This window comes from Cetorhinus maximus, unplaced genomic scaffold (genome assembly GCF_964194155.1).
Source record: "Cetorhinus maximus unplaced genomic scaffold, sCetMax3.hap1.1 HAP1_SCAFFOLD_540, whole genome shotgun sequence".
Classification (NCBI taxonomy): Eukaryota; Metazoa; Chordata; class Chondrichthyes; order Lamniformes; family Cetorhinidae; genus Cetorhinus; species Cetorhinus maximus.
In genome coordinates this window covers 21,767-163,751 of record NW_027596482.1, presented here as the reverse complement: position 1 = coordinate 163,751, position 141,985 = coordinate 21,767, and the positions used below count along the sequence as shown (strand labels likewise).

Below are 141,985 nucleotides of genomic sequence, written 5' to 3'. Positions count from 1 at the left end.
TTTTTGCTGTCTACCTCAGCCAGTATTTTTCTGTATTCTCAGTCGTCCATCCTGGCTTCTTGCTTTCTCTGCAGCTTTCAGATGCCTCCCCTTGGCCGGCCTCAGTGCTCAGTGACAGATCAGCGCTCGCTATTATTTGTCCTCAGTGGTAACTGCTAGGGGAGAAATGCTTGACTTTTTCAATCACCTTTTACCTCAGTAAAATCCAAGTAGAACCTAAAGTGGCAATGCTTCTCCCTCTCAGCACCCAACATGTCTTGCCTTTTCTTCAGGTTGGCTTTGAGTAAGCACAACAGTTGCTGCCTGGCTGCCATTAGAGACAGTTTTCAAGTACAGAGACAAGGGGCAGCCCCATGACCCCTCCCCCGACTCCTGCACAATATGCAAATGTAGCACATTGTCTGAGTGCAATTTGGGAGCTGAAGATGGTTTCACAGTGGGATACAAGATATGAGGAGAGGTCACAGTCAACGTTTCCTCACAGACACACCGCCACATAAGCCCCTTTAAATTTGCGCGGCTGTGCAAAAAATTTAATGGGCCCGCACACTTAAACAAATCGGTCACGCACTGTAATGACTCGCCTCATTCAGTTCAACAGAAATTAGGATCATGTTTTTAACCTGTGCCCTCGTTTTAAAATATTTTGTGTTCCATATTTACTTTCTCAATTTGTTATTAACTTACTTTACACTGCTTTATATCCTATCTTGTCGCAGATGTGGATCAGTCTGCGCACCGACAGCGGATCCGACCAGAAGACGGCGACGTCGTCCATGTACAGGGAGGCTTTTACCTGAATGCCTCCACTGCCTGGGATCGTCACTCCTCTTATGCCCGGATCCTTCCTGATGGACTCGGCAAAGGGTTCTATGCAACACACGAAAAGAACAGGCGAGAGAGGACAGCCCTGCCTGACTCCAGATTTAATCGGAAAGCTATCTGTTTCCCACCCGTTGATTGAGACTGCGCTACTGATGTTAGTGTAGAGCAGTTGGATCCAATTTCGAATTCCCTCCCCAAACCCCATTTTGGAGCGCACATCTACCATGTAGGTGTGCGATATTCTGTCAAAGGCCTTCTCCTGATCCAAGCTGATGAGGCAGGTATCCACCCCCCTGTCCTGTACATAGGCAATCGTATCCCTGAGCAGCGCCAGGCTGTCAGAGATCTTCCTGCCTGGCACAGAGCAGGTCTGGTCAGGGTGAATCACCAATTCCAGAGCGGATTTGACCCGGTTGGCGATGACCTTGGACAGAATCTTATAGTCCACATTCAACAGTGAAATGGGTCGCCAATTTCTAATTTCCTCCCTTTCCCCCTTGTGCTTGTAGATGAGGGTGATGATGCCTTTCCTCATGGATTCTGACATACTACCGGCCAGGAGCATACTCTCGTACACTCCTAGCAGGTCTGGGCCGATCAAGTCCCACAGAGCCGAATACAACTCCGTCGGCAAGCCGTCGCTTCCGGGGGTTTTACTCTTCTCCAAGGACTCGAGGGCCTTAGTCAGTTCATCAGGAGTTAGCGGTTTGTCCAGGCTCTCCCGCGTACTGTGGTCTAAGACCTCCGTGATAGAGGACAGGAAGGACTGGGAGGCCGTGCTGTCCGTGGGCTTCACGTCATACAATCCGGCATAAAAGGATTTGCTGATCCTCAGAATGTCGGACCGTGATGACTTTACTGAGCCGTCTTCTTCCTTCAGGCTGCTGATCACAGAGCGCTCTCTGTGTACCTTTTGGAAGAAGAAACGTGAGCACGTCTCATCCTGCTCCATGGAGCGGACTCTGGAACGGAAGATGATCTTGGAGGCCTCCGAGGCAAAGTGCGAGGCTTGCTGGCCCTTCACCTCTTGGAGCTCCTCCTTGACATCGACCCCCATCGACTGCAGCCGGAGCAGATTCTGCATCTTTTTCTGGAGTCGGGACATTTCCCTCGGTTCCTTTCTAGCTTTCTGGGTGCCTTTGAGGATGAAAAACCTCTTGATGTTTCCCTTGATCGCTTCCCACCAGTGTGTCAGGGACTCAAAGAGGGGTTTCACGGTTCTCCAACCTTTGTAATCCCTCTTGAGCTCCTCAATGTTCTCTGGGGTCAGCAGTTGCACATTTAGCTTCCATGCCCCCCTGCCCACCCTCAGGTCCTTCTCCAAGTGGCAGTCCGCCAGTAGGAGGCAGTGGTCAGAGAAGAACACCGGCTTGACCTCGGTGGATCTGACTGTGAATGCACGGGACACAAACAGGAAGTCTATCCTGGAACGAATGGACCCGTCTGGCCGCGACCAGGTGTATCTACGCTGCGCTCGGTCTGCAGGGTTGCTGAAGACGTCGTGCAGCTTGGCATCCTTAACTGTTTCCATCAGGGATCTGGACGTAGCGTCCAATCTGCTGCCGGCCCTGCCAGCGAGTGTTGGGTGAGAGTGCGTGTTTTTTGTGTGTAGCTGCTGCGGGTGAGTGAGTGAGTGAGAGAGAGAGAGAGAGAGAGAGAAAGAAAGAAAGTTGGATTTTGGAACATGTACATGTTGAGAAGTAAAGAAAGCAGATGTTTGTAAGAAAACTATTTTTAGCATTGAAAATCCCCTGGAAAGGGGAGGGTGCACCGTTCCCAGAGATACTGCAATACCGGGTCGATGCGTGGAGTGGACGGAGCAAGCCCCTATTCCATCTCCCTGCTCCAAAAATCAATTTAATATATGGTCCCCAGATAAGGGACGTATCAGATATTAAACTGATAAGAACAGATTTTTTTTTTTTTTTGTAAAAATATACTTTATTCATAAAATATCTTCAATCACATTCCACACCATTTCAAAAACAACCTTACAAGGGTACAATCCAGGGTTAAACTTTTACAAAATGTATCACCAGGTGCATTAGTACAAACAATATTACAATCATTTACAGCCTTTCATTTTGATCTGTACAGCCCGAGGGGCTCTAAACAGTTCCCAGTCTCTCGGTGCGCTGTGGTAGAAAGGTCTTAGACAGCGACCCTTCCCCATTGCGCCTTTGCGGCAGCTGCCCCAAGCTTTAGTGCGTCCCTCAGCACGTAGTCCTGGACTTTGGATTGTGCCAGTCCGCAACAATCGGTCGGGGACAACTCTTTGTGCTGGAAGACCAACAAGTTTCGGGCAGACCAAAGCGCCTCTTTCACCGAGTTGATGATCCTCCAGCTGCAGTTGATGTTTGTCTCGGTGTGTGTCCCTGGGAACAGCCCGTAGAGCACAGAGTCCTGTGTCACAGAACTGCTCGGGATGAACCTCGACAGCAACCACTGCATCTCTCTCCAGACTTTCTTTGCAAAGGCACAATCCACAAGGAGGTGGACAACGGTCTCTTCCCCACCACAGCCACCTCGAGGGCAACGTGCAGAGGGGGTGAGCTTCCTGGCGTGTAGGAAGGATCTGACGGGGAGGGCCTTTCTCACCACCAGCCAAGCTACGTCTTGGTGCTTGTTGGAAAGTTCTGGCGATGAGGCATTCTGCCAAATGACTTTGACAGTCTGCTCGGGGAACCATCCCACAGGGTCCACCCTCTCCTTATCCCTCAGGGCCTCTAGGACGTTACGTGCTGACCACTGCCTGATGGACTTGTGGTCAAAGGTGTTTTTCTGCATCAATTTTTCCACCAGGGACAGGTGGTACGGCACGGTCCAACTACTTGGAGCGTTCCGCGGCAGCGTGGCCAGACCCATCCTTCGCAACACCGGGGACAGGTAGAACCTCAGCACGTAGTGACGCTTGGTGTTTGCGTACTGAGGGTCTACGCACCGCTTGATGCAGCCGCACACAAAGGTGGCCATCAGTATGAGGGCGATGTTGGGCACGTTTTTTCCCCCTTTATCTAGAGGCTTGTAGATCGCGTCCCTGCGGACACGATCCATTTTCGACCTCCAGATAAAGCGGAAGATGGCTCGAGTGATCGCCGTCGCGCAGGAGTCTGGAATGGGCCAGACCTGCGCCACGTACAGCAACAGCGAGAGTACCTCACACCTGATGACCAGGTTCTTACCCGCAATGGAGAGGGAGCGTCGATCCCACATGCCCAGTTTCCTTTTCACCATAGCCACTCGCTCCTTCCAGTTTCTAACGCATGCCCCGGTCCCTCCGAACCATATCCCCAGCACCTTCAGGCCGTCAGCCCTGACAGTGAAGGGGACAAAGGATCGGTCAGCCCAGTTCCCAAAGAACATGGCCTCGCTCTTCCCACGATTTACCTTGGCTCCCGAGGCCAGTTCGAACTGGTCGCAGACGTGCATCAGTCTGCGCACCGACAGCGGATCCGAGCAGAAGACGGCGACGTCGTCCATGTACAGGGAGGCTTTTACCTGAGTGCCTCCACTGCCTGGGATCGTCACTCCTCTTATGCCCGGATCCTTCCTGATGGACTCGGCAAAGGGTTCTATGCAGCACACGAAAAGGACAGGCGAGAGAGGACAGCCCTGCCTGACTCCAGATTTAATGGGAAAGCTATCTGTTTCCCACCCATTGATTGAGACTGCGCTACTGATGTTAGTGTAGAGCAGTTGGATCCAATTTCGAATTCCCTCCCCAAAGCCCATTTTGGAGAGCACATCCCCCATGTAGGTGTGCGATATTCTGTCAAAGGCCTTCTCCTGATCCAAGCTGATGAGGCAGGTATCCACACCCCTGTCCTGTACATAGGCAATCGTATCCCTGAGCAGCGCCAGGCTGTCAGAGATCTTCCTGCCTGGCACAGAGCAGGTCTGGTCAGGGTGAATCACCAATTCCAGAGCGGATTTGACCCGGTTGGCGATGACCTTGGACAGAATCTTATAGTCCACATTCAACAGTGAAATGGGTCGCCAATTTCTAATTTCCTCCCTTTCCCCCTTGTGCTTGTAGATGAGGGTGATGATGCCTTTCCTCATGGATTCTGACATGCTGCCGGCCAGGAGCATACTCTCGTACACTGCTAGCAGGTCTGGGCCGATCAAGTCCCACAGAGCCGAATACAACTCCGCCGGCAGGCCGTCGCTTCCGGGGGTTTTACTCTTCTCGAAGGACTCGAGGGCCTTAGTCAGTTCGTCAGGAGTTAGCGGTTTGTCTAGGCTCTCCCGCGTACTGTGGTCTAAGACCTCCGTGATAGAGGACAGGAAGGACTGGGAGGCCGTGCTGTCCGTGGGCTTCACGTCATACAGTCCGCCATAAAAGGATTTGCTGATCCTCAGAATGTCGGACCGTGATGACTTTACTGAGCCGTCTTCTTCCTTCAGGCTGCTGATCACAGAGCGCTCTCTGTGTACCTTTTGGAAGAAGAAACGTGAGCACGTCTCATCCTGCTCCATGGAGCGGACTCTGGAACGGAAGATGATCTTGGAGGCCTCCGAGGCAAAGTGCGAGGCTTGCTGGCCCTTCACCTCTTGGAGCTCCTCCTTGACATCCACCCCCATCGACTGCAGCCGGAGCAGATTCTGCATCTTTTTCTGGAGTCGGGACATTTCCCTCGGTTCCTTTCTAGCTTTCTGGGTGCCTTTGAGGATGAAAAACCTCTTGATGTTTCCCTTGATCGCTTCCCACCAGTGTGTCAGGGACTCAAAGAGGGGTTTCACGGTTCTCCAACCTTTGTAATCCCTCTTGAGCTCCTCAATGTTCTCTGGGGTCAGCAGTTGCACATTTAGCTTCCATGCCCCCCTGCCCACCCTCAGGTCCTTCTCCAAGTGGCAGTCCGCCAGTAGGAGGCAGTGGTCAGAGAAGAACACCGGCTTGACCTCGGTGGATCTGACTGTGAATGCACGGGACACAAACAGGAAGTCTATCCTGGAACGAATGGACCCGTCTGGCCGCGACCAGGTGTATCTACGCTGCGCTCGGTCTGCAGGGTTGCTGAAGACGTCGTGCAGCTTGGCATCCTTAACTGTTTCCATCAGGGATCTGGACGTAGCGTCCAATCTGCTGCCGGCCCTGCCAGCGAGTGTTGGGTGAGAGTGCGTGTTTTTTGTGTGTAGCTGCTGCGGGTGAGTGAGTGAGTGAGAGAGAGAGAGAGAGAGAGAGAAAGAAAGAAAGTTGGATTTTGGAACATGTACATGTTGAGAAGTAAAGAAAGCAGATGTTTGTAAGAAAACTATTTTTAGCATTGAAAATCCCCTGGAAAGGGGAGGGTGCACCGTTCCCAGAGATACTGCAATACCGGGTCGATGCGTGGAGTGGACGGAGCAAGCCCCTATTCCATCTCCCTGCTCCAAAAATCAATTTAATATATGGTCCCCAGATAAGGGACGTATCAGATATTAAACTGATAAGAACAGATTTTTTTTTTTTTTTGTAAAAATATACTTTATTCATAAAATATCTTCAATCACATTCCACACCATTTCAAAAACAACCTTACAAGGGTACAATCCAGGGTTAAACTTTTACAAAATGTATCACCAGGTGCATTAGTACAAACAATATTACAATCATTTACAGCCTTTCATTTTGATCTGTACAGCCCGAGGGGCTCTAAACAGTTCCCAGTCTCTCGGTGCGCTGTGGTAGAAAGGTCTTAGACAGCGACCCTTCCCCATTGCGCCTTTGCGGCAGCTGCCCCAAGCTTTAGTGCGTCCCTCAGCACGTAGTCCTGGACTTTGGATTGTGCCAGTCCGCAACAATCGGTCGGGGACAACTCTTTGTGCTGGAAGACCAACAAGTTTCGGGCAGACCAAAGCGCCTCTTTCACCGAGTTGATGATCCTCCAGCTGCAGTTGATGTTTGTCTCGGTGTGTGTCCCTGGGAACAGCCCGTAGAGCACAGAGTCCTGTGTCACAGAACTGCTCGGGATGAACCTCGACAGCAACCACTGCATCTCTCTCCAGACTTTCTTTGCAAAGGCACAATCCACAAGGAGGTGGACAACGGTCTCTTCCCCACCACAGCCACCTCGAGGGCAACGTGCAGAGGGGGTGAGCTTCCTGGCGTGTAGGAAGGATCTGACGGGGAGGGCCTTTCTCACCACCAGCCAAGCTACGTCTTGGTGCTTGTTGGAAAGTTCTGGCGATGAGGCATTCTGCCAAATGACTTTGACAGTCTGCTCGGGGAACCATCCCACAGGGTCCACCCTCTCCTTATCCCTCAGGGCCTCTAGGACGTTACGTGCTGACCACTGCCTGATGGACTTGTGGTCAAAGGTGTTTTTCTGCATCAATTTTTCCACCAGGGACAGGTGGTACGGCACGGTCCAACTACTTGGAGCGTTCCGCGGCAGCGTGGCCAGACCCATCCTTCGCAACACCGGGGACAGGTAGAACCTCAGCACGTAGTGACGCTTGGTGTTTGCGTACTGAGGGTCTACGCACCGCTTGATGCAGCCGCACACAAAGGTGGCCATCAGTATGAGGGCGATGTTGGGCACGTTTTTTCCCCCTTTATCTAGAGGCTTGTAGATCGCGTCCCTGCGGACACGATCCATTTTCGACCTCCAGATAAAGCGGAAGATGGCTCGAGTGATCGCCGTCGCGCAGGAGTCTGGAATGGGCCAGACCTGCGCCACGTACAGCAACAGCGAGAGTACCTCACACCTGATGACCAGGTTCTTACCCGCAATGGAGAGGGAGCGTCGATCCCACATGCCCAGTTTCCTTTTCACCATAGCCACTCGCTCCTTCCAGTTTCTAACGCATGCCCCGGTCCCTCCGAACCATATCCCCAGCACCTTCAGGCCGTCAGCCCTGACAGTGAAGGGGACAAAGGATCGGTCAGCCCAGTTCCCAAAGAACATGGCCTCGCTCTTCCCACGATTTACCTTGGCTCCCGAGGCCAGTTCGAACTGGTCGCAGACGTGCATCAGTCTGCGCACCGACAGCGGATCCGAGCAGAAGACGGCGACGTCGTCCATGTACAGGGAGGCTTTTACCTGAGTGCCTCCACTGCCTGGGATCGTCACTCCTCTTATGCCCGGATCCTTCCTGATGGACTCGGCAAAGGGTTCTATGCAGCACACGAAAAGGACAGGCGAGAGAGGACAGCCCTGCCTGACTCCAGATTTAATGGGAAAGCTATCTGTTTCCCACCCATTGATTGAGACTGCGCTACTGATGTTAGTGTAGAGCAGTTGGATCCAATTTCGAATTCCCTCCCCAAAGCCCATTTTGGAGAGCACATCCCCCATGTAGGTGTGCGATATTCTGTCAAAGGCCTTCTCCTGATCCAAGCTGATGAGGCAGGTATCCACACCCCTGTCCTGTACATAGGCAATCGTATCCCTGAGCAGCGCCAGGCTGTCAGAGATCTTCCTGCCTGGCACAGAGCAGGTCTGGTCAGGGTGAATCACCAATTCCAGAGCGGATTTGACCCGGTTGGCGATGACCTTGGACAGAATCTTATAGTCCACATTCAACAGTGAAATGGGTCGCCAATTTCTAATTTCCTCCCTTTCCCCCTTGTGCTTGTAGATGAGGGTGATGATGCCTTTCCTCATGGATTCTGACATGCTGCCGGCCAGGAGCATACTCTCGTACACTGCTAGCAGGTCTGGGCCGATCAAGTCCCACAGAGCCGAATACAACTCCGCCGGCAGGCCGTCGCTTCCGGGGGTTTTACTCTTCTCGAAGGACTCGAGGGCCTTAGTCAGTTCGTCAGGAGTTAGCGGTTTGTCTAGGCTCTCCCGCGTACTGTGGTCTAAGACCTCCGTGATAGAGGACAGGAAGGACTGGGAGGCCGTGCTGTCCGTGGGCTTCACGTCATACAGTCCGCCATAAAAGGATTTGCTGATCCTCAGAATGTCGGACCGTGATGACTTTACTGAGCCGTCTTCTTCCTTCAGGCTGCTGATCACAGAGCGCTCTCTGTGTACCTTTTGGAAGAAGAAACGTGAGCACGTCTCATCCTGCTCCACGGAGCGGACTCTGGAACGGAAGATGATCTTGGAGGCCTCCGAGGCAAAGTGCGAGGCTTGCTGGCCCTTCACCTCTTGGAGCTCCTCCTTGACATCCACCCCCATCGACTGCAGCCGGAGCAGATTCTGCATCTTTTCCTGGAGTCGGGACATTTCCCTCTGTTCCTTTCTAGCTTTCTGGGTGCCTTTGCGGATGAAAAACCTCTTGATGCTTCCCTTGATCACTTCCCACCAGTGTGTCAGGGACTCAAAGAGGGGTTTCACGGTTCTCCAACCTTTGTAATCCCTCTTGAGCTCCTCAATGTTCTCTGGGGTCAGCAGTTGCACATTTAGCTTCCATGCCCCCCTGCCCACCCTCAGGTCTTCCTCCAAGTGGCAGTCCGCCAGTAGGAGGCAGTGGTCAGAGAAGAACACCGGCTTGACCTCGGTGGATCTGACTGTGAATGCACGGGACACAAACAGGAAGTCTATCCTGGAACGAATGGACCCGTCTGGCCGCGACCAGGTGTATCTACGCTGCGCTCCGTCTGCAGGGTTGCTGAAGACGTCGTGCAGCTTGGCATCCTTAACTGTTTCCATCAGGGATCTGGACGTAGCGTCCAATCTGCTTCCGGCCCTGCCGGATCGTCCAGCCGCATCGATGATGCAGTTGAAGTCCCCGCCCAGAATGACCGGCCTGGAGGTCGCCAGCAGCAGTGGGAGCTGCTGAAAAACCTCCAGCCGCTCAGCCCCTTGTGCCGGGCCGTACACGTTAATTAACCGGAGTGGAGCGTTCTTGTACATTACGTCTGCTACCAGGAGTCGCCCGCCCACCACCTCCTTGACCTCGGAGACGGTGAAGTTGCCTCCCCGCAGCAGAATACCCAGGCCGGAGGAACGAGAGTCGTTTCCGCCCGACCAGATCGATGGCCCGTGGGACCACCATCGTGACCATTGCCTGTAGGAGCTGAGGTGCGGTATCGCACACTCCTGCAGAAACAACAGGTCAGCTTTGACCTTGGCTAGGTAGTCCAAGGTCGCAACACATCGCGTAGTAGATTTAATGCTACGCACATTTATGGATACAATCTTTAAACCCATTTTAAAGCATTTATTCTCCTACCAAACCCACTGTCTCTGAGAGTCCCAGACCTTTAGTCTGCTCCTTCATACCCGTAGTGAGCTCAAATTCCTTCACTTTGGATGGGCTGAGGTAGATCTCCTTGGCCGTGTTCTGTTCCAGTGGCATCTGGAGGTTCACGTAGCGAGCGGATTTTGAGATGACCTTTGCTGGAGAAGCTTCTCCAAAACTCACCCCCTCTGGGGTGTTGCTGTTCCCGGCTTCCTGGAGCTGGGGTGCGATGATTGCCTCACTGCTCCCAGATTCCAGGGGCTGTGGTGCACTGGCCTCCTCAGGTTGCAGGCAAAGTTGGGGTGCGCTGGTCTCCTTGTTGTCTCCAATTTTCTGGAGCTCGGGTGTCTCGTCCTCCAACGCCCTGGAGCTTTGCCGCCTCTTCTGTCGGTGCCGCTCTGGCACTTCATCATCCGAAGAGCTGCTGCCCTTGTCATCCGTGTCGGATGGGAGACGCCTCTTGCCGCTTCTCTGGGAAACGCCTTTGCTTCTTCTTCGCTCCCTCTTACTTTTCTTGTTCTTCACCGTCCGCCACTCCCCCTGCTGCTTTTCCACTGCTGCCTCCTCCTCCATTGATTCGTTGTCCTGAGGACTGGAAGGTTCAGGGGGTAGTGCTGTTGATTGGCTCTCTGTTGCCTCAATCTCTTTCTCCACCTTGTCTCTCTCTGTGTCCTCCTTTGTCCCGTTGAGCTCCCTGGGGGCCTTGGTGGTTGGAGTGACACGAAACATTTCTTCTGCTTCCCCGTGGTCGGCTTTGGCTGCCTGTGCGTAAGTACGGCAGCGTTTGGGGCAGGTCCTGTAGAGGTGACTTGCCTCGCCACACAGGTTGCAGCACTTGGCCTGTTTGCAGTCTTTTGTCTGGTGCCCTTCCTGTTTGCAGATCTTGCAGAGGGAGGCGCTGCAGTTGGCCGCCACATGACCAGCCTTGCCGCATGAGCGACAATGCTTGGGTTGCCCAGCGTAGACCAGGTAGCCACGGTTTCCCCCGATTGCGAAACTGGAAGGAGGGTGGAAAATGGCTCCCTTACCATCGGTCTTTAGCGTGACCTTAAACAGGCGTTTGCCTGTCCAGATCCCCAAGTCGTCTCGAATCTCGGTGCCGCTCCCCACCTTATCGAAGTACCTGGTGAGGAAGGTGACCACGTCGGCGACAGGGACGAAGGGGTTGTACACATGCACCATCACCTCACGTTCCCGTTGCAACGGCAGAGAAAAGTGCGGCTCCGCCGTCAGGATCTTCATCTCCGGCAGGTCTCTCTTCTCCTCGAACACCCTCAGGAGCCGGACGCAGTCTGCCACTTGCTTGAACGTCACGTCGAAATAACCACCTTTGCGGGAGTCGTGCAGGGTGAAGATCTCCGTAGCTTGGAAGCCGCACGCCTTCAACAGGATCCTCCTGGTGAAGAAGCCCCGATCCATAGGTGATCCTCCTTCGTCGCTGTGGTTCACCGTGACTCGGACGGTGATAGGTAACCCACGGTATGAATTCGGATTGCGATTGGTTTTCGCCCTTCCATCCCGACCTTGCCATGGCAGGACCATGGTGTCGCCCCTGCAACACTTGATCTTAGCCAAAAGGCCGAGAAGCGATTCCATTTGCCTTCCTTGTTACCTGCTGTACCTGCATACTAGCTTTCAGCGATTCGTGCGCGAGGACACCCAGATCCCTCTGTGCTGAAGCATTTCTGAAGTTTCTCTCCATTTGAATAATAAGTCGCCTTTTTATTCTTCTGACCAAAATGGATAACCGCACACTTATTAAACTTATTTAACTTAGTTAAACTCCATCTGCCAAATTTTGGCCCATTCACCTAACCTGTCCATATCCATTTGTAAATTTCTTATTTCTTCATTGCAACTTACTTTCCCACCTATTTTGGTGTCATCTGCAAATTTAGCTATAGTACCTTCTACTCCTGAATCCAAGTAAATAGTTGGGGCCCGAGGACCGAACCCTGTGGCACCCCACTAGTTACAGCTTGGCATCCACAAAAGACCCATTTATCTTGACTCTCTGCTTTCTGTTGGTTAGCCAATCCTCTATCCAAGCTAATATATTACCCTTAGCTGCGTGTGATCTTATCTTGTGTATTAATCTTTTGTGCGGCACCTTATCAAATGCCTTCTGGAAGTCCAGACATACTACATCTACAGGATCCCCGTTATCCACTTTGCTTGTCACATCTTCAAAGAACTCTAGCAAATTAGTCAAACACGATTTACTCTTCGTAAAGCCATGCCGACTCTGAGGGATTGCATTTTGACTTGCATTTTAGGAAGGTAGTGGAGGCATTGGAGAGAGTGCAGAAGAGGTTTACGAGTTTGGTTCCAGGGGCGAGGAAGTTGAGTTATGAAGTAAGATTGGAGAAGTTGGGACTGTATTCCTTGGGGAAAAGAAGTCTGAGAGGAGACTTGATAGAGGTATTGAAAATCATGAGGGCTCTGGAGAGAGTAGATAGGGAGAAACTGTTTGCACCGGGGCAAGGATCGAGAAGGAGAGGGCACAGGTTTAAAGTAACTGGCAAAAGAAGCAAAAGCGATAGGAGCAGCGAGCGGTCAGGGTCTGGAATGCACCACCTGATAGCGCGGCGGAGGCAGGTTCAATTGAAGAGGGAATGAGATGATTATTTGAAAAGAAAGCATGTGCCGGGTTACGTGGAGAAGGCAGGAGAAAGGCACGAGGTGAAATGTTCACCGGGAGAGCTGGTGCAGGCACGACGGGCGGAATGGGCTCCTTGTGCAATGTAAGGATTGTGTGAATGTGGATGTAGAGGTTTCGGAGTAGCTGTGTAAAGTGTGTGAGCTTTGAGGTGTGAGTTTTGATTGTTGCTGTGTCAGCAGCAGCAGCGGCAGCGGCAGCAGAGAGCTGGTTTAAAATGTTGTGAGGCGAAAGGTGCAGCTGAGAGAGTGTTTGAGAGGTGTATTTGCAAGTGAAAGCTGTTTTTGTATAAGTGAGGTAGAGTGTTTGTGAGATGAGAGTGCTGTCTGTGAGTGTTGGGTGAGCGTGCGTGTTTTTTGTGTGTAGCTGCTGCGGGTGAGTGAGTGAGAGAGAGAGAGAGAGAGAGAGAAAGAAAGAAAGTTGGATAAAAACAAAAAGCTAAAAGCTACTGCGGATGCTGGAAATCCAAAACAAAATAAAAACAGAATTACCTGGAAAAACTCAGCAAGTCTGGCAGCATCGGCGGAGAAGAAACCAGTCAACGTTTCGAGCCCTCATGGCCCTTCAGCAGAACTGAAGCATAGTTTCAACAAGGGAGAAATATAAATTGGTTTAAGGTGGGTGGGGGGGGAAGAGACACATTGAGGGTGTGGTGTGAGCAGATAATCAAAAGATGTCAGAGACAAAAGGGTCAAAGAGGTGTTGAAGGTGGTGGTCTTTGTCTGAGAAAAGTGCTAATTAAGAATGACTAAAGACCTTTAGTCTTTCCACCCCACCCCCACTAGAGCTGTACTTTGAATATCCTGTCTTGCATTCTTAATTAGCACTTTTCTCAGACAAAGACCACCACCTTCAACACCTCTTTGACCCTTTTGTCTCTGACATCTTTTGATTATCTGCTCACACCACACCCTCAATGTGTCTCTTCCCCCCCACCCACCTTAAACCAATTTATATTTCTCCCTTGTTGAAACTATGCTTCAGTTCTGCTGAAGGGCCATGAGGGCTCGAAACGTTGACTGGTTTCTTCTCCGCCGATGCTGCCAGACTTGCTGAGTTTTTCCAAAGAAAGTTGGATTTTGGAACATGTACATGTTGAGAAGTAAAGAAAGCAGATGTTTGTAAGAAAACTATTTTTAGCATTGAAAATCCCCTGGAAAGGGGAGGGTGCACCGTTCCCAGAGATACTGCAATACCGGGTCGATGCGTGGAGTGGACGGAGCAAGCCCCTATTCCATCTCCCTGCTCCAAAAATCAATTTAATATATGGTCCCCAGATAAGGGACGTATCAGATATTAAACTGATAAGAACAGATTTTTTTTTTTTTTTTTTTGTAAAAATATACTTTATTCATAAAAATCTTCAATCACATTCAAAACCATTTCAAAAACAACATTACAAGGGTACAATCCAGGTTAAACTTTTACAAAATGTATCACCAGGTGCATCAGTACAAACAATATTACAGTCATTTACAGCCTTTCATTTTGATCTGTACAGCCCGAGGGGCTCTAAACAGTTCCCAGTCTCTCGGTGCGCTGTGGTAGAAAGGTCTTAGACAGCGACCCTTCCCCATTGCGCCTTTGCGGCAGCTGCCCCAAGCTTTAGTGCGTCCCTCAGCACGTAGTCCTGGACTTTGGATTGTGCCAGTCCGCAACAATCGGTCGGGGACAACTCTTTGTGCTGGAAGACCAACAAGCTTCGGGCAGACCAAAGCGCGTCTTTCACCGAGTTGATGATCCTCCAGCTGCAGTTGATGTTTGTCTCGGTGTGTGTCCCTGGGAACAGCCCGTAGAGCACAGAGTCCTGTGTCACAGAACTGCTCGGGATGAACCTCGACAGCAACCACTGCATCTCTCTCCAGACTTTCTTTGCAAAGGCACAATCCACAAGGAGGTGAACAACGGTCTCTTCCCCACCACAGCCACCTCGAGGGCATCGTGCAGAGGGGGTGAGACTCCTGGCGTGTAGGAAGGATCTGACGGGGAGGGCCTTTCTCACCACCAGCCAAGCTACGTCTTGGTGCTTGTTGGAAAGTTCTGGCGATGAGGCATTCTGCCAAATGACTTTGACAGTCTGCTCGGGGAACCATCCCACAGGGTCCACCCTCTCCTTATCCCTCAGGGCCTCTAGGACGTTACGTGCTGACCACTGCCTGATGGACTTGTGGTCAAAGGTGTTTTTCTGCATAAATTTTTCCACCAGGGACAGGTGGTACGGCACGGTCCAACTACTTGGAGCGTTCCGCGGCAGCGTGGCCAGACCCATCCTTCGCAACACCGGGGACAGGTAGAACCTCAGCACGTAGTGACACTTGGTGTTTGCGTACTGAGGGTCTACGCACCGCTTGATGCAGCCGCACACAAAGGTGGCCATCAGTATGAGGGCGATGTTGGGCACGTTTTTTCCCCCTTTATCTAGAGGCTTGTACATCGCGTCCCTGCAGACACGATCCATTTTCGACCTCCAGATAAAGCGGAAGATGGCTCGAGTGATCGCCATCGCGCAGGAGTGTGGAATGGGCCAGACCTGCGCCACGTACAGCAACAGCGAGAGTACCTCACACCTGATGACCAGGTTCTTACCCGCAATGGAGAGGGAGCGTCGCTCCCACATGCCCAGTTTCCTTTTCACCATAGCCACTCGCTCCTTCCAGTTTCTAACGCATGCCCCGGTCCCTCCGAACCATATCCCCAGCACCTTTAGGCCGTCAGCCCTGACAGTGAAGGGGACAAAGGATCGGTCAGCCCACTTCCCAAAGAACATGGCCTCGCTCTTCCCACGATTTACCTTGGCTCCCGAGGCCAGTTCGAACTGGTCGCAGACGTGCATCAGTCTGCGCACCGACAGCGGATCCGAGCAGAAGACGGCGACGTCGTCCATGTACAGGGAGGCTTTTACCTGAGTGCCTCCACTGCCTGGGATCGTCACTCCTCTTATGCCCGGATCCTTCCTGATGGACTCGGCAAAGGGTTCTATGCAGCACACAAAAAGGACAGGCGAGAGAGGGCAGCCCTGCCTGACTCCAGATTTAATCGGAAAGCTATCTGTTTCCCACCCATTGATTGAGACTGCGCTACTGATGTTAGTGTAGAGCAGTTGGATCCAATTTCGAATTCCCTCCCCAAAGCCCATTTTGGAGAGCACATCCCCCATGTAGGTGTGCGATATTCTGTCAAAGGCCTTCTCCTGATCCAAGCTGATGAGGCAGGTATCCACACCCCTGTCCTGTACATAGGCAATCGTATCCCTGAGCAGCGCCAGGCTGTCAGAGATCTTCCTGCCTGGCACAGAGCAGGTCTGGTCAGGGTGAATCACCAATTCCAGAGCGGATTTGACCCGGTTGGCGATGACCTTGGACAGAATCTTATAGTCCATATTCAACAGTGAAATGGGTCGCCAATTTCTAATTTCCTCCCTTTCCCCCTTGTGCTTGTAGATGAGGGTGATGATGCCTTTCCTCATGGATTCTGACATGCTGCCGGCCAGGAGCATACTCTCGTACACTTCTAGCAGGTCTGGGCCGATCAAGTCCCACAGAGCCGAATACAACTCCGCCGGCAAGCCGTCGCTTCCGGGGGTTTTACTCTTCTCGAAGGACTCGAGGGCCTTAGTCAGTTCGTCAGGGGTTAGCGGTTTGTCTAGGCTCTCCCGAGTACTGTGGTCTAGGACCTCCGTGATAGAGGACAGGAAGGACTGGGAGGCCGTGCTGTCCGTGGGCTTCACGTCATACAGTCCGGCATAAAAGGATTTGCTGATCCTCAGAATGTCGGACCGTGATGACTTTACTGAGCCGTCTTCTTCCTTCAGGCTGCTGATCACAGAGCGCTCTCTGTGTACCTTTTGGAAGAAGAAACGTGAGCACGTCTCATCCTGCTCCACGGAGCGGACTCTGGAACGGAAGATGATCTTGGAGGCCCCCGAGGCAAAGTGCGAGGCTTGCTGGCCCTTCACCTCTTGGAGCTCCTCCTTGACATCGACCCCCATCGACCGCAGCCGGAGCAGATTCTGCATCTTTTCCTGGAGTCGGGACATTTCCCTCTGTTCCTTTCTAGCTTTCTGGGTGCCTTTGAGGATGAAAAACCTCTTGATGCTTCCCTTGATCACTTCCCACCAGTGTGTCAGGGACTCAAAGAGGGGTTTCACGGTTCTCCAACCTTTGTACTCCCTCTTGAGCTCCTCAATGTTCTCTGGGGTCAGCAGTTGCACATTTAGCTTCCATGCCCCCCTGCCCACCCTCAGGTCTTCCTCCAAGTGGCAGTCCGCCAGTAGGAGGCAGTGGTCAGAGAAGAACACCGGCTTGACGTCGGTGGATCTGACTGTGAATGCACGGGACACAAACAGGAAGTCTATCCTGGAACGAATGGACCCGTCTGGCCGCGACCAGGTGTATCTACGCTGCGCTCCGTCTGCAGGGTTGCTGAAGACGTCGTGCAGCTTGGCATCCTTAACTGTTTCCATCAGGGATCTGGACGTAGCGTCCAATCTGCTTCCGGCCCTGCTGGATCGTCCAGCCGCATCGATGATGCAGTTGAAGTCCCCGCCCAGAATGACCGGCCTGGAGGTCGCCAGCAGCAGTGGGAGCTGCTGAAAAACCTCCAGCCGCTCAGCCCCTTGTGCCGGGCCGTACACGTTTATTAACCGGAGTGGAGCGTTCTTGTACATTACGTCTGCTACCAGGAGTCGCCCGCCCACCACCTCCTTGACCTCGGAGACGGTGAAGTTGCCTCCCCGCAGCAGAATACCCAGGCCGGAGGAACGAGAGTCGTTTCCGCCCGACCAGATCGATGGCCCGTGGGACCACCATCGTGACCATTGCCTGTAGGAGCTGAGGTGCGGTATCGCACACTCCTGCAGAAACAACAGGTCAGCTTTGACCTTGGCTAGGTAGTCCAAGGTCGCAACACATCGCGTAGTAGATTTAATGCTACGCACATTTATGGATACAATCTTTAAACCCATATTAAAGCATTTATTCTCCTACCAAACCCACTGTCTCTGAGAGTCCCAGACCTTTAGTCTGCTCCTTCATACCCGTAGTGAGCTCAAATTCCTTCACTTTGGATGGGCTGAGGTAGATCTCCTTGGCCGTGTTCTGCTCCGGTGGCATCTGGAGGTTCACGTAGTGAGCGGATTTTGAGATGACCTTTGCTGGAGAAGCTTCTCCAAAACTCACCCCCTCTGGGGGGTTGCTGTTCCCGGCTTCCTGGAGCTGGGGTGCGATGATTGCCTCACTGCTCCCAGATTCCAGGGGCTGTGGTGCACTGGCCTCCTCAGGTTGCAGGCAAAGTTGGGGTGCGTTGGTCTCCTTGTTGTCTCCAATTTTCTGGAGCTCGGGTGTCTCGTCCTCCAACGCCCTGGAGCTTTGCCGCCTCTTCTGTCGGTGCCGCTCTGGCACTTCCTCATCCGAAGAGCTGCTGCCCTTGTCATCCGTGTCGGATGGGAGACGCCTCTTGCCGCTTCTCTGGGAAACGCCTTTGCTTCTTCTTCGCTCCCTCTTACTTTTCTTGTTCTTCACCGTCCGCCACTCCCCCTGCTGCTTTTCCACTGCTGCCTCCTCCTCCATTGATTCGCTGTCCTGAGGACTGGAAGGTTCAGGGGGTGGTGCTGTTGATTGGCTCTCTGTTGCCTCAATCTCTTTCTCCACCTTGTCTCTCTCTGTGTCCTCCTTTGTCCCGTTGAGCTCCCTGGGGGTCTTGGTGGTTGGAGTGACACGGAACATTTCTTCTGCTTCCCCGTGGTCGGCTTTGGCTGCCTGTGCGTAAGTACGGCAGCGTTTGGGGCAGGTCCTGTAGAGGTGACTTGCCTCGCCACACAGGTTGCAGCACTTGGCCTGTTTGCAGTCTTTTGTCTGGTGCCCTTCCTGTTTGCAGATCTTGCAGAGGGAGGCGCTGCAGTTGGCCGCCACATGACCAGCCTTGCCGCATGAGCGGCAATGCTTGGGTTGCCCAGCGTAGACCAGGTAGCCACGGTTTCCCCCGATTGCGAAACTGGAAGGAGGGTGGAAAATGGCTCCCTTACCATCGGTCTTTAGCGTGACCTTAAACAGGCGTTTGCCTGTCCAGATCCCCAAGTCGTCTCGAATCTCAGTGCCGCTCCCCACCTTATCGAAGTACCTGGTGAGGAAGGTGACCACGTCGGCGACAGGGACGAAGGGGTTGTACACATGCACCATCACCTCACGTTCCCGTTGCAACGGCAGAGAAAAGTGCGGCTCCGCCGTCAGGATCTTCATCTCCGGCAGGTCTCTCTTCTCCTCGAACACCCTCAGGAGCCGGACGCAGTCTGCCACTTGCTTGAACGTGACGTCAAAATAACCACCTTTGCGGGAGTCGTGCAGGGTGAAGATCTCCGTAGCTTGGAAGCCGCACGCCTTCAACAGGATCCTCCTGGTGAAGAAGCCCCGATCCATAGGTGATCCTCCTTCGTCGCTGTGGTTCACCGTGACTCGGACGGTGATAGGTAACCCACGGTATGAATTCGGATTGCGATTGGTTTTCGCCCTTCCATCCCGACCTTGCCATGGCAGGACCATGGTGTCGCCCCTGCCACACTACACTTGATCTTAGCCAAGAGGCCGAGAAGCGATGCCGGCGCCGCCCTTGACTTCCCCGAGTGCCATCTGCCTTCCCTCCTTTAAAGCAGACTGACAGCGTTCAAAGACTTATGTATATATATATCTAAGCACTGACGGTTTCACTGTTGGCATATTTGTCCCGGGATTTCTAATTGGAAAAGTTGCCTTTGTTCTCTCTCTTTCAGTGAGACTGCATCAGAGTTATGTAGATCGGCAGTATTCCACCAATCAGATGGGAGAGGGTTGTGCCTATCCACATGGACGTCAGTGTCAGAGGCTGCTGTGGAAGAAGCTTTTGAAAGCAGTTGCGTGTCTTGCAGGGCGTGAGTGACAATGCAGCAAGCAAGTGTGCAGAGCTGCACACATAGAGTCCTAGATTGGTTAGAGCAGAAAAGGAGGCCATTCGGCCTGTCGTGTCTGTGCTAGCTCTTTGCAAGAGCAACTCCCCTAGTGCCACTCACCTGCCTTTTCCCCATAGCCCTGCAAATATTTTCTCTTCAGATAATTATCCGATTCTCTTTTGAAAGCCACTCTTGAAAGTGCCCCCAGCACACTCTCAGGCAGTGCATTGCAGATTCTAACCACTCGCTGCGCAAGAAGGTTTCTCCTCATGTCGCCTTAGTTCTTTTGCCATTCACTTTAAATGGGGGTCCTCCATGTTGTGTTTTCCACCTTACGCAAACACACCGACGACACAAAGAGGATCGCTAACTCAATTCTTTGATTTGAAGAGATGAAATATATACAACAATATCTAGGTCTCTAGGACAGCTCCTATCATCGGCCCGAGAATTATACATGAGTATATACACGTCACACCCTGCCTGGCGATGCACAGCAATTTTAGATACGCTCTTTAAAGGTATACCACAACAACTCCAAGCTGTACCCTTAAATAATAAGAACTATTTACATTACAACAAATTGCTCTTCTGTGTTTGAACCTACAATTGTACAAAGTGATCACCTTATGAGTCCCTGGGACGGAATGGTGGTTCGTTGATACTGTGAAGTTGGTTTGAGATTGCCGTACGTTCTCACAATTCTGGTTGTCTGTAGGAGTCTTGCGCTGGGATCGTGTCTTAGATCGCGTTCTGCTTGCGATGGGGTTACTTGGTGTTTCTTGTTCTGGTACTTCCCTGATTCGCCATCGGTTTCTTCACAATGGGTGCTCGTACTTGATCTGATCATGGTTCTGGACAGATGCTGCTGATTTCTGCCGGATTTCATGTTCCATCGGTTGGGTGTTGTAGTCATACCTTTTGTCCAATGATGACTGGGAAGGGTTGTTCGCACTGTAATTCTGCTGGTGAAGGAGTGGTTGCACTGAGCGCTGTCGCTCTAAGGTGTAGCATTGTGACAGGCCGTCACAAGCCTTGTTTACTTTGCTGACATTTCATAAGTAAGCACTTTACAGTATATACATTCCGCCATGCTATTGGACCTGGGGCAGTGTGGTGATGCGGTAGTACGGTCAACTCCCCACTTTTCACACATCGGTGCGCAGACCGATCAACACCTGCGACCACTTCGAACCGGCCTCGGGTGCCAAGGGTAAACCGTGGCAAGAGCGAGGCCGTGCCCTTTGGGAACTGAACTAAGCTTTGTCCCTTTCACCAGCAGGTCAGACTGCCTGAAGCTGCTGGGGATATGGTTCGGAGGGACCAGGGAATGCGTTAGAAACTGGAAGGAGCGAGTAGCCATGGTGAGAAAAGAACTGGGCTTGTGGGAGCAAAGCTCCCTCTCCATTGCGGGTAAGAACCTGCTCATCAGGCGTGAGGCACTCTCAGTGTTGTACATGGCGCAGGTCTGGCCCATTCCTCACTCCTGCGCTGTGGCGATCACGCGAGCCAACTTCCGCTTTGTCTGGAGGTCAAAAGTGGACCATGTTTGCAGGGACATGATGTAAAAAACCTCTGGATGAAGGGGGAGAAAACATGCCCAACATCACCCTCATCCTGATGGCCACCTTTGTGTATGGCTGTATCAAGCTGTGTGTAGACCCAAACACCAAGCGTCACTACGTGCTGAGGTTCTACCTGTCCCTGGTGTTGCGAAGGATGGGTCTGGTCACGCTGCCACGGAAAGCTCCAAGTGCCATATCACCTGTCCCGTGTGGAAAAATTATGCAGAGGAACCGCAAGTCCATCAGGCAGTGGTTAGCACGTATCACCCTAGAGGCCCTGCGGGAAAAGGAGATGGTGGATCCCGTCGGATGGTTCGCCGAACAGACTGTCAGGGTCATTTGGCAGAATGCCTCATCACCAGAACCTTCCAACAAGCACAAAGACGTAGCTTGGCTGGTGGTGAGAAAGGACCTTGCCGTCAGGTCCTTCCTACACGCCAGGAGCCTCACCCCCTCTGCACGTTGCCCTCGAGGTGGCTGTGGTGGGGAAGAGACCGTTGCCCACCTCCTTGTGGAATCTGCCTTTGCAGAAAAGGTCTGAAGAGAGTGGCCGTGGTTCTTGTCGAGGTTCATCCCGAGCAGTTCCGTGACACAGGTCCGGACACTGTGCTCTACGGGCTGTTCCCAGGGACACACGCCGAGACAAGCATCAACTGCAGCCGGAGGATCAACTCGGTGAAAGACGCTCTTTGGCTGCCTGAAACTTCTTGGTCTTCCATTGCAAAGAGTTGGCACATTCCAAGGTCCAGGACTACGTGCTGAGGGACGCACTAAAGTTTGGGGCAGAGGCGCAATGGGGAAAGGTGGCTGTCTACGACCTTTCAGCCATAGTGCACCAAGGGGCTGGGATTTGCATAGGCTCCTCGGGCTGTAAGACACACGGTGAATGTTTCCAGTGAATACTACATGTATCACTTTTGCCTTGAAGCACCTCAGAGTGAAACATGATCTATGTAGGCAACTTAAATACCATTGCACTGTCTGACTGTCTGTTATGACCATTTTGAAATGTCTGCAATGTTCCTTCCTGCAATGGTTGCGCTAGATGTGTCGTGTAACTGGCAGGTAATGGGAAATTTCGAGAAACGGTCAGTCACAAGGGAGAACACGTGACAGGCATGAGAGACAATCCACGAGTCTTTGTAGCTGAGTTTCCGTGTGAGCAACTAGCTCACAGCGCAGAGGAGTTCTTCGATCGAGGCCTGCTGTATTTTTGTCTTTGCTTTCAGTTTGGGCAGTCAAAGAACAAAGAACAAAAAAAACGTACAGCACAGGAACATGTATTTCGGCCCTCCAAGCCTGCGCCGATCAGTCTGTGGAGCTTGCCGGCTGACCTGGCATGCAGCTAAACTCCTTCCACATCTACAGGGAAGGCAAAGTCAGGAGCGTTTCTCTCAGAGCGTAGTGAGTCTTTGGAACTCTCTTCCTCAAAAGGTGGTGGAAACAGGGTCTTTGAATATTTTCAAGACAGAGCTGGATAGATTAACAAGGCGGGGTGGAAGGTTATCGGTGGTAGGCAGGAATGTGGGGTTGAGGTTGCAATCAGATCAGCCATGATCTTCTGAATAGTGGAGCAGGCTCTTGGGGCCCAGTGGCCTACTCCTGCTCCTAAGTTGTATGTTCGTACATGTAGGGGCATTAGTTTTTACTGATTCCAGTACTTCTCCTGCACTGAACCTGGAGAGTACTACGTCAGCTGCTGTTGAGTTGTTTCCTGATGCCCTGCTTTCTTTTGTACGAGCTGTCTAGCATCCTCGTTATGGGCTTCCTTTGCTTGGCATTGGGCCTTCTTTTGGGCTGACTGTTGGTCTATTTCCTTTACGGGATGTCAGCATGACATCACCAGAAGGGAAATGTGTCATGTTATGAAGTCACAGTAAATAAGTCCAATGCATTATATCATTATAATAACACAAGATGATGATCAGCAGTGAGAAGACAGGTGGCAGCAAGGATAAGTACAGGTACGACACAGTGAACAGCCTTAGATCCTGTTAAAATGTTGAAAATGTTTCTCCCCTTCTCAAAGATTATTTCCTTCAAAATTTTAGAAATCTTTCAGCTTCAACCAGAAGTCACATACAAGCCAAACAACAAAACCACCTGCATGCACAGCACAGCACAGCACAGCACAGTATCTGCCAGCCTGCAATGATGTCGGCTCTCTTTTAATCACCTTTTCACCTCCAATCAGTCCTATTCAGCAGGCAAGCAAAGGAGCGCAGAAAATACATCTGCACGGCTGCTTCTAACTTCTAGAAAGGGAACAGCCTTATCCTAGGAAAGTGAAAAATATCTATACTGTCACAAAGTGATGCACTTGAACTGCAAAACACCACGCTTACCTGAGCTTGTGTCACAGTTTTTGCTGTCTACCTCAGCCAGTATTTTTCTGTATTCTCAGTCGTCCATCCTGGCTTCTTGCTTTCTCTGCAGCTTTCAGATGCCTCCCCTTGGCCGGCCTCAGTGCTCAGTGACAGATCAGCGCTCGCTATTATTTGTCCTCAGTGGTAACTGCTAGGGGAGAAATGCTTGACTTTTTCAATCACCTTTTACCTCAGTAAAATCCAAGTAGAACCTAAAGTGGCAATGCTTCTCCCTCTCAGCACCCAACATGTCTTGCCTTTTCTTCAGGTTGGCTTTGAGTAAGCACAACAGTTGCTGCCTGGCTGCCATTAGAGACAGTTTTCAAGTACAGAGACAAGGGGCAGCCCCATGACCCCTCCCCCGACTCCTGCACAATATGCAAATGTAGCACATTGTCTGAGTGCAATTTGGGAGCTGAAGATGGTTTCACAGTGGGATACAAGATATGAGGAGAGGTCACAGTCAACGTTTCCTCACAGACACACCGCCACATAAGCCCCTTTAAATTTGCGCGGCTGTGCAAAAAATTTAATGGGCCCGCACACTTAAACAAATCGGTCACGCACTGTAATGACTCGCCTCATTCAGTTCAACAGAAATTAGGATCATGTTTTTAACCTGTGCCCTCGTTTTAAAATATTTTGTGTTCCATATTTACTTTCTCAATTTGTTATTAACTTACTTTACACTGCTTTATATCCTATCTTGTCGCAGATGTGGATCAGTCTGCGCACCGACAGCGGATCCGACCAGAAGACGGCGACGTCGTCCATGTACAGGGAGGCTTTTACCTGAATGCCTCCACTGCCTGGGATCGTCACTCCTCTTATGCCCGGATCCTTCCTGATGGACTCGGCAAAGGGTTCTATGCAACACACGAAAAGAACAGGCGAGAGAGGACAGCCCTGCCTGACTCCAGATTTAATCGGAAAGCTATCTGTTTCCCACCCGTTGATTGAGACTGCGCTACTGATGTTAGTGTAGAGCAGTTGGATCCAATTTCGAATTCCCTCCCCAAACCCCATTTTGGAGCGCACATCTACCATGTAGGTGTGCGATATTCTGTCAAAGGCCTTCTCCTGATCCAAGCTGATGAGGCAGGTATCCACCCCCCTGTCCTGTACATAGGCAATCGTATCCCTGAGCAGCGCCAGGCTGTCAGAGATCTTCCTGCCTGGCACAGAGCAGGTCTGGTCAGGGTGAATCACCAATTCCAGAGCGGATTTGACCCGGTTGGCGATGACCTTGGACAGAATCTTATAGTCCACATTCAACAGTGAAATGGGTCGCCAATTTCTAATTTCCTCCCTTTCCCCCTTGTGCTTGTAGATGAGGGTGATGATGCCTTTCCTCATGGATTCTGACATACTACCGGCCAGGAGCATACTCTCGTACACTCCTAGCAGGTCTGGCCCGATCAAGTCCCACAGAGCCGAATACAACTCCGTCGGCAAGCCGTCGCTTCCGGGGGTTTTACTCTTCTCCAAGGACTCGAGGGCCTTAGTCAGTTCGTCAGGAGTTAGCGGTTTGTCCAGGCTCTCCCGCGTACTGTGGTCTAAGACCTCCGTGATAGAGGACAGGAAGGACTGGGAGGCCGTGCTGTCCGTGGGCTTCACGTCATACAATCCGGCATAAAAGGATTTGCTGATCCTCAGAATGTCGGACCGTGATGACTTTACTGAGCCGTCTTCTTCCTTCAGGCTGCTGATCACAGAGCGCTCTCTGTGTACCTTTTGGAAGAAGAAACGTGAGCACGTCTCATCCTGCTCCACGGAGCGGACTCTGGAACGGAAGATGATCTTGGAGGCCTCCGAGGCAAAGTGCGAGGCTTGCTGGCCCTTCACCTCTTGGAGCTCCTCCTTGACATCCACCCCCATCGACTGCAGCCGGAGCAGATTCTGCATCTTTTTCTGGAGTCGGGACATTTCCCTCGGTTCCTTTCTAGCTTTCTGGGTGCCTTTGAGGATGAAAAACCTCTTGATGTTTCCCTTGATCGCTTCCCACCAGTGTGTCAGGGACTCAAAGAGGGGTTTCACGGTTCTCCAACCTTTGTAATCCCTCTTGAGCTCCTCAATGTTCTCTGGGGTCAGCAGTTGCACATTTAGCTTCCATGCCCCCCTGCCCACCCTCAGGTCCTTCTCCAAGTGGCAGTCCGCCAGTAGGAGGCAGTGGTCAGAGAAGAACACCGGCTTGACCTCGGTGGATCTGACTGTGAATGCACGGGACACAAACAGGAAGTCTATCCTGGAACGAATGGACCCGTCTGGCCGCGACCAGGTGTATCTACGCTGCGCTCGGTCTGCAGGGTTGCTGAAGACGTCGTGCAGCTTGGCATCCTTAACTGTTTCCATCAGGGATCTGGACGTAGCGTCCAATCTGCTGCCGGCCCTGCCAGCGAGTGTTGGGTGAGAGTGCGTGTTTTTTGTGTGTAGCTGCTGCGGGTGAGTGAGTGAGTGAGAGAGAGAGAGAGAGAGAGAGAAAGAAAGAAAGTTGGATTTTGGAACATGTACATGTTGAGAAGTAAAGAAAGCAGATGTTTGTAAGAAAACTATTTTTAGCATTGAAAATCCCCTGGAAAGGGGAGGGTGCACCGTTCCCAGAGATACTGCAATACCGGGTCGATGCGTGGAGTGGACGGAGCAAGCCCCTATTCCATCTCCCTGCTCCAAAAATCAATTTAATATATGGTCCCCAGATAAGGGACGTATCAGATATTAAACTGATAAGAACAGATTTTTTTTTTTTTTTGTAAAAATATACTTTATTCATAAAATATCTTCAATCACATTCCACACCATTTCAAAAACAACCTTACAAGGGTACAATCCAGGGTTAAACTTTTACAAAATGTATCACCAGGTGCATTAGTACAAACAATATTACAATCATTTACAGCCTTTCATTTTGATCTGTACAGCCCGAGGGGCTCTAAACAGTTCCCAGTCTCTCGGTGCGCTGTGGTAGAAAGGTCTTAGACAGCGACCCTTCCCCATTGCGCCTTTGCGGCAGCTGCCCCAAGCTTTAGTGCGTCCCTCAGCACGTAGTCCTGGACTTTGGATTGTGCCAGTCCGCAACAATCGGTCGGGGACAACTCTTTGTGCTGGAAGACCAACAAGTTTCGGGCAGACCAAAGCGCCTCTTTCACCGAGTTGATGATCCTCCAGCTGCAGTTGATGTTTGTCTCGGTGTGTGTCCCTGGGAACAGCCCGTAGAGCACAGAGTCCTGTGTCACAGAACTGCTCGGGATGAACCTCGACAGCAACCACTGCATCTCTCTCCAGACTTTCTTTGCAAAGGCACAATCCACAAGGAGGTGGACAACGGTCTCTTCCCCACCACAGCCACCTCGAGGGCAACGTGCAGAGGGGGTGAGCTTCCTGGCGTGTAGGAAGGATCTGACGGGGAGGGCCTTTCTCACCACCAGCCAAGCTACGTCTTGGTGCTTGTTGGAAAGTTCTGGCGATGAGGCATTCTGCCAAATGACTTTGACAGTCTGCTCGGGGAACCATCCCACAGGGTCCACCCTCTCCTTATCCCTCAGGGCCTCTAGGACGTTACGTGCTGACCACTGCCTGATGGACTTGTGGTCAAAGGTGTTTTTCTGCATCAATTTTTCCACCAGGGACAGGTGGTACGGCACGGTCCAACTACTTGGAGCGTTCCGCGGCAGCGTGGCCAGACCCATCCTTCGCAACACCGGGGACAGGTAGAACCTCAGCACGTAGTGACGCTTGGTGTTTGCGTACTGAGGGTCTACGCACCGCTTGATGCAGCCGCACACAAAGGTGGCCATCAGTATGAGGGCGATGTTGGGCACGTTTTTTCCCCCTTTATCTAGAGGCTTGTAGATCGCGTCCCTGCGGACACGATCCATTTTCGACCTCCAGATAAAGCGGAAGATGGCTCGAGTGATCGCCGTCGCGCAGGAGTCTGGAATGGGCCAGACCTGCGCCACGTACAGCAACAGCGAGAGTACCTCACACCTGATGACCAGGTTCTTACCCGCAATGGAGAGGGAGCGTCGATCCCACATGCCCAGTTTCCTTTTCACCATAGCCACTCGCTCCTTCCAGTTTCTAACGCATGCCCCGGTCCCTCCGAACCATATCCCCAGCACCTTCAGGCCGTCAGCCCTGACAGTGAAGGGGACAAAGGATCGGTCAGCCCAGTTCCCAAAGAACATGGCCTCGCTCTTCCCACGATTTACCTTGGCTCCCGAGGCCAGTTCGAACTGGTCGCAGACGTGCATCAGTCTGCGCACCGACAGCGGATCCGAGCAGAAGACGGCGACGTCGTCCATGTACAGGGAGGCTTTTACCTGAGTGCCTCCACTGCCTGGGATCGTCACTCCTCTTATGCCCGGATCCTTCCTGATGGACTCGGCAAAGGGTTCTATGCAGCACACGAAAAGGACAGGCGAGAGAGGACAGCCCTGCCTGACTCCAGATTTAATGGGAAAGCTATCTGTTTCCCACCCATTGATTGAGACTGCGCTACTGATGTTAGTGTAGAGCAGTTGGATCCAATTTCGAATTCCCTCCCCAAAGCCCATTTTGGAGAGCACATCCCCCATGTAGGTGTGCGATATTCTGTCAAAGGCCTTCTCCTGATCCAAGCTGATGAGGCAGGTATCCACACCCCTGTCCTGTACATAGGCAATCGTATCCCTGAGCAGCGCCAGGCTGTCAGAGATCTTCCTGCCTGGCACAGAGCAGGTCTGGTCAGGGTGAATCACCAATTCCAGAGCGGATTTGACCCGGTTGGCGATGACCTTGGACAGAATCTTATAGTCCACATTCAACAGTGAAATGGGTCGCCAATTTCTAATTTCCTCCCTTTCCCCCTTGTGCTTGTAGATGAGGGTGATGATGCCTTTCCTCATGGATTCTGACATGCTGCCGGCCAGGAGCATACTCTCGTACACTGCTAGCAGGTCTGGGCCGATCAAGTCCCACAGAGCCGAATACAACTCCGCCGGCAGGCCGTCGCTTCCGGGGGTTTTACTCTTCTCCAAGGACTCGAGGGCCTTAGTCAGTTCGTCAGGAGTTAGCGGTTTGTCTAGGCTCTCCCGCGTACTGTGGTCTAAGACCTCCGTGATAGAGGACAGGAAGGACTGGGAGGCCGTGCTGTCCGTGGGCTTCACGTCATACAGTCCGCCATAAAAGGATTTGCTGATCCTCAGAATGTCGGACCGTGATGACTTTACTGAGCCGTCTTCTTCCTTCAGGCTGCTGATCACAGAGCGCTCTCTGTGTACCTTTTGGAAGAAGAAACGTGAGCACGTCTCATCCTGCTCCATGGAGCGGACTCTGGAACGGAAGATGATCTTGGAGGCCTCCGAGGCAAAGTGCGAGGCTTGCTGGCCCTTCACCTCTTGGAGCTCCTCCTTGACATCCACCCCCATCGACTGCAGCCGGAGCAGATTCTGCATCTTTTTCTGGAGTCGGGACATTTCCCTCGGTTCCTTTCTAGCTTTCTGGGTGCCTTTGAGGATGAAAAACCTCTTGATGTTTCCCTTGATCGCTTCCCACCAGTGTGTCAGGGACTCAAAGAGGGGTTTCACGGTTCTCCAACCTTTGTAATCCCTCTTGAGCTCCTCAATGTTCTCTGGGGTCAGCAGTTGCACATTTAGCTTCCATGCCCCCCTGCCCACCCTCAGGTCCTTCTCCAAGTGGCAGTCCGCCAGTAGGAGGCAGTGGTCAGAGAAGAACACCGGCTTGACCTCGGTGGATCTGACTGTGAATGCACGGGACACAAACAGGAAGTCTATCCTGGAACGAATGGACCCGTCTGGCCGCGACCAGGTGTATCTACGCTGCGCTCGGTCTGCAGGGTTGCTGAAGACGTCGTGCAGCTTGGCATCCTTAACTGTTTCCATCAGGGATCTGGACGTAGCGTCCAATCTGCTGCCGGCCCTGCCAGCGAGTGTTGGGTGAGAGTGCGTGTTTTTTGTGTGTAGCTGCTGCGGGTGAGTGAGTGAGTGAGAGAGAGAGAGAGAGAGAGAGAAAGAAAGAAAGTTGGATTTTGGAACATGTACATGTTGAGAAGTAAAGAAAGCAGATGTTTGTAAGAAAACTATTTTTAGCATTGAAAATCCCCTGGAAAGGGGAGGGTGCACCGTTCCCAGAGATACTGCAATACCGGGTCGATGCGTGGAGTGGACGGAGCAAGCCCCTATTCCATCTCCCTGCTCCAAAAATCAATTTAATATATGGTCCCCAGATAAGGGACGTATCAGATATTAAACTGATAAGAACAGATTTTTTTTTTTTTTTGTAAAAATATACTTTATTCATAAAATATCTTCAATCACATTCCACACCATTTCAAAAACAACCTTACAAGGGTACAATCCAGGGTTAAACTTTTACAAAATGTATCACCAGGTGCATTAGTACAAACAATATTACAATCATTTACAGCCTTTCATTTTGATCTGTACAGCCCGAGGGGCTCTAAACAGTTCCCAGTCTCTCGGTGCGCTGTGGTAGAAAGGTCTTAGACAGCGACCCTTCCCCATTGCGCCTTTGCGGCAGCTGCCCCAAGCTTTAGTGCGTCCCTCAGCACGTAGTCCTGGACTTTGGATTGTGCCAGTCCGCAACAATCGGTCGGGGACAACTCTTTGTGCTGGAAGACCAACAAGTTTCGGGCAGACCAAAGCGCCTCTTTCACCGAGTTGATGATCCTCCAGCTGCAGTTGATGTTTGTCTCGGTGTGTGTCCCTGGGAACAGCCCGTAGAGCACAGAGTCCTGTGTCACAGAACTGCTCGGGATGAACCTCGACAGCAACCACTGCATCTCTCTCCAGACTTTCTTTGCAAAGGCACAATCCACAAGGAGGTGGACAACGGTCTCTTCCCCACCACAGCCACCTCGAGGGCAACGTGCAGAGGGGGTGAGCTTCCTGGCGTGTAGGAAGGATCTGACGGGGAGGGCCTTTCTCACCACCAGCCAAGCTACGTCTTGGTGCTTGTTGGAAAGTTCTGGCGATGAGGCATTCTGCCAAATGACTTTGACAGTCTGCTCGGGGAACCATCCCACAGGGTCCACCCTCTCCTTATCCCTCAGGGCCTCTAGGACGTTACGTGCTGACCACTGCCTGATGGACTTGTGGTCAAAGGTGTTTTTCTGCATCAATTTTTCCACCAGGGACAGGTGGTACGGCACGGTCCAACTACTTGGAGCGTTCCGCGGCAGCGTGGCCAGACCCATCCTTCGCAACACCGGGGACAGGTAGAACCTCAGCACGTAGTGACGCTTGGTGTTTGCGTACTGAGGGTCTACGCACCGCTTGATGCAGCCGCACACAAAGGTGGCCATCAGTATGAGGGCGATGTTGGGCACGTTTTTTCCCCCTTTATCTAGAGGCTTGTAGATCGCGTCCCTGCGGACACGATCCATTTTCGACCTCCAGATAAAGCGGAAGATGGCTCGAGTGATCGCCGTCGCGCAGGAGTCTGGAATGGGCCAGACCTGCGCCACGTACAGCAACAGCGAGAGTACCTCACACCTGATGACCAGGTTCTTACCCGCAATGGAGAGGGAGCGTCGATCCCACATGCCCAGTTTCCTTTTCACCATAGCCACTCGCTCCTTCCAGTTTCTAACGCATGCCCCGGTCCCTCCGAACCATATCCCCAGCACCTTCAGGCCGTCAGCCCTGACAGTGAAGGGGACAAAGGATCGGTCAGCCCAGTTCCCAAAGAACATGGCCTCGCTCTTCCCACGATTTACCTTGGCTCCCGAGGCCAGTTCGAACTGGTCGCAGACGTGCATCAGTCTGCGCACCGACAGCGGATCCGAGCAGAAGACGGCGACGTCGTCCATGTACAGGGAGGCTTTTACCTGAGTGCCTCCACTGCCTGGGATCGTCACTCCTCTTATGCCCGGATCCTTCCTGATGGACTCGGCAAAGGGTTCTATGCAGCACACGAAAAGGACAGGCGAGAGAGGACAGCCCTGCCTGACTCCAGATTTAATGGGAAAGCTATCTGTTTCCCACCCATTGATTGAGACTGCGCTACTGATGTTAGTGTAGAGCAGTTGGATCCAATTTCGAATTCCCTCCCCAAAGCCCATTTTGGAGAGCACATCCCCCATGTAGGTGTGCGATATTCTGTCAAAGGCCTTCTCCTGATCCAAGCTGATGAGGCAGGTATCCACACCCCTGTCCTGTACATAGGCAATCGTATCCCTGAGCAGCGCCAGGCTGTCAGAGATCTTCCTGCCTGGCACAGAGCAGGTCTGGTCAGGGTGAATCACCAATTCCAGAGCGGATTTGACCCGGTTGGCGATGACCTTGGACAGAATCTTATAGTCCACATTCAACAGTGAAATGGGTCGCCAATTTCTAATTTCCTCCCTTTCCCCCTTGTGCTTGTAGATGAGGGTGATGATGCCTTTCCTCATGGATTCTGACATGCTGCCGGCCAGGAGCATACTCTCGTACACTGCTAGCAGGTCTGGGCCGATCAAGTCCCACAGAGCCGAATACAACTCCGCCGGCAGGCCGTCGCTTCCGGGGGTTTTACTCTTCTCGAAGGACTCGAGGGCCTTAGTCAGTTCGTCAGGAGTTAGCGGTTTGTCTAGGCTCTCCCGCGTACTGTGGTCTAAGACCTCCGTGATAGAGGACAGGAAGGACTGGGAGGCCGTGCTGTCCGTGGGCTTCACGTCATACAGTCCGCCATAAAAGGATTTGCTGATCCTCAGAATGTCGGACCGTGATGACTTTACTGAGCCGTCTTCTTCCTTCAGGCTGCTGATCACAGAGCGCTCTCTGTGTACCTTTTGGAAGAAGAAACGTGAGCACGTCTCATCCTGCTCCATGGAGCGGACTCTGGAACGGAAGATGATCTTGGAGGCCTCCGAGGCAAAGTGCGAGGCTTGCTGGCCCTTCACCTCTTGGAGCTCCTCCTTGACATCCACCCCCATCGACTGCAGCCGGAGCAGATTCTGCATCTTTTTCTGGAGTCGGGACATTTCCCTCGGTTCCTTTCTAGCTTTCTGGGTGCCTTTGAGGATGAAAAACCTCTTGATGTTTCCCTTGATCGCTTCCCACCAGTGTGTCAGGGACTCAAAGAGGGGTTTCACGGTTCTCCAACCTTTGTAATCCCTCTTGAGCTCCTCAATGTTCTCTGGGGTCAGCAGTTGCACATTTAGCTTCCATGCCCCCCTGCCCACCCTCAGGTCCTTCTCCAAGTGGCAGTCCGCCAGTAGGAGGCAGTGGTCAGAGAAGAACACCGGCTTGACCTCGGTGGATCTGACTGTGAATGCACGGGACACAAACAGGAAGTCTATCCTGGAACGAATGGACCCGTCTGGCCGCGACCAGGTGTATCTACGCTGCGCTCGGTCTGCAGGGTTGCTGAAGACGTCGTGCAGCTTGGCATCCTTAACTGTTTCCATCAGGGATCTGGACGTAGCGTCCAATCTGCTGCCGGCCCTGCCAGCGAGTGTTGGGTGAGAGTGCGTGTTTTTTGTGTGTAGCTGCTGCGGGTGAGTGAGTGAGTGAGAGAGAGAGAGAGAGAGAGAGAAAGAAAGAAAGTTGGATTTTGGAACATGTACATGTTGAGAAGTAAAGAAAGCAGATGTTTGTAAGAAAACTATTTTTAGCATTGAAAATCCCCTGGAAAGGGGAGGGTGCACCGTTCCCAGAGATACTGCAATACCGGGTCGATGCGTGGAGTGGACGGAGCAAGCCCCTATTCCATCTCCCTGCTCCAAAAATCAATTTAATATATGGTCCCCAGATAAGGGACGTATCAGATATTAAACTGATAAGAACAGATTTTTTTTTTTTTTTGTAAAAATATACTTTATTCATAAAATATCTTCAATCACATTCCACACCATTTCAAAAACAACCTTACAAGGGTACAATCCAGGGTTAAACTTTTACAAAATGTATCACCAGGTGCATTAGTACAAACAATATTACAATCATTTACAGCCTTTCATTTTGATCTGTACAGCCCGAGGGGCTCTAAACAGTTCCCAGTCTCTCGGTGCGCTGTGGTAGAAAGGTCTTAGACAGCGACCCTTCCCCATTGCGCCTTTGCGGCAGCTGCCCCAAGCTTTAGTGCGTCCCTCAGCACGTAGTCCTGGACTTTGGATTGTGCCAGTCCGCAACAATCGGTCGGGGACAACTCTTTGTGCTGGAAGACCAACAAGTTTCGGGCAGACCAAAGCGCCTCTTTCACCGAGTTGATGATCCTCCAGCTGCAGTTGATGTTTGTCTCGGTGTGTGTCCCTGGGAACAGCCCGTAGAGCACAGAGTCCTGTGTCACAGAACTGCTCGGGATGAACCTCGACAGCAACCACTGCATCTCTCTCCAGACTTTCTTTGCAAAGGCACAATCCACAAGGAGGTGGACAACGGTCTCTTCCCCACCACAGCCACCTCGAGGGCAACGTGCAGAGGGGGTGAGCTTCCTGGCGTGTAGGAAGGATCTGACGGGGAGGGCCTTTCTCACCACCAGCCAAGCTACGTCTTGGTGCTTGTTGGAAAGTTCTGGCGATGAGGCATTCTGCCAAATGACTTTGACAGTCTGCTCGGGGAACCATCCCACAGGGTCCACCCTCTCCTTATCCCTCAGGGCCTCTAGGACGTTACGTGCTGACCACTGCCTGATGGACTTGTGGTCAAAGGTGTTTTTCTGCATCAATTTTTCCACCAGGGACAGGTGGTACGGCACGGTCCAACTACTTGGAGCGTTCCGCGGCAGCGTGGCCAGACCCATCCTTCGCAACACCGGGGACAGGTAGAACCTCAGCACGTAGTGACGCTTGGTGTTTGCGTACTGAGGGTCTACGCACCGCTTGATGCAGCCGCACACAAAGGTGGCCATCAGTATGAGGGCGATGTTGGGCACGTTTTTTCCCCCTTTATCTAGAGGCTTGTAGATCGCGTCCCTGCGGACACGATCCATTTTCGACCTCCAGATAAAGCGGAAGATGGCTCGAGTGATCGCCGTCGCGCAGGAGTCTGGAATGGGCCAGACCTGCGCCACGTACAGCAACAGCGAGAGTACCTCACACCTGATGACCAGGTTCTTACCCGCAATGGAGAGGGAGCGTCGATCCCACATGCCCAGTTTCCTTTTCACCATAGCCACTCGCTCCTTCCAGTTTCTAACGCATGCCCCGGTCCCTCCGAACCATATCCCCAGCACCTTCAGGCCGTCAGCCCTGACAGTGAAGGGGACAAAGGATCGGTCAGCCCAGTTCCCAAAGAACATGGCCTCGCTCTTCCCACGATTTACCTTGGCTCCCGAGGCCAGTTCGAACTGGTCGCAGACGTGCATCAGTCTGCGCACCGACAGCGGATCCGAGCAGAAGACGGCGACGTCGTCCATGTACAGGGAGGCTTTTACCTGAGTGCCTCCACTGCCTGGGATCGTCACTCCTCTTATGCCCGGATCCTTCCTGATGGACTCGGCAAAGGGTTCTATGCAGCACACGAAAAGGACAGGCGAGAGAGGACAGCCCTGCCTGACTCCAGATTTAATGGGAAAGCTATCTGTTTCCCACCCATTGATTGAGACTGCGCTACTGATGTTAGTGTAGAGCAGTTGGATCCAATTTCGAATTCCCTCCCCAAAGCCCATTTTGGAGAGCACATCCCCCATGTAGGTGTGCGATATTCTGTCAAAGGCCTTCTCCTGATCCAAGCTGATGAGGCAGGTATCCACACCCCTGTCCTGTACATAGGCAATCGTATCCCTGAGCAGCGCCAGGCTGTCAGAGATCTTCCTGCCTGGCACAGAGCAGGTCTGGTCAGGGTGAATCACCAATTCCAGAGCGGATTTGACCCGGTTGGCGATGACCTTGGACAGAATCTTATAGTCCACATTCAACAGTGAAATGGGTCGCCAATTTCTAATTTCCTCCCTTTCCCCCTTGTGCTTGTAGATGAGGGTGATGATGCCTTTCCTCATGGATTCTGACATGCTGCCGGCCAGGAGCATACTCTCGTACACTGCTAGCAGGTCTGGGCCGATCAAGTCCCACAGAGCCGAATACAACTCCGCCGGCAGGCCGTCGCTTCCGGGGGTTTTACTCTTCTCGAAGGACTCGAGGGCCTTAGTCAGTTCGTCAGGAGTTAGCGGTTTGTCTAGGCTCTCCCGCGTACTGTGGTCTAAGACCTCCGTGATAGAGGACAGGAAGGACTGGGAGGCCGTGCTGTCCGTGGGCTTCACGTCATACAGTCCGCCATAAAAGGATTTGCTGATCCTCAGAATGTCGGACCGTGATGACTTTACTGAGCCGTCTTCTTCCTTCAGGCTGCTGATCACAGAGCGCTCTCTGTGTACCTTTTGGAAGAAGAAACGTGAGCACGTCTCATCCTGCTCCACGGAGCGGACTCTGGAACGGAAGATGATCTTGGAGGCCTCCGAGGCAAAGTGCGAGGCTTGCTGGCCCTTCACCTCTTGGAGCTCCTCCTTGACATCGACCCCCATCGACTGCAGCCGCAGCAGATTCTGCATCTTTTTCTGGAGTCGGGACATTTCCCTCTGTTCCTTTCTAGCTTTCTGGGTGCCTTTGAGGATGAAAAACCTCTTGATGCTTCCCTTGATCGCTTCCCACCAGTGTGTCAGGGACTCAAAGAGGGGTTTCACGGTTCTCCAACCTTTGTAATCCCTCTTGAGCTCCTCAATGTTCTCTGGGGTCAGCAGTTGCACATTTAGCTTCCATGCCCCCCTGCCCACCCTCAGGTCTTCCTCCAAGTGGCAGTCCGCCAGTAGGAGGCAGTGGTCAGAGAAGAACACCGGCTTGACCTCGGTGGATCTGACTGTGAATGCACGGGACACAAACAGGAAGTCTATCCTGGAACGAATGGACCCGTCTGGCCGCGACCAGGTGTATCTACGCTGCGCTCCGTCTGCAGGGTTGCTGAAGACGTCGTGCAGCTTGGCATCCTTAACTGTTTCCATCAGGGATCTGGACGTAGCGTCCAATCTGCTTCCGGCCCTGCCGGATCGTCCAGCCGCATCGATGATGCAGTTGAAGTCCCCGCCCAGAATGACCGGCCTGGAGGTCGCCAGCAGCAGTGGGAGCTGCTGAAAAACCTCCAGCCGCTCAGCCCCTTGTGCCGGGCCGTACACGTTAATTAACCGGAGTGGAGCGTTCTTGTACATTACGTCTGCTACCAGGAGTCGCCCGCCCACCACCTCCTTGACCTCGGAGACGGTGAAGTTGCCTCCCCGCAGCAGAATACCCAGGCCGGAGGAACGAGAGTCGTTTCCGCCCGACCAGATCGATGGCCCGTGGGACCACCATCGTGACCATTGCCTGTAGGAGCTGAGGTGCGGTATCGCACACTCCTGCAGAAACAACAGGTCAGCTTTGACCTTGGCTAGGTAGTCCAAGGTCGCAACACATCGCGTAGTAGATTTAATGCTACGCACATTTATGGATACAATCTTTAAACCCATTTTAAAGCATTTATTCTCCTACCAAACCCACTGTCTCTGAGAGTCCCAGACCTTTAGTCTGCTCCTTCATACCCGTAGTGAGCTCAAATTCCTTCACTTTGGATGGGCTGAGGTAGATCTCCTTGGCCGTGTTCTGTTCCAGTGGCATCTGGAGGTTCACGTAGCGAGCGGATTTTGAGATGACCTTTGCTGGAGAAGCTTCTCCAAAACTCACCCCCTCTGGGGTGTTGCTGTTCCCGGCTTCCTGGAGCTGGGGTGCGATGATTGCCTCACTGCTCCCAGATTCCAGGGGCTGTGGTGCACTGGCCTCCTCAGGTTGCAGGCAAAGTTGGGGTGCGCTGGTCTCCTTGTTGTCTCCAATTTTCTGGAGCTCGGGTGTCTCGTCCTCCAACGCCCTGGAGCTTTGCCGCCTCTTCTGTCGGTGCCGCTCTGGCACTTCATCATCCGAAGAGCTGCTGCCCTTGTCATCCGTGTCGGATGGGAGACGCCTCTTGCCGCTTCTCTGGGAAACGCCTTTGCTTCTTCTTCGCTCCCTCTTACTTTTCTTGTTCTTCACCGTCCGCCACTCCCCCTGCTGCTTTTCCACTGCTGCCTCCTCCTCCATTGATTCGTTGTCCTGAGGACTGGAAGGTTCAGGGGGTAGTGCTGTTGATTGGCTCTCTGTTGCCTCAATCTCTTTCTCCACCTTGTCTCTCTCTGTGTCCTCCTTTGTCCCGTTGAGCTCCCTGGGGGCCTTGGTGGTTGGAGTGACACGAAACATTTCTTCTGCTTCCCCGTGGTCGGCTTTGGCTGCCTGTGCGTAAGTACGGCAGCGTTTGGGGCAGGTCCTGTAGAGGTGACTTGCCTCGCCACACAGGTTGCAGCACTTGGCCTGTTTGCAGTCTTTTGTCTGGTGCCCTTCCTGTTTGCAGATCTTGCAGAGGGAGGCGCTGCAGTTGGCCGCCACATGACCAGCCTTGCCGCATGAGCGACAATGCTTGGGTTGCCCAGCGTAGACCAGGTAGCCACGGTTTCCCCCGATAGCGAAACTGGAAGGAGGGTGGAAAATGGCTCCCTTACCATCGGTCTTTAGCGTGACCTTAAACAGGCGTTTGCCTGTCCAGATCCCCAAGTCGTCTCGAATCTCAGTGCCGCTCCCCACCTTATCGAAGTACCTGGTGAGGAAGGTGACCACGTCGGCGACAGGGACGAAGGGGTTGTACACATGCACCATCACCTCACGTTCCCGTTGCAACGGCAGAGAAAAGTGCGGCTCCGCCGTCAGGATCTTCATCTCCGGCAGGTCTCTCTTCTCCTCGAACACCCTCAGGAGCCGGACGCAGTCTGCCACCCGCTTGAACGTCACGTCAAAATAACCGCCTTTGCGGGAGTCGTGCAGGGTGAAGATCTCCGTAGCTTGGAAGCCGCACGCCTTCAACAGGATCCTCCTGGTGAAGAAGCCCCGATCCATAGGTGATCCTCCTTCGCTGTGGTTCACCGTGACTCGGACGGTGATAGGTAACCCACGGTATGGATTTCGATTGCGATTGGTTATAGCCCTTCCATCCCGACCTTGCCTTGGTAGGACCATGGTGTCGCCCCTGCAACACTTGATCTTAGCCAAAAGGCCGAGAAGCGATTCCATTTGCCTTCCTTGTTACCTGCTGTACCTGCATACTAGCTTTCAGCGATTCGTGCGCGAGGACACCCAGATCCCTCTGTGCTGAAGCATTTCTGAAGTTTCTCTCCATTTGAATAATAAGTCGCCTTTTTATTCTTCTGACCAAAATGGATAACCGCACACTTATTAAACTTATTTAACTTAGTTAAACTCCATCTGCCAAATTTTGGCCCATTCACCTAACCTGTCCATATCCATTTGTAAATTTCTTATTTCTTCATTGCAACTTACTTTCCCACCTATTTTGGTGTCATCTGCAAATTTAGCTATAGTACCTTCTACTCCTGAATCCAAGTAAATAGTTGGGGCCCGAGGACCGAACCCTGTGGCACCCCACTAGTTACAGCTTGGCATCCACAAAAGACCCATTTATCTTGACTCTCTGCTTTCTGTTGGTTAGCCAATCCTCTATCCAAGCTAATATATTACCCTTAGCTGCGTGTGATCTTATCTTGTGTATTAATCTTTTGTGCGGCACCTTATCAAATGCCTTCTGGAAGTCCAGACATACTACATCTACAGGATCCCCGTTATCCACTTTGCTTGTCACATCTTCAAAGAACTCTAGCAAATTAGTCAAACACGATTTACTCTTCGTAAAGCCATGCCGACTCTGAGGGATTGCATTTTGACTTGCATTTTAGGAAGGTAGTGGAGGCATTGGAGAGAGTGCAGAAGAGGTTTACGAGTTTGGTTCCAGGGGCGAGGAAGTTGAGTTATGAAGTAAGATTGGAGAAGTTGGGACTGTATTCCTTGGGGAAAAGAAGTCTGAGAGGAGACTTGATAGAGGTATTGAAAATCATGAGGGGTCTGGAGAGAGTAGATAGGGAGAAACTGTTTGCACCGGGGCAAGGATCGAGAAGGAGAGGGCACAGGTTTAAAGTAACTGGCAAAAGAAGCAAAAGCGATAGGAGCAGCGAGCGGTCAGGGTCTGGAATGCACCACCTGATAGCGCGGCGGAGGCAGGTTCAATTGAAGAGGGAATGAGATGATTATTTGAAAAGAAAGCATGTGCCGGGTTACGTGGAGAAGGCAGGAGAAAGGCACGAGGTGAAATGTTCACCGGGAGAGCTGGTGCAGGCACGACGGGCGGAATGGGCTCCTTGTGCAATGTAAGGATTGTGTGAATGTGGATGTAGAGGTTTCGGAGTAGCTGTGTAAAGTGTGTGAGCTTTGAGGTGTGAGTTTTGATTGTTGCTGTGTCAGCAGCAGCAGCGGCAGCGGCAGCAGAGAGCTGGTTTAAAATGTTGTGAGGCGAAAGGTGCAGCTAAGAGAGTGTTTGAGAGGTGTATTTGCAAGTGAAAGCTGTTTTTGTATAAGTGAGGTAGAGTGTTTGTGAGATGAGAGTGCTGTCTGTGAGTGTTGGGTGAGCGTGCGTGTTTTTTGTGTGTAGCTGCTGCGGGTGAGTGAGTGAGAGAGAGAGAGAGAGAGAGAGAAAGAAAGAAAGTTGGATAAAAACAAAAAGCTAAAAGCTACTGCGGATGCTGGAAATCCAAAACAAAATAAAAACAGAATTACCTGGAAAAACTCAGCAAGTCTGGCAGCATCGGCGGAGAAGAAACCAGTCAACGTTTCGAGCCCTCATGGCCCTTCAGCAGAACTGAAGCATAGTTTCAACAAGGGAGAAATATAAATTGGTTTAAGGTGGGTGGGGGGGGAAGAGACACATTGAGGGTGTGGTGTGAGCAGATAATCAAAAGATGTCAGAGACAAAAGGGTCAAAGAGGTGTTGAAGGTGGTGGTCTTTGTCTGAGAAAAGTGCTAATTAAGAATGACTAAAGACCTTTAGTCTTTCCACCCCACCCCCACTAGAGCTGTACTTTGAATATCCTGTCTTGCATTCTTAATTAGCACTTTTCTCAGACAAAGACCACCACCTTCAACACCTCTTTGACCCTTTTGTCTCTGACATCTTTTGATTATCTGCTCACACCACACCCTCAATGTGTCTCTTCCCCCCCACCCACCTTAAACCAATTTATATTTCTCCCTTGTTGAAACTATGCTTCAGTTCTGCTGAAGGGCCATGAGGGCTCGAAACGTTGACTGGTTTCTTCTCCGCCGATGCTGCCAGACTTGCTGAGTTTTTCCAAAGAAAGTTGGATTTTGGAACATGTACATGTTGAGAAGTAAAGAAAGCAGATGTTTGTAAGAAAACTATTTTTAGCATTGAAAATCCCCTGGAAAGGGGAGGGTGCACCGTTCCCAGAGATACTGCAATACCGGGTCGATGCGTGGAGTGGACGGAGCAAGCCCCTATTCCATCTCCCTGCTCCAAAAATCAATTTAATATATGGTCCCCAGATAAGGGACGTATCAGATATTAAACTGATAAGAACAGATACTACACTTGATCTTAGCCAAAAGGCCGAGAAGCGATGCCGGCGCCGCCCTTGACTTCCCCGAGTGCCATCTGCCTTCCCTCCTTTAAAGCAGACTGACAGCGTTCAAAGACTTATGTATATATATATCTAAGCACTGACGGTTTCACTGTTGGCATATTTGTCCCGGGATTTCTAATTGGAAAAGTTGCCTTTGTTCTCTCTCTTTCAGTGAGACTGCATCAGAGTTATGTAGATCGGCAGTATTCCACCAATCAGATGGGAGAGGGTTGTGCCTATCCACATGGACGTCAGTGTCAGAGGCTGCTGTGGAAGAAGCTTTTGAAAGCAGTTGCGTGTCTTGCAGGGCGTGAGTGACAATGCAGCAAGCAAGTGTGCAGAGCTGCACACATAGAGTCCTAGATTGGTTAGAGCAGAAAAGGAGGCCATTCGGCCTGTCGTGTCTGTGCTAGCTCTTTGCAAGAGCAACTCCCCTAGTGCCACTCACCTGCCTTTTCCCCATAGCCCTGCAAATATTTTCTCTTCAGATAATTATCCGATTCTCTTTTGAAAGCCACTCTTGAAAGTGCCCCCAGCACACTCTCAGGCAGTGCATTGCAGATTCTAACCACTCGCTGCGCAAGAAGGTTTCTCCTCATGTCGCCTTAGTTCTTTTGCCATTCACTTTAAATGGGGGTCCTCCATGTTGTGTTTTCCACCTTACGCAAACACACCGACGACACAAAGAGGATCGCTAACTCAATTCTTTGATTTGAAGAGATGAAATATATACAACAATATCTAGGTCTCTAGGACAGCTCCTATCATCGGCCCGAGAATTATACATGAGTATATACACGTCACACCCTGCCTGGCGATGCACAGCAATTTTAGATACGCTCTTTAAAGGTATACCACAACAACTCCAAGCTGTACCCTTAAATAATAAGAACTATTTACATTACAACAAATTGCTCTTCTGTGTTTGAACCTACAATTGTACAAAGTGATCACCTTATGAGTCCCTGGGACGGAATGGTGGTTCGTTGATACTGTGAAGTTGGTTTGAGATTGCCGTACGTTCTCACAATTCTGGTTGTCTGTAGGAGTCTTGCGCTGGGATCGTGTCTTAGATCGCGTTCTGCTTGCGATGGGGTTACTTGGTGTTTCTTGTTCTGGTACTTCCCTGATTCGCCATCGGTTTCTTCACAATGGGTGCTCGTACTTGATCTGATCATGGTTCTGGACAGATGCTGCTGATTTCTGCCGGATTTCATGTTCCATCGGTTGGGTGTTGTAGTCATACCTTTTGTCCAATGATGACTGGGAAGGGTTGTTCGCACTGTAATTCTGCTGGTGAAGGAGTGGTTGCACTGAGCGCTGTCGCTCTAAGGTGTAGCATTGTGACAGGCCGTCACAAGCCTTGTTTACTTTGCTGACATTTCATAAGTAAGCACTTTACAGTATATACATTCCGCCATGCTATTGGACCTGGGGCAGTGTGGTGATGCGGTAGTACGGTCAACTCCCCACTTTTCACACATCGGTGCGCAGACCGATCAACACCTGCGACCACTTCGAACCGGCCTCGGGTGCCAAGGGTAAACCGTGGCAAGAGCGAGGCCGTGCCCTTTGGGAACTGAACTAAGCTTTGTCCCTTTCACCAGCAGGTCAGACTGCCTGAAGCTGCTGGGGATATGGTTCGGAGGGACCAGGGAATGCGTTAGAAACTGGAAGGAGCGAGTAGCCATGGTGAGAAAAGAACTGGGCTTGTGGGAGCAAAGCTCCCTCTCCATTGCGGGTAAGAACCTGCTCATCAGGCGTGAGGCACTCTCAGTGTTGTACATGGCGCAGGTCTGGCCCATTCCTCACTCCTGCGCTGTGGCGATCACGCGAGCCAACTTCCGCTTTGTCTGGAGGTCAAAAGTGGACCATGTTTGCAGGGACATGATGTAAAAAACCTCTGGATGAAGGGGGAGAAAACATGCCCAACATCACCCTCATCCTGATGGCCACCTTTGTGTATGGCTGTATCAAGCTGTGTGTAGACCCAAACACCAAGCGTCACTACGTGCTGAGGTTCTACCTGTCCCTGGTGTTGCGAAGGATGGGTCTGGTCACGCTGCCACGGAAAGCTCCAAGTGCCATATCACCTGTCCCGTGTGGAAAAATTATGCAGAGGAACCGCAAGTCCATCAGGCAGTGGTTAGCACGTATCACCCTAGAGGCCCTGCGGGAAAAGGAGATGGTGGATCCCGTCGGATGGTTCGCCGAACAGACTGTCAGGGTCATTTGGCAGAATGCCTCATCACCAGAACCTTCCAACAAGCACAAAGACGTAGCTTGGCTGGTGGTGAGAAAGGACCTTGCCGTCAGGTCCTTCCTACACGCCAGGAGCCTCACCCCCTCTGCACGTTGCCCTCGAGGTGGCTGTGGTGGGGAAGAGACCGTTGCCCACCTCCTTGTGGAATCTGCCTTTGCAGAAAAGGTCTGAAGAGAGTGGCCGTGGTTCTTGTCGAGGTTCATCCCGAGCAGTTCCGTGACACAGGTCCGGACACTGTGCTCTACGGGCTGTTCCCAGGGACACACGCCGAGACAAGCATCAACTGCAGCCGGAGGATCAACTCGGTGAAAGACGCTCTTTGGCTGCCTGAAACTTCTTGGTCTTCCATTGCAAAGAGTTGGCACATTCCAAGGTCCAGGACTACGTGCTGAGGGACGCACTAAAGTTTGGGGCAGAGGCGCAATGGGGAAAGGTGGCTGTCTACGACCTTTCAGCCATAGTGCACCAAGGGGCTGGGATTTGCATAGGCTCCTCGGGCTGTAAGACACACGGTGAATGTTTCCAGTGAATACTACATGTATCACTTTTGCCTTGAAGCACCTCAGAGTGAAACATGATCTATGTAGGCAACTTAAATACCATTGCACTGTCTGACTGTCTGTTATGACCATTTTGAAATGTCTGCAATGTTCCTTCCTGCAATGGTTGCGCTAGATGTGTCGTGTAACTGGCAGGTAATGGGAAATTTCGAGAAACGGTCAGTCACAAGGGAGAACACGTGACAGGCATGAGAGACAATCCACGAGTCTTTGTAGCTGAGTTTCCGTGTGAGCAACTAGCTCACAGCGCAGAGGAGTTCTTCGATCGAGGCCTGCTGTATTTTTGTCTTTGCTTTCAGTTTGGGCAGTCAAAGAACAAAGAACAAAAAAAACGTACAGCACAGGAACATGTATTTCGGCCCTCCAAGCCTGCGCCGATCAGTCTGTGGAGCTTGCCGGCTGACCTGGCATGCAGCTAAACTCCTTCCACATCTACAGGGAAGGCAAAGTCAGGAGCGTTTCTCTCAGAGCGTAGTGAGTCTTTGGAACTCTCTTCCTCAAAAGGTGGTGGAAACAGGGTCTTTGAATATTTTCAAGACAGAGCTGGATAGATTAACAAGGCGGGGTGGAAGGTTATCGGTGGTAGGCAGGAATGTGGGGTTGAGGTTGCAATCAGATCAGCCATGATCTTCTGAATAGTGGAGCAGGCTCTTGGGGCCCAGTGGCCTACTCCTGCTCCTAAGTTGTATGTTCGTACATGTAGGGGCATTAGTTTTTACTGATTCCAGTACTTCTCCTGCACTGAACCTGGAGAGTACTACGTCAGCTGCTGTTGAGTTGTTTCCTGATGCCCTGCTTTCTTTTGTACGAGCTGTCTAGCATCCTCGTTATGGGCTTCCTTTGCTTGGCATTGGGCCTTCTTTTGGGCTGACTGTTGGTCTATTTCCTTTACGGGATGTCAGCATGACATCACCAGAAGGGAAATGTGTCATGTTATGAAGTCACAGTAAATAGGTCCAATGCATTATATCATTATAATAACACAAGATGATGATCAGCAGTGAGAAGACAGGTGGCAGCAAGGATAAGTACAGGTACGACACAGTGAACAGCCTTAGATCCTGTTAAAATGTTGAAAATGTTTCTCCCCTTCTCAAAGATTATTTCCTTCAAAATTTTAGAAATCTTTCAGCTTCAACCAGAAGTCACATACAAGCCAAACAACAAAACCACCTGCGTGCACAGCACAGCACAGCACAGTATCTGCCAGCCTGCAATGATGTCGGCTCTCTTTTAATCACCTTTTCACCTCCAATCAGTCCTATTCAGCAGGCAAGCAAAGGAGCGCAGAAAATACATCTGCACGGCTGCTTCTAACTTCTAGAAAGGGAACAGCCTTATCCTAGGAAAGTGAAAAATATCTATACTGTCACAAAGTGATGCACTTGAACTGCAAAACACCACGCTTACCTGAGCTTGTGTCACAGTTTTTGCTGTCTACCTCAGCCAGTATTTTTCTGTATTCTCAGTCGTCCATCCTGGCTTCTTGCTTTCTCTGCAGCTTTCAGATGCCTCCCCTTGGCCGGCCTCAGTGCTCAGTGACAGATCAGCGCTCGCTATTATTTGTCCTCAGTGGTAACTGCTAGGGGAGAAATGCTTGACTTTTTCAATCACCTTTTACCTCAGTAAAATCCAAGTAGAACCTAAAGTGGCAATGCTTCTCCCTCTCAGCACCCAACATGTCTTGCCTTTTCTTCAGGTTGGCTTTGAGTAAGCACAACAGTTGCTGCCTGGCTGCCATTAGAGACAGTTTTCAAGTACAGAGACAAGGGGCAGCCCCATGACCCCTCCCCCGACTCCTGCACAATATGCAAATGTAGCACATTGTCTGAGTGCAATTTGGGAGCTGAAGATGGTTTCACAGTGGGATACAAGATATGAGGAGAGGTCACAGTCAACGTTTCCTCACAGACACACCGCCACATAAGCCCCTTTAAATTTGCGCGGCTGTGCAAAAAATTTAATGGGCCCGCACACTTAAACAAATCGGTCACGCACTGTAATGACTCGCCTCATTCAGTTCAACAGAAATTAGGATCATGTTTTTAACCTGTGCCCTCGTTTTAAAATATTTTGTGTTCCATATTTACTTTCTCAATTTGTTATTAACTTACTTTACACTGCTTTATATCCTATCTTGTCGCAGATGTGGATCAGTCTGCGCACCGACAGCGGATCCGACCAGAAGACGGCGACGTCGTCCATGTACAGGGAGGCTTTTACCTGAATGCCTCCACTGCCTGGGATCGTCACTCCTCTTATGCCCGGATCCTTCCTGATGGACTCGGCAAAGGGTTCTATGCAACACACGAAAAGAACAGGCGAGAGAGGACAGCCCTGCCTGACTCCAGATTTAATCGGAAAGCTATCTGTTTCCCACCCGTTGATTGAGACTGCGCTACTGATGTTAGTGTAGAGCAGTTGGATCCAATTTCGAATTCCCTCCCCAAACCCCATTTTGGAGCGCACATCTACCATGTAGGTGTGCGATATTCTGTCAAAGGCCTTCTCCTGATCCAAGCTGATGAGGCAGGTATCCACCCCCCTGTCCTGTACATAGGCAATCGTATCCCTGAGCAGCGCCAGGCTGTCAGAGATCTTCCTGCCTGGCACAGAGCAGGTCTGGTCAGGGTGAATCACCAATTCCAGAGCGGATTTGACCCGGTTGGCGATGACCTTGGACAGAATCTTATAGTCCACATTCAACAGTGAAATGGGTCGCCAATTTCTAATTTCCTCCCTTTCCCCCTTGTGCTTGTAGATGAGGGTGATGATGCCTTTCCTCATGGATTCTGACATACTACCGGCCAGGAGCATACTCTCGTACACTCCTAGCAGGTCTGGGCCGATCAAGTCCCACAGAGCCGAATACAACTCCGTCGGCAAGCCGTCGCTTCCGGGGGTTTTACTCTTCTCCAAGGACTCGAGGGCCTTAGTCAGTTCATCAGGAGTTAGCGGTTTGTCCAGGCTCTCCCGCGTACTGTGGTCTAAGACCTCCGTGATAGAGGACAGGAAGGACTGGGAGGCCGTGCTGTCCGTGGGCTTCACGTCATACAATCCGGCATAAAAGGATTTGCTGATCCTCAGAATGTCGGACCGTGATGACTTTACTGAGCCGTCTTCTTCCTTCAGGCTGCTGATCACAGAGCGCTCTCTGTGTACCTTTTGGAAGAAGAAACGTGAGCACGTCTCATCCTGCTCCATGGAGCGGACTCTGGAACGGAAGATGATCTTGGAGGCCTCCGAGGCAAAGTGCGAGGCTTGCTGGCCCTTCACCTCTTGGAGCTCCTCCTTGACATCGACCCCCATCGACTGCAGCCGGAGCAGATTCTGCATCTTTTTCTGGAGTCGGGACATTTCCCTCGGTTCCTTTCTAGCTTTCTGGGTGCCTTTGAGGATGAAAAACCTCTTGATGTTTCCCTTGATCGCTTCCCACCAGTGTGTCAGGGACTCAAAGAGGGGTTTCACGGTTCTCCAACCTTTGTAATCCCTCTTGAGCTCCTCAATGTTCTCTGGGGTCAGCAGTTGCACATTTAGCTTCCATGCCCCCCTGCCCACCCTCAGGTCCTTCTCCAAGTGGCAGTCCGCCAGTAGGAGGCAGTGGTCAGAGAAGAACACCGGCTTGACCTCGGTGGATCTGACTGTGAATGCACGGGACACAAACAGGAAGTCTATCCTGGAACGAATGGACCCGTCTGGCCGCGACCAGGTGTATCTACGCTGCGCTCGGTCTGCAGGGTTGCTGAAGACGTCGTGCAGCTTGGCATCCTTAACTGTTTCCATCAGGGATCTGGACGTAGCGTCCAATCTGCTGCCGGCCCTGCCAGCGAGTGTTGGGTGAGAGTGCGTGTTTTTTGTGTGTAGCTGCTGCGGGTGAGTGAGTGAGTGAGAGAGAGAGAGAGAGAGAGAGAAAGAAAGAAAGTTGGATTTTGGAACATGTACATGTTGAGAAGTAAAGAAAGCAGATGTTTGTAAGAAAACTATTTTTAGCATTGAAAATCCCCTGGAAAGGGGAGGGTGCACCGTTCCCAGAGATACTGCAATACCGGGTCGATGCGTGGAGTGGACGGAGCAAGCCCCTATTCCATCTCCCTGCTCCAAAAATCAATTTAATATATGGTCCCCAGATAAGGGACGTATCAGATATTAAACTGATAAGAACAGATTTTTTTTTTTTTTTGTAAAAATATACTTTATTCATAAAATATCTTCAATCACATTCCACACCATTTCAAAAACAACCTTACAAGGGTACAATCCAGGGTTAAACTTTTACAAAATGTATCACCAGGTGCATTAGTACAAACAATATTACAATCATTTACAGCCTTTCATTTTGATCTGTACAGCCCGAGGGGCTCTAAACAGTTCCCAGTCTCTCGGTGCGCTGTGGTAGAAAGGTCTTAGACAGCGACCCTTCCCCATTGCGCCTTTGCGGCAGCTGCCCCAAGCTTTAGTGCGTCCCTCAGCACGTAGTCCTGGACTTTGGATTGTGCCAGTCCGCAACAATCGGTCGGGGACAACTCTTTGTGCTGGAAGACCAACAAGTTTCGGGCAGACCAAAGCGCCTCTTTCACCGAGTTGATGATCCTCCAGCTGCAGTTGATGTTTGTCTCGGTGTGTGTCCCTGGGAACAGCCCGTAGAGCACAGAGTCCTGTGTCACAGAACTGCTCGGGATGAACCTCGACAGCAACCACTGCATCTCTCTCCAGACTTTCTTTGCAAAGGCACAATCCACAAGGAGGTGGACAACGGTCTCTTCCCCACCACAGCCACCTCGAGGGCAACGTGCAGAGGGGGTGAGCTTCCTGGCGTGTAGGAAGGATCTGACGGGGAGGGCCTTTCTCACCACCAGCCAAGCTACGTCTTGGTGCTTGTTGGAAAGTTCTGGCGATGAGGCATTCTGCCAAATGACTTTGACAGTCTGCTCGGGGAACCATCCCACAGGGTCCACCCTCTCCTTATCCCTCAGGGCCTCTAGGACGTTACGTGCTGACCACTGCCTGATGGACTTGTGGTCAAAGGTGTTTTTCTGCATCAATTTTTCCACCAGGGACAGGTGGTACGGCACGGTCCAACTACTTGGAGCGTTCCGCGGCAGCGTGGCCAGACCCATCCTTCGCAACACCGGGGACAGGTAGAACATCAGCACGTAGTGACGCTTGGTGTTTGCGTACTGAGGGTCTACGCACCGCTTGATGCAGCCGCACACAAAGGTGGCCATCAGTATGAGGGCGATGTTGGGCACGTTTTTTCCCCCTTTATCTAGAGGCTTGTACATCGCGTCCCTGCGGACACGATCCATTTTCGACCTCCTGATAAAGCGGAAGATGGCTCGAGTTATCGCCGTCGCGCAGGAGTCTGGAATGGGCCAGACCTGCGCCACGTACAGCAACAGCGAGAGTACCTCACACCTGATGACCACGTTCTTACCCGCAATGGAGAGGGAGCGTCGATCCCACATGCCCAGTTTCCTCTTCACCATAGCCACTCGCTCCTTCCAGTTTCTAACGCATGCCCCGGTCCCTCCGAACCATATCCCCAGCACCTTCAGGCCGTCAGCCCTGACAGTGAAGGGGACAAAGGATCGGTCAGCCCAGTTCCCAAAGAACATGGCCTCGCTCTTCCCACGATTTACCTTGGCTCCCGAGGCCAGTTCGAACTGGTCGCAGATGTGCATCAGTCTGCGCACCGACAGCGGATCCGAGCAGAAGACGGCGACGTCGTCCATGTACAGGGAGGCTTTTACCTGAGTGCCTCCACTGCCTGGGATCGTCACTCCTCTTATGCCCGGATCCTTCCTGATGGACTCGGCAAAGGGTTCTATGCAACACACGAAAAGGACAGGCGAGAGAGGACAGCCCTGCCTGACTCCAGATTTAATCGGAAAGCTATCTGTTTCCCACCCAATGATTGACACTGCGCTACTGATGTTAGTGTAGAGCAGTTGGATCCAATTTCGAATTCCCTCCCCAAAGCCCATTTTGGAGAGCACATCCCCCATGTAGGTGTGCGATATTCTGTCAAAGGCCTTCTCCTGATCCAAGCTGATGAGGCAGGTATCCACACCCCTGTCCTGTACATAGGCAATCGTATCCCTGAGCAGCGCCAGGCTGTCAGAGATCTTCCTGCCTGGCACAGAGCAGGTCTGGTCAGGGTGAATCACCAATTCCAGAGCGGATTTGACCCGGTTGGTGATGACCTTGGACAGAATCTTATAGTCCGCATTCAACAGTGAAATGGGTCGCCAATTTCTAATTTCCTCCCTTTCCCCCTTGTGCTTGTAGATGAGGGTGATGATGCCTTTCCTCATGGATTCTGACATACTACCGGCCAGGAGCATACTCTCGTACACTCCTAGCAGGTCTGGCCCGATCAAGTCCCACAGAGCCCAATACAACTGCGTCGGCAAGCCGTCGCTTCCGGGGGTTTTACTCTTCTCGAAGGACTCGAGGGCCTTAGTCAGTTCGTCAGGAGTTAGCGGTTTGTCCAGGCTCTCCCGCGTACTGTGGTCTAAGACCTCCGTGATAGAGGACAGGAAGGACTGGGAGGCCGTGCTGTCCGTGGGCTTCACGTCATACAGTCCGGCATAAAAGGATTTGCTGATCCTCACAATGTCGGACCGTGATGACTTTACTGAGCCGTCTTCTTCCTTCAGGCTGCTGATCACAGAGCGCTCTCTGTGTACCTTTTGGAAGAAGAAACGTGAGCACGTCTCATCCTGCTCCATGGAGCGGACTCTGGAACGGAAGATGATCTTGGAGGCCTCCGAGGCAAAGTGCGAGGCTTGCTGGCCCTTCACCTCTTGGAGCTCCTCCTTGACATCGACCCCCATCGACTGCAGCCGCAGCAGATTCTGCATCTTTATCTGGAGTCGGGACATTTCCCTCTGTTCCTTTCTAGCTTTCTGGGTGCCTTCGAGGATGAAAAACCTCTTGATGCTTCCCTTGATCGCTTCCCACCAGTGTGTCAGGGACTCAAAGAGGGGTTTCACGGTTCTCCAACCTTTGTAATCCCTCTTGAGCTCCTCAATGTTCTCTGGGGTCAGCAGTTGCACATTTAGCTTCCATGCCCCCCTGCCCACCCTCAGGTCCTTCTCCAAGTGGCAGTCCGCCAGTAGGAGGCAGTGGTCAGAGAAGAACACCGGCTTGACCTCGGTGGATCTGACTGTGAATGCACGGGACACAAACAGGAAGTCTATCCTGGAACGAATGGACCCGTCTGGCCGCGACCAGGTGTATCTACGCTGCGCTCCGTCTGCAGGGTTGCTGAAGACGTCGTGCAGCTTGGCATCCTTAACTGTTTCCATCAGGGATCTGGACGTAGCGTCCAATCTGCTGCCGGCCCTGCCGGCGAGTGTTGGGTGAGAGTGCGTGTTTTTTGTGTGTAGCTGCTGCGGGTGAGTGAGTGAGAGAGAGAGAGAGAGAGAGAGAGAGAGAGAAAGAAAGAAAGTTGGATTTTGGAACATGTACATGTTGAGAAGTAAAGAAAGCAGATGTTTGTAAGAAAACTATTTTTAGCATTGAAAATCCCCTGGAAAGGGGAGGGTGCACCGTTCCCAGAGATACTGCAATACCGGGTCGATGCGTGGAGTGGACGGAGCAAGCCCCTATTCCATCTCCCTGCTCCAAAAATCAATTTAATATATGGTCCCCAGATAAGGGACGTATCAGATATTAAACTGATAAGAACAGATTTTTTTTTTTTTTTGTAAAAATATACTTTATTCATAAAATATCTTCAATCACATTCCAAACCATTTCAAAAACAACATTACAAGGGTACAATCCAGGTTAAACTTTTACAAAATGTATCACCAGGTGCATCAGTACAAACAATATTACAGTCATTTACAGCCTTTCATTTTGATCTGTACAGCCCGAGGGGCTCTAAACAGTTCCCAGTCTCTCGGTGCGCTGTGGTAGAAAGGTCTTAGACAGCGACCCTTCCCCATTGCGCCTTTGCGGCAGCTGCCCCAAGCTTTAGTGCGTCCCTCAGCACGTAGTCCTGGACTTTGGATTGTGCCAGTCCGCAACAATCGGTCGGGGACAACTCTTTGTGCTGGAAGACCAACAAGTTTCGGGCAGACCAAAGCGCCTCTTTCACCGAGTTGATGATCCTCCAGCTGCAGTCGATGTTTGTCTCGGTGTGTGTCCCTGGGAACAGCCCGTAGAGCACAGAGTCCTGTCTCACAGAACTGCTCGGGATGAACCTCGACAGCAACCACTGCATCTCTCTCCAGACTTTCTTTGCAAAGGCACAATCCACAAGGAGGTGGACAACGGTCTCTTCCCCACCACAGCCACCTCGAGGGCAACGTGCAGAGGGGGTGAGCTTCCTGGCGTGTAGGAAGGATCTGACGGGGAGGGCCTTTCTCACCACCAGCCAAGCTACGTCTTGGTGCTTGTTGGAAAGTTCTGGCGATGAGGCATTCTGCCAAATGACTTTGACAGTCTGCTCGGGGAACCATCCCACAGGGTCCACCCTCTCCTTATCCCTCAGGGCCTCTAGGACGTTACGTGCTGACCACTGCCTGATGGACTTGTGGTCAAAGGTGTTTTTCTGCATCAATTTTTCCACCAGGGACAGGTGGTACGGCGCGGTCCAATTACTTGGAGCGTTCCGCGGCAGCGTGGCCAGACCCATCCTTCGCAACACCGGGGACAGGTAGAACCTCAGCACGTAGTGACACTTGGTGTTTGCGTACTGAGGGTCTACGCACCGCTTGATGCAGCCGCACACAAAGGTGGCCATCAGTATGAGGGCGATGTTGGGCACGTTTTTTCCCCCTTTATCTAGAGGCTTGTACATCGCGTCCCTGCGGACACGATCCATTTTCGACCTCCAGATAAAGCGGAAGATGGCTCGAGTTATCGCCGTCGCGCAGGAGTCTGGAATGGGCCAGACCTGCGCCACGTACAGCAACAGCGAGAGTACCTCACACCTGATGACCAGGTTCTTACCCGCAACGGAGAGGGAGCGTCGATCCCACATGCCCAGTTTCCTCTTCACCATAGCCACTCGCTCCTTCCAGTTTCTAACGCATGCCCCGGTCCCTCCGAACCATATCCCCAGCACCTTCAGGCCGTCAGCCCTGACAGTGAAGGGGACAAAGGATCGGTCAGCCCAGTTCCCAAAGAACATGGCCTCGCTCTTCCCACGATTTACCTTGGCTCCCGAGGCCAGTTCGAACTGGTCGCAGATGTGCATCAGTCTGCGCACCGACAGCGGATCCGAGCAGAAGACGGCGACGTCGTCCATGTACAGGGAGGCTTTTACCTGAGTGCCTCCACTGCCTGGGATCGTCACTCCTCTTATGCCCGGATCCTTCCTGATGGACTCGGCAAAGGGTTCTATGCAACACACGAAAAGGACAGGCGAGAGAGGACAGCCCTGCCTGACTCCAGATTTGATCGGGAAGCTATCTGTTTCCCACCCAATGATTGACACTGCGCTACTGATGTTAGTGTAGAGCAGTTGGATCCAATTTCGAATTCCCTCCCCAAAGCCCATTTTGGAGAGCACATCCCCCATGTAGGTGTGCGATATTCTGTCAAAGGCCTTCTCCTGATCCAAGCTGATGAGGCAGGTATCCACACCCCTGTCCTGTACATAGGCAATCGTATCCCTGAGCAGCGCCAGGCTGTCAGAGATCTTCCTGCCTGGCACAGAGCAGGTCTGGTCAGGGTGAATCACCAATTCCAGAGCGGATTTGACCCGGTTGGCGATGACCTTGGACAGAATCTTATAGTCCACATTCAACAGTGAAATGGGTCGCCAATTTCTAATTTCCTCCCTTTCCCCCTTGTGCTTGTAGATGAGGGTGATGATGCCTTTCCTCATGGATTCTGACATACTACCGGCCAGGAGCATACTCTCGTACACTCCTAGCAGGTCTGGCCCGATCAAGTCCCACAGAGCCCAATACAACTCCGCCGGCAAGCCGTCGCTTCCGGGGGTTTTACTCTTCTCGAAGGACTCGAGGGCCTTAGTCAGTTCGTCAGGAGTTAGCGGTTTGTCCAGGCTCTCCCGCGTACTGTGGTCTAAGACCTCCGTGATAGAGGACAGGAAGGACTGGGAGGCCGTGCTGTCCGTGGGCTTCACGTCATACAATCCGGCATAAAAGGATTTGCTGATCCTCAGAATGTCGGACCGTGATGACTTTACTGAGCCGTCTTCTTCCTTCAGGCTGCTGATCACAGAGCGCTCTCTGTGTACCTTTTGGAAGAAGAAACGTGAGCACGTCTCATCCTGCTCTACGGAGCGGACTCTGGAACGGAAGATGATCTTGGAGGCCTCCGAGGCAAAGTGCGAGGCTTGCTGGCCCTTCACCTCTTGGAGCTCCTCCTTGACATCGACCCCCATCGACTGCAGCCGCAGCAGATTCTGCATCTTTTTCTGGAGTCGGGACATTTCCCTCTGTTCCTTTCTAGCTTTCTGGGTGCCTTTGAGGATGAAAAACCTCTTGATGTTTCCCTTGATCGCTTCCCACCAGTGTGTCAGGGACTCAAAGAGGGGTTTCACGGTTCTCCAACCTTTGTAATCCCTCTTGAGCTCCTCAATGTTCTCTGGGGTCAGCAGTTGCACATTTAGCTTCCATTCCCCCTGCCCACCCTCAGGTCCTTCTCCAAGTGGCAGTCCGCCAGTAGGAGGCAGTGGTCAGAGAAGAACACCGGCTTGACCTCGGTGGATCTGACTGTGAATGCACGGGACACAAACAGGAAGTCTATCCTGGAACGAATGGACCCGTCTGGCCGCGACCAGGTGTATCTACGCTGCGCTCCGTCTGCAGGGTTGCTGAAGACGTCGTGCAGCTTGGCATCCTTAACTGTTTCCATCAGGGATCTGGACGTAGCGTCCAATCTGCTGCCGGCCCTGCCGGCGAGTGTTGGGTGAGAGTGCGTGTTTTTTGTGTGTAGCTGCTGCGGGTGAGTGAGTGAGAGAGAGAGAGAGAGAGAGAGAGAGAAAGAAAGAAAGTTGGATTTTGGAACATGTACATGTTGAGAAGTAAAGAAAGCAGATGTTTGTAAGAAAACTATTTTTAGCATTGAAAATCCCCTGGAAAGGGGAGGGTGCACCGTTCCCAGAGATACTGCAATACCGGGTCGATGCGTGGAGTGGACGGAGCAAGCCCCTATTCCATCTCCCTGCTCCAAAAATCAATTTAATATATGGTCCCCAGATAAGGGACGTATCAGATATTAAACTGATAAGAACAGGTTGTTTTTTTTTGTAAAAATATACTTTATTCATAAAATATCTTCAATCACATTCAAAACCATTTCAAAAACAACATTACAAGGGTACAATCCAGGTTAAACTTTTACAAAATGTATCACCAGGTGCATCAGTACAAACAATATTACAATCATTTACAGCCTTTCATTTTGATCTGTACAGCCCGAGGGGCTCTAAACAGTTCCCAGTCTCTCGGTGCGCTGTGGTAGAAAGGACTTAGACAGCGACCCTTCCCCATTGCGCCTTTGCGGCAGCTGCCCCAAGCTTTAGTGCGTCCCTCAGCACGTAGTCCTGGACTTTGGATTGTGCCAGTCCGCAACAATCGGTCGGGGACAACTCTTTGTGCTGGAAGACCAACAAGTTTCGGGCAGACCAAAGCGCCTCGTTCACCGAGTTGATGATCCTCCAGCTGCAGTTGATGTTTGTCTCGGTGTGTGTCCCTGGGAACAGCCCGTAGAGCACAGAGTCCTGTGTCACAGAACTGCTCGGGATGAACCTCGACAGCAACCACTGCATCTCTCTCCAGACTTTCTTTGCAAAGGCACAATCCACAAGGAGGTGGACAACGGTCTCTTCCCCACCACAGCCACCTCGAGGGCAACGTGCAGAGGGGGTGAGCTTCCTGGCGTGTAGGAAGGATCTGACGGGGAGGGCCTTTCTCACCACCAGCCAAGCTACGTCTTGGTGCTTGTTGGAAAGTTCTGGCGATGAGGCATTCTGCCAAATGACTTTGACAGTCTGCTCGGGGAACCATCCCACAGGGTCCACCCTCTCCTTATCCCTCAGGGCCTCTAGGACGTTACGTGCTGACCACTGCCTGATGGACTTGTGGTCAAAGGTGTTTTTCTGCATCAATTTTTCCACCAGGGACAGGTGGTACGGCACGGTCCAACTACTTGGGGCGTTCCGCGGCAGCGTGGCCAGACCCATCCTTCGCAACACCGGGGACAGGTAGAACCTCAGCACGTAGTGACACTTGGTGTTTGCGTACTGAGGGTCTACGCACCGCTTGATGCAGCCGCACACAAAGGTGGCCATCAGTATGAGGGCGATGTTGGGCACGTTTTTTCCCCCTTTATCTAGAGGCTTGTACATCGCGTCCCTGCGGACCCGATCCATTTTCGACCTCCAGATAAAGCGGAAGATGGCTCGAGTTATCGCCGTCGCGCAGGAGTCTGGAATGGGCCAGACCTGCGCCACGTACAGCAACAGCGAGAGTACCTCACACCTGATGACCAGGTTCTTACCCGCAATGGAGAGGGAGCTTCGATCCCACATGCCCAGTTTCCTCTTCACCATAGCCACTCGCTCCTTCCAGTTTCTAACGCATGCCCCGGTCCCTCCGAACCATATCACCAGCACCTTCAGGCCGTCAGCCCTGACAGTGAAGGGGACAAAGGATCGGTCAGCCCAGTTCCCAAAGAACATGGCCTCGCTCTTCCCACGATTTACCTTGGCTCCCGAGGCCAGTTCGAACTGGTCGCAGATGTGCATCAGTCTGCGCACCGACAGCGGATCCGAGCAGAAGACGGCGACGTCGTCCATGTACAGGGAGGCTTTTACCTGAGTGCCTCCACTGCCTGGGATCGTCACTCCTCTTATGCCCGGGTCGTTCCTGATGGACTCGGCAAAGGGTTCTATGCAACACACGAAAAGGACAGGCGAGAGAGGACAGCCCTGCCTGACTCCAGATTTAATCGGAAAGCTATCTGTTTCCCACCCATTGATTGAGACTGCGCTACTGATGTTAGTGTAGAGCAGTTGGATCCAATTTCGAATTCCCTCCCCAAACCCCATTTTGGAGAGCACATCCCCCATGTAGGTGTGCGATATTCTGTCAAAGGCCTTCTCCTGATCCAAGCTGATGAGGCAGGTATCCACACCCCTGTCCTGTACATAGGCAATCGTATCCCTGAGCAGCGCCAGGCTGTCAGAGATCTTCCTGCCTGGCACAGAGCAGGTCTGGTCAGGGTGAATCACCAATTCCAGAGCGGATTTGACCCGGTTGGCGATGACCTTGGACAGAATCTTATAGTCCACATTCAACAGTGAAATGGGTCGCCAATTTCTAATTTCCTCCCTTTCCCCCTTGTGCTTGTAGATGAGGGTGATGATGCCTTTCCTCATGGATTCTGACATACTACCGGCCAGGAGCATACTCTCGTACACTCCTAGCAGGTCTGGCCCGATCAAGTCCCACAGAGCCCAATACAACTCCGCCGGCAAGCCGTCGCTTCCGGGGGTTTTACTCTTCTCGAAGGACTCGAGGGCCTTAGTCAGTTCGTCAGGAGTTAGCGGTTTGTCCAGGCTCTCCCGCGTACTGTGGTCTAAGACCTCCGTGATAGAGGACAGGAAGGACTGGGAGGCCGTGCTGTCCGTGGGCTTCACGTCATACAATCCGGCATAAAAGGATTTGCTGATCCTCAGAATGTCGGACCGTGATGACTTTACTGAGCCGTCTTCTTCCTTCAGGCTGCTGATCACAGAGCGCTCTCTGTGTACCTTTTGGAAGAAGAAACGTGAGCACGTCTCATCCTGCTCCACGGAGCGGACTCTGGAACGGAAGATGATCTTGGAGGCCTCCGAGGCAAAGTGCGAGGCTTGCTGGCCCTTCACCTCTTGGAGCTCCTCCTTGACATCGACCCCCATCGACTGCAGCCGCAGCAGATTCTGCATCTTTTTCTGGAGTCGGGACATTTCCCTCTGTTCCTTTCTAGCTTTCTGGGTGCCTTTGAGGATGAAAAACCTCTTGATGTTTCCCTTGATCGCTTCCCACCAGTGTGTCAGGGACTCAAAGAGGGGTTTCACGGTTCTCCAACCTTTGTAATCCCTCTTGAGCTCCTCAATGTTCTCTGGGGTCAGCAGTTGCACATTTAGCTTCCATGCCCCCCTGCCCACCCTCAGGTCCTTCTCCAAGTGGCAGTCCGCCAGTAGGAGGCAGTGGTCAGAGAAGAACACCGGCTTGACCTCGGTGGATCTGACTGTGAATGCACGGGACACAAACAGGAAGTCTATCCTGGAACGAATGGACCCGTCTGGCCGCGACCAGGTGTATCTACGCTGCGCTCCGTCTGCAGGGTTGCTGAAGACGTCGTGCAGCTTGGCATCCTTAACTGTTTCCATCAGGGATCTGGACGTAGCGTCCAATCTGCTGCCGGCCCTGCCGGCGAGTGTTGGGTGAGAGTGCGTGTTTTTTGTGTGTAGCTGCTGCGGGTGAGTGAGTGAGAGAGAGAGAGAGAGAGAGAGAGAGAGAGAGAAAGAAAGAAAGTTGGATTTTGGAACATGTACATGTTGAGAAGTAAAGAAAGCAGATGTTTGTAAGAAAACTATTTTTAGCATTGAAAATCCCCTGGAAAGGGGAGGGTGCACCGTTCCCAGAGATACTGCAATACCGGGTCGATGCGTGGAGTGGACGGAGCAAGCCCCTATTCCATCTCCCTGCTCAAAAATCAATTTAATATATGGTCCCCAGATAAGGGACGTATCAGATATTAAACTGATAAGAACAGGTTGTTTTTTTTTGTAAAAATATACTTTATTCATAAAATATCTTCAATCACATTCCAAACCATTTCAAAAACAACATTACAAGGGTACAATCCAGGTTAAACTTTTACAAAATGTATCACCAGGTGCATCAGTACAAACAATATTACAGTCATTTACAGCCTTTCATTTTGATCTGTACAGCCCGAGGGGCTCTAAACAGTTCCCAGTCTCTCGGTGCGCTGTGGTAGAAAGGTCTTAGACAGCGACCCTTCCCCATTGCGCCTTTGCGGCAGCTGCCCCAAGCTTTAGTGCGTCCCTCAGCACGTAGTCCTGGACTTTGGATTGTGCCAGTCCGCAACAATCGGTCGGGGACAACTCTTTGTGCTGGAAGACCAACAAGTTTCGGGCAGACCAAAGCGCCTCTTTCACCGAGTTGATGATCCTCCAGCTGCAGTCGATGTTTGTCTCGGTGTGTGTCCCTGGGAACAGCCCGTAGAGCACAGAGTCCTGTCTCACAGAACTGCTCGGGATGAACCTCGACAGCAACCACTGCATCTCTCTCCAGACTTTCTTTGCAAAGGCACAATCCACAAGGAGGTGGACAACGGTCTCTTCCCCACCACAGCCACCTCGAGGGCAACGTGCAGAGGGGGTGAGCTTCCTGGCGTGTAGGAAGGATCTGACGGGGAGGGCCTTTCTCACCACCAGCCAAGCTACGTCTTGGTGCTTGTTGGAAAGTTCTGGCGATGAGGCATTCTGCCAAATGACTTTGACAGTCTGCTCGGGGAACCATCCCACAGGGTCCACCCTCTCCTTATCCCTCAGGGCCTCTAGGACGTTACGTGCTGACCACTGCCTGATGGACTTGTGGTCAAAGGTGTTTTTCTGCATCAATTTTTCCACCAGGGACAGGTGGTACGGCGCGGTCCAACTACTTGGAGCGTTCCGCGGCAGCGTGGCCAGACCCATCCTTCGCAACACCGGGGACAGGTAGAACCTCAGCACGTAGTGACACTTGGTGTTTGCGTACTGAGGGTCTACGCACCGCTTGATGCAGCCGCACACAAAGGTGGCCATCAGTATGAGGGCGATGTTGGGCACGTTTTTTCCCCCTTTATCTAGAGGCTTGTACATCGCGTCCCTGCGGACACGATCCATTTTCGACCTCCAGATAAAGCGGAAGATGGCTCGAGTTATCGCCGTCGCGCAGGAGTCTGGAATGGGCCAGACCTGCGCCACGTACAGCAACAGCGAGAGTACCTCACACCTGATGACCAGGTTCTTACCCGCAACGGAGAGGGAGCTTCGATCCCACATGCCCAGTTTCCTCTTCACCATAGCCACTCGCTCCTTCCAGTTTCTAACGCATGCCCCGGTCCCTCCGAACCATATCCCCAGCACCTTCAGGCCGTCAGCCCTGACAGTGAAGGGGACAAAGGATCGGTCAGCCCAGTTCCCAAAGAACATGGCCTCGCTCTTCCCACGATTTACCTTGGCTCCCGAGGCCAGTTCGAACTGGTCGCAGATGTGCATCAGTCTGCGCACCGACAGCGGATCCGAGCAGAAGACGGCGACGTCGTCCATGTACAGGGAGGCTTTTACCTGAGTGCCTCCACTGCCTGGGATCGTCACTCCTCTTATGCCCGGATCCTTCCTGATGGACTCGGCAAAGGGTTCTATGCAACACACGAAAAGGACAGGCGAGAGAGGGCAGCCCTGCCTGACTCCAGATTTAATCGGAAAGCTATCCGTTTCCCACCCATTGATTGAGACTGCGCTACTGATGTTAGTGTAGAGCAGTTGGATCCAATTTCGAATTCCCTCCCCAAACCCCATTTTGGAGCGCACATCCCCCATGTAGGTGTGCGATATTCTGTCAAAGGCCTTCTCCTGATCCAAGCTGATGAGGCAGGTATCCACCCCCCTGTCCTGTACATAGGCAATCATATCCCTGAGCAGCGCCAGGCTGTCAGAGATCTTCCTGCCTGGCACAGAGCAGGTCTGGTCAGGGTGAATCACCAATTCCAGAGCGGATTTGACCCGGTTGGCGATGATCTTGGACAGAATCTTATAGTCCACATTCAACAGTGAAATGGGTCGCCAATTTCTAATTTCCTCCCTTTCCCCCTTGTGCTTGTAGATGAGGGTGATGATGCCTTTCCTCATGGATTCTGACATACTACCGGCCAGGAGCATACTCTCGTACACTCCTAGCAGGTCTGGGCCGATCAAGTCCCACAGAGCCGAATACAACTCCGTCGGCAAGCCGTCGCTTCCGGGGGTTTTACTCTTCTCCAAGGACTCGAGGGCCTTAGTCAGTTCTTCAGGAGTTAGCGGTTTGTCCAGGCTCTCCCGCGTACTGTGGTCTAAGACCTCCGTGATAGAGGACAGGAAGGACTGGGAGGCCGTGCTGTCCGTGGGCTTCACGTCATACAATCCGGCATAAAAGGATTTGCTGATCCTCAGAATGTCGGACCGTGATGACTTTACTGAGCCGTCTTCTTCCTTCAGGCTGCTGATCACAGAGCGCTCTCTGTGTACCTTTTGGAAGAAGAAACGTGAGCACGTCTCATCCTGCTCCATGGAGCGGACTCTGGAACGGAAGATGATCTTGGAGGCCTCCGAGGCAAAGTGCGAGGCTTGCTGGCCCTTCACCTCTTGGAGCTCCTCCTTGACATCGACCCCCATCGACTGCAGCCGCAGCAGATTCTGCATCTTTTTCTGGAGTCGGGACATTTCCCTCTGTTCCTTTCTAGCTTTCTGGGTGCCTTTGAGGATGAAAAACCTCTTGATGCTTCCCTTGATCGCTTCCCACCAGTGTGTCAGGGACTCAAAGAGGGGTTTCACGGTTCTCCAACCTTTGTAATCCCTCTTGAGCTCCTCAATGTTCTCTGGGGTCAGCAGTTGCACATTTAGCTTCCATGCCCCCCTGCCCACCCTCAGGTCCTTCTCCAAGTGGCAGTCCGCCAGTAGGAGGCAGTGGTCAGAGAAGAACACCGGCTTGACCTCGGTGGATCTGACTGTGAATGCACGGGACACAAACAGGAAGTCTATCCTGGAACGAATGGACCCGTCTGGCCGCGACCAGGTGTATCTACGCTGCGCTCCGTCTGCAGGGTTGCTGAAGACGTCGTGCAGCTTGGCATCCTTAACTGTTTCCATCAGGGATCTGGACGTAGCGTCCAATCTGCTGCCGGCCCTGCCAGCGAGTGTTGGGTGAGAGTGCGTGTTTTTTGTGTGTAGCTGCTGCGGGTGAGTGAGTGAGTGAGAGAGAGAGAGAGAGAGAGAGAGAGAGAGAAAGAAAGAAAGTTGGATTTTGGAACATGTACATGTTGAGAAGTAAAGAAAGCAGATGTTTGTAAGAAAACTATTTTTAGCATTGAAAATCCCCTGGAAAGGGGAGGGTGCACCGTTCCCAGAGATACTGCAATACCGGGTCGATGCGTGGAGTGGACGGAGCAAGCCCCTATTCCATCTCCCTGCTCCAAAAATCAATTTAATATATGGTCCCCAGATAAGGGACGTATCAGATATTAAACTGATAAGAACAGATTTTTTTTTTTTTTTTGTAAAAATATACTTTATTCATAAAATATCTTCAATCACATTCAAAACCATTTCAAAAACAACATTACAAGGGTACAATCCAGGTTAAACTTTTACAAAATGTATCACCAGGTGCATCAGTACAAACAATATTACACTCATTTACAGCCTTTCATTTTGATCTGTACAGCCCGAGGGGCTCTAAACAGTTCCCAGTCTCTCGGTGCGCTGTGGTAGAAAGGTCTTAGACAGCGACCCTTCCCCATTGCGCCTTTGCGGCAGCTGCCCCAAGCTTTAGTGCGTCCCTCAGCACGTAGTCCTGGACTTTGGATTGTGCCAGTCCGCAACAATCGGTCGGGGACAACTCTTTGTGCTGGAAGACCAACAAGTTTCGGGCAGACCAAAGCGCCTCTTTCACTGAGTTGATGATCCTCCAGCTGCAGTTGATGTTTGTCTCGGTGTGTGTACCTGGGAACAGCCCGTAGAGCACAGAGTCCTGTCTCACAGAGCTGCTCGGGATGAACCTCGACAGCAACCACTGCATCTCTCTCCAGACTTTCTTTGCAAAGGCACAATCCACAAGGAGGTGAACAACGGTCTCTTCCCCACCACAGCCACCTCGAGGGCAACGTGCACAGGGGGTGAGCTTCCTGGCGTGTAGGAAGGATCTGACGGGGAGGGCCTTTCTCACCACCAGCCAAGCTACGTCTTGGTGCTTGTTGGAAAGTTCTGGCGATGAGGCATTCTGCCAAATGACTTTGACAGTCTGCTCGGGGAACCATCCCACAGGGTCCACCCTCTCCTTATCCCTCAGGGCCTCTAGGACGTTACGTGCTGACCACTGCCTGATGGACTTGTGGTCAAAGGTGTTTTTCTGCATCAATTTTTCCACCAGGGACAGGTGGTACGGCACGGTCCAACTACTTGGAGCGTTCCGCGGCAGCGTGGCCAGACCCATCCTTCGCAACACCGGGGACAGGTAGAACCTCAGCACGTAGTGACACTTGGTGTTTGCGTACTGAGGGTCTACGCACCGCTTGATGCAGCCGCACACAAAGGTGGCCATCAGGATGAGGGCGATGTTGGGCACGTTTTTTCCCAATTTATCTAGAGGCTTGTACATCGCGTCCCTGCGGACACGATCCATTTTCGACCTCCAGATAAAGCGGAAGATGGCTCGAGTGATCGCCGTCGCGCAGGAGTCTGGAATGGGCCAGACCTGCGCCACGTACAGCAACAGCGAGAGTACCTCACACCTGATGACCAGGTTCTTACCCGCAATGGAGAGGGAGCGTCGCTCCCACATGCCCAGTTTCCTCTTCACCATAGCCACTCGCTCCTTCCAGTTTCTAACGCATGCCCCGGTCCCTCCGAACCATATCCCCAGCACCCGCAGGCCGTCAGCCCTGACAGTGAAGGGGACAAAGGATCGGTCAGCCCAGTTCCCAAAGAACATGGCCTCGCTCTTCCCACGATTTACCTGGGCTCCCGAGGCCAGTTCGAACTGGTCGCAGATGTGCATCAGTCTGCGCACCGACAGCGGATCCGAGCAGAAGACGGCGACGTCGTCCATGTACAGGGAGGCTTTTACCTGAGTGCCTCCACTGCCTGGGATCGTCACTCCTCTTATGCCCGGATCCTTCCTGATGGACTCGGCAAAGGGTTCTATGCAACACACGAAAAGGACAGGCGAGAGAGGACAGCCCTGCCTGACTCCAGATTTAATCGGAAAGCTATCTGTTTCCCACCCAATGATTGACACTGCGCTACTGATGTTAGTGTAGAGCAGTTGGATCCAATTTCGAATTCCCTCCCCAAAGCCCATTTTGGAGAGCACATCCCCCATGTAGGTGTGCGATATTCTGTCAAAGGCCTTCTCCTGATCCAAGCTGATGAGGCAGGTATCCACACCCCTGTCCTGTACATAGGCAATCGTATCCCTGAGCAGCGCCAGGCTGTCAGAGATCTTCCTGCCTAGCACAGAGCAGGTCTGGTCAGGGTGAATCACCAATTCCAGAGCGGATTTGACCCGGTTGGCGATGACCTTGGACAGAATCTTATAGTCCGCATTCAACAGTGAAATGGGTCGCCAATTTCTAATTTCCTCCCTTTCCCCCTTGTGCTTGTAGATGAGGGTGATGATGCCTTTCCTCATGGATTCTGACATACTACCGGCCAGGAGCATACTCTCGTACACTCCTAGCAGGTCTGGCCCGATCAAGTCCCACAGAGCCCAATACAACTCCGCCGGCAAGCCGTCGCTTCCGGAGGTTTTACTCTTCTCGAAGGACTCGAGGGCCTTAGTCAGTTCGTCAGGAGTTAGCGGTTTGTCCAGGCTCTCCCGCGTACTGTGGTCTAAGACCTCCGTGATAGAGGACAGGAAGGACTGGGAGGCCGTGCTGTCCGTGGGCTTCACGTCATACAGTCCGGCATAAAAGGATTTGCTGATCCTCAGAATGTCGGACCGTGATGACTTTACTGAGCCGTCTTCTTCCTTCAGGCTGCTGATCACAGAGCGCTCTCTGTGTACCTTTTGGAAGAAGAAACGTGAGCACGTCTCATCCTGCTCCACGGAGCGGACTCTGGAACGGAAGATGATCTTGGAGGCCTCCGAGGCAAAGTGCGAGGCTTGCTGGCCCTTCACCTCTTGGAGCTCCTCCTTGACATCGACCCCCATCGACTGCAGCCGCAGCAGATTCTGCATCTTTTTCTGGAGTCGGGACATTTCCCTCTGTTCCTTTCTAGCTTTCTGGGTGCCTTTGAGGATGAAAAACCTCTTGATGTTTCCCTTGATCGCTTCCCACCAGTGTGTCAGGGACTCAAAGAGGGGTTTCACGGTTCTCCAACCTTTGTAATCCCTCTTGAGCTCCTCAATGTTCTCTGGGGTCAGCAGTTGCACATTTAGCTTCCATGCCCCCCTGCCCACCCTCAGGTCCTTCTCCAAGTGGCAGTCCGCCAGTAGGAGGCAGTGGTCAGAGAAGAACACCGGCTTGACCTCGGTGGATCTGACTGTGAATGCACGGGACACAAACAGGAAGTCTATCCTGGAACGAATGGACCCGTCTGGCCGCGACCAGGTGTATCTACGCTGCGCTCCGTCTGCAGGGTTGCTGAAGACGTCGTGCAGCTTGGCATCCTTAACTGTTTCCATCAGGGATCTGGACGTAGCGTCCAATCTGCTGCCGGCCCTGCCGGCGAGTGTTGGGTGAGAGTGCGTGTTTTTTGTGTGTAGCTGCTGCGGGTGAGTGAGTGAGAGAGAGAGAGAGAGAGAGAGAGAGAGAGAAAGAAAGAAAGTTGGATTTTGGAACATGTACATGTTGAGAAGTAAAGAAAGCAGATGTTTGTAAGAAAACTATTTTTAGCATTGAAAATCCCCTGGAAAGGGGAGGGTGCACCGTTCCCAGAGATACTGCAATACCGGGTCGATGCGTGGAGTGGACGGAGCAAGCCCCTATTCCATCTCCCTGCTCAAAAATCAATTTAATATATGGTCCCCAGATAAGGGACGTATCAGATATTAAACTGATAAGAACAGGTTGTTTTTTTTTGTAAAAATATACTTTATTCATAAAATATCTTCAATCACATTCCAAACCATTTCAAAAACAACATTACAAGGGTACAATCCAGGTTAAACTTTTACAAAATGTATCACCAGGTGCATCAGTACAAACAATATTACAGTCATTTACAGCCTTTCATTTTGATCTGTACAGCCCGAGGGGCTCTAAACAGTTCCCAGTCTCTCGGTGCGCTGTGGTAGAAAGGTCTTAGACAGCGACCCTTCCCCATTGCGCCTTTGCGGCAGCTGCCCCAAGCTTTAGTGCGTCCCTCAGCACGTAGTCCTGGACTTTGGATTGTGCCAGTCCGCAACAATCGGTCGGGGACAACTCTTTGTGCTGGAAGACCAACAAGTTTCGGGCAGACCAAAGCGCCTCTTTCACCGAGTTGATGATCCTCCAGCTGCAGTCGATGTTTGTCTCGGTGTGTGTCCCTGGGAACAGCCCGTAGAGCACAGAGTCCTGTCTCACAGAACTGCTCGGGATGAACCTCGACAGCAACCACTGCATCTCTCTCCAGACTTTCTTTGCAAAGGCACAATCCACAAGGAGGTGGACAACGGTCTCTTCCCCACCACAGCCACCTCGAGGGCAACGTGCAGAGGGGGTGAGCTTCCTGGCGTGTAGGAAGGATCTGACGGGGAGGGCCTTTCTCACCACCAGCCAAGCTACGTCTTGGTGCTTGTTGGAAAGTTCTGGCGATGAGGCATTCTGCCAAATGACTTTGACAGTCTGCTCGGGGAACCATCCCACAGGGTCCACCCTCTCCTTATCCCTCAGGGCCTCTAGGACGTTACGTGCTGACCACTGCCTGATGGACTTGTGGTCAAAGGTGTTTTTCTGCATCAATTTTTCCACCAGGGACAGGTGGTACGGCGCGGTCCAACTACTTGGAGCGTTCCGCGGCAGCGTGGCCAGACCCATCCTTCGCAACACCGGGGACAGGTAGAACCTCAGCACGTAGTGACACTTGGTGTTTGCGTACTGAGGGTCTACGCACCGCTTGATGCAGCCGCACACAAAGGTGGCCATCAGTATGAGGGCGATGTTGGGCACGTTTTTTCCCCCTTTATCTAGAGGCTTGTACATCGCGTCCCTGCGGACACGATCCATTTTCGACCTCCAGATAAAGCGGAAGATGGCTCGAGTTATCGCCGTCGCGCAGGAGTCTGGAATGGGCCAGACCTGCGCCACGTACAGCAACAGCGAGAGTACCTCACACCTGATGACCAGGTTCTTACCCGCAACGGAGAGGGAGCGTCGATCCCACATGCCCAGTTTCCTCTTCACCATAGCCACTCGCTCCTTCCAGTTTCTAACGCATGCCCCGGTCCCTCCGAACCATATCCCCAGCACCTTCAGGCCGTCAGCCCTGACAGTGAAGGGGACAAAGGATCGGTCAGCCCAGTTCCCAAAGAACATGGCCTCGCTCTTCCCACGATTTACCTTGGCTCCCGAGGCCAGTTCGAACTGGTCGCAGATGTGCATCAGTCTGCGCACCGACAGCGGATCCGAGCAGAAGACGGCGACGTCGTCCATGTACAGGGAGGCTTTTACCTGAGTGCCTCCACTGCCTGGGATCGTCACTCCTCTTATGCCCGGATCCTTCCTGATGGACTCGGCAAAGGGTTCTATGCAACACACGAAAAGGACAGGCGAGAGAGGGCAGCCCTGCCTGACTCCAGATTTAATCGGAAAGCTATCCGTTTCCCACCCATTGATTGAGACTGCGCTACTGATGTTAGTGTAGAGCAGTTGGATCCAATTTCGAATTCCCTCCCCAAACCCCATTTTGGAGCGCACATCCCCCATGTAGGTGTGCGATATTCTGTCAAAGGCCTTCTCCTGATCCAAGCTGATGAGGCAGGTATCCACCCCCCTGTCCTGTACATAGGCAATCATATCCCTGAGCAGCGCCAGGCTGTCAGAGATCTTCCTGCCTGGCACAGAGCAGGTCTGGTCAGGGTGAATCACCAATTCCAGAGCGGATTTGACCCGGTTGGCGATGATCTTGGACAGAATCTTATAGTCCACATTCAACAGTGAAATGGGTCGCCAATTTCTAATTTCCTCCCTTTCCCCCTTGTGCTTGTAGATGAGGGTGATGATGCCTTTCCTCATGGATTCTGACATACTACCGGCCAGGAGCATACTCTCGTACACTCCTAGCAGGTCTGGGCCGATCAAGTCCCACAGAGCCGAATACAACTCCGTCGGCAAGCCGTCGCTTCCGGGGGTTTTACTCTTCTCCAAGGACTCGAGGGCCTTAGTCAGTTCTTCAGGAGTTAGCGGTTTGTCCAGGCTCTCCCGCGTACTGTGGTCTAAGACCTCCGTGATAGAGGACAGGAAGGACTGGGAGGCCGTGCTGTCCGTGGGCTTCACGTCATACAATCCGGCATAAAAGGATTTGCTGATCCTCAGAATGTCGGACCGTGATGACTTTACTGAGCCGTCTTCTTCCTTCAGGCTGCTGATCACAGAGCGCTCTCTGTGTACCTTTTGGAAGAAGAAACGTGAGCACGTCTCATCCTGCTCCATGGAGCGGACTCTGGAACGGAAGATGATCTTGGAGGCCTCCGAGGCAAAGTGCGAGGCTTGCTGGCCCTTCACCTCTTGGAGCTCCTCCTTGACATCGACCCCCATCGACTGCAGCCGCAGCAGATTCTGCATCTTTTTCTGGAGTCGGGACATTTCCCTCTGTTCCTTTCTAGCTTTCTGGGTGCCTTTGAGGATGAAAAACCTCTTGATGCTTCCCTTGATCGCTTCCCACCAGTGTGTCAGGGACTCAAAGAGGGGTTTCACGGTTCTCCAACCTTTGTAATCCCTCTTGAGCTCCTCAATGTTCTCTGGGGTCAGCAGTTGCACATTTAGCTTCCATGCCCCCCTGCCCACCCTCAGGTCCTTCTCCAAGTGGCAGTCCGCCAGTAGGAGGCAGTGGTCAGAGAAGAACACCGGCTTGACCTCGGTGGATCTGACTGTGAATGCACGGGACACAAACAGGAAGTCTATCCTGGAACGAATGGACCCGTCTGGCCGCGACCAGGTGTATCTACGCTGCGCTCCGTCTGCAGGGTTGCTGAAGACGTCGTGCAGCTTGGCATCCTTAACTGTTTCCATCAGGGATCTGGACGTAGCGTCCAATCTGCTGCCGGCCCTGCCAGCGAGTGTTGGGTGAGAGTGCGTGTTTTTTGTGTGTAGCTGCTGCGGGTGAGTGAGTGAGTGAGAGAGAGAGAGAGAGAGAGAGAGAGAGAGAAAGAAAGAAAGTTGGATTTTGGAACATGTACATGTTGAGAAGTAAAGAAAGCAGATGTTTGTAAGAAAACTATTTTTAGCATTGAAAATCCCCTGGAAAGGGGAGGGTGCACCGTTCCCAGAGATACTGCAATACCGGGTCGATGCGTGGAGTGGACGGAGCAAGCCCCTATTCCATCTCCCTGCTCCAAAAATCAATTTAATATATGGTCCCCAGATAAGGGACGTATCAGATATTAAACTGATAAGAACAGATTTTTTTTTTTTTTTTGTAAAAATATACTTTATTCATAAAATATCTTCAATCACATTCAAAACCATTTCAAAAACAACATTACAAGGGTACAATCCAGGTTAAACTTTTACAAAATGTATCACCAGGTGCATCAGTACAAACAATATTACACTCATTTACAGCCTTTCATTTTGATCTGTACAGCCCGAGGGGCTCTAAACAGTTCCCAGTCTCTCGGTGCGCTGTGGTAGAAAGGTCTTAGACAGCGACCCTTCCCCATTGCGCCTTTGCGGCAGCTGCCCCAAGCTTTAGTGCGTCCCTCAGCACGTAGTCCTGGACTTTGGATTGTGCCAGTCCGCAACAATCGGTCGGGGACAACTCTTTGTGCTGGAAGACCAACAAGTTTCGGGCAGACCAAAGCGCCTCTTTCACTGAGTTGATGATCCTCCAGCTGCAGTTGATGTTTGTCTCGGTGTGTGTACCTGGGAACAGCCCGTAGAGCACAGAGTCCTGTCTCACAGAGCTGCTCGGGATGAACCTCGACAGCAACCACTGCATCTCTCTCCAGACTTTCTTTGCAAAGGCACAATCCACAAGGAGGTGAACAACGGTCTCTTCCCCACCACAGCCACCTCGAGGGCAACGTGCACAGGGGGTGAGCTTCCTGGCGTGTAGGAAGGATCTGACGGGGAGGGCCTTTCTCACCACCAGCCAAGCTACGTCTTGGTGCTTGTTGGAAAGTTCTGGCGATGAGGCATTCTGCCAAATGACTTTGACAGTCTGCTCGGGGAACCATCCCACAGGGTCCACCCTCTCCTTATCCCTCAGGGCCTCTAGGACGTTACGTGCTGACCACTGCCTGATGGACTTGTGGTCAAAGGTGTTTTTCTGCATCAATTTTTCCACCAGGGACAGGTGGTACGGCACGGTCCAACTACTTGGAGCGTTCCGCGGCAGCGTGGCCAGACCCATCCTTCGCAACACCGGGGACAGGTAGAACCTCAGCACGTAGTGACACTTGGTGTTTGCGTACTGAGGGTCTACGCACCGCTTGATGCAGCCGCACACAAAGGTGGCCATCAGGATGAGGGCGATGTTGGGCACGTTTTTTCCCAATTTATCTAGAGGCTTGTACATCGCGTCCCTGCGGACACGATCCATTTTCGACCTCCAGATAAAGCGGAAGATGGCTCGAGTGATCGCCGTCGCGCAGGAGTCTGGAATGGGCCAGACCTGCGCCACGTACAGCAACAGCGAGAGTACCTCACACCTGATGACCAGGTTCTTACCCGCAATGGAGAGGGAGCGTCGCTCCCACATGCCCAGTTTCCTCTTCACCATAGCCACTCGCTCCTTCCAGTTTCTAACGCATGCCCCGGTCCCTCCGAACCATATCCCCAGCACCCGCAGGCCGTCAGCCCTGACAGTGAAGGGGACAAAGGATCGGTCAGCCCAGTTCCCAAAGAACATGGCCTCGCTCTTCCCACGATTTACCTGGGCTCCCGAGGCCAGTTCGAACTGGTCGCAGATGTGCATCAGTCTGCGCACCGACAGCGGATCCGAGCAGAAGACGGCGACGTCGTCCATGTACAGGGAGGCTTTTACCTGAGTGCCTCCACTGCCTGGGATCGTCACTCCTCTTATGCCCGGATCCTTCCTGATGGACTCGGCAAAGGGTTCTATGCAACACACGAAAAGGACAGGCGAGAGAGGACAGCCCTGCCTGACTCCAGATTTAATCGGAAAGCTATCTGTTTCCCACCCAATGATTGACACTGCGCTACTGATGTTAGTGTAGAGCAGTTGGATCCAATTTCGAATTCCCTCCCCAAAGCCCATTTTGGAGAGCACATCCCCCATGTAGGTGTGCGATATTCTGTCAAAGGCCTTCTCCTGATCCAAGCTGATGAGGCAGGTATCCACACCCCTGTCCTGTACATAGGCAATCGTATCCCTGAGCAGCGCCAGGCTGTCAGAGATCTTCCTGCCTGGCACAGAGCAGGTCTGGTCAGGGTGAATCACCAATTCCAGAGCGGATTTGACCCGGTTGGCGATGACCTTGGACAGAATCTTATAGTCCGCATTCAACAGTGAAATGGGTCGCCAATTTCTAATTTCCTCCCTTTCCCCCTTGTGCTTGTAGATGAGGGTGATGATGCCTTTCCTCATGGATTCTGACATACTACCGGCCAGGAGCATACTCTCGTACACTCCTAGCAGGTCTGGCCCGATCAAGTCCCACAGAGCCCAATACAACTCCGCCGGCAAGCCGTCGCTTCCGGAGGTTTTACTCTTCTCGAAGGACTCGAGGGCCTTAGTCAGTTCGTCAGGAGTTAGCGGTTTGTCCAGGCTCTCCCGCGTACTGTGGTCTAAGACCTCCGTGATAGAGGACAGGAAGGACTGGGAGGCCGTGCTGTCCGTGGGCTTCACGTCATACAGTCCGGCATAAAAGGATTTGCTGATCCTCAGAATGTCGGACCGTGATGACTTTACTGAGCCGTCTTCTTCCTTCAGGCTGCTGATCACAGAGCGCTCTCTGTGTACCTTTTGGAAGAAGAAACGTGAGCACGTCTCATCCTGCTCCACGGAGCGGACTCTGGAACGGAAGATGATCTTGGAGGCCTCCGAGGCAAAGTGCGAGGCTTGCTGGCCCTTCACCTCTTGGAGCTCCTCCTTGACATCGACCCCCATCGACTGCAGCCGCAGCAGATTCTGCATCTTTTTCTGGAGTCGGGACATTTCCCTCTGTTCCTTTCTAGCTTTCTGGGTGCCTTTGAGGATGAAAAACCTCTTGATGCTTCCCTTGATCGCTTCCCACCAGTGTGTCAGGGACTCAAAGAGGGGTTTCACGGTTCTCCAACCTTTGTAATCCCTCTTGAGCTCCTCAATGTTCTCTGGGGTCAGCAGTTGCACATTTAGCTTCCATGCCCCCCTGCCCACCCTCAGGTCTTCCTCCAAGTGGCAGTCCGCCAGTAGGAGGCAGTGGTCAGAGAAGAACACCGGCTTGACCTCGGTGGATCTGACTGTGAATGCACGGGACACAAACAGGAAGTCTATCCTGGAACGAATGGACCCGTCTGGCCGCGACCAGGTGTATCTACGCTGCGCTCCGTCTGCAGGGTTGCTGAAGACGTCGTGCAGCTTGGCATCCTTAACTGTTTCCATCAGGGATCTGGACGTAGCGTCCAATCTGCTGCCGGCCCTGCCGGCGAGTGTTGGGTGAGAGTGCGTGTTTTTTGTGTGTAGCTGCTGCGGGTGAGTGAGTGAGAGAGAGAGAGAGAGAGAGAGAGAGAGAAAGAAAGAAAGTTGGATTTTGGAACATGTACATGTTGAGAAGTAAAGAAAGCAGATGTTTGTAAGAAAACTATTTTTAGCATTGAAAATCCCCTGGAAAGGGGAGGGTGCACCGTTCCCAGAGATACTGCAATACCGGGTCGATGCGTGGAGTGGACGGAGCAAGCCCCTATTCCATCTCCCTGCTCCAAAAATCAATTTAATATATGGTCCCCAGATAAGGGACGTATCAGATATTAAACTGATAAGAACAGATTTTTTTTTTTTTTTTTTTGTAAAAATATACTTTATTCATAAAATATCTTCAATCACATTCCAAACCATTTCAAAAACAACATTACAAGGGTACAATCCAGGTTAAACTTTTACAAAATGTATCACCAGGTGCATCAGTACAAACAATATTACAATCATTTACAGCCTTTCATTTTGATCTGTACAGCCCGAGGGGCTCTAAACAGTTCCCAGTCTCTCGGTGCGCTGTGGTAGAAAGGTCTTAGACAGCGACCCTTCCCCATTGCGCCTTTGCGGCAGCTGCCCCAAGCTTTAGTGCGTCCCTCAGCACGTAGTCCTGGACTTTGGATTGTGCCAGTCCGCAACAATCGGTCGGGGACAACTCTTTGTGCTGGAAGACCAACAAGTTTCGGGCAGACCAAAGCGCCTCGTTCACCGAGTTGATGATCCTCCAGCTGCAGTTGATGTTTGTCTCGGTGTGTGTCCCTGGGAACAGCCCGTAGAGCACAGAGTCCTGTGTCACAGAACTGCTCGGGATGAACCTCGACAGCAACCACTGCATCTCTCTCCAGACTTTCTTTGCAAAGGCACAATCCACAAGGAGGTGGACAACGGTCTCTTCCCCACCACAGCCACCTCGAGGGCAACGTGCAGAGGGGGTGAGCTTCCTGGCGTGTAGGAAGGATCTGACGGGGAGGGCCTTTCTCACCACCAGCCAAGCTACGTCTTGGTGCTTGTTGGAAAGTTCTGGCGATGAGGCATTCTGCCAAATGACTTTGACAGTCTGCTCGGGGAACCATCCCACAGGGTCCACCCTCTCCTTATCCCTCAGGGCCTCTAGGACGTTACGTGCTGACCACTGCCTGATGGACTTGTGGTCAAAGGTGTTTTTCTGCATCAATTTTTCCACCAGGGACAGGTGGTACGGCACGGTCCAACTACTTGGAGCGTTCCGCGGCAGCGTGGCCAGACCCATCCTTCGCAACACCGGGGACAGGTAGAACATCAGCACGTAGTGACACTTGGTGTTTGCGTACTGAGGGTCTACGCACCGCTTGATGCAGCCGCACACAAAGGTGGCCATCAGTATGAGGGCGATGTTGGGCACGTTTTTTCCCCCTTTATCTAGAGGCTTGTACATCGCGTCCCTGCGGACACAATCCATTTTCGACCTCCAGATAAAGCGGAAGATGGCTCGAGTTATCGCCGTCGCGCAGGAGTCTGGAATGGGCCAGACCTGCGCCACGTACAGCAACAGCGAGAGTACCTCACACCTGATGACCAGGTTCTTACCCGCAATGGAGAGGGAGCGTCGATCCCACATGCCCAGTTTCCTCTTCACCATAGCCACTCGCTCCTTCCAGTTTCTAACGCATGCCCCGGTCCCTCCGAATCATATCCCCAGCACCTTCAGGCCGTCAGCCCTGACAGTGAAGGGGACAAAGGATCGGTCAGCCCAGTTCCCAAAGAACATGGCCTCGCTCTTCCCACGATTTACCTTGGCTCCCGAGGCCAGTTCGAACTGGTCGCAGATGTGCATCAGTCTGCGCACCGACAGCGGATCCGAGCAGAAGACGGCGACGTCGTCCATGTACAGGGAGGCTTTTACCTGAGTGCCTCCACTGCCTGGGATCGTCACTCCTCTTATGCCCGGATCCTTCCTGATGGACTCGGCAAAGGGTTCTATGCAACACACGAAAAGGACAGGCGAGAGAGGACAGCCCTGCCTGACTCCAGATTTAATCGGAAAGCTATCTGTTTCCCACCCATTGATTGAGACTGCGCTACTGATGTTAGTGTAGAGCAGTTGGATCCAATTTCGAATTCCCTCCCCAAACCCCATTTTGGAGAGCACATCCCCCATGTAGGTGTGCGATATTCTGTCAAAGGCCTTCTCCTGATCCAAGCTGATGAGGCAGGTATCCACACCCCTGTCCTGTACATAGGCAATCGTATCCCTGAGCAGCGCCAGGCTGTCAGAGATCTTCCTGCCTGGCACAGAGCAGGTCTGGTCAGGGTGAATCACCAATTCCAGAGCGGATTTGACCCGGTTGGCGATGACCTTGGACAGAATCTTATAGTCCAAATTCAACAGTGAAATGGGTCGCCAATTTCTAATTTCCTCCCTTTCCCCCTTGTGCTTGTAGATGAGGGTGATGATGCCTTTCCTCATGGATTCTGACATACTACCGGCCAGGAGCATACTCTCGTACACTCCTAGCAGGTCTGGCCCGATCAAGTCCCACAGAGCCCAATACAACTGCGTCGGCAAGCCGTCGCTTCCGGGGGTTTTACTCTTCTCGAAGGACTCGAGGGCCTTAGTCAGTTCGTCAGGAGTTAGCGGTTTGTCCAGGCTCTCCCGCGTACTGTGGTCTAAGACCTCCGTGATAGAGGACAGGAAGGACTGGGAGGCCGTGCTGTCCGTGGGCTTCACGTCATACAGTCCGGCATAAAAGGATTTGCTGATCCTCACAATGTCGGACCGTGATGACTTTACTGAGCCGTCTTCTTCCTTCAGGCTGCTGATCACAGAGCGCTCTCTGTGTACCTTTTGGAAGAAGAAACGTGAGCACGTCTCATCCTGCTCCATGGAGCGGACTCTGGAACGGAAGATGATCTTGGAGGCCTCCGAGGCAAAGTGCGAGGCTTGCTGGCCCTTCACCTCTTGGAGCTCCTCCTTGACATCGACCCCCATCGACTGCAGCCGCAGCAGATTCTGCATCTTTATCTGGAGTCGGGACATTTCCCTCTGTTCCTTTCTAGCTTTCTGGGTGCCTTTGAGGATGAAAAACCTCTTGATGCTTCCCTTGATCGCTTCCCACCAGTGTGTCAGGGACTCAAAGAGGGGTTTCACGGTTCTCCAACCTTTGTAATCCCTCTTGAGCTCCTCAATGTTCTCTGGGGTCAGCAGTTGCACATTTAGCTTCCATGCCCCCCTGCCCACCCTCAGGTCCTTCTCCAAGTGGCAGTCCGCCAGTAGGAGGCAGTGGTCAGAGAAGAACACCGGCTTGACCTCGGTGGATCTGACTGTGAATGCACGGGACACAAACAGGAAGTCTATCCTGGAACGAATGGACCCGTCTGGCCGCGACCAGGTGTATCTACGCTGCGCTCCGTCTGCAGGGTTGCTGAAGACGTCGTGCAGCTTGGCATCCTTAACTGTTTCCATCAGGGATCTGGACGTAGCGTCCAATCTGCTGCCGGCCCTGCCGGCGAGTGTTGGGTGAGAGTGCGTGTTTTTTGTGTGTAGCTGCTGCGGGTGAGTGAGTGAGAGAGAGAGAGAGAGAGAGAGAGAGAAAGAAAGAAAGTTGGATTTTGGAACATGTACATGTTGAGAAGTAAAGAAAGCAGATGTTTGTAAGAAAACTATTTTTAGCATTGAAAATCCCCTGGAAAGGGGAGGGTGCACCGTTCCCAGAGATACTGCAATACCGGGTCGATGCGTGGAGTGGACGGAGCAAGCCCCTATTCCATCTCCCTGCTCCAAAAATCAATTTAATATATGGTCCCCAGATAAGGGACGTATCAGATATTAAACTGATAAGAACAGATTTTTTTTTTTTTTGTAAAAATATACTTTATTCATAAAATATCTTCAATCACATTCCAAACCATTTCAAAAACAACATTACAAGGGTACAATCCAGGTTAAACTTTTACAAAATGTATCACCAGGTGCATCAGTACAAACAATATTACAGTCATTTACAGCCTTTCATTTTGATCTGTACAGCCCGAGGGGCTCTAAACAGTTCCCAGTCTCTCGGTGCGCTGTGGTAGAAAGGTCTTAGACAGCGACCCTTCCCCATTGCGCCTTTGCGGCAGCTGCCCCAAGCTTTAGTGCGTCCCTCAGCACGTAGTCCTGGACTTTGGATTGTGCCAGTCCGCAACAATCGGTCGGGGACAACTCTTTGTGCTGGAAGACCAACAAGTTTCGGGCAGACCAAAGCGCCTCTTTCACCGAGTTGATGATCCTCCAGCTGCAGTCGATGTTTGTCTCGGTGTGTGTCCCTGGGAACAGCCCGTAGAGCACAGAGTCCTGTCTCACAGAACTGCTCGGGATGAACCTCGACAGCAACCACTGCATCTCTCTCCAGACTTTCTTTGCAAAGGCACAATCCACAAGGAGGTGGACAACGGTCTCTTCCCCACCACAGCCGCCTCGAGGGCAACGTGCAGAGGGGGTGAGCTTCCTGGCGTGTAGGAAGGATCTGACGGGGAGGGCCTTTCTCACCACCAGCCAAGCTACGTCTTGGTGCTTGTTGGAAAGTTCTGGCGATGAGGCATTCTGCCAAATGACTTTGACAGTCTGCTCGGGGAACCATCCCACAGGGTCCACCCTCTCCTTATCCCTCAGGGCCTCTAGGACGTTACGTGCTGACCACTGCCTGATGGACTTGTGGTCAAAGGTGTTTTTCTGCATCAATTTTTCCACCAGGGACAGGTGGTACGGCGCGGTCCAACTACTTGGAGCGTTCCGCGGCAGCGTGGCCAGACCCATCCTTCGCAACACCGGGGACAGGTAGAACCTCAGCACGTAGTGACACTTGGTGTTTGCGTACTGAGGGTCTACGCACCGCTTGATGCAGCCGCACACAAAGGTGGCCATCAGTATGAGGGCGATGTTGGGCACGTTTTTTCCCCCTTTATCTAGAGGCTTGTACATCGCGTCCCTGCGGACACGATCCATTTTCGACCTCCAGATAAAGCGGAAGATGGCTCGAGTTATCGCCGTCGCGCAGGAGTCTGGAATGGGCCAGACCTGCGCCACGTACAGCAACAGCGAGAGTACCTCACACCTGATGACCAGGTTCTTACCCGCAACGGAGAGGGAGCGTCGATCCCACATGCCCAGTTTCCTCTTCACCATAGCCACTCGCTCCTTCCAGTTTCTAACGCATGCCCCGGTCCCTCCGAACCATATCCCCAGCACCTTCAGGCCGTCAGCCCTGACAGTGAAGGGGACAAAGGATCGGTCAGCCCAGTTCCCAAAGAACATGGCCTCGCTCTTCCCACGATTTACCTTGGCTCCCGAGGCCAGTTCGAACTGGTCGCAGATGTGCATCAGTCTGCGCACCGACAGCGGATCCGAGCAGAAGACGGCGACGTCGTCCATGTACAGGGAGGCTTTTACCTGAGTGCCTCCACTGCCTGGGATCGTCACTCCTCTTATGCCCGGATCCTTCCTGATGGACTCGGCAAAGGGTTCTATGCAACACACGAAAAGGACAGGCGAGAGAGGACAGCCCTGCCTGACTCCAGATTTGATCGGGAAGCTATCTGTTTCCCACCCAATGATTGACACTGCGCTACTGATGTTAGTGTAGAGCAGTTGGATCCAATTTCGAATTCCCTCCCCAAACCCCATTTTGGAGAGCACATCCCCCATGTAGGTGTGCGATATTCTGTCAAAGGCCTTCTCCTGATCCAAGCTGATGAGGCAGGTATCCACACCCCTGTCCTGTACATAGGCAATCGTATCCCTGAGCAGCGCCAGGCTGTCAGAGATCTTCCTGCCTGGCACAGAGCAGGTCTGGTCAGGGTGAATCACCAATTCCAGAGCGGATTTGACCCGATTGGCGATGACCTTGGACAGAATCTTATAGTCCACATTCAACAGTGAAATGGGTCGCCAATTTCTAATTTCCTCCCTTTCCCCCTTGTGCTTGTAGATGAGGGTGATGATGCCTTTCCTCATGGATTCTGACATACTACCGGCCAGGAGCATACTCTCGTACACTCCTAGCAGGTCTGGCCCGATCAAGTCCCACAGAGCCCAATACAACTCCGCCGGCAAGCCGTCGCTTCCGGGGGTTTTACTCTTCTCGAAGGACTCGAGGGCCTTAGTCAGTTCGTCAGGAGTTAGCGGTTTGTCCAGGCTCTCCCGCGTACTGTGGTCTAAGACCTCCGTGATAGAGGACAGGAAGGACTGGGAGGCCGTGCTGTCCGTGGGCTTCACGTCATACAATCCGGCATAAAAGGATTTGCTGATCCTCAGAATGTCGGACCGTGATGACTTTACTGAGCCGTCTTCTTCCTTCAGGCTGCTGATCACAGAGCGCTCTCTGTGTACCTTTTGGAAGAAGAAACGTGAGCACGTCTCATCCTGCTCCACGGAGCGGACTCTGGAACGGAAGATGATCTTGGAGGCCTCCGAGGCAAAGTGCGAGGCTTGCTGGCCCTTCACCTCTTGGAGCTCCTCCTTGACATCGACCCCCATCGACTGCAGCCGCAGCAGATTCTGCATCTTTTTCTGGAGTCGGGACATTTCCCTCTGTTCCTTTCTAGCTTTCTGGGTGCCTTTGAGGATGAAAAACCTCTTGATGTTTCCCTTGATCGCTTCCCACCAGTGTGTCAGGGACTCAAAGAGGGGTTTCACGGTTCTCCAACCTTTGTAATCCCTCTTGAGCTCCTCAATGTTCTCTGGGGTCAGCAGTTGCACATTTAGCTTCCATGCCCCCCTGCCCACCCTCAGGTCCTTCTCCAAGTGGCAGTCCGCCAGTAGGAGGCAGTGGTCAGAGAAGAACACCGGCTTGACCTCGGTGGATCTGACTGTGAATGCACGGGACACAAACAGGAAGTCTATCCTGGAACGAATGGACCCGTCTGGCCGCGACCAGGTGTATCTACGCTGCGCTCCGTCTGCAGGGTTGCTGAAGACGTCGTGCAGCTTGGCATCCTTAACTGTTTCCATCAGGGATCTGGACGTAGCGTCCAATCTGCTGCCGGCCCTGCCGGCGAGTGTTGGGTGAGAGTGCGTGTTTTTTGTGTGTAGCTGCTGCGGGTGAGTGAGTGAGAGAGAGAGAGAGAGAGAGAGAGAGAGAGAAAGAAAGAAAGTTGGATTTTGGAACATGTACATGTTGAGAAGTAAAGAAAGCAGATGTTTGTAAGAAAACTATTTTTAGCATTGAAAATCCCCTGGAAAGGGGAGGGTGCACCGTTCCCAGAGATACTGCAATACCGGGTCGATGCGTGGAGTGGACGGAGCAAGCCCCTATTCCATCTCCCTGCTCAAAAATCAATTTAATATATGGTCCCCAGATAAGGGACGTATCAGATATTAAACTGATAAGAACAGGTTGTTTTTTTTTGTAAAAATATACTTTATTCATAAAATATCTTCAATCACATTCCAAACCATTTCAAAAACAACATTACAAGGGTACAATCCAGGTTAAACTTTTACAAAATGTATCACCAGGTGCATCAGTACAAACAATATTACAGTCATTTACAGCCTTTCATTTTGATCTGTACAGCCCGAGGGGCTCTAAACAGTTCCCAGTCTCTCGGTGCGCTGTGGTAGAAAGGTCTTAGACAGCGACCCTTCCCCATTGCGCCTTTGCGGCAGCTGCCCCAAGCTTTAGTGCGTCCCTCAGCACGTAGTCCTGGACTTTGGATTGTGCCAGTCCGCAACAATCGGTCGGGGACAACTCTTTGTGCTGGAAGACCAACAAGTTTCGGGCAGACCAAAGCGCCTCTTTCACCGAGTTGATGATCCTCCAGCTGCAGTCGATGTTTGTCTCGGTGTGTGTCCCTGGGAACAGCCCGTAGAGCACAGAGTCCTGTCTCACAGAACTGCTCGGGATGAACCTCGACAGCAACCACTGCATCTCTCTCCAGACTTTCTTTGCAAAGGCACAATCCACAAGGAGGTGGACAACGGTCTCTTCCCCACCACAGCCACCTCGAGGGCAACGTGCAGAGGGGGTGAGCTTCCTGGCGTGTAGGAAGGATCTGACGGGGAGGGCCTTTCTCACCACCAGCCAAGCTACGTCTTGGTGCTTGTTGGAAAGTTCTGGCGATGAGGCATTCTGCCAAATGACTTTGACAGTCTGCTCGGGGAACCATCCCACAGGGTCCACCCTCTCCTTATCCCTCAGGGCCTCTAGGACGTTACGTGCTGACCACTGCCTGATGGACTTGTGGTCAAAGGTGTTTTTCTGCATCAATTTTTCCACCAGGGACAGGTGGTACGGCGCGGTCCAACTACTTGGAGCGTTCCGCGGCAGCGTGGCCAGACCCATCCTTCGCAACACCGGGGACAGGTAGAACCTCAGCACGTAGTGACACTTGGTGTTTGCGTACTGAGGGTCTACGCACCGCTTGATGCAGCCGCACACAAAGGTGGCCATCAGTATGAGGGCGATGTTGGGCACGTTTTTTCCCCCTTTATCTAGAGGCTTGTACATCGCGTCCCTGCGGACACGATCCATTTTCGACCTCCAGATAAAGCGGAAGATGGCTCGAGTTATCGCCGTCGCGCAGGAGTCTGGAATGGGCCAGACCTGCGCCACGCACAGCAACAGCGAGAGTACCTCACACCTGATGACCAGGTTCTTACCCGCAACGGAGAGGGAGCGTCGATCCCACATGCCCAGTTTCCTCTTCACCATAGCCACTCGCTCCTTCCAGTTTCTAACGCATGCCCCGGTCCCTCCGAACCATATCCCCAGCACCTTCAGGCCGTCAGCCCTGACAGTGAAGGGGACAAAGGATCGGTCAGCCCAGTTCCCAAAGAACATGGCCTCGCTCTTCCCACGATTTACCTTGGCTCCCGAGGCCAGTTCGAACTGGTCGCAGATGTGCATCAGTCTGCGCACCGACAGCGGATCCGAGCAGAAGACGGCGACGTCGTCCATGTACAGGGAGGCTTTTACCTGAGTGCCTCCACTGCCTGGGATCGTCACTCCTCTTATGCCCGGATCCTTCCTGATGGACTCGGCAAAGGGTTCTATGCAACACACGAAAAGGACAGGCGAGAGAGGACAGCCCTGCCTGACTCCAGATTTGATCGGGAAGCTATCTGTTTCCCACCCATTGATTGAGACTGCGCTACTGATGTTAGTGTAGAGCAGTTGGATCCAATTTCGAATTCCCTCCCCAAACCCCATTTTGGAGAGCACATCCCCCATGTAGGTGTGCGATATTCTGTCAAAGGCCTTCTCCTGATCCAAGCTGATGAGGCAGGTATCCACACCCCTGTCCTGTACATAGGCAATCGTATCCCTGAGCAGCGCCAGGCTGTCAGAGATCTTCCTGCCTGGCACAGAGCAGGTCTGGTCAGGGTGAATCACCAATTCCAGAGCGGATTTGACCCGATTGGCGATGACCTTGGACAGAATCTTATAGTCCACATTCAACAGTGAAATGGGTCGCCAATTTCTAATTTCCTCCCTTTCCCCCTTGTGCTTGTAGATGAGGGTGATGATGCCTTTCCTCATGGATTCTGACATACTACCGGCCAGGAGCATTCTCTCGTACACTCCTAGCAGGTCTGGCCCGATCAAGTCCCACAGAGCCCAATACAACTCCGCCGGCAAGCCGTCGCTTCCGGGGGTTTTATTCTTCTCGAAGGACTCGAGGGCCTTAGTCAGTTCGTCAGGAGTTAGCGGTTTGTCCAGGCTCTCCCGCGTACTGTGGTCTAAGACCTCCGTGATAGAGGACAGGAAGGACTGGGAGGCCGTGCTGTCCGTGGGCTTCACGTCATACAATCCGGCATAAAAGGATTTGCTGATCCTCAGAATGTCGGACCGTGATGACTTTACTGAGCCGTCTTCTTCCTTCAGGCTGCTGATCACAGAGCGCTCTCTGTGTACCTTTTGGAAGAAGAAACGTGAGCACGTCTCATCCTGCTCCACGGAGCGGACTCTGGAACGGAAGATGATCTTGGAGGCCTCCGAGGCAAAGTGCGAGGCTTGCTGGCCCTTCACCTCTTGGAGCTCCTCCTTGACATCGACCCCCATCGACTGCAGCCGCAGCAGATTCTGCATCTTTTTCTGGAGTCGGGACATTTCCCTCTGTTCCTTTCTAGCTTTCTGGGTGCCTTTGAGGATGAAAAACCTCTTGATGCTTCCCTTGGTCACTTCCCACCAGTGTGTCAGGGACTCAAAGAGGGGTTTCACGGTTCTCCAACCTTTGTAATCCCTCTTGAGCTCCTCAATGTTCTCTGGGGTCAGCAGTTGCACATTTAGCTTCCATGCCCCCCTGCCCACCCTCAGGTCTTCCTCCAAGTGGCAGTCCGCCAGTAGGAGGCAGTGGTCAGAGAAGAACACCGGCTTGACCTCGGTGGATCTGACTGTGAATGCACGGGACACAAACAGGAAGTCTATCCTGGAACGAATGGACCCGTCTGGCCGCGACCAGGTGTATCTACGCTGCGCTCCGTCTGCAGGGTTGCTGAAGACGTCGTGCAGCTTGGCATCCTTAACTGTTTCCATCAGGGATCTGGACGTAGCGTCCAATCTGCTGCCGGCCCTGCCGGCGAGTGTTGGGTGAGAGTGCGTGTTTTTTGTGTGTAGCTGCTGCGGGTGAGTGAGTGAGAGAGAGAGAGAGAGAGAGAGAGAGAAAGAAAGAAAGTTGGATTTTGGAACATGTACATGTTGAGAAGTAAAGAAAGCAGATGTTTGTAAGAAAACTATTTTTAGCATTGAAAATCCCCTGGAAAGGGGAGGGTGCACCGTTCCCAGAGATACTGCAATACCGGGTCGATGCGTGGAGTGGACGGAGCAAGCCCCTATTCCATCTCCCTGCTCCAAAAATCAATTTAATATATGGTCCCCAGATAAGGGACGTATCAGATATTAAACTGATAAGAACAGATTTTTTTTTTTTTTTTTGTAAAAATATACTTTATTCATAAAATATCTTCAATCACATTCCAAACCATTTCAAAAACAACATTACAAGGGTACAATCCAGGTTAAACTTTTACAAAATGTATCACCAGGTGCATCAGTACAAACAATATTACAATCATTTACAGCCTTTCATTTTGATCTGTACAGCCCGAGGGGCTCTAAACAGTTCCCAGTCTCTCGGTGCGCTGTGGTAGAAAGGTCTTAGACAGCGACCCTTCCCCATTGCGCCTTTGCGGCAGCTGCCCCAAGCTTTAGTGCGTCCCTCAGCACGTAGTCCTGGACTTTGGATTGTGCCAGTCCGCAACAATCGGTCGGGGACAACTCTTTGTGCTGGAAGACCAACAAGTTTCGGGCAGACCAAAGCGCCTCGTTCACCGAGTTGATGATCCTCCAGCTGCAGTTGATGTTTGTCTCGGTGTGTGTCCCTGGGAACAGCCCGTAGAGCACAGAGTCCTGTGTCACAGAACTGCTCGGGATGAACCTCGACAGCAACCACTGCATCTCTCTCCAGACTTTCTTTGCAAAGGCACAATCCACAAGGAGGTGGACAACGGTCTCTTCCCCACCACAGCCACCTCGAGGGCAACGTGCAGAGGGGGTGAGCTTCCTGGCGTGTAGGAAGGATCTGACGGGGAGGGCCTTTCTCACCACCAGCCAAGCTACGTCTTGGTGCTTGTTGGAAAGTTCTGGCGATGAGGCATTCTGCCAAATGACTTTGACAGTCTGCTCGGGGAACCATCCCACAGGGTCCACCCTCTCCTTATCCCTCAGGGCCTCTAGGACGTTACGTGCTGACCACTGCCTGATGGACTTGTGGTCAAAGGTGTTTTTCTGCATCAATTTTTCCACCAGGGACAGGTGGTACGGCACGGTCCAACTACTTGGAGCGTTCCGCGGCAGCGTGGCCAGACCCATCCTTCGCAACACCGGGGACAGGTAGAACCTCAGCACGTAGTGACACTTGGTGTTTGCGTACTGAGGGTCTACGCACCGCTTGATGCAGCCGCACACAAAGGTGGCCATCAGTATGAGGGCGATGTTGGGCACGTTTTTTCCCCCTTTATCTAGAGGCTTGTACATCGCGTCCCTGCGGACCCGATCCATTTTCGACCTCCAGATAAAGCGGAAGATGGCTCGAGTTATCGCCGTCGCGCAGGAGTCTGGAATGGGCCAGACCTGCGCCACGTACAGCAACAGCGAGAGTACCTCACACCTGATGACCAGGTTCTTACCCGCAATGGAGAGGGAGCGTCGATCCCACATGCCCAGTTTCCTCTTCACCATAGCCACTCGCTCCTTCCAGTTTCTAACGCATGCCCCGGTCCCTCCGAACCATATCCCCAGCACCTTCAGGCCGTCAGCCCTGACAGTGAAGGGGACAAAGGATCGGTCAGCCCAGTTCCCAAAGAACATGGCCTCGCTCTTCCCACGATTTACCTTGGCTCCCGAGGCCAGTTCGAACTGGTCGCAGATGTGCATCAGTCTGCGCACCGACAGCGGATCCGAGCAGAAGACGGCGACGTCGTCCATGTACAGGGAGGCTTTTACCTGAGTGCCTCCACTGCCTGGGATCGTCACTCCTCTTATGCCCGGGTCGTTCCTGATGGACTCGGCAAAGGGTTCTATGCAACACACGAAAAGGACAGGCGAGAGAGGACAGCCCTGCCTGACTCCAGATTTAATCGGAAAGCTATCTGTTTCCCACCCATTGATTGAGACTGCGCTACTGATGTTAGTGTAGAGCAGTTGGATCCAATTTCGAATTCCCTCCCCAAAGCCCATTTTGGAGAGCACATCCCCCATGTAGGTGTGCGATATTCTGTCAAAGGCCTTCTCCTGATCCAAGCTGATGAGGCAGGTATCCACACCCCTGTCCTGTACATAGGCAATCGTATCCCTGAGCAGCGCCAGGCTGTCAGAGATCTTCCTGCCTGGCACAGAGCAGGTCTGGTCAGGGTGAATCACCAATTCCAGAGCGGATTTGACCCGGTTGGCGATGACCTTGGACAGAATCTTATAGTCCGCATTCAACAGTGAAATGGGTCGCCAATTTCTAATTTCCTCCCTTTCCCCCTTGTGCTTGTAGATGAGGGTGATGATGCCTTTCCTCATGGATTCTGACATACTACCGGCCAGGAGCATACTCTCGTACACTCCTAGCAGGTCTGGCCCGATCAAGTCCCACAGAGCCCAATACAACTCCGCCGGCAAGCCGTCGCTTCCGGGGGTTTTACTCTTCTCGAAGGACTCGAGGGCCTTAGTCAGTTCGTCAGGAGTTAGCGGTTTGTCCAGGCTCTCCCGCGTACTGTGGTCTAAGACCTCCGTGATAGAGGACAGGAAGGACTGGGAGGCCGTGCTGTCCGTGGGCTTCACGTCATACAATCCGGCATAAAAGGATTTGCTGATCCTCAGAATGTCGGACCGTGATGACTTTACTGAGCCGTCTTCTTCCTTCAGGCTGCTGATCACAGAGCGCTCTCTGTGTACCTTTTGGAAGAAGAAACGTGAGCACGTCTCATCCTGCTCCACGGAGCGGACTCTGGAACGGAAGATGATCTTGGAGGCCTCCGAGGCAAAGTGCGAGGCTTGCTGGCCCTTCACCTCTTGGAGCTCCTCCTTGACATCGACCCCCATCGACTGCAGCCGCAGCAGATTCTGCATCTTTTTCTGGAGTCGGGACATTTCCCTCTGTTCCTTTCTAGCTTTCTGGGTGCCTTTGAGGATGAAAAACCTCTTGATGTTTCCCTTGATCGCTTCCCACCAGTGTGTCAGGGACTCAAAGAGGGGTTTCACGGTTCTCCAACCTTTGTAATCCCTCTTGAGCTCCTCAATGTTCTCTGGGGTCAGCAGTTGCACATTTAGCTTCCATGCCCCCCTGCCCACCCTCAGGTCCTTCTCCAAGTGGCAGTCCGCCAGTAGGAGGCAGTGGTCAGAGAAGAACACCGGCTTGACCTCGGTGGATCTGACTGTGAATGCACGGGACACAAACAGGAAGTCTATCCTGGAACGAATGGACCCGTCTGGCCGCGACCAGGTGTATCTACGCTGCGCTCCGTCTGCAGGGTTGCTGAAGACGTCGTGCAGCTTGGCATCCTTAACTGTTTCCATCAGGGATCTGGACGTAGCGTCCAATCTGCTGCCGGCCCTGCCGGCGAGTGTTGGGTGAGAGTGCGTGTTTTTTGTGTGTAGCTGCTGCGGGTGAGTGAGTGAGAGAGAGAGAGAGAGAGAGAGAGAGAGAAAGAAAGAAAGTTGGATTTTGGAACATGTACATGTTGAGAAGTAAAGAAAGCAGATGTTTGTAAGAAAACTATTTTTAGCATTGAAAATCCCCTGGAAAGGGGAGGGTGCACCGTTCCCAGAGATACTGCAATACCGGGTCGATGCGTGGAGTGGACGGAGCAAGCCCCTATTCCATCTCCCTGCTCAAAAATCAATTTAATATATGGTCCCCAGATAAGGGACGTATCAGATATTAAACTGATAAGAACAGGTTGTTTTTTTTTGTAAAAATATACTTTATTCATAAAATATCTTCAATCACATTCCAAACCATTTCAAAAACAACATTACAAGGGTACAATCCAGGTTAAACTTTTACAAAATGTATCACCAGGTGCATCAGTACAAACAATATTACAGTCATTTACAGCCTTTCATTTTGATCTGTACAGCCCGAGGGGCTCTAAACAGTTCCCAGTCTCTCGGTGCGCTGTGGTAGAAAGGTCTTAGACAGCGACCCTTCCCCATTGCGCCTTTGCGGCAGCTGCCCCAAGCTTTAGTGCGTCCCTCAGCACGTAGTCCTGGACTTTGGATTGTGCCAGTCCGCAACAATCGGTCGGGGACAACTCTTTGTGCTGGAAGACCAACAAGTTTCGGGCAGACCAAAGCGCCTCTTTCACCGAGTTGATGATCCTCCAGCTGCAGTCGATGTTTGTCTCGGTGTGTGTCCCTGGGAACAGCCCGTAGAGCACAGAGTCCTGTGTCACAGAACTGCTCGGGATGAACCTCGACAGCAACCACTGCATCTCTCTCCAGACTTTCTTTGCAAAGGCACAATCCACAAGGAGGTGGACAACGGTCTCTTCCCCACCACAGCCACCTCGAGGGCAACGTGCAGAGGGGGTGAGCTTCCTGGCGTGTAGGAAGGATCTGACGGGGAGGGCCTTTCTCACCACCAGCCAAGCTACGTCTTGGTGCTTGTTGGAAAGTTCTGGCGATGAGGCATTCTGCCAAATGACTTTGACAGTCTGCTCGGGGAACCATCCCACAGGGTCCACCCTCTCCTTATCCCTCAGGGCCTCTAGGACGTTACGTGCTGACCACTGCCTGATGGACTTGTGGTCAAAGGTGTTTTTCTGCATCAATTTTTCCACCAGGGACAGGTGGTACGGCGCGGTCCAACTACTTGGAGCGTTCCGCGGCAGCGTGGCCAGACCCATCCTTCGCAACACCGGGGACAGGTAGAACCTCAGCACGTAGTGACACTTGGTGTTTGCGTACTGAGGGTCTACGCACCGCTTGATGCAGCCGCACACAAAGGTGGCCATCAGTATGAGGGCGATGTTGGGCACGTTTTTTCCCCCTTTATCTAGAGGCTTGTACATCGCGTCCCTGCGGACACGATCCATTTTCGACCTCCAGATAAAGCGGAAGATGGCTCGAGTTATCACCGTCGCGCAGGAGTCTGGAATGGGCCAGACCTGCGCCACGTACAGCAACAGCGAGAGTACCTCACACCTGATGACCAGGTTCTTACCCGCAACGGAGAGGGAGCGTCGATCCCACATGCCCAGTTTCCTCTTCACCATAGCCACTCGCTCCTTCCAGTTTCTAACGCATGCCCCGGTCCCTCCGAACCATATCCCCAGCACCTTCAGGCCGTCAGCCCTGACAGTGAAGGGGACAAAGGATCGGTCAGCCCAGTTCCCAAAGAACATGGCCTCGCTCTTCCCACGATTTACCTTGGCTCCCGAGGCCAGTTCGAACTGGTCGCAGATGTGCATCAGTCTGCGCACCGACAGCGGATCCGAGCAGAAGACGGCGACGTCGTCCATGTACAGGGAGGCTTTTACCTGAGTGCCTCCACTGCCTGGGATCGTCACTCCTCTTATGCCCGGATCCTTCCTGATGGACTCGGCAAAGGGTTCTATGCAACACACGAAAAGGACAGGCGAGAGAGGACAGCCCTGCCTGACTCCAGATTTGATCGGGAAGCTATCTGTTTCCCACCCATTGATTGAGACTGCGCTACTGATGTTAGTGTAGAGCAGTTGGATCCAATTTCGAATTCCCTCCCCAAACCCCATTTTGGAGAGCACATCCCCCATGTAGGTGTGCGATATTCTGTCAAAGGCCTTCTCCTGATCCAAGCTGATGAGGCAGGTATCCACACCCCTGTCCTGTACATAGGCAATCGTATCCCTGAGCAGCGCCAGGCTGTCAGAGATCTTCCTGCCTGGCACAGAGCAGGTCTGGTCAGGGTGAATCACCAATTCCAGAGCGGATTTGACCCGATTGGCGATGACCTTGGACAGAATCTTATAGTCCACATTCAACAGTGAAATGGGTCGCCAATTTCTAATTTCCTCCCTTTCCCCCTTGTGCTTGTAGATGAGGGTGATGATGCCTTTCCTCATGGATTCTGACATACTACCGGCCAGGAGCATTCTCTCGTACACTCCTAGCAGGTCTGGCCCGATCAAGTCCCACAGAGCCCAATACAACTCCGCCGGCAAGCCGTCGCTTCCGGGGGTTTTATTCTTCTCGAAGGACTCGAGGGCCTTAGTCAGTTCGTCAGGAGTTAGCGGTTTGTCCAGGCTCTCCCGCGTGCTGTGGTCTAAGACCTCCGTGATAGAGGACAGGAAGGACTGGGAGGCCGTGCTGTCCGTGGGCTTCACGTCATACAATCCGGCATAAAAGGATTTGCTGATCCTCAGAATGTCGGACCGTGATGACTTTACTGAGCCGTCTTCTTCCTTCAGGCTGCTGATCACAGAGCGCTCTCTGTGTACCTTTTGGAAGAAGAAACGTGAGCACGTCTCATCCTGCTCCACGGAGCGGACTCTGGAATGGAAGATGATCTTGGAGGCCTCCGAGGCAAAGTGCGAGGCTTGCTGGCCCTTCACCTCTTGGAGCTCCTCCTTGACATCGACCCCCATCGACTGCAGCCGGAGCAGGTTCTGCATCTTTTTCTGGAGTCGGGACATTTCCCTCTGTTCCTTTCTAGCTTTCTGGGTGCCTTTGCGGATGAAAAACCTCTTGATGCTTCCCTTGGTCACTTCCCACCAGTGTGTCAGGGACTCAAAGAGGGGTTTCACGGTTCTCCAACCTTTGTAATCCCTCTTGAGCTCCTCAATGTTCTCTGGGGTCAGCAGTTGCACATTTAGCTTCCATGCCCCCCTGCCCACCCTCAGGTCTTCCTCCAAGTGGCAGTCCGCCAGTAGGAGGCAGTGGTCAGAGAAGAACACCGGCTTGACCTCGGTGGATCTGACTGTGAATGCACGGGACACAAACAGGAAGTCTATCCTGGAACGAATGGACCCGTCTGGCCGCGACCAGGTGTATCTACGCTGCGCTCCGTCTGCAGGGTTGCTGAAGACGTCGTGCAGCTTGGCATCCTTAACTGTTTCCATCAGGGATCTGGACGTAGCGTCCAATCTGCTGCCGGCCCTGCCGGCGAGTGTTGGGTGAGAGTGCGTGTTTTTTGTGTGTAGCTGCTGCGGGTGAGTGAGTGAGAGAGAGAGAGAGAGAGAGAGAGAGAGAAAGAAAGAAAGTTGGATTTTGGAACATGTACATGTTGAGAAGTAAAGAAAGCAGATGTTTGTAAGAAAACTATTTTTAGCATTGAAAATCCCCTGGAAAGGGGAGGGTGCACCGTTCCCAGAGATACTGCAATACCGGGTCGATGCGTGGAGTGGACGGAGCAAGCCCCTATTCCATCTCCCTGCTCCAAAAATCAATTTAATATATGGTCCCCAGATAAGGGACGTATCAGATATTAAACTGATAAGAACAGATTTTTTTTTTTTTTTTTTGTAAAAATATACTTTATTCATAAAATATCTTCAATCACATTCCAAACCATTTCAAAAACAACATTACAAGGGTACAATCCAGGTTAAACTTTTACAAAATGTATCACCAGGTGCATCAGTACAAACAATATTACAATCATTTACAGCCTTTCATTTTGATCTGTACAGCCCGAGGGGCTCTAAACAGTTCCCAGTCTCTCGGTGCGCTGTGGTAGAAAGGTCGTAGACAGCGACCCTTCCCCATTGCGCCTTTGCGGCAGCAGCCCCAAGCTTTAGTGCGTCCCTCAGCACGTAGTCCTGGACTTTGGATTGTGCCAGTCCGCAACAATCGGTCGGGGACAACTCTTTGTGCTGGAAGACCAACAAGTTTCGGGCAGACCAAAGCGCCTCTTTCACTGAGTTGATGATCCTCCAGCTGCAGTTGATGTTTGTCTCGGTGTGTGTCCCTGGGAACAGCCCGTAGAGCACACAGTCCTGTCTCACAGAGCTGCTCGGGATGAACCTCGACAGCAACCACTGCATCTCTCTCCAGACTTTCTTTGCAAAGGCACAATCCACAAGGAGGTGAACAACGGTCTCTTCCCCACCACAGCCACCTCGAGGGCAACGTGCAGAGGAGGTGAGCTTCCTGGCGTGTAGGAAGGATCTGACGGGGAGGGCCTTTCTCACCACCAGCCAAGCTACGTCTTGGTGCTTGTTGGAAAGTTCTGGCGATGAGGCATTCTGCTAAATGACTTTGACAGTCTGCTCGGGGAACCATCCCACAGGGTCCACCCTCTCCTTATCCCTCAGGGCCTCTAGGACGTTACGTGCTGACCACTGCCTGATGGACTTGTGGTCAAAGGTGTTTTTCTGCATCAATTTTTCCACCAGGGACAGGTGGTACGGCACGGTCCAACTACTTGGAGCGTTCCGCGGCAGCGTGGCCAGACCCATCCTTCGCAACACCGGGGACAGGTAGAACCTCAGCACGTAGTGACACTTGGTGTTTGCGTACTGAGGGTCTACGCACCGCTTGATGCAGCCGCACACAAAGGTGGCCATCAGGATGAGGGCGATGTTGGGCACGTTTTTTCCCCCTTTATCTAGAGGCTTGTACATCGCGTCCCTGCGGACACGATCCATTTTCGACCTCCAGATAAAGCGGAAGATGGCTCGAGTGATCGCCGTCGCGCAGGAGTCTGGAATGGGCCAGACCTGCGCCACGTACAGCAACAGCGAGAGTACCTCACACCTGATGACCAGGTTCTTACCCGCAATGGAGAGGGAGCGTCGCTCCCACATGCCCAGTTTCCTCTTCACCATAGCCACTCGCTCCTTCCAGTTTCTAACGCATGCCCCGGTCCCTCCGAACCATATCCCCAGCACCCTCAGGCCGTCAGCCCTGACAGTGAAGGGGACAAAGGATCGGTCAGCCCAGTTCCCAAAGAACATGGCCTCGCTCTTCCCACGATTTACCTGGGCTCCCGAGGCCAGTTCGAACTGGTCGCAGATGTGCATCAGTCTGCGCACCGACAGCGGATCCGAGCAGAAAACGGCGACGTCGTCCATGTACAGGGAGGCTTTTACCTGAGTGCCTCCACTGCCTGGGATCGTCACTCCTCTTATGCCCGGATCCTTCCTGATGGACTCGGCAAAGGGTTCTATGCAACACACGAAAAGGACAGGCGAGAGAGGACAGCCCTGCCTGACTCCAGATTTAATCGGAAAGCTATCTGTTTCCCACCCAATGATTGACACTGCGCTACTGATGTTAATGTAGAGCAGTTGGATCCAATATCGAATTCCCTCCCCAAAGCCCATTTTGGAGAGCACATCCCCCATGTAGGTGTGCGATATTCTGTCAAAGGCCTTCTCCTGATCCAAGCTGATGAGGCAGGTATCCACACCCCTGTCCTGTACATAGGCAATCGTATCCCTGAGCAGCGCCAGGCTGTCAGAGATCTTCCTGCCTGGCACAGAGCAGGTCTGGTCAGGGTGAATCACCAATTCCAGAGCGGATTTGACCCGGTTGGCGATGACCTTGGACAGAATCTTATAGTCCACATTCAACAGTGAAATGGGTCGCCAATTTCTAATTTCCTCCCTTTCCCCCTTGTGCTTGTAGATGAGGGTGATGATGCCTTTCCTCATGGATTCTGACATACTACCGGCCAGGAGCATTCTCTCGTACACTCCTAGCAGGTCTGGCCCGATCAAGTCCCACAGAGCCCAATACAACTCCGCCGGCAAGCCGTCGCTTCCGGGGGTTTTACTCTTCTCGAAGGACTCGAGGGCCTTAGTCAGTTCGTCAGGAGTTAGCGGTTTGTCCAGGCTCTCTCGCGTACTGTGGTCTAAGACCTCCGTGATAGAGGACAGGAAGGACTGGGAGGCCGTGCTGTCCGTGGGCTTCACGTCATACAGTCCGGCATAAAAGGATTTGCTGATCCTCAGAATGTCGGACCGTGATGACTTTACTGAGCCGTCTTCTTCCTTCAGGCTGCTGATCACAGAGCGCTCTCTGTGTACCTTTTGGAAGAAGAAACGTGAGCACGTCTCATCCTGCTCCACGGAGCGGACTCTGGAACGGAAGATGATCTTGGAGGCCTCCGAGGCAAAGTGCGAGGCTTGCTGGCCCTTCACCTCTTGGAGCTCCTCCTTGACATCGACCCCCATCGACTGCAGCCGCAGCAGATTCTGCATCTTTTTCTGGAGTCGGGACATTTCCCTCTGTTCCTTTCTAGCTTTCTGGGTGCCTTTGAGGATGAAAAACCTCTTGATGCTTCCCTTGATCGCTTCCCACCAGTGTGTCAGGGACTCAAAGAGGGGTTTCACGGTTCTCCAACCTTTGTAATCCCTCTTGAGCTCCTCAATGTTCTCTGGGGTCAGCAGTTGCACATTTAGCTTCCATGCCCCCCTGCCCACCCTCAGGTCTTCCTCCAAGTGGCAGTCCGCCAGTAGGAGGCAGTGGTCAGAGAAGAACACCGGCTTGACCTCGGTGGATCTGACTGTGAATGCACGGGACACAAACAGGAAGTCTATCCTGGAACGAATGGACCCGTCTGGCCGCGACCAGGTGTATCTACGCTGCGCTCCGTCTGCAGGGTTGCTGAAGACGTCGTGCAGCTTGGCATCCTTAACTGTTTCCATCAGGGATCTGGACGTAGCGTCCAATCTGCTGCCGGCCCTGCCGGCGAGTGTTGGGTGAGAGTGCGTGTTTTTTGTGTGTAGCTGCTGCGGGTGAGTGAGTGAGAGAGAGAGAGAGAGAGAGAGAAAGAAAGAAAGTTGGATTTTGGAACATGTACATGTTGAAAAGTAAAGAAAGCAGATGTTTGTAAGAAAACTATTTTTAGCATTGAAAATCCCCTGGAAAGGGGAGGGTGCACCGTTCCCAGAGATACTGCAATACCGGGTCGATGCGTGGAGTGGACGGAGCAAGCCCCTATTCCATCTCCCTGCTCCAAAAATCAATTTAATATATGGTCCCCAGATAAGGGACGTATCAGATATTAAACTGATAAGAACAGATTTTTTTTTTTTTTTTTTGTAAAAATATACTTTATTCATAAAATATCTTCAATCACATTCCAAACCATTTCAAAAACAACATTACAAGGGTACAATCCAGGTTAAACTTTTACAAAATGTATCACCAGGTGCATCAGTACAAACAATATTACAGTCATTTACAGCCTTTCATTTTGATCTGTACAGCCCGAGGGGCTCTAAACAGTTCCCAGTCTCTCGGTGCGCTGTGGTAGAAAGGTCTTAGACAGCGACCCTTCCCCATTGCGCCTTTGCGGCAGCTGCCCCAAGCTTTAGTGCGTCCCTCAGCACGTAGTCCTGGACTTTGGATTGTGCCAGTCCGCAACAATCGGTCGGGGACAACTCTTTGTGCTGGAAGACCAACAAGTTTCGGGCAGACCAAAGCGCCTCTTTCACCGAGTTGATGATCCTCCAGCTGCAGTCGATGTTTGTCTCGGTGTGTGTCCCTGGGAACAGCCCGTAGAGCACAGAGTCCTGTGTCACAGAACTGCTCGGGATGAACCTCGACAGCAACCACTGCATCTCTCTCCAGACTTTCTTTGCAAAGGCACAATCCACAAGGAGGTGGACAACGGTCTCTTCCCCACCACAGCCACCTCGAGGGCAACGTGCAGAGGGGGTGAGCTTCCTGGCGTGTAGGAAGGATCTGACGGGGAGGGCCTTTCTCACCACCAGCCAAGCTACGTCTTGGTGCTTGTTGGAAAGTTCTGGCGATGAGGCATTCTGCCAAATGACTTTGACAGTCTGCTCGGGGAACCATCCCACAGGGTCCACCCTCTCCTTATCCCTCAGGGCCTCTAGGACGTTACGTGCTGACCACTGCCTGATGGACTTGTGGTCAAAGGTGTTTTTCTGCATCAATTTTTCCACCAGGGACAGGTGGTACGGCGCGGTCCAACTACTTGGAGCGTTCCGCGGCAGCGTGGCCAGACCCATCCTTCGCAACACCGGGGACAGGTAGAACCTCAGCACGTAGTGACACTTGGTGTTTGCGTACTGAGGGTCTACGCACCGCTTGATGCAGCCGCACACAAAGGTGGCCATCAGTATGAGGGCGATGTTGGGCACGTTTTTTCCCCCTTTATCTAGAGGCTTGTACATCGCGTCCCTGCGGACACGATCCATTTTCGACCTCCAGATAAAGCGGAAGATGGCTCGAGTTATCGCCGTCGCGCAGGAGTCTGGAATGGGCCAGACCTGCGCCACGTACAGCAACAGCGAGAGTACCTCACACCTGATGACCAGGTTCTTACCCGCAACGGAGAGGGAGCGTCGATCCCACATGCCCAGTTTCCTCTTCACCATAGCCACTCGCTCCTTCCAGTTTCTAACGCATGCCCCGGTCCCTCCGAACCATATCCCCAGCACCTTCAGGCCGTCAGCCCTGACAGTGAAGGGGACAAAGGATCGGTCAGCCCAGTTCCCAAAGAACATGGCCTCGCTCTTCCCACGATTTACCTTGGCTCCCGAGGCCAGTTCGAACTGGTCGCAGATGTGCATCAGTCTGCGCACCGACAGCGGATCCGAGCAGAAGACGGCGACGTCGTCCATGTACAGGGAGGCTTTTACCTGAGTGCCTCCACTGCCTGGGATCGTCACTCCTCTTATGCCCGGATCCTTCCTGATGGACTCGGCAAAGGGTTCTATGCAACACACGAAAAGGACAGGCGAGAGAGGACAGCCCTGCCTGACTCCAGATTTGATCGGGAAGCTATCTGTTTCCCACCCATTGATTGAGACTGCGCTACTGATGTTAGTGTAGAGCAGTTGGATCCAATTTCGAATTCCCTCCCCAAACCCCATTTTGGAGAGCACATCCCCCATGTAGGTGTGCGATATTCTGTCAAAGGCCTTCTCCTGATCCAAGCTGATGAGGCAGGTATCCACACCCCTGTCCTGTACATAGGCAATCGTATCCCTGAGCAGCGCCAGGCTGTCAGAGATCTTCCTGCCTGGCACAGAGCAGGTCTGGTCAGGGTGAATCACCAATTCCAGAGCGGATTTGACCCGATTGGCGATGACCTTGGACAGAATCTTATAGTCCACATTCAACAGTGAAATGGGTCGCCAATTTCTAATTTCCTCCCTTTCCCCCTTGTGCTTGTAGATGAGGGTGATGATGCCTTTCCTCATGGATTCTGACATACTACCGGCCAGGAGCATTCTCTCGTACACTCCTAGCAGGTCTGGCCCGATCAAGTCCCACAGAGCCCAATACAACTCCGCCGGCAAGCCGTCGCTTCCGGGGGTTTTATTCTTCTCGAAGGACTCGAGGGCCTTAGTCAGTTCGTCAGGAGTTAGCGGTTTGTCCAGGCTCTCCCGCGTGCTGTGGTCTAAGACCTCCGTGATAGAGGACAGGAAGGACTGGGAGGCCGTGCTGTCCGTGGGCTTCACGTCATACAATCCGGCATAAAAGGATTTGCTGATCCTCAGAATGTCGGACCGTGATGACTTTACTGAGCCGTCTTCTTCCTTCAGGCTGCTGATCACAGAGCGCTCTCTGTGTACCTTTTGGAAGAAGAAACGTGAGCACGTCTCATCCTGCTCCACGGAGCGGACTCTGGAACGGAAGATGATCTTGGAGGCCTCCGAGGCAAAGTGCGAGGCTTGCTGGCCCTTCACCTCTTGGAGCTCCTCCTTGACATCGACCCCCATCGACTGCAGCCGCAGCAGATTCTGCATCTTTTTCTGGAGTCGGGACATTTCCCTCTGTTCCTTTCTAGCTTTCTGGGTGCCTTTGAGGATGAAAAACCTCTTGATGCTTCCCTTGGTCACTTCCCACCAGTGTGTCAGGGACTCAAAGAGGGGTTTCACGGTTCTCCAACCTTTGTAATCCCTCTTGAGCTCCTCAATGTTCTCTGGGGTCAGCAGTTGCACATTTAGCTTCCATGCCCCCCTGCCCACCCTCAGGTCTTCCTCCAAGTGGCAGTCCGCCAGTAGGAGGCAGTGGTCAGAGAAGAACACCGGCTTGACCTCGGTGGATCTGACTGTGAATGCACGGGACACAAACAGGAAGTCTATCCTGGAACGAATGGACCCGTCTGGCCGCGACCAGGTGTATCTACGCTGCGCTCCGTCTGCAGGGTTGCTGAAGACGTCGTGCAGCTTGGCATCCTTAACTGTTTCCATCAGGGATCTGGACGTAGCGTCCAATCTGCTGCCGGCCCTGCCGGCGAGTGTTGGGTGAGAGTGCGTGTTTTTTGTGTGTAGCTGCTGCGGGTGAGTGAGTGAGAGAGAGAGAGAGAGAGAGAGAGAAAGAAAGAAAGTTGGATTTCGGAACATGTACATGTTGAGAAGTAAAGAAAGCAGATGTTTGTAAGAAAACTATTTTTAGCATTGAAAATCCCCTGGAAAGGGGAGGGTGCACCGTTCCCAGAGATACTGCAATACCGGGTCGATGCGTGGAGTGGACGGAGCAAGCCCCTATTCCATCTCCCTGCTCCAAAAATCAATTTAATATATGGTCCCCAGATAAGGGACGTATCAGATATTAAACTGATAAGAACAGATTTTTTTTTTTTGTAAAAATATACTTTATTCATAAATTATCTTCAATCACATTCAAAACCATTTCAAACACAACATTACAAGGGTACAATCCAGGTTAAACTTTTACAAAATGTATCACCAGGTGCATCAGTACAAACAATATTACAATCATTTACAGCCTTTCATTTTGATCTGTACAGCCCGAGGGGCTCTAAACAGTTCCCAGTCTCTCGGTGCGCTGTGGTAGAAAGGTCGTAGACAGCGACCCTTCCCCATTGCGCCTTTGCGGCAGCTGCCCCAAGCTTTAGTGCGTCCCTCAGCACGTAGTCCTGGACTTTGGATTGTGCCAGTCCGCAACAATCGGTCGGGGACAACTCTTTGTGCTGGAAGACCAACAAGTTTCGGGCAGACCAAAGCGCCTCTTTCACTGAGTTGATGATCCTCCAGCTGCAGTTGATGTTTGTCTCGGTGTGTGTCCCTGGGAACAGCCCGTAGAGCACAGAGTCCTGTCTCACAGAGCTGCTCGGGATGAACCTCGACAGCAACCACTGCATCTCTCTCCAGACTTTCTTTGCAAAGGCACAATCCACAAGGAGGTGAACAACGGTCTCTTCCCCACCACAGCCACCTCGAGGGCAACGTGCAGAGGAGGTGAGCTTCCTGGCGTGTAGGAAGGATCTGACGGGGAGGGCCTTTCTCACCACCAGCCAAGCTACGTCTTGGTGCTTGTTGGAAAGTTCTGGCGATGAGGCATTCTGCTAAATGACTTTGACAGTCTGCTCGGGGAACCATCCCACAGGATCCACCCTCTCCTTTTCCCGCAGGGCCTCTAAGACGTTACGTGCCGACCACTGCCTGGTGGACTTGTGGTCAGAGGTGTTTCTCTGCATAAATTTTTCCACCAGGGACAGGTGGTACGGCACGGTCCAACTACTTGCAGCGTTCCGCGGCAGCGTGGCCAGACCCATCCTTCGCAACACCGGGGACAGGTAGAACCTCAGCACGTAGTGACACTTGATGTTTGCGTACTGAGGGTCTACGCACCGCTTGATGCAGCCACACACAAAGGTGGCCATCAGTGTGAGGGCGATGTTGGGCATGTTTTTCCCCCCTTTATCTAGAGGCTTGTACATCGCGTCCCTGCGGACACGATCCACTTTCGACCTCCAGATAAAGCGGAAGATGGTTCGAGTGATCGCCATCGCGCAGGAGTCTGGAATGGGCCAGACGTGCGCCACGTACAGCAACAGCGAGAGTGCCTCACACCTGATGACCAGGTTCTTACCCGCAATGGAGAGGGAGCGTCGCTCCCACATGCCCAGTTTCCTCTTCACCATAGCCACTCGCTCCTTCCAGTTTCTAACGCATGCCCCGGTCCCTCCGAACCATATCCCCAGCACCCTCAGGCCGTCAGCCCTGACAGTGAAGGGGACAAAGGATCGGTCAGCCCAGTTCCCAAAGAACATGGCCTCGCTCTTCCCACGATTTACCTGGGCTCCCGAGGCCAGTTCGAACTGGTCGCAGATGTGCATCAGTCTGCGCACCGACAGCGGATCCGAGCAGAAGACGGCGACGTCGTCCATGTACAGGGAGGCATTTACCTGAGTGCCTCCACTGCCTGGGATCGTCACTCCTCTTATGCCCGGATCCTTCCTGATGGACTCGGCAAAGGGTTCTATGCAACACACGAAAAGGACAGGCGAGAGAGGACAGCCCTGCCTGACTCCAGATTTAATCGGAAAGCTATCTGTTTCCCACCCAATGATTGACACTGCGCTACTGATGTTAATGTAGAGCAGTTGGATCCAATATCGAATTCCCTCCCCAAAGCCCATTTTGGAGAGCACATCCCCCATGTAGGTGTGCGATATTCTGTCAAAGGCCTTCTCCTGATCCAAGCTGATGAGGCAGGTATCCACACCCCTGTCCTGTACATAGGCAATCGTATCCCTGAGCAGCGCCAGGCTGTCAGAGATCTTCCTGCCTGGCACAGAGCAGGTCTGGTCAGGGTGAATCACCAATTCCAGAGCGGATTTGACCCGGTTGGCGATGACCTTGGACAGAATCTTATAGTCCGCATTCAACAGTGAAATGGGTCGCCAATTTCTAATTTCCTCCCTTTCCCCCTTGTGCTTGTAGATGAGGGTGATGATGCCTTTCCTCATGGATTCTGACATACTACCGGCCAGGAGCATACTCTCGTACACTGCTAGCAGGTCTGGCCCGATCAAGTCCCACAGAGCCCAATACAACTCCGCCGGCAAGCCGTCGCTTCCGGGGGTTTTACTCTTCTCAAAGGACTCGAGGGCCTTAGTCAGTTCGTCAGGAGTTAGCGGTTTGTCCAGGCTCTCTCGCGTACTGTGGTCTAAGACCTCCGTGATAGAGGACAGGAAGGACTGGGAGGCCGTGCTGTCCGTGGGCTTCACGTCATACAGTCCGGCATAAAAGGATTTGCTGATCCTCAGAATGTCGGACCGTGATGACTTTACTGAGCCGTCTTCTTCCTTCAGGCTGCTGATCACAGAGCGCTCTCTGTGTACCTTTTGGAAGAAGAAACGTGAGCACGTCTCATCCTGCTCCACGGAGCGGACTCTGGAACGGAAGATGATCTTGGAGGCCTCCGAGGCAAAGTGCGAGGCTTGCTGGCCCTTCACCTCTTGGAGCTCCTCCTTGACATCGACCCCCATCGACTGCAGCCGCAGCAGATTCTGCATCTTTTTCTGGAGTCGGGACATTTCCCTCTGTTCCTTTCTAGCTTTCTGGGTGCCTTTGAGGATGAAAAACCTCTTGATGCTTCCCTTGATCGCTTCCCACCAGTGTGTCAGGGACTCAAAGAGGGGTTTCACGGTTCTCCAACCTTTGTAATCCCTCTTGAGCTCCTCAATGTTCTCTGGGGTCAGCAGTTGCACATTTAGCTTCCATGCCCCCCTGCCCACCCTCAGGTCTTCCTCCAAGTGGCAGTCCGCCAGTAGGAGGCAGTGGTCAGAGAAGAACACCGGCTTGACCTCGGTGGATCTGACTGTGAATGCACGGGACACAAACAGGAAGTCTATCCTGGAACGAATGGACCCGTCTGGCCGCGACCAGGTGTATCTACGCTGCGCTCCGTCTGCAGGGTTGCTGAAGACGTCGTGCAGCTTGGCATCCTTAACTGTTTCCATCAGGGATCTGGACGTAGCGTCCAATCTGCTGCCGGCCCTGCCGGCGAGTGTTGGGTGAGAGTGCGTGTTTTTTGTGTGTAGCTGCTGCGGGTGAGTGAGTGAGAGAGAGAGAGAGAGAGAGAGAGAGAAAGAAAGAAAGTTGGATTTTGGAACATGTACATGTTGAAAAGTAAAGAAAGCAGATGTTTGTAAGAAAACTATTTTTAGCATTGAAAATCCCCTGGAAAGGGGAGGGTGCACCGTTCCCAGAGATACTGCAATACCGGGTCGATGCGTGGAGTGGACGGAGCAAGCCCCTATTCCATCTCCCTGCTCCAAAAATCAATTTAATATATGGTCCCCAGATAAGGGACGTATCAGATATTAAACTGATAAGAACAGATTTTTTTTTTTTTTTTTGTAAAAATATACTTTATTCATAAAATATCTTCAATCACATTCCAAACCATTTCAAAAACAACATTACAAGGGTACAATCCAGGTTAAACTTTTACAAAATGTATCACCAGGTGCATCAGTACAAACAATATTACAATCATTTACAGCCTTTCATTTTGATCTGTACAGCCCGAGGGGCTCTAAACAGTTCCCAGTCTCTCGGTGCGCTGTGGTAGAAAGGTCTTAGACAGCGACCCTTCCCCATTGCGCCTTTGCGGCAGCTGCCCCAAGCTTTAGTGCGTCCCTCAGCACGTAGTCCTGGACTTTGGATTGTGCCAGTCCGCAACAATCGGTCGGGGACAACTCTTTGTGCTGGAAGACCAACAAGTTTCGGGCAGACCAAAGCGCCTCGTTCACCGAGTTGATGATCCTCCAGCTGCAGTCGATGTTTGTCTCGGTGTGTGTCCCTGGGAACAGCCCGTAGAGCACAGAGTCCTGTGTCACAGAACTGCTCGGGATGAACCTCGACAGCAACCACTGCATCTCTCTCCAGACTTTCTTTGCAAAGGCACAATCCACAAGGAGGTGGACAACGGTCTCTTCCCCACCACAGCCACCTCGAGGGCAACGTGCAGAGGGGGTGAGCTTCCTGGCGTGTAGGAAGGATCTGACGGGGAGGGCCTTTCTCACCACCAGCCAAGCTACGTCTTGGTGCTTGTTGGAAAGTTCTGGCGATGAGGCATTCTGCCAAATGACTTTGACAGTCTGCTCGGGGAACCATCCCACAGGGTCCACCCTCTCCTTATCCCTCAGGGCCTCTAGGACGTTACGTGCTGACCACTGCCTGATGGACTTGTGGTCAAAGGTGTTTTTCTGCATCAATTTTTCCACCAGGGACAGGTGGTACGGCACGGTCCAACTACTTGGAGCGTTCCGCGGCAGCGTGGCCAGACCCATCCTTCGCAACACCGGGGACAGGTAGAACCTCAGCACGTAGTGACACTTGGTGTTTGCGTACTGAGGGTCTACGCACCGCTTGATGCAGCCGCACACAAAGGTGGCCATCAGTATGAGGGCGATGTTGGGCACGTTTTTTCCCCCTTTATCTAGAGGCTTGTACATCGCGTCCCTGCGGACCCGATCCATTTTCGACCTCCAGATAAAGCGGAAGATGGCTCGAGTTATCGCCGTCGCGCAGGAGTCTGGAATGGGCCAGACCTGCGCCACGTACAGCAACAGCGAGAGTACCTCACACCTGATGACCAGGTTCTTACCCGCAATGGAGAGGGAGCGTCGATCCCACATGCCCAGTTTCCTCTTCACCATAGCCACTCGCTCCTTCCAGTTTCTAACGCATGCCCCGGTCCCTCCGAACCATATCCCCAGCACCTTCAGGCCGTCAGCCCTGACAGTGAAGGGGACAAAGGATCGGTCAGCCCAGTTCCCAAAGAACATGGCCTCGCTCTTCCCACGATTTACCTTGGCTCCCGAGGCCAGTTCGAACTGGTCGCAGATGTGCATCAGTCTGCGCACCGACAGCGGATCCGAGCAGAAGACGGCGACGTCGTCCATGTACAGGGAGGCTTTTACCTGAGTGCCTCCACTGCCTGGGATCGTCACTCCTCTTATGCCCGGATCCTTCCTGATGGACTCGGCAAAGGGTTCTATGCAACACACGAAAAGGACAGGCGAGAGAGGACAGCCCTGCCTGACTCCAGATTTAATCGGAAAGCTATCTGTTTCCCACCCATTGATTGAGACTGCGCTACTGATGTTAGTGTAGAGCAGTTGGATCCAATTTCGAATTCCCTCCCCAAACCCCATTTTGGAGAGCACATCCCCCATGTAGGTGTGCGATATTCTGTCAAAGGCCTTCTCCTGATCCAAGCTGATGAGGCAGGTATCCACACCCCTGTCCTGTACATAGGCAATCGTATCCCTGAGCAGCGCCAGGCTGTCAGAGATCTTCCTGCCTGGCACAGAGCAGGTCTGGTCAGGGTGAATCACCAATTCCAGAGCGGATTTGACCCGGTTGGCGATGACCTTGGACAGAATCTTATAGTCCGCATTCAACAGTGAAATGGGTCGCCAATTTCTAATTTCCTCCCTTTCCCCCTTGTGCTTGTAGATGAGGGTGATGATGCCTTTCCTCATGGATTCTGACATACTACCGGCCAGGAGCATACTCTCGTACACTCCTAGCAGGTCTGGCCCGATCAAGTCCCACAGAGCCCAATACAACTCCGCCGGCAAGCCGTCGCTTCCGGGGGTTTTACTCTTCTCGAAGGACTCGAGGGCCTTAGTCAGTTCGTCAGGAGTTAGCGGTTTGTCCAGGCTCTCTCGCGTACTGTGGTCTAAGACCTCCGTGATAGAGGACAGGAAGGACTGGGAGGCCGTGCTGTCCGTGGGCTTCACGTCATACAGTCCGGCATAAAAGGATTTGCTGATCCTCAGAATGTCGGACCGTGATGACTTTACTGAGCCGTCTTCTTCCTTCAGGCTGCTGATCACAGAGCGCTCTCTGTGTACCTTTTGGAAGAAGAAACGTGAGCACGTCTCATCCTGCTCCACGGAGCGGACTCTGGAACGGAAGATGATCTTGGAGGCCTCCGAGGCAAAGTGCGAGGCTTGCTGGCCCTTCACCTCTTGGAGCTCCTCCTTGACATCGACCCCCATCGACTGCAGCCGCAGCAGATTCTGCATCTTTTTCTGGAGTCGGGACATTTCCCTCTGTTCCTTTCTAACTTTCTGGGTGCCTTTGAGGATGAAAAACCTCTTGATGCTTCCCTTGATCGCTTCCCACCAGTGTGTCAGGGACTCAAAGAGGGGTTTCACAGTTCTCCAACCTTTGTAATCCCTCTTGAGCTCCTCAATGTTCTCTGGGGTCAGCAGTTGCACATTTAGCTTCCATGCCCCCCTGCCCACCCTCAGGTCTTCCTCCAAGTGGCAGTCCGCCAGTAGGAGGCAGTGGTCAGAGAAGAACACCGGCTTGACGTCGGTGGATCTGACTGTGAATGCACGGGACACAAACAGGAAGTCTATCCTGGAACGAATGGACCCGTCTGGCCGCGACCAGGTGTATCTACGCTGCGCTCCGTCTGCAGGGTTGCTGAAGACGTCGTGCAGCTTGGCATCCTTAACTGTTTCCATCAGGGATCTGCTGCCGGCCCTGCCGGCGAGTGTTGGGTGAGAGTGCGTGTTTTTTGTGTGTAGCTGCTGCGGGTGAGTGAGTGAGAGAGAGAGAGAGAGAGAGAGAGAAAGAAAGAAAGTTGGATTTTGGAACATGTACATGTTGAGAAGTAAAGAAAGCAGATGTTTGTAAGAAAACTATTTTTAGCATTGAAAATCCCCTGGAAAGGGGAGGGTGCACCGTTCCCAGAGATACTGCAATACCGGGTCGATGCGTGGAGTGGACGGAGCAAGCCCCTATTCCATCTCCCTGCTCCAAAAATCAATTTAATATATGGTCCCCAGATAAGGGACGTATCAGATATTAAACTGATAAGAACAGATTTTTTTTTTTTGTAAAAATATACTTTATTCATAAATTATCTTCAATCACATTCAAAACCATTTCAAAAACAACATTACAAGGGTACAATCCAGGTTAAACTTTTACAAAATGTATCACCAGGTGCATCAGTACAAACAATATTACAATCATTTACAGCCTTTCATTTTGATCTGTACAGCCCGAGGGGCTCTAAACAGTTCCCAGTCTCTCGGTGCGCTGTGGTAGAAAGGTCGTAGACAGCGACCCTTCCCCATTGCGCCTTTGCGGCAGCTGCCCCAAGCTTTAGTGCGTCCCTCAGCACGTAGTCCTGGACTTTGGATTGTGCCAGTCCGCAACAATCGGTCGGGGACAACTCTTTGTGCTGGAAGACCAACAAGTTTCGGGCAGACCAAAGCGCCTCTTTCACTGAGTTGATGATCCTCCAGCTGCAGTTGATGTTTGTCTCGGTGTGTGTCCCTGGGAACAGCCCGTAGAGCACAGAGTCCTGTCTCACAGAGCTGCTCGGGATGAACCTCGACAGCAACCACTGCATCTCTCTCCAGACTTTCTTTGCAAAGGCACAATCCACAAGGAGGTGAACAACGGTCTCTTCCCCACCACAGCCACCTCGAGGGCAACGTGCAGAGGAGGTGAGCTTCCTGGCGTGTAGGAAGGATCTGACGGGGAGGGCCTTTCTCACCACCAGCCAAGCTACGTCTTGGTGCTTGTTGGAAAGTTCTGGCGATGAGGCATTCTGCTAAATGACTTTGACAGTCTGCTCGGGGAACCATCCCACAGGATCCACCCTCTCCTTTTCCCGCAGGGCCTCTAAGACGTTACGTGCCGACCACTGCCTGGTGGACTTGTGGTCAGAGGTGTTTCTCTGCATAAATTTTTCCACCAGGGACAGGTGGTACGGCACGGTCCAACTACTTGCAGCGTTCCGCGGCAGCGTGGCCAGACCCATCCTTCGCAACACCGGGGACAGGTAGAACCTCAGCACGTAGTGACACTTGATGTTTGCGTACTGAGGGTCTACGCACCGCTTGATGCAGCCACACACAAAGGTGGCCATCAGTGTGAGGGCGATGTTGGGCATGTTTTTCCCCCCTTTATCTAGAGGCTTGTACATCGCGTCCCTGCGGACACGATCCACTTTCGACCTCCAGATAAAGCGGAAGATGGTTCGAGTGATCGCCATCGCGCAGGAGTCTGGAATGGGCCAGACGTGCGCCACGTACAGCAACAGCGAGAGTGCCTCACACCTGATGACCAGGTTCTTACCCGCAATGGAGAGGGTGCATCGCTCCCACATGCCCACTTTTCTTTCCACCATAGACACTCGCTCCTTCCAGTTTCTAACACATGTCCCGGTCCCTCCGAACCCTATCCCCAGCACCTTCAGGCCATCAGCCCTGACGGTGAAGGGGACAAAGGATCGGTCAGCCCAGTTCCCGAAGAACATGGCCTTGTCTGAACATATCAACGGACAGGCCTCCTGGGGAGCAGATTGAAAGACCTCCCAACATGCCAGGGGTGGAGTCTGCAAACTGCTCGTTCAGGGTATACCTGGCTAGGAACCCAATCCGAAGACCGCCTCCAGAGTGCGGAGCTAGTCCCCACTCTGGCTTAATGTGTGTGTGTTCCCTCTGTCTCAATCTGCTTTATAACTTTTTGACTTGTTTGTATTTGAATGTTGCTGAGTTGCAACTGAGAGTGAATCATTGGCTCTTGTGCTATTTTGTTTGAAAATGATCTTTGCTTTCTGTTTTAATGAAATTAATTTTCTCCCCCACCCCTCAAGGAATTTTTATTTTGAAACTTGCAATCTGAAGATCCAGATCGGGACAAGGACTCTTCCTCTTCAGGAGCTTCCTCCAGAGGGGACGGACTGAGACCTTCTCCAAGGCTGCGCCCCATGGGCCCACGTGAGTTTGTGTCGGTTTCTTACCCTGAGATTTCATTTCCTCTCCGGGACCCTGGTTTTCGGTGGCTCCGGTTAACCAGTTCCTGTTGGACTGCAGGCCTGGAGTTTCAAAAAGATAATCCTGGGGTTAAAGTAGCCCGGCCTTGCAATCTAAAACTTACATGTTAGCCTCTGGTGCGTGAGGAACAGGAGCCCCACAAGAGGAAATGAAAAGTCCTAATGTGAAGCTGCCTAAAATCTTGTTATAATTCAGGGATAATGCGTGTATTTTGGGCTGTGCGATCATTCTGACGGTTAAACGGGATTGCCGGTGGTCATTTTACTGAGGGTTTAGATTTCTATCTGCCTTTCTCCAGTTTTCTTTCTGTTTATTTCTTCGCTTTGCGCTATTTAAGTCTTCAAGGAATAATCACAGGTGAATTGATGGACCCACAGCAGGGGAAGTGAGCTGCAGAAGGGGCAGGGAAAGACTTTACACATGGGGAGAGGGGGCAGGAGTTTCAGAAGGTAGGAGTGACAGAGGGGGCTGATCAAGGGGGAGGGAGGCTGCTGTTCGTTTCGGAGGGGGGTAATTAGAATGAACATGGGGACAGGCTGCTTGTTCATGTTTGAAGTAGTGAGGGGTCGCTGCTACATGTTTTAAATGGTGAATGCATATGAGTTAATAGCTGACTGATATGAGTTTGTATTTACACAAAAGTCCAGAGAGGTAGGGGGTGGAGGGCGCTGCTGGGAGTCGGGGGACTGTTGTGATGGTGGGTTGGGAGTTACATGGGGGTTTGAGAGAGATTTTTGAGTGGGCAAATGTGGGGTTAAAAATGGCGCGAGTAATTTGGTGGCGACAAAACAAATGGTCGGGCGAAAATGACGTGACAGAAAAACATGCAGAATCTGCTCCGGCTGCGGTCGATGGGGGTCGATGTCAAGGAGGAGCTCCAAGAGGTGAAGGGCCAGCAAGCCTCGCACTTTGCCTCGGAGGCCTCCAAGATCATCTTCCGTTCCAGAGTCCGCTCCGTGGAGCAGGATGAGACGTGCTCACGTTTCTTCTTCCAAAAGGTACACAGAGAGAGCTCTGTGATCAGCAGCCTGAAGGAAGAAGACGGCTCAGCAAAGTCATCACGGTCGGACATTTTGAGGATCAGCAAATCCTTTTATGCCGGATTGTATGACGTGAAGCCCACGGACAGCACGGCCTCCCAGTCCTTCCTGTCCTCTATCACGGAGGTCTTGGACCACAGTACGCGGGAGAGCCTGGACAAACCGCTAACTCCTGATGAACTGACTAAGGCCCTTGAGTCCATGGAGAAGAGTAAAACTCCCGGAAGCGACGGCTTGCCGGCGGAGTTGTATTCGGCTCTGTGGGACTTGATCGGCCCAGACCTGCTAGGAGTGTACGAGAGTATGCTCCTGGCCGGTAGTATGTCAGAATCCATGAGGAAAGGCATCATCACCCTCATCTACAAGCACAAGGGGGGAAGGGAGGAAATTAGAAATTGGCGACCCATTTCACTGTTGAATGTGGACTATAAGATTCTGTCCAAGGTCATCGCCAATCGGGTCAAATCCGCTCTGGAATTGGTGATTCACCCTGACCAGACCTGCTCTGTGCCAGGCAGGAAGATCTCTGACAGCCTGGCGCTGCTCAGGGATACGATTGCCTATGTACAGGACAGGGGTGTGGATACCTGCCTCATCAGCTGGGATCAGGAGAAGGCCTTTGACAGAATATCGCACACCTACATGGGGGATGTGCTCTCCAAAATTGGGTTTGGGGAGGGAATTCGAAATTGGATCCAACTGCTCTACACTAACATCAGTAGCGCAGTCTCAATCAATGGGTGGGAAACAGATAGCTTTCCGATTAAATCTGGAGTCAGGCAGGGCTGTCCTCTCTCGCCTGTTCTTTTCGTGTGTTGCATAGAACCCTTTGCCGAGTCCATCAGGAAGGATCCGGGCATAAGAGGAGTGACGATCCCAGGCAGTGGAGGCACTCAGGTAAAAGCCTCCCTGTACATGGACGACGTCGCCGTCTTCTGTTCGGATCCGCTGTCGGTGCGCAGACTGATCCACATCTGCGACCAGTTCGAACTGGCCTCGGGAGCCAAGGTAAATCGTGGGAAGAGCGAGGCCATGTTCTTTGGGAACTGGGCTGACCGATCCTTTGTCCCCTTCACTGTCAGGGCTGACGGCCTGAAGGTGCTGGGGATATGGTTCGGAGGGACCAGGGCATGCGTTAGAAACTGGAAGGAGCGAGTGGCTATGGTGAAAAGGAAACTGGGCATGTGGGAGCGACGCTCCCTCTCCTTTGCGGGTAAGAACCTGGTCATCAGGTGCGAGGCACTCTCGCTGTTGCTGTACGTGGCGCAGGTCTGGCCCATTCCAGACTCCTGTGCGATGGCGATCACTCGAGCCATCTTCCGCTTTATCTGGAGGTCGAAAATGGATCGTGTCCGCAGGGACGCGATGTACAAGCCTCTAGATAAAGGGGGAAAAAACGTGCCCAACGTCGCCCTCATACTGATGGCCACCTTTGTGTGTGGCTGCATCACGCTGTGCGTAGACCCTTGGTACGCAAACACCAAGTGTAACTATGTGTTGAGGTTCTACTTGTCCTCAGTGTTGCGAAGGATGGGTCTGGCCACGCTGCCGCGGAACGCTCCAAGTAGTTGGCCCGTGCCGTACCACCCGTCCCTGGTGGAAAAATGTATGCAGAGAAACACCTTTGACCACAAGTCCATCAGGCAGTGGTCGGCACATATCGTCTTAGAGGCCCTGCGGGAAAAAGAAAGGGAGAATCCTGTCGGATGGTTCCCCAGCAGACTGTGAAAGTCATTTGGCAAAATGCCTCATCGCCAGAACTTTCCAACAAGCACCAAGACGTAGCTTGGCTGGTGGTGAGAAACGCCCTCCCGGTCAGATCCTTCCTACACGCCAGGAGTCTCACCCCCTCTGCATGTTGCCCTCGAGGTGGCTGTGTTGGGCACGAGACCGTTGTTCACCTCCTTATGGATTGTGCCTTTGCAAAGAAGGTCTGGAGAGAGATGCAGTGGTTTCTGTCGAGGTTCATCCCGATCAGTTCTGTGACACAGGACTCTGTGCTCTACTGGCTGTTCCCAGGGAACACACCGAGAGGAACATCAACTGCAGCTGGAGGATCATCAACTCGGTGAAAGACGCGCTTTGGTCTGCCCGAAACTTGTTGGTCTTCCAGCGCAAAGAGTTGTCCCCGACTGAGTGTTGCAGACTGGCACATTCCAAAGTCCAGGACTACGTGCTGAGGGACGCACTAAAGCTTGGGGCAGCCGCCGCAAAGGCACAATGGGGAAGGGTCGCTGTCTAAGACCTTTTGTGCTACAGCGCACCGAGAGACTGGGAACTGTTTAGAGCCCCTCGGGCTGTACAGTTCAAAATGAAAGGCTGTAAATGATTGTAATATTGTTTGTACTGATGCACCTGGTGATACATTTTGTAAAAGTTTAACCTGGATTGTACCCTTGTAATGGTGTTTTTGAAATGGTTTGGAATGTGATTGAAGATATTTTATGAATAAAGTATATTTTTGCAAAAAAAATCTCTCTCCAGACCTTCTTTGCAAAGGCACAATCCACAAGGATGTGAACAACGATCTTGTCCCCACCACAGCCACCTCGAGGGCAACATGCAGAGGGGGTGAGACTCCAGGCGTGTTGCGGATTCCCTCCCCAAATCCCATTTTGGAGAGCACATCCACCATGTTTGTCCAGACTCTCCCATGTACTGTTATCAAAGCCCTTTGTAATGGTGGACAGGAAGGACTGGGACTCCGTACTGTCTGTGGGCATCACATCACACAATCCGACATAAAAGGATTTGCTGATCCTCAAAATGTCGGACTGCGATGACTTTACTGAGCTGTCTTCTCCCTTCAGGCTGCTGATCACAGAGCTCTCTCTGTGTACCTTTTGGAAGAAGAAACGTGAGCACGTCTCATCCTGCTCCACGGAGCGGACTCTGGACCGGAAGATCATCTTGAGAGGCCTCCGAGGCAAAGAGCGAGGCTTGCTGGCTCTTCACCTCTTGGAGTTCCTCCTTGATATCGACCCCCATCGACTGCAGCCGGAGCAGGTTTTTCTGGATAAAAGCAAAAAACTGCGGACGCTGGATATCCAAAACTAAAACAAAAATACCGGAAAAACTCAGCAGTTCTGGCAGCATCTGCGGAGAGGGACACAGTTAACGTTTCAAGTCCGAATGACCCTTCAACAGAGAAGTTCTGTTGACGGGTCATTCGGACTCGAAACATTAACTGTGTCCCTCTCCGCAGATGCTGTCAGACCTGCTGTGTTTTTCCAGGTATTTTTGTTTTTGTTCAGGTTTTTCTGGAGACGGGAAACGTTCCCCCAGCCTCTCCCTCTCTCTCTTGCCTTCTGAATACCTTTGAGGGTGAAAACCTCTTCATGTTACTAACAAAAACACATGAACATATGAATTAGCAACAGGAGTCGGCCTCTCAGCCTTTCAAGCCCACTTCGCCACTCAATAAGCTCCCGGCTGATCTGATCGTAACCTCATTTCCACATTACCCCCTACCCTCGATAACCTTTCACCCACTTACTTCTCAATAATTAAAAATATTCAACGATTCTGCTTCCATCGCCTGTTGAGGAAGAGAATTCCAAAGTTTCACGACTCTCTGAGAGAAAAGAATTTCCCCTCACCTCTGTCTTAAACAGTGGCCCCAAATACAAGATTCTCCCACAAGAGGAAACATCCTCTCCACATCCACCCTCTCAAGGCCCCTCAGCTTCTTGTATGTTTTAATCAAGTCGCCCCTTACTCTTCTGAACTACAGCAGATACAGGCCTAGCCTGTCCAATCCTTCCTCATAAGGCAATCCGCCCAATCCAGGTACTAGCTGGGTAAACCGTATCTGAATGGCTTCCAACGCATTGACATTCTTCCTCAAATAAGGAGACCAATAGTGTACACAGTGCTCCAGATGGGGTCACACCAATGCCCTGAATAACTGAAGCATCAGCTCTCTACTTTTCTATTCAACAGTGAGGCCCGAGTGCGCAGGCGCAACTGTTGCTGACGCCTTTCCAGTCAGCGGAAGGAGTTACAGTATTTTCAGTGGTAGCAATAGAATCAACATCAGTGCTGCCTCTATTAAATAGCTCAAGGAACGCTGCTTATGGAAAACAAAGAAAAGATTGCTTTCTATTATTCTGCCTGATTGCGTTGGTTTATTTTAGATTTTACTTTTCTGATTGTGCAATTTAATTAACGGTAATTAATGTTCAGTTCAGGGATCTGTCACCTGCAACATTAAATGACATTTGATTTTGTGTTATTGGCCTGAGTTTGCTTCATTTGTTCTGCAGGTGCAGCGTAGGCCAATGTTTAATGATGCACCGAAATATCGCGAGAGTGCGCGTTGACGTTGGGACGCTCGGCTGATGTCAACATGTGTCATTTCAGGCTCGAGTGAATGGGACACGCGCCCGCCCGCCAAGCGAAAAATTCTGCCCATTGAGTTCAGTCTTTAGCCTAATTTGGGCAGTGAAAGAAGTTGTTTTGGACAATGGAGCCCCAAATACTGGAAAACCGTTCAAACAAAAGCACCATTCACTTGCAAATACACTCTCTCTCTCTCTCTCTCTCCCTCACTCCACTGCAGCTTTTACCTCACAACATTTTAAACCAGTTCTCTGCTGCCGCTGCTGATACCGCTCTTAAAAGTACAGCAAGCTCCCAGCTCAAAGCTCATAGACTTTACACAGCTGCTGACAAGCGTCTAAATTCACGATCACACAATTGTTACGGTGCATAAGCAGGCCAATCGGCCCATCGTGTCTGTACTGGCTCTCTGAATGAGCATCTCAATACCGAGTGTCATTCTCCTACCTTCTCCCAGTAACCCTACAGATTGTTTCTTTTCAACTAATTATCTAATTCCCTCTTGAATGCTTTGATTGAACCACACTCTCAGTCAGTGCGTTCTGGACCCTAGCCACTCTGTGTGAAAAAGCTTTCTCTCAAATCGTTTTTGCTTCTTCTGCCAGTTGCTTTAAATCAGAGCCCCTCGGGCTGTCCAGCTCACAATGCATTGAATGCATTGAATGCTAATTGTATTATAATTGTATTGAAGCACCTCAGAGAGCAACTTGATGGATGTTGATAACTCCAACCCCATTGTCTGACTGTCTGTAATGACCAGATTGAAATGATTGTAATATTCATTGATCGTATTGATGCACCTGGTGATCCATGTGTAAAAGTTGAATCTGACTGTACTTTTTGTGATGGTGAATTTGAAATATTTTGGAATGTTCTTCCAGATATTTTATGAATAAAGTATATTTTTCACAAAAAACGTTTCGGTTCTTCAAAAGAATCCCACCTCAGCAGCACCCCTCCCCTAGCCATGAGGTGGAACCTGGTGGGGGATGGGGGCAACAGCTAAAGCGAGACAAGACCTGTTGGAGTGGATGGCTCCCTTACATGTGCAAATCAGGACCCAGACGCTTCATGTGGGGCCGACAGTAAACTATTAAAAAAAGCTTTACTGCCGGACATTCGGAAAACAATCTCAAAATTACAGAAGCTGCAACATGACACAGCTCAGCCCAATTGAGGCCGTGCAATACAATGAGACAAATTATCAACTTTTGCCGTCACACCATTATTTCCTTCACAATCACTTGAGATTCCATTTTTACAATGTTTATCCGTCCTTCTCCAAGGTTATTTTCTACAACATTTTAGGAATTTTTCAACCTCAACCTGCATTTGAATGCAAGGCAAACTTGGGAACAAAATCACTTGTGAGCACAGAACAATATCTGCCAGGTTGCACCAATTTCCTCTCACTTTACTTTTAATCATCTCCCCATCATTTCATGAAGCCCCTGTGCGACAGGCAAGGTGAGTGGGAAGGGGCAGCAGAAAAGAACAACCGTGCAGATTGAGCAACTTGCAGAAAGGAAAAGGCTTGTTCTAGGAAAGTGAAAATTATCTGCGCTGTAAATACATCTTGCACAACATTTTGAACTTGATCTTCAAACTAGCATGCTTACCTGAGTGTCTTTGCTGCTCAATTCTCCCAGATCTCAGCTTTCCTCTTTTCAATTGAATTTGTCTTGGTCTCTTGTGCTTAGCACAGTTTTCAGGTTCCTCCTGGCAATGCACTGGGCTGGTCAATTCTTGTGAGTGCTCCGTGATAGATCAACACTCGGTATTTCTGTCCTCAGCAGTGGCTGCTAACCTTTGATTGTTTCAATCAAGGCTTGTATCAGTAACATCCATGCGGAAATTAAAATGCCGCTACACTGTTCGCTCACTGCTCCTAGTCTGGTCTTTTCCTCACACTGAATTTGAATAAACATTCCAGGCTGCTGAATCGATCAGATATCAGGGACAGAGAGAAGCCCAACACCTTGACTCCTCCCCTCAGCCCAGTAAACAACAGTCACTGTACTTGATTTGCTGTTGATCTCTAAGCTTGTGAAAAAGTACATTTTGTTTCATAAAATGTGTAAAGCTACATTCCAGAACAGTTCAAATTTAACACATCAGTTTCATTCCATACAGGGTGCCTCACTACACTTAGAGTTACAGGTTACATTACAGCATTCATTTCATGTTAAACATACAGCCCGAGGGGTTTTACACAGCTTCCAGCAAGACTTGGCTTGGCCGGTGGTGAGAAAGGCTCTTCCAGTCTTTTTTCATTCATTTACACAGGACGTGGGTATCACTGGCTAGACCAGCATTTATTGCCCATTCCTAATTGCCCTTGAGAAGGTGGTGCTGAGCTGCCTTCTTGAACCGCTGCAGTCCATGTGCTGTGGATACACCCACATTGTGTTAGGGAGCGCTTCCAGGATTTGGATCCAGCGACAGTGAAGGAACGGTGACATATTTCCAAGCCAGGATGGTGAGTGGATTGGAGGGGAATCTGTAGGTGGGGGTGTTCCCATGTGTCCGTTGTCCTTGTCCTTCAGATGGTAGTGGTCGTGGGTTTGCAAGGTGCTGCCTAAGAAACTTTGGGGAGTTCCTGCTGTGCATCTAGCAGAAGGTACACACTGGTGCCGCTGTGCGTTGGTGGTGTTGGGAGTGAATGTTTGTGGATGGGGTGCCAATTAAGCGGTCTGCTTTGTCCTGGATGGTGTCAAACTTCTGGAGTGTTGTTGGAGCGGCACTCACCCAGGCAATTGGAGAGTATTCCATCACACTCCTGACTTATGCCTTGTAGGTAGTGGACAGACTTTGGGGAGTCAGAAGGTGAGTTACTCGGCGCAGGATTTCTGGCCTCTGACCTGCTCTTGCAGCCACAGTATTGAGATGGTAGTCCAGTTCATTTTCTGGTCAATGGTAACCCCCAGCACATTGATAGTGGGTGATTCAGCGATGGCAATGCCATTGAATGTCAAGGGGTGATGGTTAGATTCTCTCTTGTTGGAGGTGGTAATTTCTTGGCACTTATGTGGCGTAAATGTTACTAGCCACTTGTCAGCCCAAGCCTGGATATTGTCCAGGTCTTGCTGCATTTGGACATGGGCTGCTTCAGTAACTGAGGAGACACGAACGGTCCTGAACATTGTGAAATCATCAGCGAACGTCCCCGCTTCTGACCTTTTGATGGACGGAAGGTCATTGATGAAGCAGCTGAAGATGGTTGAGCTGAGGATACTACCCTGAGGAACTCCTGCACTGTTGTCCTGGAACTGAGATGATTGACCTCCAACAACCACAACCATCTTCCCTAGTGCTGGGTATGACTCCAACCAGCGGAGAGCTTCCCCCCATTTCCCATCGTCTCCAGATTTGATCGGGCTCCTTGATTCCACACTCGGTCAAATGCTGTCTTGATATCAAGGTCAGTCACTCTCACGTCACCTCAGGAGTTCAGCTTTTTTGTCCATGCTCGAACCAAGGCTGTAATGAGGCCAGGAGCTGAGTGACCCTGGCCAAACCCAAACCTGTCAGTGAGCAGGTTATTGCTAAGCAATGGCCGCTTGATTGCGCAGTTGATGACCCCCTTCCATGACTTTACTGATGAACGAGAGTAGAGTGATGGGGCGGTAACTGGCTGGGTTGCGTTTGCCCTGATTTGTCTGTACAAGACATACCTGGGCAATTTTCCACATTGACGGGTAGATGCCAGTGTGGTAGCTGTACTAGAACAGCTTGGCTAGGGGCACGGCATGTTCCGGAGCACAAGTTTCAGTACCATTACCGCAATATTGTCAGGGCCCATAGCCTTTGCAGTATCCAGTGTCTTCAGCCATTTCTTGATATCAAGTGGAGTGAATCGCTTTGGCTGAAAACTGGCATCTGTGATGCTGAGGACCTCAGAAGGAGGTCGAGATGGATCATCCACTCGGCATTTCTGGCTGAAGATTATTGCAAGTGCTTCAGCCTTATCTTTTACACTGATGTGCTCCGCTCCACACTTGGTCAAATGCTGTCTTGATATCAAGGTCAGTCACTTGACTCTGTCTGTCATTTGCTGCTTATGCTGTTTGGCTCGCAAGTCGTCCTGTGATGTAGCTTCACCAGGTTGACACCTCATTTTTAGGTATGCCTGGAGCTGCTCCTGACATGCCCCCCTGCACTCTTCAATGAACCTGGGTTGAACCCCTGGCTTGATGGTAATGGCAGAGCAGGGAACTTGCCGGTTTATGAGGTTAGAGATTGTTTCGAGTACAATTCTACTGCTGCTGATGGCCCACAGAGCCTCATGGATGCAGTCTTGAGTTGCTAGGTCTGTTTGAAATCCATCCCATTTAGCACAGTGGTAGTGCTACACAACACAATAGAGGGTATCCTCAATGTGAAGATGGGACTTTGTCTCAACAAGGACCGTGTGGTGCTCACTCCTACTGATACTGTCATGGACAGATGCTTCTGCAGCAGGTAGGTTGGTGAGGATGAGGTCAAGTATGCTTTCCCCTCTTGTTGGTTCCCTCACCACCTGCCACAGACCCAGTCTAGCAGCTATGTCCTTTAGGACTCGGCCAGCTCGGTCAGTAGTGGTGCTACCGAGCCACTCTTGGCGAAATGGACATTGCCGTCTCCTACCCAGAGTACATTCTGCACCCTTGCCACCCTCAGTGCTTCTTCCAAGTGGTGCTGAACATTGGTGAACACTGATTCTTCAGCTGAGAGGGGTGGTAGGTGCTAATCAGCAGGAGGTTTCCTTGTCCATGTTTGACCTGATGCCATAAGACTTCAGAGTCCAGAGTCAATGTTGAGAACTCCCAGACCAACTCCATCCTGACTGTATACCACTGTGCTACTGCCTCTACTGGGTATAATCCTGCCAGTGGGACAGGACATAACCAGGGATGGTGATGCTGGTGTCTGGGACATTACCTGTAAGCTATGATTCAGAGTATGACCATGTCAGATTGTTGCTTGACTCGTCTGTGAGGCAGCTATCCCAATCTTGGCACCAGCCCCCGCAGGTTACTAAGGGGAACTTTGCCAGGTCGACAGCGCTGAGATTGCCATTGTCATTTCCGGTGTCTAGGTCCATGCCGGGTGGTCAGTCCGGTTTCATTCTGTTTTGACATTTTAGCGGTTTGATACAATGAGTGTCTTGCTGGGCCATTTCAGAGGGTATTTAAGAGTCACATTGCTGTGGATCTGGCGTGACATGTAGGCCAGAGCACTAAGGAGAGCGGGTTTCATTCCCTGAAGGACATTAGTGAACCAGGTGGGTTTTTACAACAATCAACAATGGTTTCATGGTCATCATTAGAATTATAATTCCAGATTTTTATTGAATTCAAATTCCACCATTTACCGTGATGGGATTTGATCCCGGCTCCCCAGAGCACTATGCTGAGTCGCTGGATAACTAGTCCAGTGACAATACCGCTTTGTCACAGCCTCCCCCAAGTCACATCCTTCCCAAACGCCTGCATTCTCACCCCCTCTGCACGTTGCCCTCGAGGTGGCTGTGGTGGGGAAGAGACCGTTGTTCACCTCCTTGTGGATTGTGCCTTTGCAAAGAAGGTCTGGAGAGAGATGCAGTGGTTTCTGTTGAGGCTCATGCCGAGCAGTTCTGTGACACAGGACTCTGTGCTCTACGGGCTGTTCCCAGGGACACACACTGAGACAAACATCAACTGCAGCTGGAGGATCATCAACTCGGTGAAGGATGCTCTTTGGCCTGAAACCTATTGGTCTTCCAGCACAAAGAGTTGTCCCCGACGGATTGTTGCAGACTGGCACATTCCAAGGTCTAGGAATATGTGCTGAGGGACGCACTAAAGCTCAGGGCAGGGGCTGCAAAGGATTCGTTCATGTCACAGTTGCTGGAGCAACATTCTCAGAAGCTGTGTGAAGATTTATGGAGCGTGCGCAGTGCATGGTCATCATCATCTTCCTGCAATTGAGTGACTATTAGGGCCTCCCCTGCGTCTCCATGACAGAAGCATTCTCACATTCTGCCATAAGCCAGACGGGAGCCAAACGTTCACAAATGTGATGTGAGGGACTATGGTGTCTCCTCACTGCATGTCATCATCATCCTCCACAAATCTAGCAACTATGAGGGCCTCCCGAGCGTGCCTGCCTCGTCTAGCCTGTGCGAGGTCCTCATCCCCGTCATCGCCGCCTCCGAGGACCTCCTCAGCCTCATCCCCTTCGGCGTCCTCCTCATCGGAGGAGGTCTGCAGCTCCTCCAGCTCCTCCTCAGCCAGCTCGTCTCCCTGTTGGAGCGCCAGGTTGTAAAGGGCACAGCAAACGATGACCCTCAGCCACCAGTCACCTCAACGGCAAGGCTGCACTTGCCCCCCACTCCCCCTCACCCACAAAAGTCGCCTCCGAGGCAGGGCAGCACATACCCCCGACCCCCCCTGTGCCCCTGAAGCCTGGAAAGCAACAGGCAACCCCAGTGAGCTGTTCACTCACCTCCAGTTTACCCAAAGTGCAGCCGCCAAGTGCACGTCACCTCTGTGCTGTTGTGAAACACGTCAGCGTGCTTTCCCGCTGACGTGGACGGATGATCCAGCGGGGGTGCAAGAGCCTGGCGGGATGGCCTGATAATGATATGCTGGTGTATTACAATGAGGTTCCCGATGACCGATGGTGGGAAACGCGGCCTGTCGTTGGCGGGCTGAGCGGACAATCACAACCTGCCTTCCCACCATCGTGAAACCGATCGCGCCACCTATCATGCCCACCACCAGCGGGCACGGAAAATTCAGGGACAAATGCGGGTTAATTAAGAAGAGCCAGCATGGATTTCTTAAGGGAAAATGGCGTTTCCCTAACTTGCTGAAATTTTCTGAAGAGGTAACAGAGAGGGTTGGTGAAGGTGATGCTGTTGATGTGGTGTACATGGACTTCCAAAAGGCATTTGATACAGTGCCACACAGACTTGTGAGAAAAGTTATATCTCATGGAATAAAACAGACAGTAGCAATGTGGATAGAAAATTGACTGAGTGACAAGAAACAGAGAGTAATAGTTAATGGATGATTTTAGGGCTGGAGGCGGGTTTGTAGTGGAGTTCCCCAGGGGTCAGTATTGGACCCTTGCTTTTCCTGATATATATGAATGGTTTAGACCTTAGAGTAGAGGAAAATTTTTCAAAATTTGCAGACGATACAAAACTTGGAAGCAACTGTGAACCGTGAAGAGGGCAGTGGAGAACTTGAAAAGGACACAGACTAGTTGGTCGAATGGGCGGATATGTGGCAGATGAAGTTCAGTGTGGAGAAATATGAGCTGATGCATTTTGGTAGGAAGAACATAGAGAGACAGCACAAAATAAAGGAGGCGTCGACACAGATGGACCTGGGTGTGTATTTGCATAAGTCATTAAAGGTGGCAGGACAAGTTGAGAGAGCAGTTAACACAGCATTCAGTATCCTAGGCTTTATTAATAGGGGCTTGTATAAGACACGAGTTAGACCACAGCTGGAGTACTGCGTACAGTTCTGGGCACCACATTTTAGGGAGGATGTGAAGGCATTGGAGAGAGTGCCGAAGAGGGATGTGGAAGATCAGTTACGGAGTAAGATTGGAGACGTTGAGACTGTTTTCCTGAGAGAAAAGAAGGCTGAGAAGAGAGTTGATAGAGGTATTGAAAGTCATGAGAGGTCTGGAGAGAGTAGATAGGGAGAAATTGTCCCCACTTGTGAAATGATCGAAAATGAGGGGATACAGATTTAAAGCAACGGGTCAAAGAAGCAGAAGTGACATAAGAGAAACCGATTTCACACCGTGAGTGGCTAGGGTCCGGAATGCACTGACTGAGAGTGTGGTTCAATCAAAGCATTCAAGAGGGAATTAGATAATTAGTTGAAAAGAAACAATCTGTAGGGTTATTGGGTGAGGGCAGGAGAATGGCACTGGGTATTGAGATGCTCATTCAGAGAGCCAGTACAGACACGATGGGCCGATTGGCCTGCTTATGCACCGTAACCATTGTGTGATCGTGAATTTAGATGCTTGTCAGCAGCTGTGTAAAGTCTATGAGCTTTGAGCTGGGAGCTTGCTGTACTTTTAAGAGCGGTATCAGCAGCGGCAGCAGAGAACTGGTTTAAAATGTTGTGAGGTAAAAGCTGCAGTGGAGTGAGAGAGAGAGAGAGAGAGTGGTGGAGAGGTGTATTTGCAAGTGAATGGTGCTTTTGTATGAACGGTTTTCCAGGATTTGGGGCTCCATTGTCCAAAACAACTTCTTTCACTGCCCAAAATAGGCTAAAGACTGAACTCAATGGGCAGAATTTTTGGCTTGGTGGGCGGGCGCGTGTCCGATTCGCTCGAGCCTGAAATGAAACATGTTGACATCAGCCGAGCGTCCCAACGTCAACGCGCACTCTCGCGATATTTCGGTGCATCATTAAATATTGGCCTACGCTGCACCTGCAGAACAAATGAAGCAAACTCAGGCCAATAACACAAAATCAAATGTCATTTAATGTTGCAGGTGACAGATTCCTGAACTGAACATTAACCGGTGTTGTTTGTCACACCATTAAAAAACTCAAAGCAAAATGGGGGAACAAAACATCACCCGTGACAAGACCATCTTGTGCTTAAGGTGCTTTAAATTTACATTTGTGGGTGCTATGTCTAGGTGCTGCCCCCTCGCTGGCACTGGCATTGGAGGCAGCCTGCTGACTCTGCTGTCTTGTTGGCCTGGGTGACCTTGGCGGTCGTCCTCTGGCCAGTGGAGCCTGTGCTGTCCCCACCTGGGAGGGAGCGGCCAGTGCCATGGCTGCCATCTCCCCAGTCGCCGCAGCCTCATCAGATGCCACGGTCACTGGCAGAGGGGCAGAGGGGCTGCTGCCATCATCCGTAGAGCCCTGAGAGGAGCCCGCAGAGACAACAGGCAGCTCGTGCGCCAACGTGAGGTCACTCAGGACCTCCCTGCTCACCATTGATGGACGGACACCTAGCTGGTATACTGGGTACCCCATCCATCTCACACACGGACACTGACCACCTGAGGTCATTGCCGGTGTGAGCGCTTGCAGGTCCGAGTGCATCCCCAGGGACTCCTGATCCTGTCCCTGGGGCAGCCTCTCCCTGACAGTCGCCACTCTCTCCTTGGCTGAGGCAGTGCGCTCAGTGGTCATGCTCCGCATGGACTCCTCCATAACGGAGACCATGGCGCACATACCCTCATGGATCTCCGCTAGATCCTCCCGCACACCCCGCTGGACGTCCAGCATCTGCTTCCTAATGGACGACTCCAGAGGCTCATCATCAGCCTTCGACTGAGCATCGTCCTGGTCTCCAGCAGTCCTCCGACTGCCAGCACCCTGGGCACTCTCTGCCTCCGCCTGCACCTCAAACGAGTGTGAAGTTCCCTCACCAATGTGCACTGAGATACTGGACGGCCATCTAATGCCCACCGAGCTGCTGGTATCTGCGCTGGTGCCTGCTTGACAGAGCGGGTGTGAGGCAGGTGCGTGGGGAACATAGTGATATTCCGGGGTCAGGGGTGGCCCTTCAGGGTCCTGAGTGCGAGCGCCTGCTGCTGAACCCAAAAGGGAGAAGATGAACATGTCATTAGTGAAAACAAAAACAGAAATACCTCGAAAAACTCAGCAGGTCTGGCAGCATCGGTGGAGAAGAGCACAGTTGACGTTTTGAGTCCTCATGACCCTTCAACAGAACTAAGTAAAAATAGAAAAGGGATGAAATATAAGCTGGTTTATGGAGGGGGGGAGGAGTTGGTTGGGACAAGAAGAGCTAGGTAGAGGGCCAGTATAGGTGGAGATAACCAAAAGATGTCACAGACAAAAGAACAAAGAGGTGTTGAAGGTGGTGATATTATATAAAGGAATGTGCTAATTAAGGGTAGAAAGCAGGACAGGCAAGGTACAGATAGCCCTAGTAGGGGTGGGGTGGGAGCAGGAATTTTTTTTAAAAAGCTAAAAGGTAGAGATAAAACAACGGAATGAAATACATTTAAAAATAATGGAAATAGGTAGGAATAGAAAAATCTATATAAATTATTGGAAGAAACAAAAAGGAGGGGGAAAAAACGGAAAGGGGGTGGGGATGGAGGAGAGAGTTCATGCTCTAAAATTGTTGAACTCAATATTCGGTCCGGAAGGCTGTAAAGTGCCTAGTCGGAAGATGAAGTGCTGTTCCTTCAGTTTGCGTTGAGCTTCACTGGAACAATGCAGCAAGCCAAGGACGGACATATGGGCAAGAGAGCAGGGTGGAGTGTTAATGGCAAGCAACAGGGAGGTCTGGGTAATGCTTGCGGACAGACCGAAGGTGTTCTGCAAAGCGATCACCCAGTCTGCGTTTGGTCTCTCTAATGTAGAGGAAACCGCATTGGGAGCAACGAATGCAGTAGACTAAATTGAGGGAAGTACAAGTGAAATGCTGCTTCACTTGAAAAGAGTGTTTGGGCCCTTGGACGGTGAGGAGAGGGTAAGTGAAGGGGCAGGTGTTGCATCTTCTGCGATTGCATGGGAAAGTACCTTGGGAGGGGGTTGAGGAGTAGGGGGTGATGGAGGAGTGGACCAGGGTGTCACGGAGGGAACGATTCCTACGGAATGCCGCCAGGGGGGGTGAAGGGAAGATGTGTTTGGTGGTGGCATCATGCTGGAGTTGGCGGAAATGGCGGACGATGATCCTTTGAATGCGGAGGCTGGTGGGGTGATAAGTGAGGACAAGGGGGACCCTATCATGTTTCTGGGAGAAAGGAGAAGGTGTGAGGGCAGATGCGCGGGTGATGGGCCGGACACTGTTGAGGGCCCTGTCAACCACTGTGGGTGGAAAACCTCGGTTAAGGAAGAAGGAAGACATGTCAGAGGAACTGTTTTTGAAAGTGGCATCATCAGAACAGATGCGATGGAGGTGAAGGAACTGAGAGAATGGGATCAGTATTAGTAAGGAAATGGTGTTGGGGAAATTGATGGGACTGAAGGCTGATAAATCCCCAGGGCCTGATAATCTACATCCCAGAGTACTTAAGGAAGTGGCCCTAGAAATAGTGGATGCATTGGTGTTCACCTTTCGAGATTCTATAGACTCTGGAACAGTTCCTACAGATTGGAGGGTAGTTAATGTAACCCCACTATCTAAAAAGGGAGGTAGAGAGAAAACAGGGAATTATAGAACAGTCAGCCTGACGTCGGTAGTGGGGAAAATTCTAAAGTCCATTATAAAAGATTTAATAGCTGAGCACGTGGAAAACAGTGGCAGAATCGGACAGAGTCAGCATGGATTTACGAAAGGGAAATCATGCTTGACAAATCTACTGGAATTTTTCGAGGATGTAACTAGCAGAGCTGATGAGGGGAAGCCAGTGGATGTGGTTTATTTGGGCTTTCAGAAGGCTTTCGACAAAGTCCCACATAAGGGATTAGCATGAAAAATGAAAGCGCGTGGGATTGGGGGTAGTGTATTGAGGTGGATAGAAAACTGGTTGGCAGACAGGGAACAAAGAGTAAGAATAAACGAGTCTTTTTCCGAATGGCAGGCAGTGACTAGTGGGATACCGCAGGGATCGGTGCTGGGACCCCAGCTATTCACTATATATATTAATGATTTAGATGAGGGAATTAAATGTAATATCTCCAAATTTGCAGGTGACACAAAGCTGGGTGGGAGGGTGAGCTGTGAGGAGGATGCAGAGTTGCTTCAGTGTGATTTGGACAAGCTGAGTGAGTGGGCAGATGCATGGTAGATGCAGTATCATGTGGATAAATGAGAGGTTATCCACTTTGGTAGCAAAAACAGGAAGGAAGATTATTACCCGAATGGCTACAAATTGAGAGAGGGGAATGTGCAATGAGACCTGGGTGTCCTCATACACTAGTCGCTGAAGGTAAGCATGCAGGTGCAGCAGGCGGTAAAGAAGGCAAATGGTATGTTGGCCTTCATAGTGAGAGGATTTGAGTACAAGGAGCAGGGATGTCTTGCTGCAATTATACAGGGCCTCGGTGAGACCGTACCTGGAATATTGTGTGCAGTTTTGGTCTCCTTATCTGAGGAAGGATGTTCTTGCTATAGAGGGAGTGCAGCGAAGGTTTACCAGACCGATTCCTGGGATGGCGGGACTGACATATGAGGAGAGATTGAGTCGGTTAGGATTATATTCGCTGGAGTTCAGAAGAATGAGGTGGGACCTCATAGAAACCTGTAAAATTCTAACAGGTCTAGACAGGTCGCATGCAGGAAGGATGTTCCCGATTGTGGGGGAGTCCGGAACCAGGGGTCACAGTCTGAGGATACGGGGTGGACCATTTAGGACTGAGGTGAGGAGAAATTTCTTCACCCAGAGAGTGGTGAGTCTGTGGAATTCGCTACCACAGAAAGTAGTTGAGGCCAAAACATTGTAAGTTTTGAAGAAGGAATTAGATATGGCTCTTAGGGTGAAAGCGATCAAAGGATATGGGGAGAAAGCGGGAGCAGGCTATTGAGTTGGATGATCAGCCATGATCATAATGAATGACGGAGCAGGCTTGAAGGGCCGAATGACCTACTCCTGCTCCTGTTTTCTAAGGAGTCCTTACAGGAGTCAGGGTGTGAGGAGCTGTAGTCGAGGTAGCTGTGGGAGTCGGTGGGCTTGTAATAAATATTGGTGGACGGTCTATCACCAGAAATTGAGACAGAGAGGTCAAGGAAAGGAGGGGAAGTGTCGGAGATGGATCATGTGAAAGTGATGGAGGGGTGGAAATTGGAAGCAAAATTGATAAATTTTTCCAGGCCCAGGCGAGTGAATGAAGCGGCATTGAAACAGTCATCGATGTACTGGAAGAAGAGTTGTGGGAGGGGGCCTGAGTAGGACTGGAACAAGGAATGTTCCACATACCCCATAAAGAGACAGGCATAACTGGGGACCATGTGAGTACCCATAGCCACACCTTCTTCCTCCAAATTTCGACTTCTCTTTAGCTTTGAAGAAGATTCATATGGACGCAAAATGTTAACTCTGTTTCTCTCTCCACAGATGCTGTTAGATTTGCTGAGCTTTTCCAGCATTTTCTGTCTTAATTTTAGAAGTGGGGATGTTTGCTGATGATTGCACAATGTTCAGCACTATTTGTATCTCCTTGGATACTGAAGCAGCCCAAGTCCAAATGCAGCAAAATCTGGACAAGATCCAGGCTTGGGCTGACAAGTGGCAAGTAACATTCGTGCCACACAAGTGCCAGGCAATGACCCATCTACAACAAGAGAGAATCTAACCATCAACCCTTGACACTCAATGGGTTTGCCATCGCTGAATCCCCCACTATCAACATCCTGAGGGTTACCATTGGCCAGAAAATGAACTGGTCTACCATATCAATACTGTGGCTGCAAGAGCAGGTCAGAGGCCAGAAATCCTGTGCCGAGTAACTCACCTCCTGACTCCCCAAAGTCTGTCCACTACCTACAAGGTATAAGTCAGGAGTGTGATGGAATACTCTCCAATTGCCTGGGTGAGTGCCGCTCCAACAACACTCCAGAAGTTTGACACCATCCAGGACAAAGCAGCCCACTTTGCTTTCAGTTATCTCATCCTCTCACATCAGTGTCCTAGTTTTTCACATCCACTTTCTTCTGCTAATGTCTTTCAGCTCTTTGATGCTTCTTTCCATTATATTTACAAAGTTCTGACATGATGGGATGCTGCAAATGTTGTTACACTCAGTGCAAACGGTACCTTCATGTTACAATAAATGTTATAATATCTATTCAACAACTGTCATCCCACAGGGAAAACATTTCACTGCATCAACATTCTCACCAAACACTGAAACATTCCACAAAGCAAGGCTGACAAATTCAACACAAGTTTCTCTTTTTGAGTCTGGTTGGTTTGTCCGGATTCTCTGATCGATTCCTGGTGTTTATCCCCCACATGAGCAGTCATCCTAATCCCATGTCCCTGTGCTGTTCCCATCTCCCTTTCCTGTAAGCACCATCCAGTTACAAACTGCTGATATATGTTGGTAAACACTCTCCTTGTTCGATTAAACCATGTCTGTGATTGCAATGGAAATCGCCAACTGGAGAAGCTGTCATTGGCACCTTTAACTCTGCAGCCAGTGACCAGGAGAATTCTTACTCCTGAGTGAGGACTTTGTCCATTTCTTTTTCGAAGATCCCATCATCACATGAAGGAGGTAAAGTATTTTTCCATCACAGTGACCACAGGGAAGCTTGTAAACAGACTATTTGATGATTAATTCCCATTTTCTTTTCAATCCTGTTTTGAAGGTGAATTCCTCGGACATTCCTGCATTTTACCGTTTGCCTGAAATGGGTGAGATTGTGAATTGGGTCGAGCCCTCCTTATAGGAGTCACCAGGAGAAAGGAAATGTTTACTCAGTAGCATCTTGCTGGCTGCAGTATTTTGGGAGCTAACACTTGGACTAACTCCCTCTCCCAACACTGATCAGGAGTAAACAAACCATTGCTGAGGATTTGGAGAGTTATTTAAAGGGAAATCACCTTTTACTGTTCAATTCCTGCTGGAGATTTGAAGAGGAATTTCGAAACACGTCGGGAGACTCAGAGAATTTGTCAAGATTTCACCAACACTCTCAGCATTATTCTGGAAATTCTCGGAGGAGTTCACCTATAAAGAGTAAGTGCAGTGTTCCTCCACCTTATTGGACACCTTATAGGAGTCACCAGGAGAAAGGGAATGATTGGTCATTGACATCTTGCTGTGTCTGCAGGAGGGATGGGAGGAGAACCTGGGCCCCCTCTCACTCAGTCCCTGAGTGATCCTGAACATGTCACTGTGTGTCAGACAGCACACTCCACACCTTCAGTGGAAGTGGCTGTGCGGAGCCCACATACACTGCTCCAGGAGAATTGCTTCAAACCAGTTCTGGAGTCTTCAAGCTGCCGGTGTCAGTTTTAGTGTCTCCCGGCAAGTTCAAACTCTGGGCATCAGAATGGTGAGTGAAAAGCGGAGTTTCAAACAGGCGGGTCTGATTAACACAGCATCCATTCAGCAAAATAACCAACTGGACTTTGGTTCTGAAAACCAGCCACTTCTGGCTGCTGCTCTGGCAGCTGAAGTGGGACAGGGTCCCTCAGTAACACTCCACACCAGAAGTGACCACCTGGATTTCCACCATGATTTCCCTCCCCTGAACCCTCTGTAACTTGGATCATTTTGTGACTGTCAACCTCCCAGAATCTAATGAATGGGGCGGTGGGTGGGGAGGTAAATGGTTCAATGTGAGCTCACAGGGGGTGATTCTGGAGCACAGATTTCCCACATGTTATGGCGATGATGATGAAACTGCAGTTTCTGAGCAGTCAAGGCTACTTTATCAGAATGTCATTGATGGAAGCAGTAACTGTTCCCACTTCAGGAGTGACCAGAGCTCTTCTGGCCTCCTCCTAATGTCTGACTGGCAGCTACATTGATCTCCTGGACTGTCAGTGCCCAGGGGCTTCCTCACTTCATGTCCTGCCTCCCTCACTGTGTTCTCCATGTGGGTTCTGGGCTCCTCCAATTGTCCCCTCATCAGCACCATGAGTGAAGAGACTGTGTCCACTGCCTGCATGTCAGACCAATGTTCATCAATCCTTGATCTTTACCAGCCGAGGCCTCGGAGATCTGGGTCTTGGAATCCTCAGCTGAGGCCTCCTGCTTATGTCACCTTGGGGGAGAGGCAGATATCTCCTCAAAGTTGTCCCCACTTCTTCCTGCTCACTGCTGCTCTGTGTCAGTAATACTGCCTCCCTGAATGGGTTTGAAGATTCACTGTGACTGTGTTATGTTCTTAGACGGGCACGACAGCACCTCAAGCGTTAACACCTCCTGGTTCTGCTTATTCCCCAACAGGATAATGATTGTGTCCAACACCCCACAACACCCGAGTACCCCCCACCCAACTCCCGGGAAGCGGGTCAAACCCCCAACAACCCGACTACTACACCCCCCACACTCCCCCTCCCCTTCCCCCCACTGACCGGACCACTAAACCCCCCACACTCCCCCTCCCCCCACCCACCACCGACCCGACTACTACACCCCCCACGCTTCCCGTCCCCCTCCCCCCACCGACCTGACTACTTCACCCCCCACACTCCCCCTCCCCTTCCCCCCACTGACCGGACCACTAAACCCCCCACACTCCCCCTCCCCCACCCACCACCGACCCGACTACTACACCCCCACGCTCCCCGTCCCCCTCCCCCCACCGACCTGACTACTACACCCCCCACACTCCCCCTCCCCCACCCACCACCGACCCGACTACTACACCCCCCACACTCCCCCTCCCCTTCCCCCCACTGACCGGACCACTAAACCCCCCACACTCCCCCTCCCCCCACCCACCACCGACCCGACTACTACACCCCCCACACTCCCCGTCCCCCTCCCCCCACCGACCTGACTACTACACCCCCCACACTCCCCCTCCCCTTCCCCCCACTGACGGGACCACTAAACCCCCCACACTCCCCCTCCCCCCACCCACCACCGACCCGACTACTACACCCCCCACGCTCCCCGTCCCCCTCCCCCCACCGACCTGACTACTACACCCCCCACACTCCCCCTCCCCTTCCCCCCACTGACCGGACCACTAAACCCCCCACACTCCCCCTCCCCCACCCACCACCGACCCGACTACTACACCCCCCACGCTCCCCGTCCCCCTCCCCCCACCGACCTGACTACTACACCCCCCACACTACCCCTCCCCCACCCACCACCGACCTGACTACTACACCCCCACACTCCCCCTCCCCTTCCCCCCACCGACCGGACTACTAAACCCCCCCCACATTCCCCCTCCCCACACCAACCCGACTACTACACCCCTCACACTCCCCCTCCCCTTCCCCCCACTGACCGGACTACTAAACCCCCACACTCCCCCTCCCCCCACCCACCACCGACCCGACTACTACACCCCCCACACTCCCCCTCCCCTTCCCCCCACCGACTGGACTACTACACCCCCCACACTCCCCCTCCCCTTCCCCCCACTGACCGGACTACTAAACCCCCCACACTCCCCCTCCCCCCACCCACCACCGACCCGACTACTACACCCCCCACACTCCCCCTCCCCTTCCCCCCACCGACCCGACTACTACACCCCCCACACTCCCCCTCCCCTTCCCCCCACCGACCCGACTACTACACCCCCCACACTCCCCCTCCCCTTCCCCCCACCGACTGGACTACTACACCCCCCACACTCCCCCTCCCCTTCCCCCCACCGACTGGACTACTACAACCCCCACACTCCACATCCCCCCCTTCCCCCCACCGACCCGACTACTACACCCCCGACACACCCCCTCCCTCCACCCCCACCGACCCGACTACTAAACTTATCTAATAATGATTAACCTTTTACACCAATGTCTCTGCCAAGCTGTTGTATTTAGCTGTGTCTGACCAGGTTTCATTGGTGACACCAACTGCTTGTCAGTCTCCAAACAAACCTTTGCTGATCTCACCAATGAACCATGTGTGAGTCATGGGGAAAAACAGCAACAATCCGATCGATTCCTTTCTTCATTCATCAGATGAAAAGCTTTTGTTCATTAAGTAAGTTAATTGATAAGTCTTTAGTTAATTGATAAATGTATTGTTGCTTTATTTTGCTTATGTTCAATGAACTTTGATATTATTTGCTAATTGAGTGTCTGAGTCTTTGCCTCATGGTTATATCTCTGCTGAGCTAAATCAGTTTAAAGGGGTCATTTGGGATGCAGTAATTAGGCTGCATGCAACTAAATTAAATCAAGTCTAAATTTATTAAAGATCCTTTAAAAACTTAAACCCTCCTCCAGAGAAATTATTTGTTCAGCTGCACAGTGTAGATTAACCAGCCAGTCCGACATTACAGGGAATGTTCAGCTGCACAGTGTAGATTAACCAGCCAGTCCGACATTACAGGGAATGTTCAGCTGCACAGTGTACATTAACCAGCCAGTCCGACATTACAGGGAATGTTCAGCTGCACAGTGTACATTAACCAGCCAGTCCGACATTACAGGGAATGTTCAGCTGCACAGTGTACATTAACCAGCCAGTCCGACGTTACTGGGAATGTTCAGCTGCACAGTGTACATTAACCAGCCAGTCTGACATTACAGGGAATGTTCAGCTGCACAGTGTACATTAACCAGCCAGTCCGACGTTACTGGGAATGTTCAGCTGCACAGTGTACATTAACCAGCCAGTCCGACGTTACTGGGAATGTTCAGCTGCACAGTGTACATTAACCAGCCAGTCCGACATTACAGGAAATGTTCAGCTGCACAGTGTACATTAACCAGCCAGTCTGACATTACTGGGACTGTTCAGCTGCACAGTGTAGATTAACCAGCCAGTACGACATTACAGGGAATGTTCAGCTGCACAGTGTACATTAACCAGCCAGTCTGACATTACTGGGACTGTTCAGCTGCACAGTGTACATTAACCAGCCAGTCCGACATTACAGGGAATGTTCAGCTGCACAGTGTACATTAACCAGCCAGTCTGACATTACAGGGACTGTTCAGCTGCACAGTGTACATTAACCAGCCAGTCCGACATTACTGGGAATGTTCAGCTGCACAGTGTACATTAACCAGCCAGTCCGACATTACTGGGAATGTTCAGCTTGTTACAAAGAACATGCTCCAGTTCCACATCGTCAAAGACAAACTGTGCACTATATGATTGTGCTGTTGGGCTGGAGCAGTTTCAGTGAATTCTGAAGACTGCTAGCTATAAACACGCTAACATTTATTTTCACATATTCACAGATTAAGGAGAACATTCTTACAAGCTTCTGACCATACTTGCTTTCCTTTCACTTTAGATTGTCCCAGAGTCTCACATCACATGAGAAAGTCACTTCCTTCTCTGACATCACAGACTATTACAGTTAACCCTTTATGGGACTGAGTCTAACATACTCCATTGTACCACATACACTCCAAGATGCAAAGACTGAGGACACCTGAAAAGATGGACAAGACTCCTGAATAAAAGGAATAGGGGCAGAGTGTAATATTAATACAAGCTCCCTGCTTATAGCAGCCATTTGGGATGATGATCCCTCAAATGAAACTACAACGAGATTAAGAAGCACACAATATAAGGCCAGTGGAAATCATTGGACATTGTTGCACTTTGGGTGGAATTTATACCTTTTCTTTCAAGTCAGCGACGCCCCCCTGCAAATCGCCCACCTTCTGAGACACCTCCTTCTTTGCATGTAGTTCAGATTGGAAAGAGCTGGGCAGTTCCAGTTCTTGTTGCTGTGTGAAAATCATTTAAACTAAAAGTCACGAAATAGCTAACCCCAGAATTTCTTTGTGCTTCTTGTCTTGAAATGTATTCGCTGGAACATTTTCTCCAGAACAATCTTATGAGAGTGAGAGATTTGAAATTACAAAACAAATTCTTTCACCAATGACACACCATAAACCTCACTACTCAGTGAAATCAAACGGAGGGAGCTCGGGCTGTGACTTGGTTGGAGTTCCCGAGTCTTGGTGAATATACAATTTAGAATTTCAAAACAAACTGGAGACAAAGTTAATGAGGCAGCTTTTAAACGAGGCTAAAATTGAATTTTCAGGTTCCCAAAACTTCTTCCTGAAGCTTCGTCCTGATCTGGTTCAGTTCTTCAGTCGTTCTGGTGATCGCTGTCTTCAGCCTTCGGTTTTCCTCACTTACCTGATCCAGTCGTTCCTGCAGATGAACACATTTCATTATTAAAAGTAACTGTGGATACACAACAGGAAACAGAGCTCTGCTTCAGGTAGGTGCATAATTCCAAGCAGTCAGGCCCGGCAGTCAGAGAGGCTGATGGGTGAAAACCAGAAACACGAGTCCTGGCAGGAGCCAAACAGGCTGTCTTTAATTTAACCGAGGACGGTTTGGAGAAAGTTCTCACACATCCAGGTTCTGATGTCAGTAATTGTTGCTGTCACACTAGCTGTTCTCTGTGACTTTGATGAATGGGGTCCCGGTGCTGTGAGAGACAGGGCGGGAGATTAGAGGGTTTCAAATAAGGATCAGTGGGAGGGGTGACAGCATAGGTGAGAGACAACAATATCTTCCAAGATTGGAGAAAAATTTGGAGATTGGGCAGCAGCTGCAGAGAGAGTGTGAACGGGTTAAGTGTGCATTTCTTAAGGAGTGAGTGTCAATGGCAGTCTGGACAATGATCAAATGGCAAATCCTAGTCACGATGACAAGTGGCTTATTCTCAAGGTTTCTGTGAATGCTGCTCCGGAACTAATACCTAGTGGAAGAGTTTGAGGAGTGAAAGAGAGTGGACGGTCTATACACTGGATCTTGACCTCCGATTCCACTGAGTGACCACCTTCTCCTGACTTTTTTGTGCCAACCTTGATGTTCGGTCCAAGTTCCACCGATCTGGTAACTGGTGCCTTTTCTTTGTTACCGTCTCCAGCAACTGAATCTTTCTGTTGTTTCTTAGCAACCGGAACTGGAGACAGGACTTGGGTCTGGTTTGAGTGGGACGCCTCGGGATGTATAAAAGTTTCTTTGTCTCTGTGGTGTACAATTCCCCTGACTTCTTCCATTGTTCGTCCAATGAGGCAGGATATTTGGTGCACCATACTGTGCCGGTAGTGTAGACATTGTTCATCATCATCAATTACAACAATATTCCTGATGTTCATATGCTGTCTAGCTTTCTTTTCCATTGCTGACTTATGAACATATGAAATAAGAGCAGATGTAGGCCATTCAGCCCCTCGAGTCTGCTCTGCCATTCAATAACAGCAGGGCTGATCTGTTTGTGTTTCGACTTCTACGTTCCCACCTACCACTGATAACCTTTGATTCTGTTGCCTGACAAGAATCTTTCTTAAAAATATTCAATGACCCCACTTCCACCACTTTCTGACGCAGGGTTCCAAAGTCGCACAACTCTCCTCATCTCTGTCTGATAAGGGTGACCCCTCATTTTAAAACAGTTGCCGCTAGTTCTGACTCACCCACTAGAGGAAACATGCTTTCTAATTCCATCTTGTCAAGACCATTCAGGATCTTATAGACTTCAATCAGGTCACCCCTCACTCCTCTAAACTCCAGTGGAAACAAGCCCAGCCTGTCCAACCTATCCTCATAAGACAATCTGCTCATTCCAGGTATCAATCTAGTAAACCTCCTCTGAAACACCTCCAACATACTTAATTCTTCCTTAAATAAGGAGACCAAAACTGCACACAGTATTCGAGATGTGGTCTCACCAATGCCCTGTCCTGTATTTCAATTACAAATCCTTAAACAAAGGGCTTGCTGCCGTCTCAAACAAAACTCTCTCCGCTACCAAGGCTCTGCTGTAATTTATTCATCTTCATGACATCATAACACGAGGACTGTATGACATCAGAAGAGTCCATTGTTTCGAAATGATCCACATCAAAGCTACAGGAAAAACATTGAAACGTAGCAACATGAGTTTCACTATTCAATGAGATTATGGCTGATGTGAATCCTAACACTATTTACCTGCCTTGTCCCCATCTCTCTGAGTTCCCTGGTCCACCAAAGCTCCTTCAATCTCAGGTTTTAAATGATTAATTGAGCTTGTCTCTGTGATTGTATAGTGGGATCGAGTTCTACCCTTCTCCCACCCTTTGTGTGATGAAGTGTTTCCTAACTTCTCTCCTCAATGACCTGGCTCTGATTTTCAGGTTTTGTCTCTTTGTCCTGGGCCTGGATTTCCCCCACTATCCTGCCCCAAATCGAGTGGGATAGCTCAAACACAAACAGCTCGGGAGGAAGACTAGTGTAGGGAGAGATTGAGGCAATCCCAGCCTGTGAAGTCAAACATTTCCAAGTTTACATCAATAATTCCAACCTTTCAAAGCGCTAGATCGGAGATTACACTCTGGGAGCTTTCTGATATGGTGGCCAAGTGTGTCTGTATGATGTCATCACCCTCTGCCTAATTTAAAGGCCCATGGCAACAATTAACAGCAGCAGATTAATAGTGAAATGTCTGTGAACTGATCGTCCATCCGTGCTAAATGGATGCATGGGTCCATGTCAGGAGTTTAGTGTTTAATTTGAGACAATTTCAGAAGAATAAAAATGCAAAGTTTTAAAGCAAACAAGTTGAGAGGGAATGTGAGAGGGAACTTATTTTGCATAATGTCCATTGTGTTTCTGATATGGAGTAAGAGAGAATTGTTTTTAATGAAGAGAGAAGATGTTGGAAATGCTCAGCGGGTGTGACAGCGGGTGTGTAGAGAGAAAGAGAGTTGCAGTTTCAGGCAGATAAGTTTTGATGAGGAGTGGGAAAAGTTTGAAATGTGATGGGCTTTAGGCGAGGGGAGGGTGATAAAATGAAGAAAAGGGAAGGTGTGTGATTGGGTGTAAGAGAGGAGAGATGAAATGCCCTGGTCAGGTTGCAGTGCCACGAAATGAGGAATGAGCAGGAGGGAGAATTCCAGCAGGTGGGGTTATATTTTCTTCTAAAAGAATGGCACAAAAACACAGCAAAATGGTGGCTGAAATAGCTCAGTTGGGACAGTGTTAGTTTGAGGATCTGAAGCTCCCTGGTTCAATCCTATGTTTCAGCAGCTCTCATTCTGGGAGCTCTTTGCTGCTCTCACTCCACATATCCCCCGATTCCCTGAGATCCAAAATCTGTTCTTTCTCAGCGTTAACTATATTCAATGATGGAGCATCCACTCCCCCTCTGGGGTAGAGAATTCCACAGATTCACAACTCTCAGTGAAGAAATGTCTCCATATTTCAGTTGTAAATGATGGGCCCCTTATCCTGAGTCAGTGCCCCCATGTTTCAAGATTTCCCAGCCAGGGGAAACAACTGCTCAATATTTACCCTGTCAATCTTCCTCAGTATCTTATATGTTTCAATGCGATCAGTTCACATTCTTCAAAACTTCAATGTTTATACCCTCAATCTGCCCAAACTTTTCTTATAAACAATCCCCTTCACCCCAGGGGTCAACCTGGTGAACCTTCTCTGAATTGGCTCCAATGTAAGTGTATTTGTCATTGAGTAAGGTGCCTAAATCTGTCCGCGGTGCAGTCGGAGTGGTCTCACCAAAGCCCTGTACAATTGTAACAAGACGTCCCTACTTTTACACTCTGTTCCCCTTGTAATGAAGCCCAGCATTCAACTTGCCTTCCTAATTCCTGCCTGGACTTGCATGCTAACTTTTGGAGTTTCATGTATGAGGGACACCCAGTTCCCTCTGTACTGCAGCATTCTGCAGTCTCCCTGCATTTCAATAATATTCTGCTATTCTGTTCTTCCTGCCTGGATGACGTCACATTTTCCCACATTTTACTCCATCTGTCAAATTTTAGTCCATTCACTTAACCCTATCGATGCCCCTTTGCAGACTGTGTCCTCAAATTGCTTTCCCACCAATCTTTGCATTGGAAGCAAATGCTGCAATTTCTTTTATTTTTATTCAAATTATTCACTGGCAGCGTTTATTGTCCATCCCGAATTGCCCTTGAGAAGGTGGTGGTGAGCTGCACTCGGTCCCTTCATCCAAATCATTCATATGGATTGTAAGTAGTTGAGATTCCAGCACAGGTCCCTGTGACACTCCTCTAGTGACCGTTTGCCAACTTGAAAATAAGCTAATTCTCCTGACTCTGTTTCCTTTAGTTAACCAAACCTCTATCCATGCAAATATATTACTCTCAACATCAGGAACTCTTGCCTTGTATAATAACCTTTTATATGGCATCTTATCAATGTCTTTTGGAAATCCAAATACACTACATCTACTGGTTCCCCTTTATCCACCCTGCTTGTTACTGCCTCACACAACTCACATAAACTTGTCCAACACAATTTCCTTTTCACAAATCCTGACTCTGCCTGTTTGTATTCTGATTTTCTCAATTTTCTGCTGCTACTTCCTTAATAATGGGCTGCAGCATTTTCCCCAATGACAGAAGTTAGACTAACTGGCTGAAGGGTTCCTGATTTCTGTCTCTCTCCTTTCTAGAATAGGAGTGCTACGTTTTCCAATCCGCTGGCACATCTCCAGAACCTGGGGAATTTTGTAAGATGACAGCCCATGCATAAACTCTCTCTGCAGCTATTCCTTATAGGCCCCTAGAGTGCAGGCCATCAGGTCCAGGGGACTTGTCAGCTTTAAGTCCCATTAGTATTTCCATTACTCTTTCTCTCGTGATAGTGGTTGTTTTACGATCCCTGTAGCCCCTTGACCTTCCACTATTATTGGGATGTTGTTCGTGTCTTCTACCATGAAAACAGATACAAAATTATTTTGTTTGTTAATTCATGGGATTCGGGCTCAGCCAGCATTTATGGCCCATCCCTAATACCCCTTGAGAAGGTGGTGGTGAGCTGCCTTCTTGAACCGCTGCAGTCCATGTGGTGTAGGTACACCCACACTGCTGTTAGGGAGGGAGTTCCAGGATTTTGACCCAGCGACAGTGAAGGAACGGCGATATATTTCCAAGTCAGGATAGTGAGTGGCTTGGAGGGGAACTTCCATTTGGTGGTGTTCCCATGCATCTGCTGCCCTTGTCCTTCTAAATGGTAGCGGTTGTGGGTTTGGAAGGTTCTGTTGAAGGAGCCTTGGTGAGTTCCTGCAGTGCATCTTGTCAGAGAGTCAGTGAGCAGGTTAGTACTTGTTCAAAGTCTCTGCAATTACCTTGTTTGCCAGTATTAATTCTCCTGTCTCATTCTTTAAGCAACCAACATTTACTTTAGCTTAATTCATCCGGGCAAGTGGAGAGTATTCTGACACACTCCTGACCTGTGCCTTGTAGATGGTGGACAAGCTTTGGGGAGTCAGGAGGTGAGTTACTTGCCACAGAGCTGTGCATCTTTGAATTACTCTTGTAGCTACAGTATTTATATGGTTAGTCCAGTTCAGTTCCTGGTCAATGCTAACCCCAGCATGTTGATAGTAGGGGATTCAGCGATGGTAATGCCATTGAATGTCATAGGGAGATAGTTAGATTCTCTTATATTGGAGATTGTCATTGCCTGGCACGAATGTCACTTGCTACTTAGCAGCGCAAGCCTAGATATTGCCCAGGTCTTGCTGCATATGGACACAGATGGCTTCTGTATCTCAGGAGCACAAATGGTGAACATTGTTCAGTCAACAGTGAAGTTCCTCACTTGGGATCTTCTGATGGAGGAAAGGTCATTGAGGAAGCAGCTGAAGATGGTTGGGGTTTGGACACTACCCTGAGGGACTCCTGCAGTAATGCCCTGGACTGAAATGCTTGGCCTCCAACAACCACAAGCATCTTCCTTTGTGCTCGGTATGTCCCCAACCAGTAGAGTTTTTCCCCTGATTCCCATAGACTTCAGTTTTGCAGGGCTCCTTGCTCCCACAGTCGGTCAAACAGTGTCAAGGGCAGTCACTCTCACTGTCCCTTTTGAGTTCAGCTCTTTTGTCCACGTTTGGAGGAATGTTGTACTGAGGCCTGGAGCTGAGTAACCCTAGCGGAACCCAAACTGAGTGGTAGTGAGGTTATTGCTGCAGAAGTGCTGCTTGATAGCACTGTCAACGACCCCTTCCATCACTTTACTGATGATCGAGAGTCGACTGATGGGGCAGGAATTGGCCGGGTTGGATTTGTCCTGCCTTTTGTGTGGACAGGTCACATCTGGGCAATTTTCCACTTTACAGGATGATGCCAGTGTCGTAGCCACACTGGAACAGCTTGAACAGGGGAATGGCAAGTTCTGGAGCACAAGCCTTCAGTACTATTGCTGGAATATTGTAAGGGCCAACGCAGATGCAGATCCAGGGCCTTCAGCCATTTCTTGATCTCATCTTGAGTGAATCAAATTGGCTGAAGACTGGCATATGTGGTGCTGGAGACCTCAGGAGGAGGCTGAGATGGATCACCCACTTGGCATTTCTGGCTGAAAATTGATGCTAATGCTTCAGCCTTGTCTTTTTGCACTGATGTGCTGGGCTCCCCCATCATTGTGCATGGGGATAATTGAGGAGTCCCCTTCTCTAGTGAATTGTTTAATTGTCCACCACCATCCACAACTGGATGTGGCAGGGCTGCAGAGCTTTGGTCTGATCTGTTGCTTGTAGCTCCGTCTGTTGCTGCTGCTTCCATTGTTTTGAATTCAAGTCATCCTGTGTTATAGTTTAACCAGGTTGACCCCATTTTTAGGTTTGCCTCGTGCTGCTCCTGGCATGCCCTCCTGCACTATTTATTGAACCAGGGTTGGTACCCCAGCTTGATGGTAATGGTAGAGTAGGGGATATGCTGGGCCACAAGGTTACTGATTGTGGCTGAATACAATTGTGCTGCTGCTGATGGCCCACAGTGCCTCATAGATGCCCAGTTTTGAGTTGCTGGATTGTTCTAAATCCATATGCTTTAGCACAGTGGTTATGCCACACAAGACGATGGAAGGTATCCTCAATGTGAAGGGACTTTGCCTCCACAAGGACCATGCAATAGTTTCTCGTACCAACACTGTCATGGACAGAGGCATCTGCAACATGTAGATTGGTGAAGACAAGGTCAGGTAGGTTTCTCCCTCACCACCTGCTGCAGACCCAGTCTCGCAGTTATGTCCTTGAGGACTCAGCAGCTGTGATGCTATTGAGCCTCTCTTGGTAATGAACATTTAAGCCCCCCACCCAGAGTACATTTGTGCCCTTCTCTTCCCAGTGCTCCTTCCATGTGGTGTTTATCATGGAGGAGGAGTATTGATTCATCAGCTGAGGTGGGGGCAGTAGGTGGTAATCAGCAGGAGGTTTCCTTGTCCATGTTTGACCTGATGCCATGAGACTTCCTGGAGTCCAGAGTCAATGTTGAGAATTCCCAGAGCAACTCCCTACTGTACACCACTGTGCTGCCACCTCTGGCGGGCCTGTCCTGCCAGTGGAAGAGGACATACTCAGGGATGGTGATGATTCTGCGTATGTGACAATGTCAGGCTGTTGCTCGTTCCGTCTGTGGGACAGCTCTCCCAATTTTGGCTCAAGGCCCCAGCTGTTACTAAGGAGGACTCTAGGTTGGAGGGGACTGGGTTTGTCGTTGTTGCTTCCAATGCCTGGGTGGTCATTCTGTTTCATTCCTGTTTGACTTACTAGCAGTTTGCTACAACGGAGTAGCTTGCTAGGCCATCTCGGAGGGCCACCAATGCACAATGGTAACTGTGTATCATCTACAACATGCACTGTGCGAACTCAAGGCTCCTTTGACAGCAACTTCCAAACCCACAACCTCTACCATCTAGAAGGGCAGCAGCTACATGGGAACACCACCACTTGCAAGTTCTCCTCCAAACCCCACATACCATCTTGATGTGGAACTATAACCACCATTCCTTCATTGTCACTGGGTCAAAAATCTTGGAATTGCCTCCTCAGTAGCACTTGTACCTCGACACCACATGGAGTGCAGCGGCTCACCACCACCTTCTCAAGGGTCATTAATGCTGGCCTTGCCAGCAATACCAACATCCTGTGAATAAATAAAAATGTACCGTCACCTTGGATCCCCCAGTGCCCAATGAAACCATGGGTCTGTCACGAGAGACCATTCTCCCTGCTCCAACCCACATCTCTGCTGAAATTCAGACTTGATCACCCAGGGAGAACAACTGGTTTAGTGATCACTACCAGAGCTGGCTGTACCACGTGAAGCAGTGTCCCGCTGTCCTATGCCAAAACTCATCACTATTCCAGGATCATGCTGCAATGTTAGGAACCCTCCATCTTCTCTATTTCAAACCATCTTTGTAAACCCCTTTCCCATCACCAAGAGCAAACAGCTCATGGACTTGGTGACAAATTTCAGATCAGCTGCCTCTGCCACTTCCCCTCGCCCATCAGGACAAATTTCCTCTCTGGCTCCTCCCTTCCCTAAACTCATCTTTCTCCATCTTCCCTCAGGCCCATTCCAACCTCATCTTGTCCCTGACACCAAACCTCATGTTCCCTTAACCTTATTCCCACTAAACTGTTGACCACCCAATTTCTCTTCCTGGTCTGACATTAGCTAATGTTAATACTTTCCTCTCCTCAGGTACTCCGGAAAACCAGTGGGAAGCACTAAAAAGCAAGATCCTAATTGTACAAAGTAGACATGTCCCCCTATAAAAATAAGAGTGGTACTGCCAAATCTAGACCCCCCTGGTTGTCTAGAGGAATACAGGGGAAGATCAAACATAAAAAAAGCATATGATAGGCACAAAGAACTAAGCACTGCAGATAGCCTAGATGAATATAGGAAGTGCATGGACGAAGTAAAAAAGGAAATAAGGAAATCAAAGAGAGGGCATGAAAAAAGATTAGCAAGTTAAAGATAACCCAAAGATGTTTTACCAATACATTAATGCTAAAAAGGTTAGTTAAGGAAAAAGTGGGACCTCAAAAAAGGGCACCTGGGTGTCCTCAGGCTGGCATGGACAAGATGGGCCAAATGGCCTCCTTCTGTGCTGTAACTTCATGGTACTCTCCCCCTCCCCTTCAATTTCATTCTCAATGGCCCTGCTTCAATTTCAGTTCAGGTTCCTTGTTCTCAATTCCCAACAGGAGAAATTATTCCCCAAACCCACCCTACCAAATCCTCCCAACAGTTTAAACACCTCAGATCAGCCTCAACCTTCTACCTAGGAGTTAAACTGCTCCTCACCCCAGTCTTTATTCTGGCCAATCAGCATCCAGACTCACCAGAACAAAATGACTTCTTTGCTGTTTGATGTTCAAACCTCAGAAATCCAGATGTGTGGGTGCCCAGAGTTCTGAAAACTGAAGCATCACATCAGAGAGAGGCCAGCAACCCATTAACCCCAATTACTCATTTTTTAATGAGTATCAGACTCAAATTTGTTCCTTCAACATTCAGGTAACAGTTTGATTTTTCTTTTTTTTGTTCAAGGTGGATGACCTCACTCTCCTTCAGAGAATTTACCATCATTTAGTCACTCAAATCTCTCAACCCCTTTTGCTCCTGTCTGCGTGACTAATGTCACCTGCAAACTTGGCCAAATAGACATTTGAATATCCAAGTCAAAGGAAGGTCAGGCACCAGATCAGATCCCTGGGAACCAGCACATGTTAATTCCTGACAGACAATGTTCTCCGTGTCCCCAATCACCTCATTTTCCCTCCATGTCTGGAGATAACTCCCACCAGAGTCCTGAATTATTTCTGTTCAGCTTCTGCTGATCATTCCCCCGAGTCTGCTGCTCTGCAGTCGTTAAAGATCTGATATTAGCCAAATGGTTCATGAAGCTCCCCCCCCCGGAAGTTATTGTAAGATTGACAGTTGCATGTGATTAGGTGAAAATGGCCAAATATTATTTTTTAAAAACTTTAAACTCTTTTGCAATTTGTTAAGAACGTACAAGCAAACAAATTAGGTGCAGGAGTAGACCACTCGGCCCCTCGAGCCCGCTCTGCCATCCAACATGATCACGGCTGATCTGATTGTAACCTGAAGATGAAGAAAATTTGGATTTATTTAAAGTGCCAGCCAGGACCAGCAGCTAGGGCGCCAAAGCATACACAGACAATTACAGCCTTACATGAAAGCTAAAAACTTGTGCAAAGGGCTCAGCTGTAAATTTGCAATTAGGAAATGGGAGAAACACGGGTGGGGACACGGGATAACTCAATCAAGAGATGGGGAAGGCCATTTCGCACCGTCTGATAGGTATCTTCAAAAGGACAATACCCGGTCCCTGCACTGCAATTACTGTGCAAGAACACAATTATCAGCCCACCGGGGTGGGGGTCATTGTGCTGTGGCCTTCGTCTAACGAATACCATTAAGTTATAACTGATAGTAAAAAATATATGAACTGTGCTCATTTGAAACCTCGGTGGAGAAACGCCTGGATTGCCCAGCGTTTGCTCCCCGCACGCGTAATAAAAGAACCACTTGAATATTGCATCTGGACTCCGAGCATTGAAATTTTGTACCAGAGTGTTCCTCGGACCTTTCAATTGGCGCTGCGAGCAGGGTACAAAGGACGCAGGACACCGACAGGGAACTGGGACGAGTCACAGTGTGAATACATTTTTATTCATACTAAATCCGACTCCGTCCCGATCCAGGAAGTGTCAGGCACCCCGCGTATCAGAAACCTGGGCTCCAGGCAATAGTTCAAGGGGTGGTAAGGGTGGGGTAGATCGCTTGTCTTATAGATTGTTATAATTACATCCGGTATTAGTCGCAAGTAACGAGTTCGGTCAGAAAGGACCCAGGGTAAGAACCGTACCGCTGATGACAACTATACCCCAACCATCTTACCCTGAGATGGCCATTAGTGACAAACTCGAGTGGGGACCAGAGGGATCCCTGACACAG

The 141,985-nt window shown here is 51.3% G+C and overlaps 3 non-coding genes and 21 pseudogenes across 3 annotated transcripts; all 24 read right to left on the bottom strand.

Annotated features, from left to right (window-relative positions):
• Window positions 1-2,585: 2,585 nt before the first annotated feature.
• Window positions 2,586-2,763, bottom strand: LOC144674012 (U2 spliceosomal RNA; annotated as a pseudogene).
• Window positions 2,764-6,112: 3,349 nt separating this feature from the next.
• LOC144674011 (U2 spliceosomal RNA) lies at window positions 6,113-6,290 on the bottom strand (annotated as a pseudogene).
• A 7,473-nt stretch (window positions 6,291-13,763) lies between these two features.
• LOC144674036 (U2 spliceosomal RNA) lies at window positions 13,764-13,945 on the bottom strand. Its single transcript, XR_013574459.1, has one exon. It is a non-coding gene; the product is annotated as a U2 spliceosomal RNA (small nuclear RNA).
• A 12,087-nt stretch (window positions 13,946-26,032) lies between these two features.
• Window positions 26,033-26,210, bottom strand: LOC144674010 (U2 spliceosomal RNA; annotated as a pseudogene).
• Window positions 26,211-29,559: 3,349 nt separating this feature from the next.
• On the bottom strand, window positions 29,560-29,737 carry LOC144674009 (U2 spliceosomal RNA; annotated as a pseudogene).
• A 3,349-nt stretch (window positions 29,738-33,086) lies between these two features.
• Window positions 33,087-33,264, bottom strand: LOC144674048 (U2 spliceosomal RNA; annotated as a pseudogene).
• A 7,470-nt stretch (window positions 33,265-40,734) lies between these two features.
• On the bottom strand, window positions 40,735-40,925 carry LOC144674007 (U2 spliceosomal RNA). The gene has a single exon (XR_013574457.1). It is a non-coding gene; the product is annotated as a U2 spliceosomal RNA (small nuclear RNA).
• A 6,836-nt stretch (window positions 40,926-47,761) lies between these two features.
• On the bottom strand, window positions 47,762-47,939 carry LOC144674043 (U2 spliceosomal RNA; annotated as a pseudogene).
• Window positions 47,940-51,292: 3,353 nt separating this feature from the next.
• LOC144674031 (U2 spliceosomal RNA) lies at window positions 51,293-51,470 on the bottom strand (annotated as a pseudogene).
• A 3,347-nt stretch (window positions 51,471-54,817) lies between these two features.
• LOC144674042 (U2 spliceosomal RNA) lies at window positions 54,818-54,992 on the bottom strand (annotated as a pseudogene).
• Window positions 54,993-58,346: 3,354 nt separating this feature from the next.
• On the bottom strand, window positions 58,347-58,520 carry LOC144674047 (U2 spliceosomal RNA; annotated as a pseudogene).
• A 3,356-nt stretch (window positions 58,521-61,876) lies between these two features.
• Window positions 61,877-62,055, bottom strand: LOC144674026 (U2 spliceosomal RNA; annotated as a pseudogene).
• Window positions 62,056-65,407: 3,352 nt separating this feature from the next.
• LOC144674046 (U2 spliceosomal RNA) lies at window positions 65,408-65,581 on the bottom strand (annotated as a pseudogene).
• Window positions 65,582-68,937: 3,356 nt separating this feature from the next.
• On the bottom strand, window positions 68,938-69,116 carry LOC144674025 (U2 spliceosomal RNA; annotated as a pseudogene).
• Window positions 69,117-72,466: 3,350 nt separating this feature from the next.
• LOC144674037 (U2 spliceosomal RNA) lies at window positions 72,467-72,648 on the bottom strand. The gene has a single exon (XR_013574460.1). It is a non-coding gene; the product is annotated as a U2 spliceosomal RNA (small nuclear RNA).
• Window positions 72,649-75,996: 3,348 nt separating this feature from the next.
• On the bottom strand, window positions 75,997-76,173 carry LOC144674029 (U2 spliceosomal RNA; annotated as a pseudogene).
• A 3,352-nt stretch (window positions 76,174-79,525) lies between these two features.
• On the bottom strand, window positions 79,526-79,699 carry LOC144674045 (U2 spliceosomal RNA; annotated as a pseudogene).
• A 3,348-nt stretch (window positions 79,700-83,047) lies between these two features.
• LOC144674028 (U2 spliceosomal RNA) lies at window positions 83,048-83,227 on the bottom strand (annotated as a pseudogene).
• Window positions 83,228-86,577: 3,350 nt separating this feature from the next.
• Window positions 86,578-86,751, bottom strand: LOC144674044 (U2 spliceosomal RNA; annotated as a pseudogene).
• Window positions 86,752-90,101: 3,350 nt separating this feature from the next.
• Window positions 90,102-90,282, bottom strand: LOC144674033 (U2 spliceosomal RNA; annotated as a pseudogene).
• A 3,344-nt stretch (window positions 90,283-93,626) lies between these two features.
• On the bottom strand, window positions 93,627-93,807 carry LOC144674032 (U2 spliceosomal RNA; annotated as a pseudogene).
• Window positions 93,808-97,153: 3,346 nt separating this feature from the next.
• Window positions 97,154-97,328, bottom strand: LOC144674035 (U2 spliceosomal RNA; annotated as a pseudogene).
• A 3,348-nt stretch (window positions 97,329-100,676) lies between these two features.
• LOC144674027 (U2 spliceosomal RNA) lies at window positions 100,677-100,856 on the bottom strand (annotated as a pseudogene).
• Window positions 100,857-104,184: 3,328 nt separating this feature from the next.
• Window positions 104,185-104,359, bottom strand: LOC144674034 (U2 spliceosomal RNA; annotated as a pseudogene).
• Window positions 104,360-141,985: the final 37,626 nt, after the last annotated feature.